Source organism: Erithacus rubecula (assembly GCF_903797595.1).
Source record: "Erithacus rubecula genome assembly, chromosome: 23".
NCBI lineage: Eukaryota > Metazoa > Chordata > Aves > Passeriformes > Muscicapidae > Erithacus > Erithacus rubecula.
In genome coordinates this window covers 2,767,504-2,907,917 of record NC_136675.1, presented here as the reverse complement: position 1 = coordinate 2,907,917, position 140,414 = coordinate 2,767,504, and the positions used below count along the sequence as shown (strand labels likewise).

General features: G+C 56.8%; 1 protein-coding gene and 1 long non-coding RNA gene across 3 annotated transcripts in view; both read left to right on the top strand.

The window, feature by feature from the left end:
* Positions 1–3,140, top strand: part of LOC306811821 — a 6,487-nt gene extending 3,347 nt beyond the window's left edge. For both annotated transcript variants that reach the window (XR_013776746.1, XR_013776747.1), the window contains exons 3-4: positions 814–888; positions 2,411–3,140. This is a non-coding gene — a long non-coding RNA (uncharacterized lncRNA). The remainder of the gene's footprint in view (positions 1–813; positions 889–2,410) is intronic.
* A 40,395-nt stretch (positions 3,141–43,535) lies between these two features.
* On the top strand, positions 43,536–75,769 carry FOXO6 (forkhead box O6). The gene is made up of 3 exons (XM_079325793.1): positions 43,536–43,867; positions 43,992–44,979; positions 72,689–75,769. Exons 2-3 carry the CDS (start codon positions 44,104–44,106, stop codon positions 74,102–74,104), a joined length of 2,292 nt encoding a protein of 763 aa, XP_079181919.1. The 5' UTR covers positions 43,536–43,867; positions 43,992–44,103; the 3' UTR covers positions 74,105–75,769.
* The last annotated feature ends 64,645 nt before the right edge of the window (positions 75,770–140,414 follow it).

Sequence of the window (140,414 nt, the reverse complement as noted above, 5' to 3'; positions counted from 1 at the left end):
ACAGCAGGGCATGGGGTGAGATGAGATCCAGGGCATGGGGTGGGATGAGATCCAGGGCATGGGGTGGGATGAGATCCAGGGCATGGGGTGCAGAAGGCTCCTGTGGGTGGGGTTGGGGTTTTACTGGCATCTGGCACTTTCCTTCTGTCCCACTGGATGGTTCATCAGCTGTGTGTGAGCTCAAGCTGATACTCCAGGAAGGAATTATTGAGCTGAGCCACCAAAATCATGGATCTGCTGTCCTCAGCACCTCTAGAAACCCAGTGAGGAAACTCCAAGAGAGAATTGCATTTCTGCTCCATGTGCCAGTTACAACCATTCCATGGAATCTGTCACATTCCTCTAACAAGAACCAACTTTTATTTGTGAAGTCCAGCTTGGATGCTCTGAGAGTTTTTGGGTTGCCCTGGGGTTTCTGTGCTCTGTCCCTGGCTGTGAGTGCAGAGGTGCCACGTGCAGGGGTGTCCCTGTGCTGTCTGGCCAGGTGGGACAGCAGAGCTGACCTCAGGTATGCACACACCTCTGGTCACCACCAAAACGTGTTTTGAAGAGAGTTTTGAATTCCTTTCACTTGGTGCATTTGCATGATCTTCTGTGCTTGGTCCTTGCTGACCTTGGGAGATGTTTTGCAGAGAGAATTTTTTTAAAAAAATGATGACATTTTCTTTTGGTGTGTTGTCATGACATGTACCCCAAACATCTCTGTCTGCTGTTCCACTTTTTCAGCCTCTTCAGGAACTCTTGAAAGCCAGTGATGGAGCAGCCCTCCAACAGCCACTATTCACATTCATCCAGTGTTTTTTATCTTATCAGAACTGTTGGATGCTGCCTCTCAAGTGCTCTGGACCTGTTGGTAAGGGGGAATGCAAATTTGCCTTGCCCAGAATTGTAAGTCAAGATCAAAAATCAGATTTCAACACAATTGATGGAGTACATCCTGCCTTCTTGGGCTGATTCTATCCATTGTGGCTACACAGAGCAGCTGTGGCTGTCCCTGGATCCCTGGCAGTGTCCAAAGCCAGGGTGGAGGGGGCTTGGAGCTGCCTGGGACAGTGGGAGGTGTCTCTGCTCATGGCTGGGGTGGAACTGGACTCACTGATGTGAGTCTATGATTCCTTGATGTCTTGGTTTGAAGGACAGGTGCTTCCCAACAAAGGGAGAAGCTTTCCTTTGCAATGGAGAATGTAAACCCCCTCCCTCCAAATTACTATAATTTTGAAATTAAAGTGCTCTCAGGCAAAGATATGGGAATTAGAAATAACAGTTCTTTACTAGGAAAATTAAAATAGAAATACAGTATTACAAAGAACAATCCCAAACCCTGCCAGAGTCAGAATCCAAGCTGACACCCGTCAGTCAGTCAGGGTGGCGGCACAGTCCCATTCAATGGTGGCTGCATCCTCCTGCAGTGGCAGATGTGGTTCAGCTGGAGCAGTGCTCCTGGAGAAGGTGCAGTTTCCTCTGAAGCTCCAGGGATGATGTGGAAAGGTCTGGCTTTCCTCTGGAATCCAGTGGAAAGAAGGTCCCTTGGTGTCCAAAATCTCAGTTTTTCTCTGGGTAAGAAAGGCTTGGCTCCTGCCCTGGCTGGAGCATCTCCCAGTGGGATGATGCAATTTTATCAGTCATGCCCTGGGACTCAGTGGCCATGAACAGGAGATATCTCCTGGAGGGAGGATGGGCTGTGGGAAGATAAAGATGATTGCCCAGCTGGTTTAAAGATGGCCCATTAGCAGATAATGTGTGCCAGGAGATAAAAATCACTGCCACACCCAGTTTTTAACAATGGCCCATTAACAGGAGATAATTCCCACAGAGGTAAGAATCACTGCCACACCCAGTTTTAAACAATGACCCATTAACAGGAGATCTTCTGGAGGGAGGATGGGCTGGGGAAGATAAAGATGATTGCCCAGCTGGTTTAAAGATGGCCCATTAGCAGATAATGTGTGCCAGGAGATCAGGGGCACTGCCCCACCCTGCTGCAGCAGATGGGGACAGAATTCACATTGCTGCCCACATCCTGTACTGCAACCCAAGACACACCATCATCCCATTCCCAATCAGTCCCCAAACCCCGTGCCTTGGACACTGGCACAGCTGGAGGAGCACGAGGGCTCACGGGCTCTGGACCAGGGGCTGTGTGAGTAAAAAACATCACAGGATGCACACTGAGATCATGAGATCTGGTCACTCTGCAGGGACTCAGGCTTGTCTCTGTCCTGCCCAGCCTCCAGCAGGGCACCCCCAGGGGCTGGGCTCTGTGCCCACCAGCCTGGGGCTCCATCTCTGCTGGAGCAGCAGGCAGGGGTGGCAGTGGCAGGACCCTGCTGGCTGCAGCCACCAGGGACGGGTGATCCTTTCCTCATCATCCAGGCACGAGGTGACACAAGTTTCATTTCACACTTGTCAGGTGCTGACCCTTCTCCTGGGGCTGGAGTGGCTCCTGTCCTGGCAGGGAGGCAGAGCTAACCAGGCTCAGGGGAGCTGGCCTGGAGGAGCGAGGGACCGTGACCGAGGGCCTGCCAGAATATTTCCCTGGTGGCTTTCTAACTGTGACAAGTTAAAAAACAAAACAAAAAGAAGGCAAGCAGTCAGCCAACCCACTTAACTGCAGTTTTCCTCCATCAGGATCTATTTAGTTTTATTCAACCTGACATCTCTCAGAGAGAAGAAGAAATTCTGGGAGCCTAAAGCCAGAGGGAGACCACACAGTGTGTGCTGGCCGTGCTGGGGGAGCTCATCTCCCTTATTGCATCTGACACCAGGCAGAACGAGCCAGGGTCTGCAGCTGTGGGTGTGAGGAGGCTTTCCAGGGCTGCAGGCAGCCTCCCCCACACTGAACCACAGCAGCATCCTGATTTCCCTGGCCTGCAGCTGCAGCTCCCCAGAGCCTGCTGGACCCTGCACTGCCCTAGACCTGAGTGCCTGGGTCTCCAGCATGCAAGAAGAGGTGGCTTTGAGCACAGCCCTGCTCCAAGATGCTCCAGCTGTCAGCTGGCAAGGATGAGGTTAAGCTGATGGCACTGGAATCCACAGCTGGATGTTGTGAGCATCTCTGTATTGCTGCTTTCCAGGAAACCCCTTTTGCAGCCCAAATGGAGAGGATTTGGCAGTCTGGAGCACAGGGAAGGGGAAGGAGCAGAGCCCTGGGACCCACTGCTCCCCACAGCACTGCCCTTGACTGTGGGATGTGTCACCCAGCAGAGCATGGGGGATGTGGTGCACAGGCAGGGGGAAGCACTGGAGGCTGCCAGGCTGTGGGAAAAAACAGTCCCCAGCCTGTGGGCAGCCTGCACAAGCTGCAGTGCTCCCATCAGACTCCAGAATTTTGGGTGCAGCTCCTGCCAAGGCTGTGACCCCAAGGACACAGTGCTGATCCAGGAGAAGGTGCCCAAAATTGGGGGAGAAATGATGGCACTGCCAAAGTGACATTGTGGAGGGTACGTGTGTTTGGCACCCCATAATAATGCCATGGCATCAGCCCAGCCTGCCCCACTTCCAGCCAGGTCTGCTCACCCTCCAGGGCTGGAGCAGCCCTGTGAAGGGTCACTCATCACCCAGGGGCCTCCCTCTCTCTCTGCCTTGGAAGGAAGCTCAGGCTGTGCTTGTCAGCACGACTGCAGGACGAGCAGCTGGCTGGAGAGACATCTGCACTGTTGATGCCAAATTGTCCCAGACAGGACAGTCCTGGGGGAGCTCATCACTCCTCTGGCAGCAGCACAGACCCACAATACAAGATATTTCCCAGCTCAGCTTCTCCAGGTGTTCCCATCCTCATTCAGGTGAAGTCTCCACCGTTTCCCAGGCTGCACCTTCTGGGAGGGGCACAGAAGACCCTGAACCTGAGCTGACCCTCTCTGAGAGCTGCCAGAGCCCCCAGACCTGTCCATATGGGTCATTCTGAGCTCCCTCCCTGCTGCCTGCACAGATGCACTTGCCCAGCTCTCCTTGCTGAGCTGTTTGGTGCAGCAGCATCACCCCCAGCTGACCTTGCACTGTGATGCTGCAGGTCCTGCCCCCCAAACTCTGCTGCACTCACTCCTGCCCAGTTGATGTTCTCTCTGCATCATGCCTCTCATCTCCTGGTTTCCCTCTTACCAGCACATTCATCCTCAGATTCTGAGGTCAGTTTTGTGCTCCCCAGGATAAGATAGACATTGAAATGCTGGAGCATGTCCAGAGAAGGGAATGGAGCTGGGAAGGGACTGGAATGGCTGAGGGAGTTGGGAAGGGGCTCAGCCTGGAGAAAAGGAGGCTCAGGGGCCCCTTGTGGCTCTGCACAACTCCCTGACAGGAGGGGACAGCTGTGGGGTCAGAATCTGCTCCAGGGAACAAGTGGGCAAGAGGAAACAGCCTCAAGTGGCACCTCAGGAGAGTCAGTCTGGATATCATTAACAGTTTATTTACTGAGAGGGTGGTCAAGCATTGGGAGGGGCTGCTCAGGGCATTGGTGGAGTCACCACCCCTGGAAGTGCTCAAAATCCCAGCAGCTGTGGCACTTCATGATGGTTCAGTGGGCACGGTGGGATTCAGTTGGACTCAATGTTCCTGGAGGTCTTTTCCAACCCCAATGATTCCATAATTCCTAATTGCTTATCTCCATTCCTATTCCCCTCTGTATTCCCTGAGTGATCTCCTCTGTGCTGGCACCACCCCAAGCTCAGAGTGCATCCTCCCCACACCAACCCTTTGTGCAGCAGCACCTCCCTGGTCCTCTGCCACATGCCACAGCCCAGGACACCCTCACCTGCCCTGCTCCAGGATTTTGGCCCAGGAAGGGCTCAGGGAAGAGCAGGAAAGGTGGAGGAGTGCCCTGACTGGGAGAGATGGAGTGGCTCAGCCTATTTGTCAAGGGGAGGTAAAGAGGCAACTTGATCATAGTCTATAAATACTTATGGAGGGAGGAGATTTCTGATAATGGAGGGGTTTTTAATCTAGCAGATAAAAAATGTAATGAGATTCATTGGCTGGAAGCTGAAGCTAGAAAAACCTAAATTGGAAATAAGATGCATCTTTTAAGCAGGGAGTATAATTAACTATTGGAGCAATTTGCTAAGAGATGTGGCGGATTCTCCATCATTTGTGGTCTTTAAATCAAAACTATCTGAAAGAGATGCTCTCCCTCAGCCAGGTGCCACTGGTGGGGGACAGCAGTGTCCTGCCCTGCAGAGGTCACAGAGGGTGCCCTCAGTGCCCTGTGGTGACACCCAAAATCCCTGCTGCCCTCCCATCCCTCACATCCCACGTGCAAAGGGCAGCAAATTCCTGTCTGGGAGTGAGAGTGGGTCCCCTCTGGGAACTGGGGCACAGACAGAGTGGGGAGCCAGACCTTGTGCATCCCTGCACATCTCCTGCCTGCCCAGCCCACGGATCCAGGGCGTGGGTGAGACCAGGGGAGCTCAAGGCACACTGGAGAAGATCCAGAGCAGTGGATCACCTTCAGCATCCATCCTGAGGAAGAGGGTAGATCCCTGCTCAGTGCCATGCATCCCCCACCCACCTTGTCCCCAGCCTCACTCCTGACCCACAAACACCCCCTGAGCTCCCCAGCCACAGCACCCAGTCCTGCCCTTGATCCTGGTGCTCAGGGTGGCTTTCCCAGGAGCCTGGCAGCCTCACACACTCCCTCAATGCTGCTGTTACTTCTCTGCCTCTTTTTTTCCCCTTGGTTTCTTTCTTGATATTTTTTCCTCGCTGCCCTAATTTTTTTTTTTTTCCCCTATAATTTTCTCCATTGACTTTAATTAAGCTCTCCCCAGGCTCGCTCTGTAGGCAGGCTTCCCCGGGTCTAATTAGACTCTCATCATAAGTAATCTACATGGAAAGCAAACATGTGTGTGTGTGAGAGAGCCAGTGAGATTTATAGAGAGCATGCAGGGAGCAGATGGGTGCATAAAACACTACAAATAATTCTGGTACAGATGCAGAAAAGGCAGGCACTATGGTGAGGACTGGAGCCTTCCCCACACGCTCACATAAGTCAAATCTCTGTCTCACTCTCTCTCTAGGTATCACCACATTTCCCACCATAAAATCAATAGTGCAGATCAGAGTAAATCATCTTTGACTGGGGAAGCAGGGCTCAGTGATAGCAGCGATTCCCAGATGAGACTTAAGGAGATGTCTCACACTGATCTGTTTCTAACCATGTACTTAAGACCCAAGGTGTGTGCTGAGGTAATTACCAAGGGTAGGCTGCCCGTGGTGGGAGCTCTGAGCTGTTTGCTCAGGGATGGAGGATGGTTTGTGGTGTGGGGCCAGGAGCTGCTGCCCTCACACCTGCCTGACACGGCACTGCCAGGAGAGGAAAGTGCCCTGAGGGCAAAGAGCAGGCAAACAGGCAGGTTGGAGAAAGATAAAAATACCCAACCCTGCTCCCTGCCCTGATCCTGCCCTGGGCTGCTTGCTGCCCTGAGCCAGCTCTGCCCTGGAATGGGGCTGTGCTCAGGGGCAGGAGGGGTTTTGGGATCCCCTGGGCACTTTGTGGGAGTGAGAAGCCAAGGTCCAGCTCCATCTCTGACCCTTCAGCTCTCCCTGCACTGCTGAGGGCCCTGAGCCAGGTGGGGAGGGGACCCAGCACCCACCAGGGCACTCTGAGCCCCCACTGAGCTCCTGGTGCCTCTCTGGCCACAGAAGGGCTCAGTGCTCTGCCATTCCACAGCCTCAGGGGTTTGTGCCCCATCCCCTCATGGATCAGCAGGGCAGCCCTGGGCTGCAGAGAGGAAGCCACAGAGCCTGAGATGCTCCTCTGCCAGCTGAGTTAGCCAGGCACTGTCCTAGGATGTGCTCTGTGCCCCATGGGCTGGACTCTTTCCCCCTCTCACTGTGACCCTCACTTCTTTGCTGGCAGCTCAGGAGCTCATCACTCCTGCAGCTCACAAACCTCATCTGGGCTCTCGTGATGCTGAGCTCTAGACCTGCCCAATATGATGCACCTCATTTCTCTGGTCATAAAATCATTTGGCACTAACTGTGCAGGGCTGCACAAGCCCTCAGCCAGCTCTTCTCAGGCTCAACATGTGAAATTAGACTGATTACTGAGATTACTATTATTTTTAGGGTGATTTGAAAATGTTTGTCCCACATAGATGTTGTTTGACATTCTCCTTAGGTACCAAGAGCCTGAAGAGCACTTCATTGTGTTGGAAGTGCTTCCACCCAAACACACAGAGCAGAACAGAAATGCTCCCTGCTCACGTCTGCCTCTCCTGCCTCGTTATGAGCAATTTTACCCTCTCTGTGTAGCAGCACCCTTTGCCATTGCTGGGCTTTCTGTTATTCCTAATAGACTTCTAAAACCTCTTCACTTTGCCAGCTCAGGGACTTGTCCCAGTCCTTTTGCCACTTGTGATTTGAGGACTGTCAGTCTGGGCAGAGGAGAAGGCATGGAGAGGTGTGAGAGGATGGGGAGAGGGATGGGAGGATGGGATGAATGCCAGGAGGGTCTGGGAAGGATCAGAGTTGTGACCACAGGTCTGAGCTCCTCCTGGAGGGCTGGAGCCTGCAGGGGTGAGGCTGTCACAAACCCCACAGCTGATGGCATTGACTGAAAACAGAGAAGGATGAGGCTGGGGAGTGACAATCTGGGGGAATGGAGCTGTGCTGGGGTGGTCACACCCCACTTTGTGCTGAGGATGTCTCAGAACAGCAGAGTGCAGCAGGGCAGGGCACAGCTGGAGCATCCCCACATCACAGCCCAGTCACCCTTCTCTCAACCTGCAGGCTGGAGATTCACAACTGACTGCCAGGGTGGAGGGCAGGGAGACATCACCCCTCTCCAGCACACACTTTGCCCCCTCTTTGGGGTAAATACAATCTCCTTTACAAACAGCCTCCAGTCTGGGGAACAGAGAGAGCTGGGGTTAAGAGAATTGGGATTGTTCTCAATTGTTCTCCAGCCTGGAGAAGGTTCTAGGCTGAGCTTATTGTGACCTTGCAGTAGATCCATAGAACCATAGAATCACTGGAAGGTCTGGGCTAGAAATGAACTTTAGATGTCATCTCATCCTTGCTGCCATGGCAGGGACACCTTCCACCATCCCAGGCTGCTCCAAACCCCATCCAGCCTGGCCTGGGACATTTTCAGGGACCCAAGGGCAGCCACAGCTTCTCTGGGCACCACAGGCCCTGATAAAAAGTAAAGAAGTTGCTCATTCGATTTAGGATTAATAATTTACCTTCAGTTTTACCTTTCATCCCCAAATGAAAAGTCACAGGCGCTCTGCCTGACCCTATGATGACTTTCTTCAGGAGCTTGAGAATTCCCACATTTCTGGCATTGCCCAGAGACACCCGTGAGAGGAGGAACACTCCCATTTGCAGCCTCTCTTGGCTCTCAGCCTGGTGTGGAACAGCCCCTGCCTGGACACAGAGATGTGGAAGGGCACAGAGGGGAGGGCACAGTCCCCAGGCAGGGTGCTGCTGGTCCCCTCATCCTGCTGTAGGTTCCCTCCATCCCATCCAGCCCCCACTGCCTTGCTCTGACAAACCACTCGCTGAGTATTTGTTTCAGATATTTAAATACATCTCAGGGTTCAGATCGCAGATTCTCAACAGCAGTTAAATAAGTAACACATTCATATTTTGTAAACTGTTTCTCACAGCTTGTTTATTTAGGGTTATAACTTGATTTGGGCTCCTTATGGAAGTGTGACTCATTGTTTAATGTGTCAGCTCATTAGCAATACTTGTTTTTGCCTTATATTTCTGTGCTACCACTAATTGCTGAGCCCACTGTGAGCTTCAGCTTCCAATGACACTGTGGAAAATGCAAGAAAATAGATCAGTTACTAGATAAAAGGCAGCAGAAATAAACAAACTCATGAACCTGCAGAGGAAGCTTTTTAGCTGCTGTGATTTTACTTCACAAGGAGATCTCCCTCATTTGGGAAATTGATACCACCAGCTCCTGGGATCTTGTGTCAGGAGGATTTGAGCAAGACCAAGCTAAGGAAAACCACAGGCAAGGCAAATATGTCAGGGTCACTCCTTCACATCAGCACAGGTGGGTGGAACACCTGCAGCTCAAAAGCCACCAGCCTGCCCTCTCTGAAGAGCTGGTGCCCTGGCAGAGGAGGAATTGGCTGGACTTGAGATTCTTTGTAGTGCAACCTATTTCTCTGATGCAGAGTCCCTGAGGGGACTGTGAGGTGAGAAGGCACATCCCAAGCAATGTCTGTCAAGGACTTGCAAATGAGCAAACCTGACCAAAGCAATCTCACTAGAGAAAGGCAGGTTAGACAAATCCCTGGGCAACAGGGCCACCAATGACTGCCACAGGACCTGCTGGATGACCCAAATGCTCTGTGCAGCTCCTGCATCATTCCTGAAGCCAGGGAAAATATTGTGGGAAAGGATGCAGGTGAGGCTGGGAGCAGCTTCAGCCTTCTGCCACCCAGCTGCTGCAAAAGGCACCGTGGCAGGAGGGTGGCTGCAGGTCTGGGGTCAGCACCTCCTCCTCCATCCTGACCCCTCAGCCTGAAGCAGTTGGCAGAAGTGTCCTGGCCACAGCAGAAGTGGTTTCCACCTTGCATTTTTCTGCTCAGAGCATTTGACATCTCTAGGAATTGACAGCTGGAGATGGAAGAGCCCCTTTTTGTCATTTGGATTTCATGGGCTCTCTGGAACAAACCTTGAAAATGATGATGTTCATGGTCACAGTCTTTGGCAAAGCAATTGTTCTGGACATGTGAAAATCAAACTTCCTTGCTTGTGTCCCTGCTTGCTTCCTGGCTTCCTTTATTCCTTCCTTTTCTCTGCATCACTCAAGCACGGTTTTTTTTTTTTTCTGCTCTGCTGGCATAAGCTTCTTTCTAAGAAGCAAACGGCTGCTTGTTTCCACATAGTTTTATGAGTTTTCATAAGTATTTAAAGGAACAACAGCCACCTTCAAATTAAAAAGCATTTTAAAAGGGAGAGAGAATGAACAAAAAACCCACAGAACTGGAGGGGCTGGTGATGATGATGAAGAAAGGGGAAAAGAGCCAGACTGCCTGATTAATGCGTTTAACTTTTTCCTCCTTGCAGAGCCCCCAGGGAGCACTACTGGGAAGGGGTTGCTGGAAGAGGCTGCCAGGGTCTGTGAAGGAGCAAGGCTTTCTGTTCCATCCTCCCACTCCATCCTCTGGCCCCAGCACCTCTGCTCCCTGGCAGGAGGATGGAGCTGCAGGCAGCTCCTTCCCCCTGCCCACAGCACAGCACCAGTGCCAGCCCTGCTGGTCCCTTCCCTGGCTGTGACACTGGGATGTGTCACTGCCCTGGATCTCTGAAATGTGGGAGCAGCAGAGGAGGCTCAGTGTGACTGGCCTCAAGAGCAGCATTTCAATTAGGAACAGGAAGGCCAGGGAAGGCTAAGCAAACTCAGGCTGTCCAAAGGAGGCTGCAGGAGCCAAAACTCCAGAGTTGCATTTCTGGCCAGAAGTGCTACAGATTTGGAAAACATCTCCACTGGAGCAGGGGAACATCCAGCCTGGATATGAAACTATTTACAGTGTCCAAAGGAAGGACAAGGGGATGCTGAGGGTCAGGAGGAGCAGCTGAGGGCACTCCATGTGTGCAGCTGGAGCAGAGCACACTGAGGGCAGAGCTCAGGGGTCTGCAGCTCCGATCTCTGCTCCCTGGGACAGGGACAGACCCAGGGAAGGGCTGGAGCTGGGCCAGGGCAGCTCAGGCTGAGCTCAGGGAAAGGTTCTTCCCTGTATTGGTTTTGAAAGCAAAACCAGTGAGCCACTCTAAGTCAGAAATACAGTTTCATAGGTAAAAAGAGAAAAACAAACTACATGCGATAGTACAAAAGAAAAAACCCTGCCAGAGTCAGAATCCAAGCTGACACAGTCAGTCAGTCAGGGTGGTGGCACAGTCCCATTCCATGGTGGCTGCATCCTCCTGCAGTGGCAGATGTGGTTCAGCTGGAGCAGTGCTCCTGGAGAAGGTGCAGTTTCCTCTGAAGCTCCAGGGATGATGTGGAAAGGTCTGGCTTTCCTCTGGAATCCAGTGGAAAGAAGGTCCCTTGGTGTCCAAAATCTCAGTTTTTCTCTGGGTAGGAAAGGCTTGGCTCCTGCCCTGGCTGGAGCATCTCCCAGTGGGATGATGGAATTTTATCAGTCATGCACTGGGACTCAGTGGCCATGAACAGGAGATATCTCCTGGAGGGAGGATGGGCTGTGGGAAGATAAAGATGATTGCCCAGCTGGTTTAAAGATGGCCCATTAGCAGAGAATGTGTGCCAGGAGATCAGGGGCACTGCCACACCCAGTTTTAAACAATGGTCCATTAACAGGAGATATCTCCTGGAGGGAGGATGGGCTGTGGGAAGATAAAGATGATTTCCCCAGGTGGTTTAAAGATGCCCCATTAGCAGAGGATATCTCCCACAGAGACAAGGATCACTGCCTCACCTGGTTTAACAGATGGTGACAGAATACAGACTTTTGGGCACATCTTTACATTGTAACCTGGGACATTCCCTCCCCCAGAGGTGCTGGCACTGCCCAGGCTCCCCAGGGAATGGGCACAGCCTTGAGGCTGCCAGAGCTCCAGGGATGGGCAGGGGGATTGCTGGGGGTGCACTGGATGATCCTAGGGGTCCTTCCAGCCCTGGGTGTTCTGTGATTCCATGACTGATAAGAGGTGCTCTGGTGGGATCAGATAAAACAGATCCTCTCCTCCCCAAGAGCTGTGGGGATCACTCCCCAGCATTCCTCACCTGCTCAGTTGTCCAAGGCAGCCTTTGGGATCTGCCAGAGGTGCATGGGGCTTCTCAACACTGCTGAAAAAATGGACTTTAAAATACAACATTAAAGCTCTCTGTTACCCTTCCACAGTAAGATCCATCACACTGGATGCCTGTCCTATAATCTGGCTGTCCCTCTGTGGGGAGCCACTGCAGCAGGTCCAGTGTCCTCTGCAGGAGGGACACTCACCCCACCTACCCCAGCCCAAGACACTCTAGCTCCATCCCTGCTCAACATTGCAGAGAGAAAGCAAAATTCCTTCTCTGGGAGATGTAGCAGGGCAGAATTGCATTTTCCAGCACTGAGGAGGGCTCTGCAAACAATGGAGATTAAAAAATAAATAAAAGCTATAAAAACTGCTCAGCAATGTCCTTTTAAATTATATTTTTTTTCTGAAAATATGCAATAAATCCCATGCAAGAGCCATAAAAGTACCTGAAATGCTCCTAGAAAGATTTATGGGCACCTTACCACTATTCTCAATAAAGTGAATATGCTGGTTCCAAAATAATTTCTCATCACCCATACTTCAAATTCCTGAACTCCTTTCAGTGAGCCTATCCCAAGAATTACTGTAACGTCAGGATGGCTGTATTACATCCCCTCAGAAATAACCCTCCTGTGTGATTTATACACACTGGGATCTTTCTCCTTTGTCCACATTGCTGAATCCAGAGATTCTCAGCTTTGACCCTGTGCCAGAGAACTGTCCCTGTAACTTTTCCAGGGAGCCTTGTCATCCCGAAATAATCTCATCATTGCCTCGAAGTAGTTTGGAAACTTGGCTTGTGAGATGAACATTCCTGACAGGAAGAAGGAGGGGAGTCCTGACACCTGCAAATGAGATGATGTTGGTTCAGGGAGGTGCCCTGGAGAAGGGGGGGAACCTCCTAGAGGGGATGGAAATTGAGACAAAGCCATGGATTTGTACTGGATGGGTACAAAGAGGTACAAAAAGGGATCTTGTTCTCACCTTGTCAGATCCCCTGGAGCTGTGCAGCCTCTGTGGAGGACAGGGAAGGGCCTGCATGGCTGGATTTTGTGTTTGCCACAGCCACCACTCCTGCATGTGAGTGGTGCCTGGCTTTGCCAGACCTGGACTCCACCTGATGCTTGGAGTGGCTGCCTGGAACAGAGGCTAGACCAGAATAAGAGAATAAAGGTGTGTATTAATTAAAGCATATCAGTTAGGAACAGAATTAGAATTAGAATTAGAATTGGAATTAGAATTAGAATTAGAATTAGAATTCAATTACTACTGAATTGTATCTATTCAATAGATGCACCTTGGGCAGCCAAAGCCTCCCAGAGGCTACACCCAAGATGGAAGATGATCATGAGTTTTTCAGACAATTATAAGTTTGGTCCATTTATATATCAGGGGTTAATCCTCCAATTACAGCTTCAGGTAATGAAGTAATTTACCTCCAGTTTGCTCCCCCCAAAATAATTTTTGTTTATACTTTTTGGGGTCTGAGGCAGTAATATGTCCTTGAGTTTCAGGCCCAGAGTGGAATTGTGTTGTCTGAATAAAATGGGAAAACAGTAGATGACAGGAGAGAGTTTTAGAGTAATACCCTAAAGCAGTGCAGAATTTGAAAAATATAAATCTACAATCCTAAGGCATGGCACCAGCCAAGGTTTTGCTGGCTTTGCATCTCAGGATTATTCCTAGCTGGTGCTGTGGGGCTGTGGCTTTGCCCCAAAACCCTTCCCCACTCCTCTCAGCACAGGGACAGGCTGTGGGATGGGTCTGTGCCCTCCTGACCCCTCTGTGCCTTAGAGAACCACAGACCAGCTTGGGCTGGAAGGGTCTGTAAAGGTCACCTGTTCCAGCCCTCGTTCTTGTCCATGACTTGCAGCTTTCCTCCCCAAATCACCACCCTGGGCAGGGCAATGCAGCCTCTGGGAGGTTCAGAGACAGCTGCCAGGACCTGGCAGCACTGAGCTCACTCAGGGGTGAAATTTATTGAGGAGAAAGCAATAGCATTGGGGAAGAAATGCCCCAAATGTCTGTGGTTTATGTTCTTTCCCCAGCAGGAAGAATGTCTTTTAATTATTTGATTAAACCAGCCATGACATGGAAGAGATTTGGGTTGCTCATCCTCCTTCCCACCTTCCCACCTTCCCAATTTCTTTCCTTTCACCACTGGTAACCCCAAAAGTGTGATGCCCAGATTTACCAAGGACTCTGGGTTTATTTTAGCTTTTCATCTTCATTCTTTGCAGTTCTCTTTACCACTTCTAATGTGGAGAAGTTTGCAAAATTGAACATTAGCAAAGGGAAAATTACAAAAAAACCCCCAAGGACCAAGGCTGATGCCCTTCATCCTGTGGTAACCAGGGTCTGACAAAAGGATGTGGAAAATAGCAATCTGCTAAAACACCCTGAAAATGGGGAAAGAAAAAAGGAAAATTATCATTTCAACAACAACAGCAAATGGAAAATTAAAGAAAATCACATCCATGGGGGTTTTGGTGAAATGATGGATTTTTGATAAGGGGGAATTGTTGGAAATTTCTTGGGATAAAAGTGTTGTTCTCAGAGGCACCTGGGGAAAGTGGCACCACAGTCTCCTGGGTGGACTGTGCTGGGAAAGCAGCAAAGCCTTTTTGGGAAGCTCCTCCCTTGGAGTCTCCATCCCCAGCAGGACTGTGAGAATGTCACTGCTGCCTTTGTTGTGTGTTTGCTGGTGACAGGCAGTGGTGACACAACTCCAGGGTGGCAACACAGAGCAGGGAGGGAACCTCAGCAGGGCAGCAAATGCAGCACTCACCATTCAACAGGTTATTCACTGGATGCTGATTCCTGCTTTGTAAAGTGCTACTCTCTTACCTCAGGGCAGTTCTGGGTGCCACAATATGAGTTTAGAGCTATTAAAGTGTCTAAAAGTGAAACACAGAGCTGCTGCATGGAAATCAGCACCCACCAAGAGGATGGATTTCTGTAAAATGAAATAAAAACTCTACCAAACAACAAAACAGAACAACACTAAAAACCCCATTGCACTTTCAGATGTACCAGTGCTATTCTCTTATTTTTAAATGGTAACTGCAAACTTTGATCTAGAGCCAGGGAAGGTTCTGAGGCCTGGGGAAGGGAGAAGGTCCCAGCTGGGACAGAATCTGAATTGTGTTACAGCAGGGGTGAGGGACACTTGTGACACAGGGCTGAGTGCCACAAGATCCATCACCCAGCTGCCAAAGGCACAAAGATCCTCCTTGCCCCAAAAAGCTGCTGACAACCTCAGAAATCAGGCCTGGCCAAACATCTCTGTGTTGTGAGCACTGAGAGCTGCAGCATTCAATCTGGGGCCATTCTCAGATGCCCAGCCATGCATTTCAGTGGTCACATTTTGGCAAATTAATCCTTCCCTGCAAACACATTTATCCATCCCCACTCTGGTGCCTCTGTGAGAGCCCAGCTCTGTCTCTGGGTGCTGCAGGAGTGTCCTGGGCTGTGCAGCCCTGCCCAGGGCACTCTGCTCTGCTCCAGAATTTGAACCAGCCCATGCTGTGCTGACCAGATGTGTCCTGGGGAATGCAGCCACCCCAGAGCCCAGCCTGGTGTGGACAGGGCTGCCTTGACCTTGAAGCAGTGGTGCCTGGCCCAGGGAGTGATTTTCCAGCTGGTTGCCCTTGGCTGCTCCAGTCAGAGCTGGAGTTGACTGCCCTGCTGCAGGAGGTGCCAGGATCATGCCTGGCTGCTGCTGGGAGAGCATAAACACAGAAATAATCAGGGAGGGGAAATCCAGCGTGGAGATGAGAGGAAGGGCAGCAGCACACGGCCTCTGTTCTGGAGAGATGGAGAGAAAACCCAGCATTCAAATACTTCAGCAATTAATTGGGAGTGTGACAGGAAACATGCACTGACTGTAAAGTGTTCCTGTACTGGATGGTGTCTGGAAGCACAGATATGAGAGGGAGGGCACAGCACTGGGGATGTGATGTTTCCTGGGATTCCTTTACACTTTTTTTCCTTTTTTTTTTTTTTTTTTTTTTTTTTTCCTGCAGCACTGGCCTGCCTGAAGGGAGCTCAGCTGCCCCTCCTTGAACTCCCTGCCTGCCCTCCCAGACCCAGGAGCATCCTGTGGGCTCTGCCCAGCCCTCAGGACTGGCACCTTCTGGCCTCACTCCCCACCCTCCAATGCCTTTTTGGGACTACCCAAAAACAGAGGCCAGGCAAAATTAAAGGAATAAAAAAGGGATATATTTACTGAAGGGCCTTCAGGGACATTTTGGTCACACAAAGCCCCCCAGGGGCTGCACCCAAAATGGACAATGGGTCACAGGTTTTCACACTTTTATAAATTTGGTCCATTTGCATATTGGGGGTTAATCTTCCAATTCCAGCTTCATGTAATGAAGTCATTCACCCCAAGTTTGCTCTCCCAACTCACTTTTTTTTCCATCTCTCAGGGCCTGAGGCAGTGAGGTGTCCTTGATTCCCAGCCTGGAGAGGAATTGTTGTGTCTGCCCAAAATGGGAGAGCAGCAGCTCACACTGGATATGGAGTTTGGAGTTATACACTAAAGAATCGCAGGATTACAAATAGATGGAAAATATAAAAGCTAAAATCCTCAGGCATCACCTCCCAAGGGCAAGTTCTGTCCTCCAAGGTGGAGGCACAAAGAGCAAATAAAGGTTATTGGGGGTGTTTGAGGCTGAACAAAGCGGGGGTGAGGGTGAGGTGCCCCCTCTCCCTGCATCCCTGCCTGGCTCCTGCAGTGAGGGGGCTGCCAGCACAGGGAGGATGTGAGTGCTGAGAGAGGCTCCTGTGTCTGCCCAGCTCCCTGTGGGACCATGTCTCTAAGAATAAGTGTCTGTGTCTCCATGGCCTCCGGAAAGCCAATCAACAGCACTCGTTAGCTGCCATTTGGGCTCCCAGTGTCTCCAGCCTATAATTCAGTGGCTTGCACGCATTAATTGTCAAGCTTGGAGTGCTACAAAGAAGCCCAGCCTGGCTTTCTTGTGGTTTGCACTGGCGCCTTGCAGCACAGCTCTCCATGCTTGCAGGGACTTGGCACAGCAGCCTGGGCCCAGGGCTCTGCTCTGCGGCTGCATCCCGACAGCTGGGCTGCCCCTGGGCTGCCTGGGGGCTCCCCTCGCCCTCCTCACCCCTTCCTCACCCTTCCCAGCAGATCTGCAGGGGTTCATCCATGAGCAGCTCCCCGCCCAGACCCCTTGGAGAGCCCCCAGAGCTCTGCCCGTGCAGTGTCCCCAGGGCTGGGCACTCCCAGGTGCTGCTCTGCCCTGGGGACCACGGGCTGTGCTCAGCCAGGTGTCATCTCTGGGGCTTGTACTGCAAGTTGCACCATTTTCCTATAGAAACATGGAATTGTGGAATTGTTTAGGTTGGAAGACACATCTAAGATCATCAAATCCAAAGATTTCCCTAACCTGACAACTGCACCACTAACCCATGTCTCCATCTCCACATCTCTCAGAATCCCTCCAGGGATGGGCACTTCACCACTGTCTTGGGCAGCTGTGCCAGGGACTGACAGTTCCTTCAGTGAAGAAATTTCTTCCTCATGTCTAACCTAGACCTCCACTGGCACAGCTTGAGGCTGTTGCCTCTTGTCCTGTCCCTGTTCCCTGGGAGCAGAGCCCCACATGCCCCATCTAGACCCTCCTTTTATTGCAGAGAACAAGAAGTTCCCTCTGAGACTCTTCTTCTCTGAGATTCCTCTTCTCATGGCCAGAGCTAGGGAGGTCAGGACTGTGAGGAGGGCAGGGGTTGCAGGGCTGAGCACAAGCAGAGCCCCGTGCTGGCTCCAAACCCAGCAGAGTTTCCAGAGCACAGCCCATGCCTGAGGAACTCCCACCAAGGAACTGTGTGGCTGCTGTTGGGACAGCACAGATGGGTCACAAACCCACCCCCAGCACTCCCAGAGCTCTGAGCTCTGCTCAGGCTGCACCCAAGCTCTTGGGGCAGGGATTCAGTGTCTCAGTGCCCTTTGAGAAGGCTAAAGAACAAAGAACTCAAGTGGTTTGTTAATTCTGTCATTAGTCTCTGTGCCTGGCCAAGGTGGCAGGAGATTCTGGACATCCCCCTCAGCTGCACCTTGCATTGTCCATCAGCACAGCCCTGCTCTGCCTGCCTGGGTCACCCCCCTGGCCATTCCCAGGAGGTGCCACCTCTGCCCTCCCCTCTCCTGTGCACTACAGGCAGTCACAGCTCATAGTTCAGTGCTTTCACCACTGGGTTCCTCAGACCTCCAGAGATAAATCCACCTGGTTCTGGTGACTCTCTCCTGCTCCTGATGGATGTTTCAGTTTGAAATGCTTCCCAGATCCCCATCCCCAAAGAACTGCTCTGGCACTGGGGCCTCCTGCAGCTCTCCCTGTGAACGATGATGGAGATAATTCATCTGTGTGACCTTTTCCTCACCGAATGTTTCTCTTACATCTTCACCATCTCTTGGCCCTGCAGACTTTTTGGCAGGCTCTTTGCCTCTGATGTATTTGAAAAAGCTTTTATTACCAGCTTTTACACCATTAGCAAGCTGCTCCTCCAAGTCGTTCCTGGCAGGATCTGCCAGGCTTTAATTTTTAGCTCACTTGCCTTTGTGCCATCCCATTATGTGCACATGGAGGGGGGGGCTGATCCCAGCTAAGCTGCCTCCTAGGCCTGCTCTCTCCCCACATCCCTGAGCCACTGGTGCTCCTGGAGTAAAAAAATATGGATGAAACCTTTTTATTCTGTTGCAACATTTGGTGCTTTTCTCAAAGATTCCATTTTGGGAATCAGGTAACTCCCTGAAAAATTCAGCTTTTGTTGTCACTTTTTCCCAGTCCAGAAGCAAGGGAACAGGGAGAGCTGAAAGGTGAGTGTAACAAGAGCTGCCTGGAAGCTGGTGTGGGGATAGGGATGCTCATGGGTCCTGGGCATCAGAGATCAGCAGGATTCAGCAGTGGAGGTCCCTGACAGGGGAGCTGGGATGTGGGATGGGGTCACAGGTGTTGTCATGGGTAAAATCCAATCCCTCTTCTCTCCAGCAGGTGATCCCTGCTCTGTGTGTGGCTGAGCGATTTTCCATGATAAATCCCCTATTTTGTGCAGCTTTCCTTGATGCAGACCTGTTCAGAGGCCCAGGGTGGAGTCCTGGTAGGTTTGGCCCTGGCAAAGGGTGACAATCATGGGGTGCTCATGTCCCATGCTCCCACCCTGCCTGCAGCACATCACAGCACATCACCCTGCAATATTTCTACCCTGAGGGCTGAGCCAGTGGCCATGGCTCCACAACCAGCAAGGAGGGACTGTTGTAGGGTGCTGCTGGAAACCAGGGAAAAGCAGCCTTGAAGCCTTGCCTTTCTCAGCCTGCACAAGGATAAGAAATTATAACAATGATTGTGCACCTGCAGGGTGTGTGAGAGCCTGTGAGTGTCTGGTGATATTTTGCAGAGAGTATGTTTTCAAAGAGGTGTTGCCTTCTTGGACCAATGAGTCTTTTCTATTTTGTTTTTCACAAACTACCCTATATAAGAGTAGTGCTTCTTTAAATAAAGCTCCATCTCTCTTTTGCTTCTCCATTGCATGAGGAACTGTGTTACATTATCATTTTCACCACTCACCTATAGCCTAAAATGCAACAAGGGACCACTTTGTGTCCCCTACAGAGCTGGGACTCACTCCTGGTTTAGTGCCAGTGGCATCCTCAGTGCTCTGCATCCCCACCACAATCCCTGTGGAGGGAGGAGGAAGGCTGGGGAGCGAAGGGTGCAGGGTTTTGTCTGGAAGGCAGTGGGATACAGATGGCTGATGACAAGATGCTGGAGGCAGGTGCTGGCAGGAGCTGCCACTGGCATTTGGCAGCACCTGTGTGACACTGCACGGGGCCACTGATTACCTGAGTCCAAGGGGTCACCTGGCAGTCAATGAGCAGCTCTGGATATTATTTAAGAAGTCAGCAGCAGCAGTTTTGGGAGTTCAGGACCCTGTGATCAGATAGCTGGGTGGCTGGGAGAAGTGCAGATAACAGCAGGGGGACAAGCAGGTGACAAGGCTGCCAGCAGCACAGCCCTGTGTTATCTGCTGAGCTGCTACCAGGTATCACTGTCAGTGCTTGGAGTTTTTAATGACACTGCCCATGAATTAAAATAACCTCTCCAACCCCAAAATTTGCTGCCCTTTCCAGTCTTAGAATTGAACTTTCTGGTATTGGCGAGGCACCAATCAATTTTTCACACAAATGTAAAAATCTGGGCTGGCTTGTGCTGGGCTGTGGCTGAATGCTCAGGCCTGCAGGGTTTTTATGTAACATCCAGCCTTGGGCTGGCAGCAGAAGAGATATCTTGGAGACAGCTGGCATTGGAGCCACTGGACATGGGGGGAGCTTCTGCCAGGATCCTGCTCTCCCATGGAACACACAAACCCTGTGGAGCAGGGGAGAGCATGGCTGAGCTGGTGGCATGGCATGGTGCTGTGGGATTGTTTCCTCTGAACCTGTTCAGAGCTGGGGTGCTGGAACCCAGAAATCTGGGAGTTTTGGGAGTTTTAGGAGTTTTGGGAGTTTTGGGAGTTTTGAGCTTTCTGTGCTTTCTGTGCTTTCACTGAAGCAGTGAGGTTGATTCCCAGCCTGGAGAGGAATTGTTGTGTCTGCCCAAAATGGGAGAGCAGCAGCTCACACTGGATATGGAGTTTGGAGTTATACACTAAAGAATTGCAGGGTTACAGATAGATGGAAAATATAAAAGCCAAAATCCTGAGGCATCAGTTTTGGGATGGAAACCCAAGCTCAGAGCCACCTGCTCCTGACCAGCTGTGCCATCTCCAATGACAACCCTGCTGGTGCTTGGGGCTCCCTGGGATTGGAAACACAGCACTGCTGGCAGCTTCTCCTGCTGTTTGTGGTTAATTCAGTGCTCATAAATCCCTGGGGCTGTGGTTAAACCTCCATGGTGTTATTTAGATGCATGTCAGGGGTTCACAGGGACATATCCAGGAAGATGAAGATTTCATCTCAGTGCTCTCCAAAGGGAGCTGCTTGATTTTGGGCAGTGCTGTGAGCATTCTTCATCTGGACTATTGAAATAAGGAGTGTTAAATTCCTGAGCTCCCGATCCATGTGAGGTTAAGTGATCAATGACACACACATGTAATTTTTTCCTTCTTGGGCCATTTTAGACCAATTTCCTCCAGAAAACACCAAATTTTATCCCCTAACTGATGCAGACTCTGTAGCCACCTGCTTTGTAATCTCAGGTGAACTTTAAAGTGTGTCCCTGTTCCTGAAGAAGGTGGTGAATCCTCACACACCCACTTTGTCCATCCCAATCACCCTTCCAGCCTGTTTCCTCCTTCGTACCCTCCTCTGCTCTGCAGCTCTCTGAGTTTCCAGGGTTGAGGTGACCACACCTGGAGCTGCTCTCTGGTCTGGCTTTCCTCTGGATTTCCTCTGGAAAACTTGCTGACCAAAATCTCAGTTTTTTATCTAATTAGGAATGATGGGATCCCAATGGGATTTGTTAGTCATGCACTGGGACTCACTGGCCATGAACAGGAGATATCTCCTGGAGGGAGGATGGGCTGTGGGAAGATAAAGATGATTGCCCAGCTGGTTTAAAGATGGCCCATTAGCAGATAATGTGTGCCAGGAGATCAGGGGCACTGCCACACCCAGCTGCAGATGGGCACAGAATTCACATTGCTGGGCACATCAACCCAACATACCCAGCTTGCTTCCCCACCTCCTGCTCCTCTGCAGCTTTGGGTGAGATCCCAGAGCCTGAATCCCTTCCCACCAGCTGTCCTGTCCCTGGCTCAGGGGAACCAAGACGTGTAGGACTGGGAGAGGAGGGGGAGGGATGGGGAGTTTTGAGACAGGACAGCACAGCAGGATCCCACCTTGGTTCCATCCAGGCTGAGCCTGTTTGGCCCATGATCTCTAGGGCTGGAGGTGCCCAGGGGAGGGTTTGGGATGGGGTTGGAAAATTGGGAATTGTGGTGGGAGATGGAAAATTGGGAATGGTCACCCCCATGAGTTCTCCAAGGAAGAACAAGGGGAGCTGTGCAGCCCCCAGTGCCCAGCAGCAGCAGGAAGGGTCAGGGTTCAGCCCCATCACTGAGAACAGCTCCAAGATCTGCAGTTCAGATCTCCCTGGGACAGAACACATGACTTTGAACATCTTGGTTTGATCTGGGGAAGGAGGAAGGTAAGAAACAGCATCTGAGCCAGCAGCAGGACGAGCCTCCCCTGGGAAGGCAGGTGTGGAATTAACTCTCACCTTGCTGCCATTCCTCTGCCAGGTGTTCCTGCCTGCTTGGGCTCTGGGGGGGGTGACAGAGTTCAGCAAGGAGAACAATTAACAAAAAATAAAATACCAGTGAGCCCTGAAAATCACCTGCAAGATAATAAAGAGAAAACAAATCTACCCCTTTTCATTGAGAGCTCTTCTTCGCTCAGCAGATTTATTGTTGCCTTTTTAAATTTTAACATCTTGCAAGGCCACTGCGCTGGCTTCCATTGCATTAAAACTTTTGCTTTTTATTCCCTAATTCAGAGCAGAAGGGAAGCTAAATCACCAGGCAGCGAAAGGTTTGCAGTTGACAGGTGCTGCTGTGAGAGGAAATAGGTTTCTCTTTCAAGGTGTCCCACTGGGCAGCAGGCAATGGGAGGGGGGCTGCTTTGCTCTGCTCCTTGTGGGGAGGGGGGGAGCAGGTTCCTGCAGTCCTTGGGGTCCCTGGAGTGAGACTGTGCTCTGAGGATCAGCTCCAGCGTTCCCATATCAGACAATGTGCATTTTCCAGGGCACACACTGCTCTTGGGGATGCAGCTGCTGAGTGCCTGTGGCTCAGTTTTTGGGCAGTGTTGGGTGCTGTCTGTGTGTGTGGTGAGACACGAACATTGCTCTGTGCTCCCGCAGCTGTGGGCTCTGATCCCTCTGATCCAGTGGTGATGAGGCCTTGCTCCAGCAAACACAAAATGATGGAAATTGTGCTTGGTGTGTTGTGTTGATGTGGCCAGCAATGTGCATTCTGTCCCCATCAGCTGAAACCAGGTGGGTCAGTGCCCCTGATCTCCTGGCACACATTATCTGCTAATGGGCCATCTTTAAACCAGCTGGGCAATCATCTTTATCTTCCCACAGCCCATCCTCCCTCCAGGAGATATCTCCTGTTCATGGCCACTGAGTCCCAGTGCATGACTGATAAAATTCCATCATCCCACTGGGAGATGCTCCAGCCAGGGGAGGAGCCAAGCCTTTCCTACCCAGAGAAAAACTGAGATTTTGGACACCAAGGTATCTTCTTTCCACTGGATTCCAGAGGAAAGCCAGACCTTTCCACATCATCCCTGGAGCTTCAGAGGAAACTGCACCTTCTCCAGGAGCACTGCTCCAGCTGAACCACATCTGCTACTGCAGGAGGATGCAGCCACCATGGAATGGGACTGTGCCACCACCCTGACTGACTGATGGGTGTCAGCTTGGATTCTGACTCTGGCAGGGTTTGGCATTGTTCTTTGTAATAATGTATTTCTATTTTAATTTTCCTAGTAAAGAACTGTTCTTCCTAATTCCCATATCTTTGCCTGAGAGCCCCTTAATTTCAAAATTATAATAATAATTTGGAGGAAGGGAGTTTACATTCTCCATTTCAAAGAGAAGCTTCTGCCTTTATTGGCAGACACCTGTCCTTCAGAACAGGACACAGTCTCACAAGCAGGAGGCATCAGCTCAGCAGCTTGGGGCTGGCAGATGTCCCTGCACACAGCCAGGGGCTGGCAGGGCTGTGCCCCCCAGCCTGTCCTTGGGGCTGCCTCTCCCCACTGCCCATCTGCCCAGGACACCTTGCTCCTGCCAGGTCTTTGCTTTGCAGGCCAGTTAGAGGTGTCCAAAACTCGCAGAGATGTTCTCACTCTGGAACCAATGAGGCCAATTCTTGTGAGATTATATTTGGCCAGGATTCAGGGGTAACTCCCAACAGGGCAGGTTCTCCATCCTCCTACACCCCCCACACTTTTTCCATGTGCCAGGCACCAATGTGCATCCTGACACTGCCTCGGCCTCCTCCAGGCTGTCCTGCCCTTCCCCATAACCAACCAAACAGCTCTAGGCTCAGCTGTGGGCTCTGCTGAAGAGTGCTCAGAAACAGAACCTCTTTCTGTATAAAGCAAGGATATTTCACCTGGGAAACAAGTTCTCCTGACCTGGCAAACCTAGTGGCCCCAGTCCTGCAGGTGTCTGGCATCACCCACACACCACGGGGACCAGCGAGGGTGATGCCCGGGCTGCGGGTTTTGTCAGGATGGAAAGGGAAGCGAGATGGCACAGGCAGGGGTTGTGCAACCACATGGAGTTACTCATGGTCAGATGCAGCATCAAGAACCTGCTTTTCACGAGGAACTTGACTTGCTAATGAGGCCTGAATCTGGGTCAGGCATTTCCCACACTGGGGGTGGGTGGACGCGGGCACTGGCAGACACGGCAGAGCACCGGGATCGTGCTGGTGCCACAGCCACGGGGGAATTGCTGCAAGGAGCCTCTTGGCTGCTGCCTCCTGCCAGTTTCAGCAGGCTGGGGTGTGTGTGCTGCTGCTGTGAATCTGGCCCTGAGATCATCACAGAAACTTGGCTTTCAGCTGGAGGTGTCTGATGGGGACAAGTCCCTTCAGGCCCTGGATCCTCCTGTTGCCTTTCTCCTGGGAGCAAAGCAAAGCTGCTTTGGAGATGGTGCACTATTTTCTGTAACACAGATCAGCCAGGCTGGGTGCTGCCCTTCCCGAGGTCATCCTGGGCTGGGGAAGAGGTTGACACCCACCAGACCATGGTCCACACCCAGAGGTCCTGCCAAGAGCAGGTCCTGCCCCAGGAGAATGAGCTGACACCTCTGAGGTGGCTGCCTGGGTCAGCCAGCACCTGTCCAATGCTGCCAGGGTGAGGAATGTTTCCCTCACACCTACACATGCTCCAGAGGATCCTGCCATCCTGGGGAGATGCTCAGCAGATTTGCTGAGTCCCCAGTGCTGCACCATGGGACAAACACCCTTATGGAGGCTTCTCTGTAGGATATGGTTTGGGTGTTTTATTCCAGTGTCACTCTGCTCTTTGACCAAAATTTCCAAGATTGGGCCCAGCAGCCTGTTTCATTTGTATGCATGCCTGGGCTCTGGATGTAAATATGAAAATGGTGCAGCAAACAGAGGTTAAAGCCCAGGCAAGTGGTAATCAGATCTTACATCCCATGTGCCGACTGGGATGCCCTCGCCTGATTTGCAGGTTACCCTCGCCTTGTAGTCCTTTAATTCCTTGATCCTAGCAGCACATTCCATGAAAATCAATGTAAATAAGACTCCTGTGGTTCTGCCTCTCACCATCAGAGCCCGACACTTGAGTCAGATGGCCCAAAAACTGCTCTCAGCCACTTATTTATTTTTTAAAACGAATCCAGCCTAGAGCAGGATTACATGGATTAGCAGCTGAGCATTCCCCTGCCTGCAGAACATGCCCAGCCAGACGGAGACACACTGATGGGAATCCTGTCCTGCAAATATGACATGGATTTCCATGGCCTCTTGGCTGCTGGCATCTGAGCCCATCTGCCTGGCTGATCCAGGCTCTGCCTGCTTGGCTCCTGGCCCTGGGCAGGGGTGCCAGGCTGGGGCAGGGGCTGCTCCAAGCCTCTGCCTGCAGGGGATTGTCCTTGCTGATGGTGTGGATGCTCATGGGGGCCATGGAGCAGAGAGGGAAACCTCCTTGGAGCAGGGGGTGCAGGGAGGTGAGGGCTCTGGCAAGCAGCCCGTGCATTTACTGGTCAAGCAGGAGACATTTTTAGCATTTACATTTTCCCTGCTGAAAGCTCTGCAGGTTTGGGGTGGGGGATGAAGCAGGAAGCTCTCAGAGCAGGAGTCATGGACTGGGCTACAAAATCTGGGTACAAAATAGGACTATAAAATTGGGCTACAAAATTGGGCTACCAAAACTACGCTGGTGTTTTCCTAGGCCTGAGAAGACACCTGAGCACCTTGTGTGGGAGCATCCCCAGCACATGGTGTCCAGCATGAGGGACTGTGGAAATAGGGAGAAGACCCCCCTACCCCACAGAAAAACCCCAGTGGGTCCTGCAGGGAGGGACACACCTCAGCTGCTGTCCCAGTGACAATCAAGAGAAGATTCTCAGTCCTGAGCAGCCTGAAGGGCTGGGCTGGCAGTGAGCCCCATAGAACAGAACAGAACAAAAAGGAGCTGGAGCCCTCCTCATGCTGAGCCCATGCTGGGTGATCCCCAGGTTCAGAGCCTTGTCCACTGGAAAGGAGCTGGCATCCAACCAGGTTTTGGGGGTCCAGCAGAGTGTTCTGGTTCCTGGTGGTGCTGGGAGCCCCTCTCTGAGCTGGGCAGGTGGGCAGGGTGTGCTGGGCACACAGGGCACTGCAGGGAGGACAGGCAGCACAGAGGGAGAAGCTTTAGGGAAGGACCTTCCCCTTCCTCTCCCTTTGCTGCCAGGGTGATGCTGAGCACTGGGAAAAAACCCTTAAAAATAAGATAAATACAGTAATATTATATTTATACTAATATATATTAATAACACTATATTATATTTATACTAATATAACAATATATAATCTATAATCTATAATATATATATAGTTTATAATATATAATAGTATTATATTGTATTTGTAATAATCTATATATAATAATATTATATGCCCTTAAAAATAAATAAAAATCAGTGAGTGACAGAGCAGGCTGTCCTGTGTTCCTCCATCCCTGTCCTTGCTGTAGCAAGCCTGGCCTGGAGTTTGGATCCCACAGCTCTACCAGGTCCAGCTCCCTCTGCTCCCTCCTGTGCCTGCCTGGCATGGGCTGAGAACCACAGCAAAGTGGGGATGTGCCCAGCCCCAGCCTCATGCCAGGGAAGCCCATTTAGCTAAACAAGTTTTCACTGACACCTTTTTTTTTTTTTTTCCTCTTCATGGGAAGCCTTCCAGTGATTTTTGAATTGCTCTGTGCTGAGTGGAGCCCAGCCAGCTGGCTGCTGCCCTGAGCTGGCCTGCCAGGCACAGTGCCAGCGGGCAGGACGTGTCCCAGGCTGCCACGGATGGCCAGCGGGTGCCAGGCAGCTGCAGAGCCCTGGCACTGCTGCCAGCTCAGCCCGGACAGGGGCTGGCACACACCCTGTGCTGCAGCTGCCCTGGGTGCCCCCTGTGATCCCTGTGCCAGGCTCTGATAGCTCCCTGCTGTGCAGCACTGACCCAGCACACCCTCTGCCACACCCAGCACTGCCCCACAGCCCTGTCCCTCTCTCAGGAGATTCCCAGGGCCCATCCCTGGGGTTAAAGACTCCTTTTCTAGAGGAAGATGGGTGGGTGCAGCAGAGGTGCTGCAGGGGAGGAAGGCAGAAACAACTCTGACACCTCTGATGGTTTTCCTTGTCAGCACAGGGCTGGGGGTTCCTGTCTGGCTCAGGCCAAGAGTGGCACAGGATCCTTCTGGCTCAGCACATGGATGGAATAGAATTGGACAGCAGGAATGGAACACCCTGAGTGGAAGGGACCCCAAGGATGATCCATCCCAGCCCCTGTCCCTGCCCCCAGCAATCCCCCTGCCCATCCCTGGAGCTCTGGCAGTGCCCATTCCCTGGGGAGCCTGGGCAGTGCCAGCACCTCTGGGGGAGGGAAGAACCTTTCCCTGAGCTCAGCCTGAGCTGCCCTGGCCCAGCTCCAGCTCGGGTCCTATCAAGGTTTGGACGTGCAGGATCCTGTGATTCACTGAAGGAGCACCAAGGAAAAGAAAGTGTTGAGCAGCTTTGTCATTCCAGACACATCATCCCTCCCCCACCAAACCAGGCAGGAGTGCGTGCTGATAATCTGGGATCTCGTAATTAAATACCCTGCAGCCTGAATATGGATAAGAAGGCACAGTTATGGTTTTGTGGGTTGTGTCACTTGTGGCATTTCTGTGGGTTGGAGTTGCTTTGCTTTGCAACTTAAGTGCTCGTGTAGCTGCTGCGTGTGGCACACTATCAATCATGGGTGTGAAAAATCCCCCAAGCCACCAGAAAATGGAAACAATCTTGAATGTTCCTGAAGTGAAAGCGCAAAGCCATTCCCAAGACATTCCTTCAACAGTGAAATGGCTTTTTAAGGAATTCAGACAGAAGATATAATAAGAGAAAAACTATACAGAGAGAGAAAACCACCCCACCTGCAGCAGCAGAGCACGACAGGAAAATTGAGGGTGAAAGGACTCTGAAAGTCTCTTGTTCAACCTTGTGCTCCAAGCAGGATCAGACCAGGCTGCTCAGGGATTTGTTTCCATGATGAGTCAGGTCCTGAAGGGCTCCAAGGACAGGGGCTGCACAGCCTCTCTGGGCAACTTGCTGCCAGGTTTGACCTTCCCCTTGGTGGAATATCCCCCCATATCCAGTCCAAAGTTGCTCTGGTTCATGTCTGCTGCCTTCATTCTCCTACTGTGGACAGTTGTGGAGATCTTAGGCTTCCCTTCTTGAGATTCCCCCTTGATGTTTTCCCATCCCCTCACTGCCTCAGCCTCTGCACACAGTGGGACACACTCCAGCCCATGGACCACCTCAGTGGCCTCCTCTGGATTCCCTCTGCTCTGCTGAATGACCAGCCCCAGATGAGCAATCCAGCTGTGGTCAATGAGTGAGAGTGGAGGGAGGTTTGAACTCTCCTGTTGTCTGTCTCTCCAGGAATGCTCTCTCACCGTGTGCAGGTGGCCACAGAGAGCCAAATGGGAGATCCTGAGGACAACTGATGAAAATCCTAGCAGGAGAGAGCTAAAAGCACCATCCCAGAGCAGCAAACAAAGGTATCAATGTCACTTCCAGAGGAGGTGACAGCTTGCTTAGAGCTCCAGAGGGGCAGTGGAGGCACAGCTCTGATCTCTGCTCCCTGGGACAGGGACAGACCCAGGGCAGGGCTGGAGCTGGGCCAGGGCAGTCAGGCTGAGCTCAGGGAAAGGTTCTTCCCTCCCCCAGAGGTGCTGGCACTGCCCAGGCTCCCCAGGGAATGGGCACTGCCAGAGCTCCAGGGATGGGCAGGGGGGTGTCCTGGAATCCATGATCCTGTGGGTATCTGTGATCCTCTGACAATCCAAGGAGATACTTGTCCTCTCTGGGACAGCACCAAAACCCCAGCATCTGCCACCCCCCTGAAAAAACGCCCTGGGGAAGTGGGAGGAGGCAGCACCATGCTGGAGATGCTCAGCGTGGGGAAATCAGCTTGGCTGAGTGTGGCAGAGACAGTGCAGCACCACCCTCCCATCCCCAGCACGGGGCCAGCACATCCCAGCACCCACAGGAGCTCCAGCACAGCGCTGGGGACACTGCTGAATGCACCTGGAGAGATCCACAGCCCTCTCACACATCCCAGCACCCACAGGAGCTCCAGCACAGGGCTGGGGACGCTGCTGAATGCACCTGGAGAGATCCACAGCCCTCTCACACATCCCAGCACCCACAGGCAGCTCCAGCACAGGGCTGGGGACACTGCTGAATGCACCTGGAGAGATCCACAGCCCTTTCACACATCCCAGCACCCACAGGCAGCTCCAGCACAGGGCTGGGGACGCTGCTGAATGCACCTGGAGAGCTCCCCAGCCCTTTCACACCTCCTCAGAGGTGTCTGCCCCCACTTGCAACTGCCAAGGGCCCCCGAGGCAGGTCAGCTTCTCATTAGCCAGGAATGAGATCTTGGGAGCTGCTGTAGAAGTTCTTGGTAGCATTATTTCTTCAAAGGGTTCTACCAGCAAAATCCAGATACGCAGCACAGCAAGGGGTTTTATAGGGTTTAGGGTGATTGAAATTCTAACTAGTAAAATTATAAGTTGAAAACTATTCAATTAATTTAAGATTCTAGGTGAGAAAAGACCAATCATCTAGTAAAGTTAAAGACCAATAGAAATCCTAAATGATAACAGGGGTTTCGGTAGGGGGGTGAACATTTCTCGTGAAAAGTTTCATTGTCTCAGGGGATGAGATCCCAGGGGCCCTTTTCAGGGACATCACACACCCACTGACATTGCACCAAGGGACAGTGCCCACTGTGGTGTCTGGGGACTCAAACTCCAGTTAAGGAGCTTTGGGCAGTGTCTGCTCCATGGTCCCACAGGAGCTGCCACGACTACCCCTGCAGCAGCTGCAAGGGAGGGTCCAATGGACAGCCTTTGCCATCCATCTAGAGCCAATTTAGAGCTGCTGCTGAGGTTTCAGCAGTGGCTGTAGGGGGTGAAGTGCTTGTCCCCCTCCTCACTGTGCCATCCCCATCACTGTTAGAGCCCCAGTGACAGTGTCCCCCTGAACCAGCACAAACTGGGCTCCTGTAGCTCTGCTGAGGCTGTGAGCAAAGCCCTGGGAGTCTGAGGGCAGCTGTGCTGCAGACAGGGGCTATGTGCAGAGCTCTGCAGGCTGGAACAAGGTACAGCACTGTTCCTATCCCTGTCTGGGGTTTGGATGCCACCTGCAGCAGCTACAACCCCTTGGTGTCTTCCTCTGGTCCTCTACACCTGCAGACACTTGCAGAGATTCCCACTGTTCCTTCAGAGCCCTCTGTGCCTCTGCTCCCTGTAACCCTGACATGATGTAGATGATTTGCAGAGTCTCTTGTTCCCAGTGCTCACCATTCATACCCATCAATTGGTTCTGGCCACGTGCTGGGATCTCCTGGGAGTGGGGCAGGTCCTGCTGTGCAGGATGTTCACATATGGGTGTGAAACAGATTGCAAGGGAAGAGGACAGTACCTGTGGTGTGGGTTCCTCCTCAGCTGTGCCAGGAACCCTAAACAAGGCTGCACTGGCTCTGTCAGATCCATCCCATAGTGAGAAACAGGGAAATGGGTGGGTTTTGATTTGCCTTTTGTGAGAGAAGGGTGGCAGTTCTCAGATTGTGCCAGAGGATGTTCAGGTTAGATACTAGGAGAAGTTTCTCCACTGAAGGAATGGCCAGGAACTGGCACAGGATGATCAGGGTAGAGTCACCATCCCTGGAAGAATTCAAAAAACTCTTCAAAAAACCAGCAGATGTGGCACTTTGTTACATGGTTCAGTGGGCATGGTGGGATTTGTTGAAGGATGGACCTGATGGTCTTGGAAGTCTTTTCTAATTTCAATGATTCTGTGGTTCTCCCCTGGCAGGATGGGTGAGCTCTTGGCATGTGCCACCAGCATGGAGCTGCCCATGCCTGAGCCCTGCTTCCCAAGAGAGGACACAGCTCACAGCAGCCCTGGTCACAGAGAGGGATTTTCCTTCCTGAAGCTGACACAAATGAGGGAGCATGTGGGTGTTGGGGTGGAGGCACAGGAGGTGCAGGAGTGCTTCAGCCTGTTTGCTGTAGAGAGTGGGAGTGGGGATGTTGGACCTGCTTGGTGCAGGGCAAGCTCACCTGCAGAGCAGGGGCTCAGTGCAGCTGGCCCATGTTCTGGAGAGGGCAGGGAGGGCTCAGGGGGTGCTGGGGTCCTGTGCCCTCCCTGCCAGCTTCCCATCTCTACTGCTGAACCAGTTTGTCCACAGCAGTCCAGTTCCTCCCTCTTTATACTGGGGCAGTGGTGCTGCAGTGTTTAAATCCAAATTTAGCTGGCATGGAAACAGTTCATCCCACACTGGCTGGTGCTTAAAGTTTATAGAATCACAGAATCTCAGACTGGTTTGGGTTGGAAGGGACCTCCAACCCCTTGCCATGGGCAGGGACACCTTCCACTATCCCAGGTTGCTCCAAGCCCTGTCCAGCCTGGCTTTGGGCACTTCCAGGGATCCAGGGCCAGCTCTGGGTAACCTGTGCCAGGGCCTTACCACCCCTATAATAAGGAATTTCTTCCCAATATCCCATTGAAGTTGGAAGCCATTCCCCTCTGTCCTGTTGTGGTGATCATGAGCAGCTCATCAGGGCAGTGCCTCCATCACCTTCCAAACCAGGAAGGGTTTCCCCAGGGCTACACCCCTGGAAAGAGCCCCAGGCAGGGCAGGAAATGGTGACCATGGCACCCACATTTCCTGGCCCTTGGCTGGAGCCCATAACCCCAGAAATACCTGGCCACCAGCCCTCTGTGTGGGAGAAGGGCGTGGAGAGAGGAACACGGGCTCACGTCCAAACAGAAGGATTCCACCGGAGCCTGGCTGGAGGCCAGAAGTTGGGTCAGGAGTCCTGGGTCCTTCTGACCCTTCCCTGGGCTGTGACATGCTCAGGGCACATCTGCATGTGCCTTGCTGCTGGGGACACCAGGGGATTGCACGGGGCTGGGGCAGGGGTGAGGTAAGGAGGGGATCTGCACCAGGGGCTCTCCTGTCACCCCTCTGTGCTCCAGCAGAGCCCACCCCACCTCACCACGGCCCCCTGCACTCTCAAACTACAGCAGGCTATGGGGAAACTGAGGCAAGCAGGAAAGGGGGGCAGGGGATGGCAGAATGGCTATGGAGAAACTGAGGCAGGCAGGAAAGGGGGGCTGGGAATAGCAAAATGGCTATGGGGAAACTGAGGCAGGCAGGAAAGAAGGGGCCAGGGATGGCAGAATGGCTTAGGGGAAACTGAGGCAGGCAGGAAAGGAGGGGTCAGTGATGGCAGAATGGCTTAGGGGAAACTGAGGCAGGAAAGGAGGGGCTGGGGATGGCAGAAGGTCTTAGGGGAAACTGAGGCAGGCAGGAAAGGAGGGGCTGGGGATGGCAGAATGGCTATGGGGAAACTGAGGCAGGCAGGAAAGAAGGGGCAGGGGGTGGCAGAATGGCTATGGGGAAACTGAGGCAGGCAGGAAAGAAGGGGCAGGGGGTGGCAGAATGGCTGAACTGCCGCAGGCTGGAAGCAAACAGCGAGCAGCAGGAGCTGCCCCGGCCGTCCCCTCCCCACGGGCTGCCAGGGGGCAGGTGACACATCCCCCGTGTCCCCGCCGGGGCCGGGCTGTTGGCAGAGCAGTGGCGAGCAGGGTCCGGCTGGGATTGCGGGATGCTTTGGGAGGGGTGAGCAGGCGGGGCGGAGGATGCTGCTGGGAGCCGAGCTGCGCTCCGCTCCGGCCCTCTTGGCCAGCGCAGCTCCCTCCTCCCGTGGGCAGGGGCCGGGAACGGCACGTCCCGGGTCACAGCCCGAGCCGCAGGAATGCTGCGAAACACCCGACAAAAACCTGCGCAAACGGGAGAAAAACAAACCCACCCCGCTCCTGGCATGACTGACAAATGGTTCCTGCTAATCATAGAAGTTTTGGAGTTTGTATAAGCCAGAATACTTAAAATAAGAAAATAGCGTGGACCTATATAAAGGGAAATAGGTAATTAAACCCACTCTGTTTAAACCCCCCTGTTATGAATATTGTGTATACCTGTTTGTAAAAGAAAAAGTCTGAAAGTTGTTGGTTTTTTTGCAGAATCACATTTCCTGCCTTTGTGTAATCAATCTCAAACTATCTGCTAAAGATCAGGCTTCCCACTTCTGCTTTTTACCTACCAAGACCAGATGGTTACATGGCCAATTGTCCCCAGAGCTGTCCCACGAAGTTTGGAAGTCGCTTTGACCACCACTGCTTACCTTGCAGAATTACCACAACAAAACAATTACAATTATTGATTACTACAAGGAAAACGAGACTATAAAAAGGGAGCTGCAAACCAAATTCGGTGGAAGTGTGGAGTGGGTGGTGACCCCTCAAGTTTCCACAGCGCTGCTTGCTCTGTCTATATAAAATAAACCAATCTAAATTTTGCTGAATATCGAGACTTTGTTTCTCATTCATAAAAAGAAAAAAATATAAATCTGTAATTTTCCCCAGCACCGAGGCGCAGCCGTTGCCGACCCGCGGGGGTCGCAGCCCCGTGCGGTGCCGGGGCCGGAGCGGGGCGAGGCTCGGGGGTGGGAGCGCAGCCCGAGGATTCCGGCAGCGCTGAGCTCAGCCTCAGCCCTCCCTCCCACCCCGACCCCTGGGAAGGGTGGGCTCCCTGCAGGAGGGGCGGCTTGAGCCCAGGATGGGGAGTCCAGTTCCTCCCTTTTATCCTGGGGCGGTGCTGCTGCAGTGTTTGAATCCAGATTTAGCTGGCATGGAAACAGTTCATCCCACACTGGCTGGTGCTCAAAGAGTTCATGGGATCACAGAATCTCAGACTGGTTTGGGTTGGAAGGGACCTCCAACACCCTGCCATGGTAGGGACACCTTCCACTGTCCCAGGTTGCTCCAAGCCCTGTCCAGTCTGGCCTTGGACACTTCCAGGGATCCAGGGGCAGCCACAGCTTCTCTGGGCACCCTGTGCCAGGGCCTCACAATGAAGAGTTTTTTCCCAATTTCTTCTCCTCGCTTGGGGCTACTCGGCAGGACCGGCCCTGGGACCCCCTCCCTCCCACTCGGGGCAGAAACCACCTGGGAAAGGTGGGTGGGCTCCCTGCAGGAGGGGCAGCCCTGAGCCCAGGCTGGAGCTCTGGCAGGTGAGGGAGGCTCCCAGCTGCAGCCTGGAGCCCAGGTGTGTGGTGTGGAAACAAGAAATGCCTCCCAGCACTGCTGCTGCCTGCTGAAGCTCTAGCAGATACAGAGGAGAAACTCCCAAAGCATCCAACAGGTGAAAGGAGGAGAAGGAGTGACTCAGCAGAGGGGAGAGTGCAGCCCAGGTGGGGATCAGGCACAGGGCTGGGGTGCCCTTGCTCTGGGCATGGGACTCAGCTCTGTTGGCTGAGCTGGAGGCAGCCCCAGTGGGGAGAGTCCCCTCTCTGAACATGCAGCAAGCAGGCCTGGGATGCACACACCAGCTCCTTGGGGGGGACCCAGGGCTGTCCCTGCCATGGAGAGTGTCCCTGCCATGGTGTCCCTGTAATGGAACCTGTCCTTGTCATGGAGAGTGTCCCTGCCATGGAGAGTGTCCCTGCCATGGAGAGTGTCCCTGCCATGGAGTGTCCCTGCCATGGACAGTGTCCCTGCCATGGAACCTCTCCCTGCTATGGTGTCCCTGTAATGGAGTGTCCCTGCCATGGTGTCTCTGCCATGGAGCGTCCCTGCCATGGAACCTGTCCCTGCCATGGTGTCCCTGCCATGGAACCTCTCCCTGCCATGGTGTCCCTGTAATGGAGTGTCCCTGCCATGGTGAGTGTCCCTGCCATGGAGCGTCCCTGCCATGGAACCTGTCCCTGCTATGGTGTCCCTGCCATGGAGTGTCCCTGCCATGGAACCTGTCTCCGCCATGGAGTGTCCCTGCCATGGAACCTGTCCCTGTCATGGAACCTGTCCCTGCCATAGAACTCCTCTCAGAGGGGTCCAGAGGCACTGGGAAGCCCCCAGCCCTCTGTGCCCCCAGCTCAGCCCATCCCTGCTGCAGGCTTTTCTGGGGCTGTGGCCTCACTGGCTGCACCTTTGCCTCTGGAAGGGCTCCCTCATCCACGCCCTGTCCTGCCAGGAGCTCCTGCTGTCCCAGCAGGGCTGCCCAGGGGATGCTCAGCCCCTGCTGGGGGTGGGCATGGGCACAAACCCACTGCAGGATGCCAGGAGTGCACAGACCCTGGCCAGCCTCCCCTCTGGTGTCCTGGGATCTGTGCAGTGCTGGTGCAGGGATGCTCTCAGCTGTTACCTGGGGGGTGTCAGACCCACCTGGGTCTGCTGCTGTGGTTGGGTCACTGCCTTGGTCACTGCAGGAGCCAGGTTTGAGCCTTTGGTGGCAGTGACCTGCCCCTTGCAGCAAAGTGTCACCTAGTCACACCAGAAAATGCCCCAAAATGGCCAGACTGACCATGCTCATGTTGTTCCTACATCCTCCCCTACCCCTCACCCCACACACTGAGGGACACCACGTTCCCCCACCACAGAAAGTGTCAGTGCTGCCTTCTACAGATGCTTCACTTCTGTCCAGAGCCTTTCTCCCCAAGGGGAACAGGGACATGGCTGAGCTGTGGCTGGCACCATGTGGCACTTGGCCAGTGCTGAGCAGCAGCGACAGCCCAATGCACTCCTCCAGGGAGGCAACAGGGAGCCTTGGCCCTGTCTGAGTGGCCACAGGGCTGGCTGTCCCCATGGCTGGGAGAAGGTGCTGAGCACTGCAGTTGGGTGCTGGATCCCAGCTTGTGCAGAGCTGGACAAGGCTGGATGGCTGTGGAAAGGCATGGCAAGACCTGAAGTGAGGGTTCTTTAGGGGTCTTGCAGGATTTGGGACATTCCTGTCCTGCTGTGGGGCACAAGGTGCTCTCTTGGAGCCCATGGACAGGAGGGCTGTGCTTCCAGAGGGGGCCTGACTCTGCTTCCAGAGGGAGTTCAGCTCTGTTTTCAGAGCAGGGGTGCCTGGGGTGGGCAAGAAGGACATCCTGGCAGGGGAGAGGAGCCTGTCCCTGCTGGGAGAGCTCTGTCCTTGGTCCAGGTGTGTGTGAGGAGCATGGTGTGCATGGGCAGGTACATGTGGGCACACCTGAATCCATGGATGGGAGTGTCAGCAAGTGTAACACTGGTGCCTGTGCCTCTGCCTGTGCTCCTGTGTCCTGCTCTGCTCCCTTCTGGGCAGGGAGGGAGAGATTAACCTCCAGATCCTTCCTACCAGCACGTGCTGCTGCTCTCTCCCTTGGAAATGTGGTTATTTATATGAGAAAATATGGAAGCGCCTTCAGTCCCTGCTCAGTGACCTTCAAAACCATCCAGCAAATTGGGCTTGGACGCCAGGCCTGGCCAGATGGCCCCTCTCAAACACGGGGCTCCTCTCCTGACTGCTGCTCTGCTCCAAGGCTCCTGGCTCAGCCTGGGCTCTGGGAAAGCAGCCACCACACCCCATGTGAGCAGGAGGCTGGGGCAGGGCCAGGCTGGGCTGGGCTGGGAGGGACAGTGCTGGCAGCCCAGAGCTTGGGGTGGGAATTGATTTGTGAGGAGTTAAAAGTGAAGGGATGAGGGTCCCAAAGTGGAGGGGAGAGATATCAGGATGTTTCACCCTTCACTGGAACCTGCTCTGCTACTCTGGCATTCACCCTAAAACTACCAACTTACTCTCACTTAAATGTCTATTTTATGTCTGAGTGGCTTAATATTCTTCAATTCACTTTAATTCAATCCCTGCACTCTGATTTCTCTCTGAATTCTTCAGAGAGACCCCTGACTCACTGACTCCAACATTGTGGATGTGGGCACTGCCAGAGCTGTGTCCCACTGGGATGGCTGTGGAGCTGGAGGGTGCTGGGGGAGTGATGGGATGGCAGGGAATGGGGCCAGGCCAGCAGGGACTCCTGGAGGCCAGGAGAGGAAAAAAAAATCCAAAACACACAGGGAAGGGAAGGGAAGGGAAGGGAAGGGAAGGGAAGGGAAGGGAAGGGAAGGGAAGGGAAGGGAAGGGAAGGGAAGGGAAGGGAAGGGAAGGGAAGGGAAGGGAAGGGAAGGGAAGGGAAGGGAAGGGAAGGGAAGGGAAGGGAAGGGAAGGGAAGGGAAGGGAAGGGAAGGGAAGGGAAGGGAAGGGAAGGGAAGGGAAGGGAAGGGAAGGGTTAAAAGTCCTGTCAGAGCTGAGCTTCTCTGGAAACAAGAGAGACAGCTGGAAAAGATTTAAATATCTCTTTGCTGTGTGTCTGGGAGCTGTGGGTGCCAGAGAAAGGTAGTCTTATTTCTGATAATATCTGGTCTGACACACTCAATGTGTTTAACAGTTTTCAGTTCACTCAGGCAGATGAGCCTAACTAGGAAGCAACCACGCAGGGACTCCAGGAGGCTTCATTAGCATGCAATGTGAGGAGGAGTGCTCTGCCTCTACATGCAAAGGGAGGTGAAGCTGTGACTGAGGGATCCATCTCCCAAATTCAGGGCTGACCAAGCCTCTGGCACGGATGCCATCCTGCAGGGATGTTTGGGGACCCTGGTGCAGTGCCTGGAGGGGGGCTGGGGGCTCTTTGTGACACCCCCACACTGGTGACCAACAGCCTCCCCAATGTCACCAACAGCACCAACCTCCCCCAGCCACTCCTGACAATAAATGCTTCCCAGTGGGATTGGCATGGCCCTGCTGCTGGCCTGAGCCTTGCAAGGGTTTCATGCCCTCACATGGGGTCACCAGTGTGAGGAAACAACATCCCCTAAGGTCACTTGCCCAGCAGGTCCTCCCTTGGAGGCTGGGGACTGTGACAAGTGCTGTGTGCTGCCAGGGTGATGCTGAGCCCAGAGGAGCTGCTGCAGCCTGTTGGTTTGGAGCAGGGAATGGTGTGCTGGGCTGCAATTTCCCTCCCCTCATGCTTGGCCATGGTGGCTGTGCCAGAAGGGGAGATTAGAGGGTGAATGAACTTGTTGCACGACATGCACCATTTTCTGGGCAGCAAAGGTGTGTTTAATCACATGGAATTGCTGCCAAGAATTAGCATTGAAAACTATTATTAGGCATTGCTATTATTAAAAAAACAGATTTTCCCCTAAATGCTGTTCTGGAGCAAAATCCAATAGCTGGAGTGTGCACCAAAGGTTGATCAGAAATTTTCTGCCAAAGGTTGGTCAACAATTTCCCACCCAACTGGTATCACATGAAAAATGAAGCCATCAGCTACATGAGACTATTCCTAGAGTTATCTGACTGTTTTTCAGTAAAACTCCAGCTCTTCGAAATGCAACAATTTGGGTTTTCAACTTAAAAAAAAAAAACAAAACACCAAAAAAACAACTCTTGAAATGTTTCCAAATGAAAGTATGAAAATTTAATCCCACTGTCATGTCCTTGGTTTGACACCATGTGACCTTGAGCATGTCCATGAAGAGGGGACAAACCCAGCTGGTGTTGGACACCTGTGCCTCATGCATGGACTGAGGGTTCAGCATCAGAATCCAGGTGCAGAATCCAGCCTGAGTTGCATCCACCCCATTATCACATCCCATTATCACATCCCATCCATCCCCCTTTCCCCACAGGATAAAGGCAGACTCCCTTCCCTGTTACTTTTCTGGGGATCCAGCCAGGTGCTGGTCTCACCTGGAAACCTGTTCTCTGCACAGGGCTGAAGGACTCCCTGGAATGGTTTTCCATCAGAAAACAGGGATTTATTGGCATCAAATCTTTCTCAGGGAACTTGTCGATCTCGCTGCCATTTTCCTGGGAAGAAGCCTCGCAGAATCACTTTGACTTTCTTGTTTCAGCAGTGTCAAAATGTTTATTCCAATAATGTCAAAACATGAAGTTCATTTCAGGAAAGTAAAAATATTTCATTTTGACTTTATCATTTCCTTCACTGAGCTTCCACTTTATGCTCTGTGAAAATACTTTTTTAATAGGGGCTGCTTGAGATCTTCTCACGCCACGACATCCCAGGGAGGAAACGACGTGGGAACGTCACACGTGGCCTGAATTAGCATTTGGGGGAATTTTCATTTCAGATGACATGCTGCACATGTGGCTCTGCTGCTGGCTCCTTCTCATTGAACAAACCTCTCCCTTTAAGTAGGGGGTCAGGTCCCCCAGCTCTGCCCAAATCCTGCTCTTCCAGCTCCTTCTGTCCTGGTTTGAAGGACAGGTGTCTGCCAATAAATGCAGGAGCTTCTCTTTAAAATGGAGAATGTAAACCCCCTCCCTCCAAATTATTATTATAATCTTGAAATTAAGGGGCTCTCAGGCAAAGATATGGGAATTAGGAATAACAGTTCTTTACTAGGAAAATTAAAATAGAAATGCAGTATTACAAAGAACAATCCCAACCCTGCCATAGTCAGAATCCAAGCTGACACCCGTCAGTCAGTCAGGGTGGTGGCACAGACCCATTCCATGGTGGCTGCATCCTCCTGCAGTGGCAGATGTGGTTCAGCTGGAGCAGTGCTCCTGGAGAAGGTGCAGTTTCCTCTGAAGCTCCAGGGATGATGTGGAAAGGTCTGGCTTTCCTCTGGAATCCAGTGGAAAGAAGGTCCCTTGGTGTCCCAAATCTCAGTTTTTCTCTGGGTAGGAAAGGCTTGGCTCCTGCCCTGGCTGGAGCATCTCCCAGTGGGATGATGGAATTTTATCAGTCATGCACTGGGACTCAGTGGCCATGAACAGGAGATATCTCCTGGAGGGAGGATGGGCTGTGGGAAGATAAAGATGATTGCCCAGCTGGTTTAAAGATGGCCCATTAGCAGATAATGTGTGCCAGGAGATAAAAATCAGGGGCACTGCCACACCCAGTTTTAAACAATGGCCCATTAACAGGAGATAATTCACACAGAGATAAAAATTACTGCCACACCCAGTTTTAAACAATGGTCCATTAACAGGAGATATGTCCTGGAGGGAGGATGGACTGTGGGAAGATAAAGATGATTGCCCAACTGGTTTAAAGATGGCCCATTAGCAGATAATATATGTCAGGAGATCAGGGTCACTGCCCCACCCATCTGCAACAGATGGTGATAAATAAACATTTCTGGCCACATCAATACAACACACCTCCTGACCCTAACCCTGACCCTGACCCTAAGGCTAACACTGGGTGGCAGATGCTGAGGAGCTGCAAGTCCTCCTGTTCACACCATTCTGATTATATTCAGATCAGTTTTGCAGCAGCCAAGATACTAAAGCATCCACCAGCCCACAGCGTTGGAGCATTGGAGCATCCACCAGTCCATGCATCTCCAGTGGGTGGACACAGCTCCAGTGCTGTCTAGGGTGGAGACAGGGCAGGTCTGTCCCCCCCTCGCTGCCACACCCACTGGCAAGGAGCAGTTCACAAGAGTGTGGCACCCCCTCCTGAGCTCCTCTTTTCCCTTTCAGCCTCATTCTCCCCACCATGGAGGTGCTGGGCACCTTACCAAGGCTCGGCACATCCATGTAACCCCTTCCCTCCCTCTCCTGAATTGTGAACTTCACACAGTCACCCAAAGTGATGAATGGTTCATCATCATCAGGAGCAAACTGGTTTGTGCCCCAGAGCTGGGGGACAGAGTAGCCCCATTTCTTGGCCAGATGGGCAGAGAGGGGGAAGCACAGCATCCCAGTGGACCTTTGTCCAGGTCCTGCTGGAAACCACCAGGGAAAGGACAGAGCAGGGAGTTTCATCTGGCAAGGGCTGCGCTGGCATGGATCATAGAATCCCAGAATATCCTGAGTTATGGACAGGCATCCTACAAGGATCATCGAGTCCAACTCCTGGCCCTGCACAGGACACTCAACAATCCTGCCCTTTGCCTGAGAGCATTGTTTAAATAATATTTGAACTCTGTCAGGCCTGGACTGTGACCATTCCCAGGGATGTAGGGGATTTGTGTACCCAGACCTGCAGCATCAACTGCCCACCACCTCCTCCACTGCTGCTGCTGCTGCCCAGCCAGCTCTGCTCTGCCCTTTCCCCCTCACCCTCTGTGCCCATGCTTATGGAAAAGCAGGGCTGGAGCAGCAGGTGAGAGGTGTAGGAGGTATTGACTCAGAAGGATCCCTGAAATTCCAAATCTTACCCCACAGGGCCCCAACTTCCCCAGGGATCAGGCAGCTGGCACCAGGGGGACCCTGGGCTCTGGGGACAGAGGTGGCAGCTTGGTGCCCCCAGCCCTGCCCCTGGGCTGTCTGTCCCCATGGGTGGCTGAGCAGCAGGGCTGCAGCTCCAGCTACTCCATGGCTGATGGAGATGTTCCTACCTGGTGCCAGCAGGTTCAGTGATAATTAATTATTCAGGTGCTTGGGAAGGGGTGGCTGAGCCAGCCCCGTGTTTCTGCTGGGGGCAGAGGATTCAACTTCCCCCTCTGGGCATCCCAGACCTGTGTGTGCCTTGCATGCAGGAATGGAGCCACCTGCACCAGGAATGTGCTGCTCCACATCCTTGGGGATGGGTGAGGAGGTCAGGGATGAGCCATGGGGATCCTGGGATGGGAGCTCCATGGGATGGGAGCAGCTTTGGTTGTGAGAAGCCACAAAGCTGCCCAACCTGCCACTTTCCCCACCTGCAGCCATGCTTGCCTTGGAGGGGCTGGCCCTGCTGTACAGGTGGGGAAACTGAGGCAGCAGGAGAGCGAGACCTGCATGTTTCTGAAGCGTTGGGAGCTGCTAAAGCTCCAGGGTGATGTGGCAGTGTGGGCAGGGAGGTCTGAGTGCCATCCCCGAGGGGTGAGGTGGCTGAGGGTGAGGGCAGGGAGAGGCACCTGCTGAAGCACAGGAGGAAAAGTGCAGCAGGGAGGAAGGGAGCAGCACCAGGAGGGAGCAGGACGGGAAGGGCTGTGCGGGCTGGGACCCTCTGTTTGGCTCAGCTGGGCTGGGAAAACAAGGCTGGGAGAGAGGGTGAGAAATGTGGGAGGGTTTTGACTAAGAAAGGCAAGACTGAGGGAAAAAACATCGCTGGGCTCCAAGTGGGCAAAAGGCTGCGAGAGAGGAGGGAACAGCGGGCAGAGGAAATAGGTCATGGGTGTAAACCACAGTGAGGAAAATTTGGGATAGATCCCTGGAGAAATGCTCTGGGGAGGAGGGAGGCACAGGGATATGGGGGTGTCACCACTCAGGGTCAGGGGATTTTGGGGTCAGGTCTGGCCTGAAGGTTGCTCTGGTGCCAGCCTGGCTGAGCCTCCCCGGGGCAGTGACACCAGGAGATGTGGGGCTTGGCCAGCAGGTCCCCAGCTGCCTGGCAGGGGGACAGGGAACACAGCCCCCGCTGCTGGGATGTGCCTCCAGGGACAGCTGGAGCCTCTGCAGCCATCACTGTCACTGTGGGTTGTGAAACAGAGCACTTGTCAAGTCCCGCCTGTATATTGTATTATATTTATTATATTATATTGTATCTATTAGATTATATTATACTTTATTATATTATTAGAGCTGTCAGGCCGAGCACTTCCAGGCTGGAACCATCAGCTCCTCAGTTGCTTGGGTAACCTCAGGCCGTCCCTTTGGGCTAGGAATGGAGCTGCAGGAACCGGATTGCACGTGACTGTGGCATGAAAGACGCTGTTACAGGAACAACCGGTGGCACCAAGGGTGACAAAGAGCAGAAGGATGCAGGGAACTCATCCTGGGTGGCAGCATTGGGGGGTGGGCAGGGACAGGTGTGCAGTGGGGACGGGCAGGGGGGGCAGCGTGAGGCAGGACGGACCCTGGGGTGGTGGGGAAGGGACACTGCTGCTGCAGACACTCTGTCCCAGTGCGTGCAGTGCCAGGGGCGGGTCCCAGGGGATGCACGAGGAGGAGGATGCAGGGGCAGGGATCAGGCGAGTGGCCCCGTGCAGCTGCGAGAACGATGAGGGGTTTGCATCCTGCGGGTGCCGGCTGTGCGTGGCTGGGGAGCCGGAGGAAACAGCGCTGTCCTGCCGGGGCAGCCGGGCCGCGTGTGTCCCACCCCGGCGGGGACATCACCGGTGGGGCCGGCGGGCAGGACAGGGCCGAGGGGACTGGGATCGGGATTGGGGCCGGGGTGGGGATCGGGACCGGGATCGGGGTGGGGATCGGGACCGGGATCGGGGTGGGGATCAGGACCGGGACCAGGACCGGGACCGGGATCGGGGTGGGGATCAGGATCAGGACCGGGACCGGGACCGTGACCGGGATCGGGACCGGGACCGGGATCGGGATCGCCCCCAACGTGGGCGGGGGGCGTGTCCTCTTGGGGGCGGGGCTCGCTCGGGGTCTCCCCGGCCGCGCTGCGGGGGCGGGGCCGAGGCGGGGGCGTGGCCCGTAGTAAAGGGGCGTGTCCCGGCGCGCGGCCGCGTTGCCCCGGGTGACGCGCGGATGCAGCCGGCCGGCCGGCACCCGTGACGTCACCCGCGGGGCCGCTCCCCCATTCATCCCCCCCGCGAGCGGAGCGTCCCGCCGGCGCCCGTCCAATCAGCGCGCAGGGGGGGCGTGGCCGCCGGGCCCCTCCAGCCAATGAGGCGGCGCCGGCGGCCCGGGGCAACAATGGGGGGCGCCCGGGGCGCACGTGGGGCTCGGCGGGGCCGGGCGGGGGTCGCGGCCCGGGCCGGGCGGGGGCAGCGCGGTGCCGGAGCGCGGGGCAGGAGCTTTCCGCTCCGCTCCGTCCCGCCCCGCCGCTGCCCGCCAGGAGCGGGGGCACTCCCCTCCCCCGCCCTCCCCCCGCCCCTCCGGGCCCTCCCCCTGTGTCACGGCGGCGCCCGCATTCGGGAACGGGCACGGCGGAGGGAGGGAAGGAGGGAGCGAACGAACGAGCGGCAGAGCGAGCGAGCCGCGGCCGCCCCAGCATGTGGCCCGCCCGCGCCGTGGCGGCAGCGCGGCGGCGGCGGCGGCGGCGGGCAGGTGCGCGGCCGCTGAAGCGGAGCGGGGGGGCGTAGGGGCGGGAGCCGCCCGCCGCCGCCCTCGCCGGCGCTGTCAGGTGCGTGCCGCCCGCCAGCATGGCTCCGCCGCGCCGCCGGACCTAGCGCCGGTTCACCCGCGGGAGGCTGCGCCCGCCGCGCCGAGGGCTCCCCGCTATCTCCGTCCCGCTTCTCCCCGCTTAGGTGCCCCGCCGCCCGGCCCCGGAGCCCGCCGCTCTCCCCGGCCGAGGATGCCGCCCGCCGCCGCTCGCTCCGGTTCATCTGTTGCTGCGTGACCGCGCCGCCAGCCCGATGGATGCGGCCGCCCCCGCGCCCTGCCCGCCCGCAGCCGCCCCGCTGGCTACCGAGCCGGGAACCGCTCCGGAGCTCCGCGGCTGGTAAAAACCAAACCAAAACCAAATCCGAACCAAAAAACACCCCCCCCGCTTCGGGCCGGACTGGAGAGGCGGCCGAGGACCATGCAGCGTGTCCCCCGGCTCGGCGCTCCCGGCGCGGCGCCGGGCACAGCCGCCTCCTAGAGCCGCCGGACCCGGGGCTCCCCGGACTCGGGGCTCCCCCTGCCAGGACCGCGCACCGAGCGCCTCCTCCTTCTCTTCTCTCCAGCCGGGCAGGGAGCCCGCCTTCGCACTCCTCTCCCTCTCGAGATTTTGGGTTTTTTGTTGTGTGTTTGGGGTTTTTTTTTTGGGCGGAAACCGCCCGTAACTCCGTGGGGGGGCTGTGGGGTGGCAGCGGGGAGGCGACCATGGAAGAAAAGCTCCAGGCGCATCAGGTGGAGATCGACCCGGATTTCGAGCCGCAGAGCCGTCCCCGCTCCTGCACTTGGCCTCTCCCCCATCCCGACTTGGCGGCGGAGGAGGAAGATGGGGGCGCGGGGGGAACCCCGGCGCTGGCGGCCGGCGGGGACGGGGCGGAGAACGCGGTGGCCCCGGTGGAGCGCAGAGTCGCCGCCGCTCCCCCGCCGCCGCCCGGCGCGGATGTGGGGCAGCTCCGCAAGGCCAAGACCTCCCGGCGCAACGCCTGGGGCAACCTCTCCTACGCCGACCTCATCACCAAAGCCATCGAGAGCTCGCCGGAGAAGCGCCTCACCCTCTCCCAGATCTACGACTGGATGGTGCGATACGTCCCCTACTTTAAGGATAAAGGAGACAGCAACAGCTCCGCCGGCTGGAAGGTACCTGACCCCCCGACCCCAACCCCAGCGCAACTTTGCCCTCTGTCCCGAAGCTGTGCCGGGACATGGAGGTTTCTCCCGGCGCAGCCGGAGCTTGGTGCTGGCGGGGAGGTTTGGAGGATCGCCGCCGTCCTCACAGCTGGGGAGATAAGGGCTCGGTCAAGTTTTGGGTAGAGCACCTCGTGGTGCTGTGTTTTGGAGCCGGGGTGAGCTTGTCCCTGTGTCACCCGCCGGCTGCGGGTCGGAGCGGTGCCGCCGTCCCCCCGGGAGGTCGGGGCGAGGGATGGCGACAAGCGGGTCGCGGGCGGCTCTCCCCGGCGAGCCAGCGAGTGCCAACCCCGAGTACCGGGTACGGTGAATGATAACCCCGCCGCCACAGCTCTCCCGGCTCTACCGTGCGGACCCCGGCCGTGGCAGGTGCCGGTGTGGCCGGCAGGACAGCCGGAGGGAGGGCTGTCCCCACACAGCTGGCTCCAGACTGGCTTTTACCCGGCGCGTCCCCGCCGGCTCAGCCCCCGCCTTCCCGGGGCCGCGTCCCCCTCCCGGGGGGCCGGCCAGGCAGCGCACGGTCCCTGCGGCTCCGAGCTGGCATTCCCCGGCTCTGGGCTTGGCTGGCACTGTGGGCTCGTTAGGATTCCCTGGCGCAGGCAGTATTCCCCTCTCTGCCGCCGCGAGCTGGATCCGTGGCACCGGCCATCCCGGCACCGGCCATCCCGGCACCCGCGAGGCACAGGGGGTGCCGGGTCTGGGGTCACCGCAGCCCCCTGCCCCTCTGGCTGGGCTTTGCACTGAAAAGGGGGAAGAGATCGGCTGTGTCCAGATGGTGTCAGTAAAAAGGAGCCGGTTTCTCTTAAGTCCTCCCCTAAGCCCTGTCACCTCCAGTGTGATTAGTGTGTCACCAGGCTCTGGGGGCTCCCACACCAGCCAGTGGCCCTGGCACACCTGTCCTGGCTCCGTTGGTGGCAACCAGATCCAGCCCACCCGGGGAGTCCTTTTTTGGGTGCAAATGGGGCTCTTTTGGGGCAGGAAGGCTGGACTGTATGGCACCTGTAGCGGGGCTGTGGGAGCTGCTGTTGTGTGGAGGCTGGGCACCCGCTCCTGATGGGCTCAGTGGGCTGGGGGCAGCTGGTGACCCCCCGGTGTGGGAAGGGTGTCAGGGCTGTGGAGGTGGCAGGAGGTGATGCCTGTGTGGGGCCTCTCAAACCTCCACCTGGGCTGAGACCTGCACAGCCCAGGCATGTGCTGGGGAAAAAGGGTCTCTCAATGATTGCACTAATGGGGACAGCAGGGGACATACACTGATGGATATAGAGATGTCTCAGGGCTCTGGACCCGGGGCTGGGAGGGCTGGGATGAGGAGTGAAGGGATTCCCAGGCAGCCACACGTGTCACTGGTGGCTTCACATTGCGTGCTGTGCAAGGGGGGAGGACAGGCTCAGAGTCCAGCAGGGTCATTTTCAGGGGCTGCTTGCTCGGGGGGCTCTCCTGTGTGCACTCTGTCATGGGATGCTCTCCCCTTTCCTGGCCCATCTCTAGCTTGGAGCGCCTCTGCCTGGGCTGTGGGCAGGTGGCTCTGCTGCCTGGGGCTGCTTCCCTCCTGACAGCCTCCCTTGCCTCCTGGTTTGCACTGGGATTTGAGCCCCCCAGCTGGGGTGAGCACTGCCCCGTGCAGTGCCCTGCCTGCACTCTGGGCTGGGCAGAGCAGGGTGCCCTGGAGCCTCTCCTGGTGCTGTAAATTCCCAGTGCCCCGCTGGTGCTGGTGCAGTGAGGAGCAGAGCCCTCCTCTGCGTGGTGGTTTCATCAGACACCAGCATGTCAAGGGTTAAACAGCCCGTGGTCCCTCCTGACTGTCCCCTGCCCGAGGCCCTGGTGTCCCCCCAGGGCACTGGGCAGTGTTTTTCCCTCTGGCCCCAGGCCTGGCAGAAGCATGGCAGGGCTGCAGCTTTTCATTGCCCAGCACTGCAAAGTCAGAGTGAGGACTCGCTGCGGCTTTGATTGGTTCTTTCACAGGCTCTTGGTGCTGGACAGAGCAGGATGGGGGGGCTGGGGGGGCTGAGGGCCCAGTGTCCCCACGGGCATTGGCTGTGCTGCTGCTCTTTGTGGGATCATGGAATGCTTTGGGTTGGAAGGGACTTTAAAGACAACCCCATCCCACCCCCTGCCTTGGGGAGGGACACCTTCCACTAGACCAGGCTGCCCAGAGCTATGTTCAGCCTGGTGTTGAACTCTTCAAATCCCACTCTTGACTTCTCCAAACCCTTTCTGCCTTGCTCTGGCACTGGAGGGACCTTCACAGCCAGACCCCTTCCTGCATCCAGCTGGCAGTGGGGATGCTGAATGTGCACCTGGCTGTGGTGTCTGATGTGTCTGTCAGGAATGTGTGCCCTAGGCTGGTGGTTGTCTCTTGAAAGGGAAGGCTGTTGGCAAGGGTTGCATTTTTGGGGTCAGGCCTCTCCTTCTCCAGCAGGCTGTGCATTACATTACCTGGTTTCATCAAATCATAGACTCTTGGAATGGTTTGGGTTAGAAAGGACCCTAAAGCTCATCTCATTCCACCCCCTGCCACGGCCAGGGACACCTTCCACTATCCCAAGCCCTGTCCAACTTGCCCTTGGTCCCTTCCAGGGTCGGGGCAGCCACATCACTGATGGTGAGGTAAACTGAGGGACAGAACCCAAACACCTCAGCCATGCTTGGGACCAGGACTGGGACTTGTGTGGGTCAGATGGAGAGCAGGGGGGATGCTGTGGCTGCTGATCGTCGGGAAGTGCATCCCCCACAGGCTGAGCTGGCTTGTTGGGCTTGTGCACCAGGAGCTGCTGCTGCTGCTTCCCAATGCAGGGCAGCGGGTGCCTGCTGACTGACAGTTCTGCTTAATTAGGGAGTTGTTATTTTATCAATTCCAAAGCGCTTGAAGTTTTCTGCTCCAGCTCACGCTTTCCTCTTGTTAATGGGAAACCAACACCCTCCGTCAGAAAGGCAGCGGCACTGATGCATTTTAAAGGGTTGTGCTTGCTCCGGTTTGACATCCAAAATATAACAATCAAGCCATCAGCTGGTGGATGCCTGTTTGATGCAGCTCTGACAGAGCTGAAAACCTTAATTTCCCAGCCCTCCCTCCTCCTCCTCCTCCTCCTTTACAGTGCTGGGTGGGCAGCGTGGTGGCCGTGCCTGGCGTGGGGGCCGGGGCTGCCCTGCAGAGACACCCCCTGCCCAGTGCCAGCACCCTCCTGCAGGGCAGAACAGAAAGGAATTAGGGGGAAAAGGTGTGGAAGTGGTGTGTGAGTGGGAGCATGGTCAGGGTTCTCACTGCTGCTTGAGGATTTGGGGTACCAGGGGGGAAAAGGTGTGGAAATGGTGTGTGAGTGGGAGTGTGGTCAGGGTTCTCATTGCTCCTTAGGGGTTTGGGGTACCAAGGGTGAAAAGGTGTGGAAATGGTGTGTGATTGGGAGCATGGTCAGGGTTCTCATTGCTGCTTGAGGATTTGGGGTACCAAGGGTGAAAAGGTGTGGAAATGGTGTGTGAGTGGGAGCGTGGTCAGGGTTCTCATTGCTCCTTTGGGGTTTGGGGTACCAGGCTGCTTCCCCTCCCTGCTGCTCTGTGGATCCCTGAGCTGTGGCCAAGAGGGAGGGTCCCACTGGGCACCCCAGAGGATCCTTCCAGGGAGCAGCTCCTGCCTCTTTGACTGCTGCCACCCCCTGCCCTTCCCCTCTGGGATGGGGTCAGTGCCACTGGAGCCTTGCCCAGGGTGGCTGGAGAGGCTCCAACCCAGCCCCTGGGAGCGATGGGGGTGACTGTCCCCTCTGGGAAGGGAGTACCACGGGGGTGTGGGTGCTGCCATGGGGTGGCACAGCAGTGAAGGGTGCAGTCACAGGGAGGATGGGGTGGCCTGGCTCGCTCCTGTTTGTGCTGGGATCAGCAGTGTGGCCAGCAGCTGGCTCAGGGGGCTTGGCAGGGCATGGCCCAGGACCCAGCTGAGTGCAGTCTGGCCGCTCAGGGCTCCCCTTGGGCCAGCTCCACTCGGTCACAGATCCCATCCTCTCCATATATGGAGATTTTTCCAGCAGCAGGGAGAGCCTGGTGCTCCCCAGAGTGCTGCCCTGGGCTGGGACAGAGGGGCTGTGAGAGCCTGGGGAGCTCGTGCACCTTGGGGAACCCTCTGCTTCAGCTCCTGCCTCTCCTGTTCCCACAGGTGCAACACCCCGGCATCCCCTGGTGTGAGGGGGTACCCTCAGCCTTTCCCACAGCACAGGCAGGGTCCCTCTGGGTGCTGGGATGGGGTCACTGTCCCCACCTGTCCCCAGCTTTACCCAGGGATGGAAGACCCCACTCACATCCCCCTGATGTGCTGCAGTGCTGCCACTGCTGTGGCTGGGAGGAATCCCCTTTCCTCCTCCCCACCTCATTTTGCTCTCTCCTTTTGGTCGTTTTCATCTTCTGATTTTTTTTTTCCCCCTCTCTCCCTTCTTCTGGAATCGCTTCTCATGCAGTGCTAACTGCTGAAGTAACACAAACCTGCTAAATGGTCCAGCTTTATGATAGCATAAAAATGATACTACAGAAGCGAGTGGGGCTTTATTAAACCCCAGGGAAAGGCTCCAAATGAACAGCTTGCTCTGCTCTTAGCTTCCTCCCCCCACTTCCCCCTTTATTTTTAATAACCACTGGAATATAAACTACAGTTAAGATCCTGTGGACTAGAAGAGCACTTGCAGCCTGCCATTCTCACCATCCTTCCCCCCGTGGATCCCTGTGTGCATCCCTCCCTCTGTTTCCTGGTGCTGAGATGGGAGGAGGACCACCATCCTGGGCTAGGAAATGGATCTGGTAATTAAAAAGCCTTGTAATTATATTTTAGGGAGGCTGTGGATCGGGCCAGGTGTGTTTTGGGAGTGAGCTGGGGCTCCTTGGCCAGGCTTCTCATCCCAGTGGTGCCCTCACTGGGGTGCTGCTGGCAGTGGGAGGCCCTTGGGGCTTAAGGAGTGAGGTTGGACTCCTGTCACCTCTGGGTCCTTGCAGGAATTTGCAGGAAGAGGATACAATTCCCCTTCCTATGCATCAACAGGGTCTGGGTATGGTTGGACCCCCATCCCCAGGCTGTCCCCTCCATCCCTGGAGTTCATCCCAGGCTTCACAGCCACTGTGAGGGTCAGCCCTGGGGCTGCTCTGGAGCTGGATCTGGGTGTCCCCTTGCACCCCGACCCTGCTGTGGGGAGGCAGCTGCACCCACCACGATGCTCTCCCTGCTCCAGCTCACATTCCTGTTAATTATGCTGACCCTTCCCCCCGGCCCCAGCCTAGGTGCCTGATGAGTGCCGGGGTGAAAGGCACTTTGGGTTACGGAAGGACACGCGGAGGCTCGCCTGTCTGCTGCTGAGGCTCGTTTTGGACAGCATCTGTTCATTATTATGTGGTGCCTTGGCCGGGTGCCAGCCAGGGGAACTGAAAGCCCCGGCACAAAGCTCGCTTTCACCCGCGGGGAGGAGGAGGAGGAGGAGGCGGCACCCCGCGCTGGGCGGGGAGTCCGGGGACCCCCAAGGGAGGCTGGTGCCTTCCCTCCCAGCAGGGATGCTCCAGCATCCCAGGGCATCCCGAGCTGCTGCCTGCTGGGCTTTGGGCTTGAAGATCATCTTGTTCCAACCCCCTGCCATGCGCAGGGACAAATCCCACTAGGAGATGTTCACCCCTGGGACTGCTGGTGTCCTGTGGGGTGGGGGTCAGCAGCAGAATGGGATGATACTGGGGTCTGGGTGGGTGGTGTGCACTTTGTCAGCAAGGGGCTCATTCTTCCCCTCCCCTGCATCCCTCCATGCCCAGCAGGCCTTGGAGCAGGGTGGCTCTTGGGCTTTTCCAGTGGGTTGGTGGCACTTTGTGCCCACTGAGCCGGGGATGCATCAGTGATGCAGCTCCTGCTCCCTGGGGCCTGTAGGGCTGAGGAGCTTTCCCAGACAGCCCAGAATGCTGGCAGGGGGCTGGCTCCATCCAGATCCCCTGGTGCTGACAGACCCTGCCTGTGGGGCTGGGCAGCTCCCAGGGGGTGCAGGCAGGGATGCTGCCAGGCACCTGCAGTCTCCATGGGCACGTTTTCCCTCACACATTCCCCTGTGTGTTCCCCCGTGTGTTCCCAGGGTGTGCCGGGCTCCCCACGTATCTCAACCCACACCTTGCAGGAGGATGCACGTTGGGTGTGCTAGAGCAGCATGGGGAGGACCCTCAAACACTTCAGGCTGGCTGCTACTGGCTGCTGCACCTGCCTCCTGAGAGCATGGGCTGGTGACAGTATATCCTTGGGGACACAGCATGACTGTGCTTGGGCTGCAGGCACTGGTGGCTTTTGAAGGCTGTGCTGTGTGGGTAGGGATAACCCACACTGGGGCACTGAGTACCTTTGATTTACTTGGGATGGGGCAGAAAAACAGCCCCAGCAATTGAGAGCAGCCCAGCAAAGTGCAGGAGGCAGAGGCACGGGGGAGCAAGGGGTGCTGCGGCGCCTGGCGCGGCGCCAGCGCGGGGACGCTGCGGAGCAGACATGCCAGCCTGTAATTGCAGACAGCTCATTTCCAGAGACCAGACGGTTATTTTTAACTCACGTTAAGGTAATGCACTGATCTCCTGCCTCTGGGTTCAAAAGTTCACCCCCCTCCCTTCCCTAAAATCCCCTTTGCTCGCCCACCCCCTGGGGTTCCTCTGCTCGGGCTGTGAGTGGCAGCACATCCTGGCCCTGCACCCCTGGCACTGCCCACTCCTTCTCCCTCCTCCACAGCGTCTCTGGGGAGTCCAGCACGTCTCCTGCAGCCAGGCTGGCCCTGGGCTGTGGAGGAGATGGGCATTCGTGGTGCTGTGCCAGCTCCATGCCCAGCCCTGGCGCTGCTGTGATCCCCAAGGAATGTGCAGGGGATGGGTGCTGCGTGCCAGGTCCTGCTGGGAGCCTGATGGGAAAGCCCTGCTCTGCTCTCAGTGGTGGCACTGTCCACTTTCCAGGTCCCCAAACAATTTGCAGGAGTGCCAGGGCAATGTGGGGATGGCAGGACATGGGTTCCCCCCTCCTAAGTCTCACTGAGTGCCCCACAGGAGCCCTGAGCCTGCAGCCACCCCATGAACTCAGTGCTCTCAGGGCCATTCATTGGGCTAGGCTGAGGGTATGCGCCCACCTCACCCCTTTTTTTTTTCCTTAAAATACATTTCACAGTGCCACGAGGGCATTAGGGGCAGCTTTCCTACCCTGGCACAGGGTGTCACTGGCACCCATGCAGTGCCAGGCTGGGGAGCCTGGAGACGAGCCTGGCACCTGCTCCCAACCCTCTGCCCAAACAGAATGAAGGGAAAGCAGAGCAGAAACGCCCTAAAACATGTCAGGTTTGAAGCTGTGATGGATCCTTTCCCCCTGCCCAGCCTCTGGCAGGAGCCCAGCAGAGGCAATGCCGCCCTTGGTGCTCCGAGCAGCGGCAGCGTGTCCAGCCCTGTCCCCAAACGCCCTCTCGCCCTGCAGTGGCGTCAGCAGTTTGCCAGACGGCCGGGAACTCCCTGCACGCCTGAGATGCCTTTTGTCCCCGCCTGTCGCATGGCCGGGGCCGCCAGCTGCAGGTGCCGCAGCAGCGCCGGGCTCGGGGGCTCCGGGGGGCTCCGGGGGGATCCGGGGGGAGCCGGGGCTGCCGAGCGCTTCCCGCGGCGTTCCCCGCTCGAACCGGCTCGAGCCCCGCCGGAGCCCTCAGTGGGAGCGGAGCTCGGAGGAATGGCCGTGCCATTGTCCGTGATGGGTTCAGCGGGGAGGGCATGGCAGGAGCCGGGCACAGCCCGAGCCCCGGGCAGCCTGACCAGGTCATTCCCGGACTGTAGCCCTGGCAGAGCCGGGGGCATCTCCCGAGCACGGAGCCAGGCGCTTTTTGTGCAGCGCCAGGAGATGGGAAGGGCTGCCTGGTGTCCCTGCACAGGGACAGGAATGGGGACAGCATGAGCTGCATGCTGGGTCTGTGAACGCTGGGACAGTGGGCACCACACCATGGCATGGTGAGGTTTGGAGCATCCCAAAGCCTGCCCGGGCTGCTGGATGTGTTTGATAGTGCAGGGTTGGAAACATCCAATGAGGATGGGAGAGCCTGACTGGCACTGCCACTGTGCTTGGGACCATATTGTGACCTCCTTTAGCAGTGGCTGCTTCCTGCCGTGCTTGCAGGGCACCAGGAGCCATCCCATCCCATCCCATCCCATCCCATCCCATCCCATCCCATCCCATCCCATCCCATCCCATCCCATCCCAGGCTGCTGGAGTGGGTTCCAGCAGGATGAAGATGGCCAAGTGCCCGTCTCTGCCCAGCCACACCACCAGGTTTGGGCAGCCAGGGCACCAGCCATCATCTCCTCCCTGCCTCATCTCCTCCTCCTCCTGGCCCTGCAATGTGTGTGCAGGATGTAGGGAGGGATTCACAACCTTGTGCAGCGACAGACTTATAAATTTTGGCTTTTGTTTCGAGGCTGTCAAACCTATGCCTGTCCCAGGGATGTAAGACAGCATTTTATTGCTGCCTGCTTGATGGTTGTTCCCTTCTCCTCCGTGGCTGTGATTTATCTCTGCACTTTGTGCTGATTGGATTAGAAGTTTAAATGCTAAGGGTGCATAACAATATATTTTTCTTATTAATATTAAAAAATCATTATTGGATTTTTTATAGTTCTGTTTTGAATTGAATCCCCTTGCTTGATTTATTCTCTCTCCCAGAGTAGAATTTAATGCTAATAGGAACAATCATTGCTTTGTTTTGAATCTTTGACTGTTTGGAAAACTTTCCGTGCAAAGGGAAATTACAGCATTATTAAGAGTCCATTAAAAGAGGGTTTGCCCATTCCTGGCTATTACCTGTAAGCTGGAGGGAAAACAAAAAAGCCAAGACAAGGAGTCTCTTTTTCAGGGTTTCTGCTCACACCCTTGCTGTGATGTAACACAATGATGGTGCCGGTTGTTAAAATCAGCTCTGTTCTGTCACAGGGGTTAATTTGGGGTCCTGTTGTGCTGGTGCTGGTTGGTGAAGGTGTGTGTGGCAGAGGAGTTCACAGGTGAAAGGCAGGAGCTGACTGTGGGACTGGGGGGTAGCTCCACTTCCCACCAGATTTCAGGTTTTTAAGGAAAATTAGAGGAACAGGAACAGCTCCCGCTGCCGCAGCGTGTCCCCAGCACTGCAGGGGAGGATGCTGAGTTCCTCCCTGTGCTGCCCTTTGCTTAGGGATGCTGAACCCTCTGCCCATGCATGGGGACCACCCAGTGCCCACCCAAGCTCTGGGACCCACCACATCCTTGTGGTTGTGCCCATTGTGCCTCACGTTCAGGCAGCAGCGCTGGGCGGGTGGGATGGGGCAGGTGGGATGGGGCAGGTGGGATGGGGCAGGGGCTGGGCACACGGTGCCAGGCAGGTGGATGGGGCAGGGGCTGGGCACACGGTGCCAGGCAGGTGGGATGGGGCAGGTGGGATGGGGCAGGTGGGATGGGGCAGGGACTGGGCAGGTGGGATGGGGCAGGTGGGATGGGGCAGGGGCTGGGCACACGGTGCCAGGCAGGTGGATGGGGCAGGGGCTGGGCAGGTGGGATGGGGCAGGGGCTGGGCACACGGTGCCAGGCAGCTGGAGACATGCCTGGGGCAGGCTCAGTAGCAGCAGGGAGCTGTGCCAGGCTTGGCAGGCAGCAGCAGGGCTGGCAGGGCAGCACAGCCTGCCTGGGCATGGCAGGGCAGGCCTGGGCACCCACGGCCCTGCAGCAGGAGGGTGGGGTGTGGGGTGTGGGGTGTGGGGGGCACAGCTGGGAGCGGCAGGAATGTCAGCCCCAGGCATGCAGGGGCTGTGTTGTTGGCATGAACTTCCCTGCAGGGCTGTGCTGTGCCAGGCCACCACCCTGCACCCCAAAAACTGCACCTGGCGCCCCTCACTCTGCTCCTCAAAATCTGCACCCACTATCCTGCAGCTGCTCCCCATGCTGTGCACCCCTGACTCTGCTCCCCAAACCTGCACCCTGCACTGTCTGCACCCCAGAATGTGCATCCTGCACCCCTCATTGTGCTCCCCAAAGCCTGCACCCACTGTTCTGCACCTGCTTCCCGTGCCTCTGCACCCACACTCTGCTCCCCAAGGCCTGCCCTTGTGCACCCCAGATCTGCACTGTGCTCCCTGCTCCCCAAAACCTGCCCCCCAAACCCTGCAGCCTGTGCCCCACCTGCCTGGACTCCCTCCCACATGCACTTCCTGCCATCCTGCACCTGCTCCCCCTGTGCACCCCATTCCCAGCAAACATATTCTCAGGTGTCCTCCCACCTGCCAGGACTTCCTGGCTGAGATTTCCCACTGCCCATTCCAGGCCAGGCAGTTCTGGGATCCCAGCAGGAGCCACTCACCCCCTGAGCAGATTTTTTGGCTGACCCTCTTTAGTTTTGCCTCTGTCCTGGAGTGTGAGTGTACCAGCCAAGGAACAGGAGGCTCCTGCCAGGCCCCTGTGCCAGTGGTGAGACTGTCACTGGCTGGGGGGCTTTGAGGTGGGGACCCAATGTGGGGGGACATGGGGTTACCATAGGTACCTGTGTGCCTGCCCCCGAGGTCAGGGACACCTCTCTGCCCATGTGGGTCTCAGGGGATGACCCCACAGCTGGGGATGGGGCAGTGAGGTGGGGAGATGTGGGGTGCAGGGCTGGGAGATTTGGGGTATGGACAGTGCAGGGTGAGGTGCAGGGATGGGAAGTGGCTGCTTGCAGGGAGGCCAGTCTGGCTCCCAGTTTCACCAACAAGGTACCCAGCTGCCAAGATGCTGAGGTGGCTCCTCAGCAGGGGACAGATGCCTGGAGTCCTGTCCTGCCCCACTGGGGCACCCCCATGGTGACACAGCTCTAGGGAAACCAGGCCAGCAGTGGTCCCTGGGACCCCCCTCCCTGTCTCCAGCCCTCCCCACAGCCCAAATCCTGCTCCTGCATGTGGAGAGTGAGTAGAACCTGGGGCTCCAACAATTATCCTTGTGTCCTGAATAATTAATGGCAGCAGAATCCAGCAGAGCGTCTCCCTGCCCTGCTGCCCCCAGCTGCCCCCAGCATTGCCTGGCTCTGAGGGGGCTTTGTCACCTGCAATCTGCTGCCAGGGGTTGGGGATGGAGGGGCAGGTACCCCCAGGACCATTGCCCTGCTGCTCCCACCCCTGTGCCTCAGTGTCCCCCTTGTCACTGTGCCAGGGATGGGGGACTGAGCTGGTTTTGCTGCCTGGCTCAGGACACCCCACCTTTTAGGGGTTCTCTGCACAAATGCAGCTCTTCCTGCCGGGCTGGATTTGCTCCAGGGCGGGTCAAGCCCCTCCATCCAGCCGGGATTTGCCTGCGGGGTCGGGAGCAGTGAGGGGTTAAACGCACTAAAGCCGGTGTGAAACTTTTGGCTGGGGAGCTGCAGGCAGAAAGTGCATTTGTAGCCGCAAGTGGCTGCCTTGAAGACGATCCAGATTTGTCTGGGAGCCGTCTGCTGCTAAAACCCTTTGATCCACTTACTTCTCCCCGGGGAGCTCCCTGCAGCTCTGGTGCTAATGCCCCCGTGGCGACAGGGGCTGAGCTGCCAGACGGATGCAGGGGAGACCCCCGCCCACTGCCGGGGAAGAGAGCAGCTGCACTGTAATGAGGGGAGGGGCAAAGGCTTGGGGATACAGGAGTGATGCCACCAGGCTTAATTAATGGGGTGCAGGGACTGGGAGAGGATTCAGGGATGGAGGGATGGAGGAGGTTTGCTGTTCTCAAGCTGTGGGCAGGGATGGAGGGAGCATTGCCAGGGGATTCCCAAGATGCCAGGGTTTGGGGGGATGGTGGTGGTGTTGTGGGGAGGGTTTGCATGGTTGGTGTAGCCCCAGGACTGCTGATCTGAGGGGTCCCAGCCCCAGGGCTGACTGTGGGCAGATCCTGCTTGGCAGCCAGACCTGCTGGGACAGGGGACTCAGGTGAAGTGGCTGAAAGGGGAAGGAAGGCAGGAGAAGGGCAGGCAGGAGGCAAATCCAGTGGGTTAAATGGGATACTGGCAGCTTGGGATCATAGGAACTCTTTTGCTTTTACCATAGGAAATGTTTAGAGATTGGGAAGCTGAAATCAGCTTCTGTACTGAACCTCCAGTCACAGAATCCCAGATGGGTTTGGGTTGGAAGGAACCTTAAAGCTCATCCAGCGCCACCCCCCTGCCATGGGCAAGGACACCTTCCACTGTCCCAGGTGCTCCAAGCCCCGTCCAACCTGGCCTTGGACACTTCCAGGGATCCAGAGGCAGTGACAGCTGCTCTGGGCACCCTGTGCCAGGGCCTCCCCACCCTCCTAGGGAGGAATCTCTTCCCAATATCCCATCTGTTCCTGCCCTCATGCAGTTAAGTGGAAAATTTCCATTTTCCAGTGGGTGTCAGACTTGAAGGTTGTGCTCAGCTCTCCCGTATGAGCAGCTCCATCTCCCGCCCTCCCCAGATCCCCAGTGTGGATGGGTGTCACCCTATGGGTCTCTGTGGGTCCTGGCAGGGCAGCAGTGGGGGGGGCCCCATAACACCCAGAGGGGAGTCATGGACAGAGCATCAGCACAGGCTGCCAGTCTGTGCCCAGAGCAGGAGGGGGCTGTGGGCAGGGTGAGGGGGAGGCACTATGACCTCCTCCCTGCTGGGGCTTGGCATCTGGGAGCTGCTCAGGAGGGGTTGGGAAGGTGCTGCCAGCACCCTGCCCACGCTCGTGGGAAGGGGAAAATCCCATCAAGGTGCTGGGGACAGTGAGGCTGGGGACAGCCAGGAATGGATTCACCAGGGCTGGGGGCATCAGGGCTTGGGCACAGCGGGGCTGGGGACACCAAGAATGGGGACAGCTGGGGATGGGGACAGCCAGGAATGGATTCACCACGGCTGGGAGCATCAGGGCTTGGGGACAGCGGGGCTGGGGACACCAGGAATGGGGACAGCTAGGGATAGGGACAGTCACAGCTGGGGACAATCACAGCTGGGGACAGCAGGGCCGGGGACGGTCACAGCGGGGTCCCGAGGGCTCTGCGAGGCCGGCAGGGTGGGATGGAGGTGTGAAGGGAGGCGAGCGAGGAGCGAACAAAAGCTGCATTGAGTGACAGAGCGCGGCCGCCAGCGGAGCAGGAGCCCCGCCAGGAAAAACAGGGCCCGGAGCGGGGAGCAGCGAGCACATCGTGTCCCTGGCCCGGCCCCGAGAGCTCGGGACATTCTGTAGCGGGGGAAGCTGGCGCAGGGCGGGCTGGCTCGGGCTGCAGCTGACCCGGGCACGGGGGGCTCGCTGCACCCCGGGCACAGACACGGGGGGCTCTCAGCACCCCCGGGCACAGGGCACAGACACGGGGGGCTCCCTGCACCCCCGGGCACAGACACGGGGGCTCGCTGCACCCCCTGGGCACAGGGCAGAGACACGGGGTCTCTCTGTACCCCCTGGGCACAGGGCACAGACATGGGGTCTCTCTGTACCCCCTGGGCACAGGGCAGAGACACGGGGGGCTCCCTTGCACCCCCAGACACAGACATGGGGGGCTCCCTGCCCCCCCCAGACATAGGGCAGAGACACGGGGGGCTCCCCTGGATACAGGGCACAGACACGGGGGGCTCCCCTGCACCCCTGGGCACAGACACGGAGGGGCTGCCCTGGGCACAGACATGGGGGTCTACCCTGCACCCCTGGGCACAGACACGGGGGGCTCCCCCGGGCACAGGGCACAGTCACGGGGGGCTCCCCTGCACCCCCAAACACAGGGCACAGACACGGGGGGCTCCCCTGCACCCCCGGGCACATACACGGGGGGCTCCCCCGGGCACAGGGCACAGTCACGGGGGGCTCCCCTGCACCCCCAGCGGGTCCGGCCAGAGCCCTGGGGCTGGGTCAGCGCTGGGAGGGCGCTGGGGGCCGGGTCGCAGACACGGAGCGGGCGTCATGCCCAGGAATTCGAGGATGGTTTGCAGGCGGCGCTGCCCGGGCAGCAGCGGCTAATTCAGGCTAATTCAATTACAGCGCCGGTCACGAAGCCGGCGGTGCGTGGGGGCGGCTGGGGGCCCCCGGGCAGGGGTGGGATGGGGGGTCCTGTCGCCCCCAGCTCTGCGGGGAGACCCTCTGGCAGGGTGTTGTTACCAGCTGGGGGTGCTGAGGTGTGACCCCGAGTGCTCAGACCCTCAGGAGGGGCTTCCAGAGGGAAAGAATGGTGAGAAGCTGCTTTCCTGCAGGAATGTGTGACTTCCCATGGTTTCCACACCTCCTCCCTGTGCCTTGCCATCCTCCATCCCCTGTCCTTGCATCTGCTCCAGCCCTGCTGCAACCCTCACCTCCCAGGAACACCCTAAAATTAACATCCAGCGGGGCTGAGGATGGGTCCAGGTCCAGGGCACTGTCACTGCAGTCCAGACCTGCTCTGAGCACTGGTTCCTAGCACAATTTTGGGCATTTTGTGACACCCTCCTACCCAGCCACCTTTTTTTGATAGTTTTATTTCCACGTGTCTGATTCACTGGCAGTGTGGACCTGGGCAAGCTCCTGGGGCCATCATCTCCTGCCACGGTGAGGCTGATCCCACAGCCCAAGGCATTGCTGCCAGCTTGCAGGGGACAGGGGGCTCCTGCTCCAGAGAAACCCATCAGCAATAAAAGCCAGTCCTGGGGGTGCTGCAGGGCCTGGCCCAGAGCATCTCCCCTCCCTGCTTGCTGCAGGAGGCAGCTGGTCCCGTTGCTGGGGGCTGAGTGGGGCTGTGGCAGTGCAGGGTGGGTCCAGACCCTCCCTTGAGTGGGATCAGGACCGGCTGCCTCGGCAGCTCTGGCTGATGTAATTTTTGCCATTACAGATAAAACTGCTCTGCCTCGGGTGGCAAACTCCCCCAAGGCAGGCAGGAGGGGGTTGTTGTGTTCCTGTTGCTTTGCAGCAGCCTACAGGGATCCCGCTGCCTCCCCAGGGTGGCCCCAGCCTGCTTCCTCTCCTCCTCCTCCTCCTCCTCCTCCTCCTCCTCCTCCTCCTGGGGCTGCCTGTGCTGGCTGAGTCCTTCCCAGAGCCGTGCTTGGGGGGCACAGGCTGCGCCACGAATTGCCCCTGGGCTGTTTTTCCCCCTGCTCCTGCTGGGTTTGTGCCTGTTCTGGCAGCATCCCTGCACCCTGCTGCCTCAGCCCGTGCAGGTGCAGCTCAGGGGCCACTGCAGAGGCTGTGCCTTTCCTGTCACCCTGTGTGATCACACGGGGCTCAGAGATGGGGCACACCCTGCCCAGGGTGATGGTGGTGGAGTTTGGGACACTGGGAAAGAGCTTGAGGCGTTCCTGGTGCTTATGAGCCCCTGGAGGGAAAAGCAGAGGCTGTGATAGAGCTGGAGGTGGCACGGGGATGCACAGCTCCCTCCATGGGGTGGGCTTGCTGTCCACATTATTTTGTGGAGATCCAGGATGGGGAGAGTGCTCAGCCAGAGCTGGGGCTCAGTGGCTTCTCTGTCCCTGCTCCAGCAGCCCCAGGTGGGATGGCAGTGTCCCCAAGATGACAGTCCCCTCCCCATCACCTCAGCAGTGCCCCCGGGGATGGCAGTGGGAGAGCCAGCCTCAGTGCCCCCAGGGCATCTGCCACAGGGGGCAAACCCCACAGGCCCCAGCCCGGGGGGCTGCAGGCAGGTGAGGCTGGGCTGCACTGCCAGACCCCGCCCCAGCACCCACCTCACCTGCAGGATGTCGCCTGCTGTTTCCCTGGCAACGGCAGCGGCATCCCGCACACCTCAGGCAGAGTTTCCCTGCATCCCCTGCGATGTCAGCACTGTTTCCCGGGTAACCCAGCATCCAGGAGCTCTGGCAGGCAGGTGCTGGGGGTCCCCAGCTGCCTCTGCTGTGCCCAGCCACTTGCCACCTGCCAGCACCGGGGCAGGGCCGTGCTGGGCTGGGGCCCAGGGTGGCCTTGGGTGGTTGGGGACAAGCTGACAAGTCCCAGAGCTGCTCTTTCTAAGAATGAATGAGGCATGAGCTGGGCAGATTTGGGGGAGCAGGCAGCCCTGCCTGTCATGACAGAGCTCAGCCCACACTCTGCTCACTGCAGGTGCCTCGTGGCTCTGCTGAGTGTGGGGAGCCATGGGCAGCTCGGGGCTGAGAGGAAATGCAAGGCCTGGGGACTCTGTGCCTGTGCACAGGGCTGGGGACTGGGCTGGGCTCGTGGGCAGTCAGAGTTCCCAAGGGAAGAGTAGCCGAGGGGTGCTGGTCATTCCTGGGCTTCCCAGGATAACTGGGAGGGCACTGGTGAGGTGGGGGAAGCATCCCAGTACAGGCTGGAGTTGGGGTGTTTGCCTGCTGCAGCTGATGCTCTTCATGCCATGAGCCCGTCCAGGGGGGAGTGCCGAGTGTCCCCCAAGCTCTGGGAACAGTTTTGCCCCCTCCCAGTCGCAGTGGCAAGTCCCCTGCTCCCAGTGCATGTCTTGGGGGGACAGCCACCCCCTAAGCCCCACGGATCAGGGCTCAGATCCCAGGGCAGGGGAGGCTGGGAGCCTCCCAGGATGGGCAGTTCCAAGTGCTCTCTCCAGCAGTGGATGCAGAGCCAGGAAATTCCCCTGCTGAGGCTGCAGAGCTCAGCCCTGCCCAGGGAATGTGTTTGGATGAAATTGGAGCCTGCAGTGAAGCACTGGCCAGGATTTCCCCGTGGATCCTGTGCTGTGCCCCGTGTGCTGGGCTGGGAGCTCCTCTGGGGTGTTTTGGGGAGGCACAGCCCTGCTGGCAGCCAGCCCCTGTGCCAGCACTGAGGGGATCCAGCCAGCCCATCCTGCCAAACCCCCCTTTTCCCACCCATCAGTGGGGCTGTGCTCACCCCATGAGCACAAATGAGTTTGTGGGTGATACCAGGGGTCTGTGGGGCAGTACCATGAACCCAAGTGACACCAGGGGTCTGTGGGTTCAGCCACAGGAGTCAAGGGCAAAGCCTGGAGACTGCTGGGTGCTGGCAGTGCCTGGGGGCACTGGGGTGTGTGAATCTGCCTGGGGGGCTTTAACCCTGGCACCAGGACATCCCTGGCACAAGGCCCTGCACATTCTGGGGCACAGGAGGGGGGCTTCAAGCCCACCCTTGGGCAGCTGCTGAGCACGGGGGAAGGCTCCCCTGCTCCCCCTCCCCTCCTGCTGCTCCTGGCTGGCTGTGCTGTGAGTAAGCTCAGGCTGTGGGACAGCAGCCCAGAGCTGCGGGGGCGGCAGGGGGGGGTCTGTCAGGAGCAGGTGCAGAGCAAATGGAACAAAAAGGGGTCAGCTGAGTCAGCAGGGCTGGCAGGGACACGGGAGGGGGCACAGCGGGGCTGTTAGGGCTTGTTTTGTTAGTTTTGGTGCAGGTTGTGCCATGAGGGTGTGACTGTTGCAGTGTGTGACACCCCACTGCAGGCTGGGGACATCCTGGGCAGGGCTGTGACCCACCCGGGCTGGGGCAGGGCAGGGGGCTGTTCTTCCAGCCCCAGGGATGGTTTTTATATGTCTCCTACCACATCTTTGCCTTTGGCTCCTGCCCAGCACCCAGAGCCCTCCCGAGCTGTGGGTGTCACCCCAGGGCACTGCAGTGCTCCTCATCATGGATGGACTCCCCATCCCTCTTCACCCCCTTCACCCCCACACACCAGCCATCCCAGCTGTGAGCCCCTCACTCCACATGCTGTGCCAGTGACCCCTAAGAGCATCCCCACGGGGATCACCCCCTCTGTGGGTGGGAGGGAGGTGTCTGCAGTGCTGGTCTGGGGGAACAGCAGGTGGTCACTCCTCAGCACTGTCCCTCTCTGCCACCACCCCCTCCCTGTCTCAGTTTCCCTGGGCTGGCTGGTAGGACTCTGTTCCTCCTTGCCTGGGGGCTGGAGTTTCACAAACACCCCTGGGGCCTCGTGGTGACCTTGCCCCACTCGTGTGCCTTTGGCTGGTCTGTGCTGGGGGGCTCTGGGATGTGACTGGGCTGGTGGCATGAGGGGTCTCTGTCACCCCCCTGTGTGCCACTGCCTCTCCCAGCAGGGGCTGGGCAGGCACAGATCAGCACAGACTGAGACAGAAATGCCAGCCCAGGGTGTGTGTGGGTGTGAGCTGAGTCCCTCTGAGGCAGGGCAGGGGGCTGCTCTGCTGGGGCTGCTCTGGGGCTGTGCTGGCCTCAGGTGCTGGGGCAGAGGAGCTGCTCTTGGGGACATCTCAGTGTGACAGCACCTCTAGGAGAGTGTACCATGGGATGGTGTCAGGACAGAGAGATCTCTGTGAGCCAGGTCTGGAAACTTGTGGTTTATTGCACAGGGCTGGGTAAAAAGCGCTGAGCTGGGAGCTGCCAGCCACAGCTGGAGCAGGGTACAAAGAGGGGGGGAGTGAGAGTTCTAAGAGGTAAGAGAGTGGGAAGAGAGGGAAGTAAGAGAGTGATTTTCCCATTTACAATACAATCAATCTTCTTCTATGTTGAATATTCTGATTTCCACTAACCAATCTAACACAAGATACAAATCCTACAGCATTTACATACAGCCTATAAGAATCATTACATTACCATCATGTGTTGTACTTTAAACCCTAAAAATGACTCTTTGAACCCCTCTGCCAAGCCAGCAGGGTCTTCTCTGACCTTTAGGACCATTGTTCTAGCAAGAGGGGATTACTTTTGGCCATCCTATTGTCTTCTAGTTATTTAGTAACTGAGGTTTGGTATCTCAGAGATGGCTTTCATTGCAATCTCACTTATGGTTCCTATATTCTCAAAATCTTTTGCCGGGCAATCACATTTATAAGGTTTTCCTGATTCATCCTTCCCAACAGGCACCTCCTGCTGGCATCTCCTTGTGGCACAGGGGTCAGGAGCTTTGGGCCAGCAGGGGCAGCAGCAGGAGCCACTGCCCACTGTGTTTCTGGCCCTGCAGGGACATGGTGACAGCTCCTTGTCACCATCCCTGCCAGCTGCAGGTTTGTACCTCTGCCAGGGTGGTCCTGGGGGGTCTCCATTCCCTGCAGCAGCCAGATCCTGCCTGTCCCAGATGGGCTGTGCTGGGGACAGGGGGCTCCTGCCCTCCTCTTCCTGTGCACAAGTGCAAACAGTTAATGTGAAAGTGGAAAAAAAGGAGTTTTGTGGGATTTTCACAGCATCATGGTTTGGGTTTGAAGGGACCTCAAAGTCCATCCAGTCCCACCCCTGCCATGGCAGGGACACCTTCCACTAAACTGTTCCAAGCCCTGGGACACTTCCAGGGATGATTGGAAGGGTTTTGGGGGTTTCAGTGTGTGCTGGCATGGGGGGCTCTGGCTCGAGGGCTGGGGGATGTGCAGCCCCACGAGGCTGAGTGAGGAGGGGGCTGGCCCAGCCCATGGTGTTTGTGGCACTGGACAGCAGCTTGGGGACAGCAGGGACAGCCCAGAGCCTGCTGGTGCCATGGGCTTGACCAGATGGACTCGACCCCACCATTGGCTGGAAACTGCTCCTTATTTTCAGAGATGTTTTTTAAATAATGCTTCTTGGCACATTTCTGCACAGCAGGTCCCTGTGGTGAGGATTTTCTCCCTTAGAGGCATCACTGAACCCTCCCCTGCTCCACCCTCTGGGCCTGAAACCTGCAAACTGCTACAAACATTTGTTTGCTTGAGCAATTGGGATTTAAAAAAAAAAATTTAATTTAAATAAAGCTGTTCCATGAAGAATCTCTCAGCCAAGGGCATTTGGTGGCAGGGATGTCCCTGCTGTCCTGGCCACCCCTCTTGTCCCCATCCCCCCTCAGGACTGAGAGCCCTGAGTTCTCCCAAGCTTTTGCCATCTGTGCTGGCTGGTGGTGGGATGAAATCTCTTGCAGGAAGAAATTCCTCCCTGTGAGGTTGGGCAGGCCCTGGCACAGGTGCCCAGAGAAGCTGTGGCTGCCCCTGGATCCCTGGAATTGTCCAAGATCAGGCTGGACAGGAGTTGGAGCAGCCTGGGACAGTGGGAGGTGTCCCTGCCCATGGCAGGGGATGGAAAGGGATGTGCTTCAAGGTCTCTTCCAACCCCAAACCATTCTGGGATTCTCTGTTTGAGAAGCAAAAGCTTTTCCAAGCACAGCCAAAGCAGCTCCTCATCTCCAGAGCTGCTGAGGGCACGGGCAGCCTGTCCCTGCTCCAGCAGCCTGCACAGTCCTGCTGGTGCTGCAGAGGGCCTGGCTTTGCTCCATGGCCCCTGGAAAGCTCTGTGGCTGCAGCCACAGCACACAGGGACCCAGGGCACCCCTGTGGGGCTGCTCCCAGGGGTGAGGTGAGGATGTGGGGCAGGTGGGACCCCCTGGAGCAGAGTGAGCCCTCATGGTTCCCTGTCCAGCCCTGCCTACTGTGCTGGGAACAGCCCAGCTGTGGGGCAGCTGCAGGCTGGGAACCAGGACACCCCCATGGAACAGGCAGGGAGGGGGCTGGGAACCAGCACAGCCCCATGGAACAGGCAGGGAGAGGGGCTGGGAACCAGGACACCCCCATGGAACAGGCAGGGAGGGGGGGCTGGACTCAGCCCCCAGCTCTGGGGTTCCTGCTGGGCTGTGTCCTCAGTGTCCTCAGGACAGGACAGTGACAGGAGGGTGACATGGCTGTGACAGGTGACCCAGAGAGGTGTTGGCACCGCACAGAGTGTGGCTGTGATGGCCTCCCGTGGGTGTCTGAGCATCACTGTGGGTCAGGGGTGATGCAGGCTGAGTCCTGCTGCCTCCCCCTTCCTCCCTCAGGAGGAGCTGGGTAGTTTCCCTTATGGGAACCCTGCTGGGGTTGAAACCCCCCTCGGGGGCTCAGCATCCTGCTTGGGGCACCTCCTGCATCCCTGGTGAGTGCTGGGGATTCTCTCAGCTGGATTTGCTGTGCCTTGCCAGGGAATGGGAGCAGCTCTGTGTTGTCTCAGTGCCTGGGAGCTCTGGGGCACCCACTGTCCCCAGGCAGCCCCAGTGCCAGCAGGGAGATAAAGTGGTACCCGAGGAGAAGGGAGTGCAGCTGCTTTAATGATTCAGCTGTGGTGAGAACTTGGTGTGGAGGAAATTGAACTCAGGGGAAAAAATCCTGTAATTTCATGCAAAAATTACATGGCAGCTCTGGGTGATTTAGTGCAGCTATTTTGGTGGCCAACCCTGGAGTGTCATTAGAGCATTATGGGGTAAGTGGCTGCTGCTGGAGAGGGTGTTCCCAAGGCATCTCACCTGGCCTCACCTGCTGGAGGGGGTCTGGGTGGGCAGGGGGTGCTGAGGGTGGGTTTTGTTCCCAAAGATGGGGGCTGATGTGCCTTAGTTGGATGTGGGCACCTTGTGAGCAGCCCTGGCTGTGGTGGCACCTCAGGAGAGCTGGGGCTGGAGCTCCTGCTGTGAAGGGAGGGGCAGAGTCTGACCCTTGCAGGTCTGATCCTGGGTGCCCACAGCTCTGTGGGGCTGCTGCCCCTTGCAGGCAGTGGGGAGAGGCTGGGCTCTCCTGAACATCCCCCAGTCCCACAGGGAGGTCCCCAGCTCCCCTGCCCTGCCCCTGTCCCCAGAGGGAAGCTGTGCCTGCTTGTTATGCACAGCCCTGCTGTGGTCTAATGAGCCCTGTGGGGAGTGCCTGGGGCAGGAGGGGTGCTGGGGGAGCTGTGGTTCTGCAGGCAGGGTGCACAGGGATTCCTGCCTTCCTCATCACCCCCAGGCTCCTCTTCTGCCCATTCAGGTCACTGATTGAAGGGTGGGCAGCACAGACCCTCGGGGTGGTGGGGCAGGACCCTGTGGGGTGATAGGACCAGCTCTTCTGGACCCTCCTGTCCTGAACCAGCCTGGGAACTGCTGTGGCTCGAGGAGAGGGTGTCACACAGAGCCCCAGCACAGCCAGGGCAGGTTTGGGGCTGTTCTGGCCCCATCAGGAGAATCCCAAGGCGAGGGGTATCTTTGTGCAGGCTGTGGTAGCTGAGTTGACAGAGCAGGTGTTCCCCCAGCACTGAAATCACTCAATACCAGTCCTAATTCTGTCTCCATCCATCCATCCATCCATCCATCCATCCATCCATCCATCCATCCATCCATCCATCCATCCATCCATCCATCCATCCATCCATCCATCCATCCTCCATCCATCCCTCCTCTCCCCCTGGGCTGCATTTGGACAACTCTCTTGGGCAGAGGTTGGGATTGTTGGGGTGTCTGTGCAGGGCCAGGAGCTGGAATTGATGATTTTAGTGGCTCCCTCCCAGCTTGGGAGATTCTGTGGTTGGCTGACCCATCCTCTGGGCCACCTCACTGGGACCTGGTGGCCAAAGTGGTGTGAGCCCCGCTGACCACAGAGAAGATGCTGGCGCTGTGTCTGTCCCCTCTGGGCAAAGCCATTCCACAGGGATGGGCTCTGCAGGTGTCCCTGGGCTGTCCCCAGGGCAGGGAGGATGCTCCTGCTTTTGAAGAAGACATGAAGTGATGGCAGCTGGCTAAAACAAAGCAGCTGCCATGGCAACAGCAACAGTCCCAGGGCTGGGAGAGGGGTCTGTGCCCCCTCTGCACCACACACACACCAGCACTCTGTGCCAGCCTGGGCATGAGGAGTGTCCCATGTGGCCAGTGTGCCTCTGCCAGCCTGGGGGGAGCAGGGGGTCTCACCCTTGGTCCATGGGGCAGCCTGGGGGCAGGGAGGCTGCAGTCTGGGGTGCCCTGGTGTCCCTGGGCAAGGGCTGTGAGTGCTGGGCATGGGGGGCTGCTGGGGGCACGGGGAGCCGTGGGTGTTTGATGGTGTCAGTCGTGTCTCTGGAGAATTTGGGAACTGCTTGTGCTCAGCAGGGAAGGGAGGCACTGGGGCAACCGTGAACAGCCTCAGCTGCCAAGTGCACAGAGGGGGTGAGGGGCAGCTCCGTGCCAGGGGGTGCAGGGGGGGCTGCACTGGGGCTGCATTGGGGTCAGGCCCACTGAGAACCTCCAAAATGTGCGGTGGAGATGGGCCAGGACCAGCATGGGGGCAGGCAGGGAATGGGCATCACCCCAGGGACCCTTCCAGTTGTGAAGCCAGCCTGGAGCCCGGGCAGCCACATCTGTCTGGATTTGGGGTGGGGATGCGGCTGGCAGAGGGTCAGGGTGGTGCTTTGCCACCGGCACCTTCTCTTCCAGGAGAGGCCGGTGTGGGACACATCCCCCAGCCCGGGGATGGCAGAAGGACACGGGCAGGGGGTGGCACAGCCTGGCCCCACGGTGTGGGACCCCAGCCCCATTCCCGCATCCCAGATACGAGCTCGTCTGGCATCGTGGGTCCGTGTGCCCCACCGAGGCACGGCTGGACCCCGAGGGGCTCAGACAGGGGCCGGGGGATGCTCGGGGGGGTTCCAGGCTGAGCAGGGACCCCGGCAGCCCCAGCCCCAGCTGTCGCTCGGCTCTGGCACACCCCGGGGGTGATTAGCGCTCCCTAATGAGCTGCCGGCGGCGCTGGGAGCGCGGGGGGAGGCGGGGATGCTCCGGCCGTGCCGCCCCGGGCTCCTCGCGTGTCAGACACCTGCGGCCGCGGCCCCTCGCGCCTCTAATGGGCATTTGGTTCAATTAGCAGCACGTCAGCCCCGCTCTGCTCAGCCGAAGCGCTGACCCGAATGCGCTGCCTGCGCTCGCTGCCGCCGGCGAGACCCCCGCGGCGGGGGGCGGCTGCGTCCCCCTGCCCCTGACTGTGCCTCCCCCTGCCCCTGCCTCCCCCTACCCCTGCCTCCCCCTGCCCCTGACTGTGCCTCCCCCTGCCCCTGCCTCCCCCTGCCCCTGACTGTGCCTCCCCCTACCCCTGCCTCCCCCTGCCCCTGACTGTGCCTCCCCCTACCCCTGCCTCCCCCTGCCCCTGCTTCTATCCCTGCCCCTGCTCCTGCCTCCCCTTTCCCCCGCCCGTGTCCCTGCCTCCCCCTGCCTCTGCTTCTGCCCCTGCCTATGCCTCCCCCTTCCCCTGCTGGGCTTACCCATTGTGCAGGGAGAGCTGGTGTGGGTCAGGGTGGTGTGGGGCTGGTGTGGGTCAGGATGTGTGGGTTGGGCTGCTGTGGGGTGGGCTGATGTCTCTGCAGGCACAGTGGGGTCTCATGCTGCTGCCTGTGGCACAGCACTGTCCCCACTGCTGTCACCACGGGCCATCCGTCCCTGTCACGAGCAGGCTGCCATCCCCAGCCTGTGAGCAGCACTGTCACACGTGCCAGCTGCCACCTGCTCACCACACAGGCCAGGCCCCACTCGGGGTGGCTTTGCCAGGGCTGCTGGGCTGTGCTCAGCCACCAGCTGCTCTGGGCAGGATGGGGACACCAGTGCAGGGAGCAGGGCTGCCCATGCCCAGGGAATGGTGCCAGCAGGTGTCTGGTGCCCGCAGGTAGAGCCATTTTTTGGGTGAATATGATGTTTTTGGTGGTGTCACCATTGACTGTCCCTGTACATCATCCCCAGGGATGAAGCCCCATTGAGGCATTGTTGGCAGCCTCTGCTCTCTGGAATATTTCCTCCAGGAGTGGCAGTTTTTATGTGCAAGAAATGAATAAGCATCAGTTAACCCCTGGAGCCGTCCTTGTGCTGCCGGCAGAGCTCTTGTTGCCTTGTCCCTGTCCCTGCTTCCTCCTGTCAACGGAGTGAGAATCCCCACCAGGTAACAACCCACGGGAGCCTTTGCTGGATGGCCCAGCAGCCTGGACAGACAGACAGACAGACAGACAGCCCCTGACACACCCTGACCACGGGGATCTCTGAGAGCAGGGCTGTCAGGTGTGGGATGTGCAGGGAGTTTGTTTCGAAAGCCCTTGGTGCTGGACAGAGAGCATGGAGGGGTGGCAGTGCTGGGGACAGCAGAGGATGTGACAGGCATGGGGAGGCTCACGAGCCTTGTTTCTCTCCCCAACTCTGGCTAGAGCTGCTCTCGCTCGAATTCAACCCTTTCCCTGCACCCTGCTCTCCTCAGGGCATGCAGAGGGGAGTTCAGCCCCACTCCCTGCACTCCGACCCCCGTGGGCACCCCAGGGCTGGGTGCGACCCCGGGAGCTGCTGCTGGGGTGGGATGGGCAGCACTGCCTGTTTTGGGGTCTGTCACCTGTCCGGGTGGCTCATTCGGGGTCCGAGGTTCATCTCGGGGGTCGATGCTCATTTCGGGAGTCCGGCCTCGGGGAAGGCTTCCGGCTCCCACCGCATCATCAGCATCATCATTATCATCATCATCATCACTGCCAGATGCCCATTGACAGTCGAGTCACTCTCCCCAACAATGGGTCCGGCTAATCCTTTTACAATGGGACTAATTGCTAATCAGACCGATTTCACACTGCCTGTTCCCCTGACAATGAGGCTCGCCGGAGGAGGGCTCCGGGGGGGTGAGGGGCTCCGTGGGTGCCCGCAGCCCCCCCGCAGCAGGAGCAGCCCCCGGCAGACGGGCACCGGCACCGCACTGGGCTCTTCCAGATTGGTAAAGGCTCCGGCAGCTGCTGGCTGGGGACTGGCACGGGCTCAGCCTCGCCCTGCCCTGCTGCCAGCCAGGGCTGAACAGGGGCTCCAGTGCACCTGCAGCCACTCCTGCTCCCCAGAGCATCCCCGTTCCCTCGGCAGAGCTGCGGGGAATGCCGGGGTCACTCTGGCACGGGCTGGGGTCAGCCTGGCACGGGATGGGGTCACCTTGGCACGGGCAGCCCTGCAGCCGTGCAGGTCGCTGTAATAAGTGCTGCAGGGCAGGGACTGGCACTGGGACTGGCACTATCCTTTCCTGACCCCAGGGCACCCCTGCCACTGCTGTCAGCCCTACTGTCTCGCGTGTGTCCCCACCTGTGCGTCCCTGCCAGCGGGGCTGGGGGTCACTGGGTGCCCGGGGGTGCCGGGGTGCCCGGGGTGAGGCAGGTCCGTGCCCAGGTGCCCCTGGTGAGGCAGGTCCGTGCCCAGGTGCCCGGGGGTGAGGCAGGTCCGTGCCCAGGTGCCCGGGGGTGAGGCAGGTCCCTGCCTGGCTGCTGTTAATCAGCTCCTGCCCGCCCGGCGCAGCCCCCGCCCCGCTCCGTGTGCCCCAGCCGCGGCCAGCCGAGCGTGTCGGGGTGCTAATGAGGAGAGAGCCGGGTGCGCTGCACCTTGCACTTAATTGCTGCTGTCTTCTGGCTCTTAATGAAGCTGGGCTGAAGGAGAAGTAGCAGCCTCTCCTCTCCCTCGGGCAGCCTGACCCTGCCAGCGGGGGTGCAGGGTGCCCTCTGCTCCCTCTGGGGTGGGAGGGGGCTGCAGCAGAGGATGCTGAATGTCACCCCCATCCAGCTGTGACATCCCCGTGCTCTGCATGGCAGCTCCATCCCTGCTGCACGGGCAGCATCTCCTGCCTCCTGAGCTGAGCAGACCTGGAGGGACTGTGGCCATGGGGGTCCCCACTCCTGCCAGGGGCCCAGCAGAGCCCAGCTGTGGCATCCCCAGCTCCCTACTCCTGTGGGTGCAGGGCAGCGCCGTGGGGCTGTGCTGGCTGGTGACAACCACGTGCTGTGCTTCTGTCCCTGCTGCTTAAATGGTGGCTGGGTCGTGGATGGGAGTTTGGATCACCCTGTGTCTTAAGGAGAGGTGCTGGAAGGGTCAGGGGACTCTCCCTGCCAGGAAGGCTGGCCAGGGCTTCAGTTACTCTGCTTGAAGGTGGTGAGCACTGGTTGGGCAGCTGTGCCCCAACCACCCCCTGGGCCCCCTCCCCAGCCGTGCAGGAAGGGGTTAATGGCTGGCCCATACCTGCAGTTGCATTTTAAAGATGTGAAATTAAAGCCCGTAATTTATTCTCCCCACACACGAAGGAGCAATTAGTTCTAAACACGGCTTAATCAGTCAGTGCGAGATTGATTTCTGTAGACTTGGATTTGGTGGCTGCTGGCGAGGAGCCAGCCTGGGAGCAATCTCCAAATAAATGAAGTGCAGAGAAGTAAGCCATTACATAATATGATAGATGAGGCTGGAGCTCACTTGCCTCTTCATTAGTATTCCACTGTACACCACAACAGCACCAAACTTTCTCCCCTCTACCGTGGGTTCCTCCCCCTCCTCGTCCTTCTGCCCCTCCTGCAGGAAGGGCTGGGGAGGTGCCTCCCCTCTCCAGCAGCCCCCAGGCAGCTGAGGGAAGATCTTAGGGTACCTGAGCCTCCTGTGCAGGGAATGTGTCCCTGTCACCAGAGCCAGACGTGCAGAGAGCCACTCTCCCTGTGGGCCCCCAGTCCTTCTCACAGGGGGTGACAAACCTTTGGGGACAGGGTCACATGTGGTGCCATCAGGTTGTTTTGGGCTGTGGTGGTGCTGCACAGAGTGGAGGGCAGCACATCCTGAATGATGCCAGGCAGGGAAAGGGGGCTTGGAGTCCACTCCAAAGGGTTGGTGCCCAAAGGGATTCCCTCTGCCTGTGGAGCTGCTGGGCTGGGATCTCCACAGGGGTTCTGGCTGTGCTAGCAGCATCCTGTGGGATGTGCTGGGTGTGTGGTGGAGTAGGGCTGGGAGGGATGGAGAAACCCTAGACCCGTGCGTGGTCCTTGTCACTGCACTTGTTGCCTCTTCACCTTGTCCCTCTGCAGACTCCTGCTGGGGAAGGAAGGTCCCCTGGCTGCTGCAGGTCCCTGGGACATGTGCTAAAGAGACTCCCTGTCCCTGCCGTGGCAGGAGTTGTGCCAAAGACAGAGCTGGGAGGTGCAGCAAAGGGCTGTGACCCACGGGATGTGGGAGTGACCTGCCCCAAACTCTCCAGGGGACGGAGCCCAGGTGTCCCACGGCGCCCCATGACCCCCCAGCCCCGTGGGCATCCCTTTCCTCGGGGGGTGCAGTCCCTGCTGCTGACCCTCCCCCTGTGCTTGCTGTCCCCGCAGAACTCCATCCGGCACAACCTGTCGCTGCACACCCGCTTCATCCGCGTGCAGAACGAGGGCACCGGCAAGAGCTCCTGGTGGATGCTGAACCCCGAGGGCGGCAAGACGGGCAAGACGCCGCGGCGCCGGGCGGTGTCCATGGACAACAACAGCAAGTTCCTGCGCATCAAGGGCAAGGCCAGCAAGAAGAAGCAGCTGCAGGTGACGCAGGAGCGAGGGGAGGACAGCCCGTCCTCGCAGCAGGCCAAGTGGTCGGAGAGCCCCGTGTCCCACGCCGGCGACGAGTACGACGCCTGGGCCGACTTCCGGACGCGGGCCAACTCCACGGCCAGCACGCTGAGCGGGCGCCTCTCGCCCATCATGGCCAGCCACGAGCCCGACGAGCTGGAGGAGGATGATGGCACCCCCTCCTCCCCGCTGATGTACCCCAGCCCCTCCAGCACCATGTCTCCTTCCCTCAGCACCCGCTGCTCCGTGGAGCTGCCCCGGCTGACCGACCTGACCGGCACCATCAGCCTGAACGAGAGCCTGGGGGAGAGCATGCTGGAGGACCTGCAGGACGGCTACAGCATGAGCCCCTCGCAGCAGCTGCCCCCGGCCGCCCTGCGGCAGCGCAGCTCCAGCTTCACCTTCAACTCCAAGTGCTCCAGCATGGGGGCCGCCTCCAACACCTACTGCGGGACCATCTACAGCCAGCCAGCCATGAGCCTCATGCGCCGCCTGCCCATGCAGACCATCCAGGAGAACAAGCAGGCCACCTTCTCGCCCGTCAGCTCCTACAGGAGCGCCTCGCTGCAGGAGCTGCTCTCCTCCATCTCCTACGCGCACAAGGAGAGCATGGTCCCGGGGGGGGAGCTGCCCCTGCCGCAGGCCAGCCCCATGGTGCCGGCCCGTGGCCACAGACACAACCCGCTGCTGTGCGGGGCCGGGGAGCAGGGCCTGTCCTCCTACCCGCCCCACCCGGGCTCTCTGATGAAGAGCAACGCGTTGTACCACCCGTCACCAGCCGGTCACCACCCTGCGGTCAACACCAGTGCCTTAGCCAACCCCGTCAGCCTTATGAGCCTGCCCAGTGACTCGTGCGGCGTGACGGCCGTGCCGCACCACGGGCACCTGCATTCCTACGCCAATAACCAAGGGGCGCACATGAGCTTGCTGGATTCGCTGCAGGGCCCCTACCCGGGGGCCGCCCACCCCCCGGTGCTGGGCCAAGACAGGTTCCCAGCAGACCTGGACCTGGACATGTTCAACGGGAGCCTGGAGTGCGACGTGGAGTCCATCATCCTGAATGACTTTATGGACAGCGACGAGATGGATTTCAACTTCGACTCAGCGCTGCCGCCGCAGAACGGGCTGAACGTGCCCGCGCTGCCCGGGGCGCCGCAGCCCACGAACCAGAGCTGGGTGCCCGGGTGAGCCTGCCCCGGCACGGGCTGGCCGCTGGGAAGCCACGAGGGGAACATTGAGACTAACTTTTTTTTTTCCTTTCTCTTCTGCCTTTGTTTGTTAAGATGGGCGAGAGCCGTCGGTCTGAGCTTGAGGTCGAACGCGGAACACAAACCGGAGGGTCAAATATTGAGATGGGGGAGGAGCCCCAGCCCCACGTGTGCCCGGTCTGCAGGTCCTGCCAGCATCCTCTGGAGGATACAGGGCAGGTGGGTGGGAGAGGCAGCCAGAGCCAGGCAGATCCAGGGTGGGGAGCAGGCAGGGAGAGCCTTTTCAGACAGTCCCGGTGCCCCATGGCAGTGGTGCCAGTTTGATTTGCCCTTGGGCTGGGTGACAGAGTGGTGACGGCTGGTGTGGTGGTGTGGGACCCTCCCTGCACGGGCATCCCCCCTGGGAAGGGGCTCTTCTCTGAGCCACCTTGAGAAATGAGTCCTGGGTAGAAGTGTCAGGAGTGGGGACCCTGCCCCAGGGCAAGGGGGGCTCATGGCCCCTCAGTCCAGTGGAGAGCAGAGCTCTCTCCCCTGCGGGTGTCCTCGTGTGGCTCCAGGCAAGTGTTCTTACCGAGCAGTGACAAGGGGGTGGTGGTGATGTGCAGCCAGCAGTCCTGGGAGCAGCATCTCAGCAGCCTCCAGGGCCTGAGGGTGCCAGGGGAAGGCTGCAGCCCCTGCCTGGGACAGGGTGTCCTGCTGGGAACGAGGGTCCCCTGAGCTGGAGGCTCAGGGGCAGCTTGCAGGGCCGGGGAGGGGGGCATATTTATTTGATTTCATGCACTCTTTTGCCATTGAGTTTTTGCATTGGAAGGAAGAAAGGGTCGAGCTTGGGGGGAGGAGAGAGAGGCCATGGGCAGTGCTGATGGCTGTGTCCCATCACATGGCTCATCGTGGCTTGGCCATGGGAGGGTGTTGGGTGATGGGGTGAAAGCTGGGGGACTGTGATCCTCGAGGAGGGGCTGTGTGTGTGTGTGAGGAGGGGAGCGATGTGGCAGCCAGGCCTCTGGATGCAGTGTGGGGTCTCTCCTGCTCTAAGCCTGGGTGACCCACATTGCTAAGTGAGGTGCCATAGGGCCCCCAGTCAGGGCTGTGGGGCTCATGGGGGGTCAGTGTCTGTCCCAGTGTCTCACTGCCCACCCCTGGCATGGCAGGAGAGCTGAGCAAGGGGGGTGCACCCACCTGCCAGAGCTGGAGCTCTGTGGGGATGGGGACCACGATTCACAAATGGTCCTGCTGTGTGTCAGGAGCTCAAAGTGACCCTTCAGCTCCCTGGGGCAGGAGTGGTCCTGGCCATCCTGCACTGCTGCCAGGAGCAGCAGGGTTTTGGGGGGTTCAGGCAGGGCCCAGCAGGAGCAGCTGGTCTGGAGATGATGGAGGGGCTGGGAGGAGGTGCTGGGAGCTGCTGCTCTGTCCTGTGGGCTCTCTGCCCAGCCCTTCTTCCTCCTGGGCACCACAGGCTCTCTCTGACCCCCAGCCCCTGGCTTGCAGCAGGCTCAGTGCACTGAACCAGCACATCTTCCCAGCCCAGCTCTTCCCTCTTGCCCCAGCACCAGCTCCTCTGCCACGGAGCAGGTGCTGGGTCCCAGCCAGCCACAGGGACAGTGTGGGACCCAGGGTGGCACCTCCTGCTCCTCTCCTGCCCCACAGGGCTGTGACAGAGGAGCCCCACGTGCCACGCTCACCTTCACCCAGGGCACGCAGCAGGCACGGTCTCTAAAGACATTCTTACAAGTTAATTAATTATGTTTACATTATTTGATCATGTACAGAATTTAATATATTCTATTATATATAATCTTTCTTGAATGCTTTTTTAAAAAAGGATTATTCTTTGGTCAGGATCATTACCGCATTCCTTTTATACACCACCTCTCGTTTCAGGCATCTTTCAAATCCTTGGAAACTGATTGCAAATGGCTATTTAATCCCCGACCCCCCAGTTGGGACCCAGAGGCAGGAGGGCAGCTGTGGCTGCCCTGGAGGAAACAGGGGCCTCTGCCCCCCAGGAAAGGGAGAAAGGGAAGGGGGTCCTGGCTCTTCCAGGCACAGATCCAGCAGCACACCAGCGTGCCGGGCAGCAGTTTGGGGGTGGGACAGTCCCCGCAGGGGTCCCTGAGCCCCGGGAGCCGCCCCAGCAGCAGGAGGGACGTGTCCCCGTCCCGTGGCCGCCCCGTGCCCCCGCCCCGCCCCGCTGCGTGGGCACGGCCCCTCGCCAAGCTGTCGTCGTGGTTCGTGACCGTGGGCTTGTCGTGTGTGCGGTGCAGTCGTGTTGGTGGCGTCGTGTGTTCTGTCGTCGTGCGGGGCGAGGGCTGGCGGGGCAGGCACGGGCACCCCCAGAGCCCCCGGCCGGGGCACCCCCGAGCGCTGGGACCCGGGGATGGGGCTGCGGGGGCAGGGGGCACCGCTGGCACCAAAGGATGTGGGGCTGTGTGTCCAGCGGGGAGGTGGGGATGGAATGGGGGAGTTGGGGCTGTGCTGTGGGGTCCTGCAGCTGTGAGTGTGGGGAAGGGGACAGCAGGGCTTTATGTCACTGCCCAGGCTGGCTGAGCCTCCAGCTTTCCTCTCTGGAATCAACGAGGTCACCTCGTGTCCCACCTCACTCGGCTCCATCCTCCCCTCTCCATCACCCCCTCCCTCCATTCCCCACCCCACAGTCTCCCCCTGCTCCCACCCTGCCCTGCCCTGCCTGGAGCCGGTGTGGGGGGACACCGAGGGCCCCCCAACTTTGCTTGCCCCGAGGTTTTGGGTCTGTCCTTTCCCTCTATTTATAACTGTACAGCCTGGGGGGGAGGGTCTCGGAGGCGTCATCTCTCACACGCATCTATCGTAGGCAATGGTAACTTTCTTGGTTGTGCTATTAGAGTTTGTGTATGTGGCAATGTAAAGAACTGTGTATAGTGCATTGTACAGCATATTTTCATGAATAAAATTGTTTTAAATATTACAAGGTGTGGCTGCTGATGTCAGTGTTTGTGTGTCTGGGGGGATGGTGCCCCCAGGGATCCTGGGGAGAGTTACCAAGGGGAAATGTGATGTTTGGTGAAACTGAGCTTGCACTCAGAGCATGGGGGTGGTTGGGCTGTGGAGGCCATAGAACCATAGAATCATTAAAAAAAGTCCTCTGAGACCAGTGAGCCCAACCATTCCCACGGCACTTCCAAACTCAATGTGAACCCCTGTCCCCAAGTGCTACATCCACACATCTTTTAAACCTCTTCAGTGACAGTCTGTGACTTACAATCCTTTCCATGAAGAAATTTCCCCTAAAATCCACCCTGAGCCTCCCCTGAGGCTGTTCCCTCTCCTCCTGTCCCTGTTCCTGGAGCAGACCCCAATCCCCCAGCTGTCCCCTCCTGTCAGGGAGTTGTGCAGAGTGAGCAGTCCTGGTCTCACCTGGACACAGACCTCTGGACATCGTCCTGGGAAATCTGTAAATGAATAAATGTATTTACTGACTTCTGCCAATATTTTGTGGCACATGTCCTACCTCAGGATCACTGCTGCCTGGTGCCCAGCACCCAGTGCTCCAAGCCTCCTCACTTTCTGCAAGAATCCCTGGACATGGCCCCTGAGCACTGGCCTGGAAATAATCTGGAAATCCCCTTTTCCATCTGCTGTTGGAGCTGTTTGAATTGAAACTTCCCCTTCATCTGGTTAAATTTATTTCCTGCTCAACCTCATTCCACCCATCCCTGCTATGGCAGGGACACTTGCCACTATCTCAGATTGCTCCAAGCCCTGCCCAGCCTGGCCTTGGGCACTGCCAGGGATCCAGGGGCAGCCACAGCTCCTCTGGCAATTCCATTCACCCTCATCTTCCCACCATTCCATCTAAATCCATTCTCCATCAACTTAAAGATCATTCCCTGTGTCCTGTCCCTGCATGCCTTGTCCCCAGTCCCTCTGCAGCTCTGGTGGGACTGGCCAGGGCAGAATCCCCTGCAGGGTCAGTCTGTGCCCATCCATGAGCTCCTAAATGTGCTCCTAAACCACCCACACCACATGGCTGGTTGGGTTTTCCTCTATTGTTTTATAAGAAAACACACAGCATTGAGGTGATCTGCTGCTCTTCCCATGTCCTCAGCAAACCTCATCTTGCTGAAGAAACTTGTAATCCTGTTTTTAAACAGAAAAAAAAAGAGAAAAAAGAAAAAAAAAAAAGGAAGGAAGCTGTCAAGTTGGTTTAACAGGATCTATTTTCCATAAATCCCTGTTGATTGGCATTAATTATATCACCCTTTTGGATTCTTTATCCCTTGTGTTCAGGATCAGCCATTCCACTATTTTCTCCAGGATCAATGTCAGCCTGACAGATGTGAAATTACCCACGTCGCCCTGTTTCCCCTTTTGAAATATTAGGCCAAGCTCCACTTTTCTCCCAGGGCCCCGGAAATTCCCGTGCACCCTGCACCAGAGCTGAACTCCAGGGCAGCACTGCAGGATGATCTGGTTCTGCTCCTGCACTGCAGCATCTGCAGACAGCTCCTGAGCAGAGCTGGTCCTGCATCCCCTGGCTGTCCTCCCTGCAGAGGCTCAGCAGAGCTGAGTGCTGACAGCCTGTGCCTGCTCTGCACGCTCTGACCTTCTCCCAGAGCCATCTCTGAATGCCACCATGTCCCCAGGAGCCCGCCAGCCTCTGCACCCACAGCCCTCATGTGAGCCTGGCTGGCAGCTCTGAGGGTGGGATTTGATTTGTGCCAGGATTGGGCAGGAGAGGTCAGAGTTCTGCTCTGTTCTGCTCTGAACTGTGGTGGGGATACAGCCTGGCTCAGGGACACCGTTCAAAGCGGGGCTTGGAGCTGTCTGGGTTAGTGGAAGGTGTCCCTGCCCATGGCAGGGTAACTGGGTTGTTTTTAGGGTCCTTCCAACCCAAACCATTCTGTGATTGGCATCCCAGCCGTGGATGCCCAGGTTACAACCAGCCTGTGATGCAAATGCAGGAGTCATGGCTGCTGGTGGAGCCCTGGTGTTCTGCCCTTTGGAAATCCCTTCCCAGGCATGAGCCCAAAGCCACCCTACAAATGGCCAAGCCAGCAGGCACACACAATCCCCAGTGGAACTCCCAGGCCAGGGCTGATCTCCACGTGGCTGCTGGATGTCCTGCTCTGCACATGTCCCACCCTGAGTCCTGCTCTGGGCTTTGGCAGGAAAAGGGGGAGCAGCTGCCAGGTCCTGAGCCAGGAACAGCAGCACACTCGGTGCTGGCAGTGCCCCATGGCCACAGAGGTGCTGGGAGCTGCCACTCTGCCAGCTCTGCTCTGTCCCACTCTGCCTGGATGAGCTGGGGAGGTGCTCAGGGGATGGACACCAGCTGGGGGGGACAGAGCTGGGCAGAGATCTGGGCTCCAGGTTAGCTCAGGTCCTCAAGAGGAACAATCTGGAGGTGCAGAAAGAGGCTGAGACACCAGGAGCTGATCCAGCTGTTCTGTCCAGGTTACTTACTGCTCAGTGAACCCTTCAAGAGATTGCACAAAGCCCCTGAGGGACTCCCCTCTCCATCCCAGCTGCCCAAGGTAGCTGGATGAAGCTAGCAGGGCTGAGCAGGGCAGCTCAACCCACACCTGGGAGTCTCCAGTTAATGGCACTGGAAGGGGGTGCCCAGGACCTGTGCTCCAAAGGATGTCCCAAACAACCCATGAAAGCCTCCCCAAAGACAGGAGGTACATCAGAGCATCCACACAGAGCTGAGGGATGTGGGGAGGTGCTGTGAGGCAGCAGGAGAGGGACTGGAGACGGTAGGGGCAGGAGGAGTTTGGGGAGTTCCTGGTGACATCCTCAGAAGAGAAATTCCCTGACACTGGGAGCTCTGGGGTGTGAGGAGCTGGGGATGGGGCAGCCTGGAAGGAGTCCCTGGTTGCCACTGACCCTGGAGCCTTGACCCTGATCATAACCAGCCTTCACTGGGCTGCATTGGGTGCTGCAGGGGAAGGGAGGGGATCCAAACACCCACCATGTTCCCAGCCCACTGCAAGGCACCATTAGCACATCCCATCCCTACAGACAGAGCTGGCCCAGTGCAGCAGCACAGGGAAGGAGGGTCTGGGGGCTGAGGGAGGCTGAAGACACTCAAGCAGAGCCCCAGGAGGGTTCTGCCTGTTGGTGGCAGTGGGCAGTGCCTCAGGGAGCGGTGCCTGGTGGACAGGGGAGGGACAGTCGTGCCCCACAGCAAGGCTGAGCCCCCAGGCACTGCCTGTGTCTGTCCCACCCCAGCAGGAGGACAGGGAGCTCGGCATCTCCAGCAGGAGCCAGGGAAAGGGGAGAGGCAGAGATCCAGCATCTCCTCTGCTGTGTCTGCTCTCCTGCCCCGTGCCAGCCCCACTCTGCCTGCACAGTGGGAACACCCCTGAGGGACCAGGGACACATCTGGAGCTGCAGAGATTTGTCTTCAGTGAGCAGGAGGGTCTCTGGCAGCGGGGGCTGTGCCACTGACCCTTCACACCCCATCCCAGGGGGACACAGCTGGCTCAGCTCTGAGCACTGCCTGTGCACTCATCCCAGGAGCATCCTCTGACACATTTCCCTGCTGTGTCAGGTAACTCCTGAGAGGCTGAGCTGGAGAGCTGCATGTGCAGCTTTCTGCCCCTCTGAAGGCAGCATGGCGTGGCCACCCATGCCCTCTCCATCTCCCCTTTGTTCCATTAACTCAGCTCTGGGATGAGCTGGAGGGATGCAGCCCACAGGCACTGTGGTACCCACAGCTCCTGAGTGGGACAGGGTGCACATCCCCCCCCAACAATCCCACGGGCTGATGTCCCCACAGCTGCCCCTGGAGCATGTGGAGAGGACAGGGACAGAAGGGTGCAGACAAAAAAGGAGGAAAGCCTTCAGGAGCATGTGTCTGTCATAAGATACTCCCTTGCAGAAATCTTGGAAACCTTAGAAAGAGTTTTTGCTCAATGTTATTAATTAAGGCAAAAGAATCCCCATATGGAAAGAGAAACAGTCAAGTTATATTTTTGCTAAATACGCGGCACCATATGGTAACATACAGAAAATTGGCCACATAGGCAGCCTAGAATATATGTTACCATATGTTCGTATGTACTTTGTAATTTCTTTGTTTTTGAAAAAGGGCATTGTCTTATGGGGCAAAAATGAGCAGCCCACCCCAGGGAGGAGAAGAAACAGCACAAGCTGCTTGTGCTGAATGGAGCCCAAGGAAGCAAGACAAACACCTGGGCTGGGGGTGCAGGGAACACGGGGGCAGGCAGAGCCCCACTGCTCCTCATCCTCCATGGCACCCCCAAAATGGGAGAGAGGGACACGCCTGAGCAGGGTGAGGACACCCCAGGGGAGGAGGAGGAAGAGATGTCCCCAGGAAACCTTCATAGTCCTGCAGCAAAAAGAGAGAGAGAAGGGTCTGATGGGGAGGTGAAAATGTCCTGCACACCCAGATTGTGAGAGCAGCAAAAAACCTGTGGGTGTTTGGGGTGTTTGGGGTGTGAGGGTGTGTGGGGGTGTGGGAGTGTTTGGGGTGTGAGGGGTGTTTGGGGTATGAGGGGTGTGTGAGGGGTGTTTTTGGGTTGTGAGGGTGTGAGGGGTGTGTGAGGGGTGTGAGGGTGTGTGAGGGGTGTGTGAGGGGTGTGTGAGGGGTGTGTGGGGTGTTTGGGGTTTGTGAGGGTGTGTGAGGGGTGTGAGGGTGTGTGAGGGGTGTGAGGGGTGTGAGGGGTGTGTGAGGGGTGTGAGGGGTGTGTGAGGGGTGTGTGAGGGGTGTGTGGGGTGTGTGAGGGGTGTGAGGGGTGTGTGAGGGGTGTGTGAGGGGTGTTGGGGTGATTTGGGGGTGAGGGGTGTGTGAGGGGTGTGTGAGGGGTGTGAGGGGTGTGTGAGGGGTGTGAGGGGTGTGTGAGGGGTGTGAGGGGTGTGTGAGGTGTGTTTGGGGTGTGAGGGGTGTGAGGGGTGTGTGAGGGGTGTGAGGGGGGTGTGAGGGGTGTGTGAGGGGTGTGAGGGGTGGGGGGGGTGTGAGGGGGTGTGAGGGGTGTGTGAGGGGTGTGAGGGTTTGGGGTGTGTGAGGGTTTGGGGTGTGTGAGGGGGTTGAGGGGTGTGAGGGTGTGAGGGGTGTGAGGGGTGTGTGAGGGTGTGTGAGGGGTGTGTGAGGGGTGTGAGGGGGGTGAGGGGTGTGAGGGGTGTGTGGGGTGTGAGGGGTGTGTGGGGGGTGTGAGGGGTGTGTGGGGGGTGAGGGGTGTGGGGGTGTGGGGGGTGTGAGGGGTGTGTGAGGGGTGTGAGGGGTGTGAGGGGTGTGAGGGGTGTGTGAGGGGTGTGTGGGGTGTGAGGGGTGTGTGAGGGGTGTGTGAGGGGTGTGAGGGGTGTGAGGGGTGTGTGGGGGTGTGGGGGTGTGAGGGGTGTGAGGGGTGTGTGGGGTGTTTGGGGTGTGTTGGGGTGTGAGGGGTGTGTGAGGTGGGTGTGTTTGGGGGTTTGTGAGGGGTGTGAGGGGTGTGTTTGGGGTGTTTGGGGTGTTTTGGGATCCTGACCCTGAGCAAAGCAGCTCCTCCCTGCAGCGCTGCTTTGTTGTGGGTCCCTCTGGGTGGTCCCACAGCTCCAGGGGGGTGGGAGGGACCCTCGCAAGAGCAATGGGTGAGCGCCCCCCTGTCCCCATAGCAGAGACCCTTTGGAGGGGGGAAAAGCTGGGTGGAGACACAGTCAGACCATCCCAGTCCCTGCCAGAATATTCCAGTGCCCAGCCAGCCCATCCCAGTGCCCAGCCAGCCCATCCCAATGATCATCCAGCCCATCCCAGTGCCCAGCCAGCCCATCCCAGTGCCCTGCCAGCCCATCCCAGTGCCCTGCCAGAATATTCCAGTGCCCAGCCTGCCCATCCCAATGATCATCCAGCCCATCCCAGTGCCCAGCCAGCCCATCCCAGTGCCCTGCCAGCCCATCCCAGTGCTCAGCCAGCCCATCCCAGTGCCCTGCCAGCCCATCCCAGTTCCCAGCCGTCCCTCCCAGCCCTCCCCCACTCCCTCCCAGCCCACCCAGCCCTCCCAGTGCCCGCAGGCAGCCGGACTGCACACGCAGCCAGGCAGGCTTTGCTTCCAGCCCCACTTCTGAGCTCCCCCTCGGCTTTGGAGCAGCTTCATTAAAAGGAAACACAAACCAGAAGCAGAAGGAAGCACTTTTAAGTTGCTGGCAGCTTTGCCTGTCTGTGAGTTATGAGGTCTGCTTTATTCATGGGCAGGAAAAAAAATGCTTATCTCCTTGGAGTCCATTATGTTTCATTTGGAGCCCGGGTGCAGTCGGTGCTTTGGCAGAAATATCCCAGTGCCCCGCTCACCCTCCCGAAACTTTATCTCCCTATTTCATTACTGAGAGTTGCACTCACCCTGGTTTATCAATGGTGATGGAGTGGATTGCTGACTTCTCTGCTGTCCTAGCAAAAATGAGGATGGAGACATTCTGCTCCAGGTTCCTGCTATTTTCAGAGACCTTGGCTGCATGATTTATTCATAAAAAAGCCATTATTTATGCCAAAGAAAGAAGACAGAATGGGTTAGCTTTTTAAGTGCTTATAATGCATTATATGGTACCTTAGCCTGCCAGACATCATTTATAATTGTAGAATCCCTTAACCTCCTTTTTCTGTTTTCCCTACCCTTCACATCAGTGCAGAGGGTGATAGCAAACTCGGTAATTAGCAGAAGTTGACAGATGTGGCAAGGAGAGGTAAGGTGAAATATCATCGAAGGAGACATTTCTCCAGCACCTAAAGTGAAGAAAGACCCTCCCTCCTCCCAGCCTTGATCTCCCAGCACAGGCACAGCCAGGAGTGGAGCCCCAGCAGAGAGAGCTGGGGCCTGACTCTGGGGTCCATCCAGGGCTCTGCAGATCTCCCAGCTGGCTCCTGTCCTGAGGAGCAGATCCCAGACAGAGCCTTGGGATGCTCCAGGTCCCTGCTGATGTGGCCCCTGTCAGGGCAGGGACTTGCTGTGTCACAGGCATTGTGACAGGGACATCACAACCCCCCTGTTCCCCTCTGTTCTCTTGAACAATGAGAACAACTCTCAGGACAGCATCACTCAAAGAAAAAATAAAATAAAAAGACCCACACATGGAAAATGTGAGGAAGAGCAGTGAGGATGGGTTGAGGATGGCAGAGCTGAGGGCTGGAGCTCTGCTGCCACCATCCCAGTGCCAAGGCCACACCTTTTGTCACCAAGAAAGGCTGTGTTTGTCACTCTCTGGGCTGTGCTGTGCTTCTCCAGGTGAGAGCAGGCCACAGCTGAGCTCAGCTGGGCAGGCCCATGGCAGCCAAAGTGCTCCTTGTTCCCACCCTCGAGGTGGGAAATGCCTGCACCTGCCTCCAGGGATCTGCCACCCATCCTGAAACAGGGCCCTGAGGGGACTTCAGACATCTCACACAATCATTAAGGCTGGGAAAGCCCTCCAAGATCATCGAGTCCAACCATTACCCTCTTTCCTTCTGGGCCTGCTGCTGTCACATCCCTGTCCCCTCATCATGGCTGGGGTCTCATCAAGGCTGAAAGCAATGGGAAAGGGATTTATAATCCCACAGGGAACAGAGAATCCCCAGTATAACCCATTCTGGAGTGGGTGCAGATATGATTTTAGAAGCAAATTTAAATCCCAGCTGGCAAATCTGAGTGTCTGGAACACCTGCCTGTGCCTGTGTCCAGCTTTGAACTGGATGGGGAGGAGGGAAGGGGCTGATTTTCCATGTGTGCACGGGGTGCATGTGATGGTCACAGATCCAGAGCCCCCCTCCAGGTCACCCCAATTCTGTGTTTGTTCCCCACCTGGAACGAGACAGCCACACTCTGCCTGTGAGACAAACCACAAGAAAAACAATTAGTGATTGGAGGTGAGAGGCAAGCTTCCCCTCCAGGCTTGCTTGCCTGGGCTGGATTCAAGGAGGAGAAAAATCCCCATTAAAAAGGCAGTGCCATTTCCAAGCTTCTCGAGTTCAAAAGCACAGACAGAAATCTCAGCTCTGATTTTGCTTTTTAAAGCCTAAGATAAATAAAAATGTAAGAGACGGGAAATAATGTAATGTATCATACAAGGAGAAGAGAAACCAAAGGCTCAGCTCTCACACACACAGGCAAATATAAACACACGAGCAGAACACATTTTAAAACCAATTAAAATCCCTTTGCAGAGAAAGCTCTTTCACCCACTCTCCAGGATACAGGCTATCTGCTTCCTTGGCGTGCTGGATATGAATAATTAAAAGCTAAACATATGTTAAAAAATGCAAACAGTACATGATCCTGGAAACTTCCTCTCCTTATTATTATTTCCACAAGAAAGCTGTTAAATGGTTTATAAAACTCGTGAAATTTGCCAACCTTGGCATCTCATGTGATTCTTGCTCTGTCTAGGAAGGAGTTAAAAACCATTTGGCAGAGACTAACCCATTAGGCCTAATAATTATGAAATTATAGAGGTACTCAGGTGACTGTTAATTTCACACATACTGTTCAGCTCGGTGGCTAATGAAGCCTGAAGAACTCAAGTGCCTCATCTTTCTTGTTGAATGGTGACCTGCAATTAATGAGCTTCTGCAAGAAAAGGCAGCATTTTGCACTTGGGGCTAATAAGATGGCTTTTGTGCCAGCAGGCATTGTGATACCAGGAGCTTTCCAATGAAGATTAAGAACTTTTTCTCCTTATTTATTTATGAGCTCTATGCAGTCCAAGAGACCACACATGCAGAGAAGCAGCCCTGGTGTGAGTCTTGGAAGAAACTTAAGAGCACAGTTGCTCCAAGGCAATGGCAAAAAAAAAAAATCTTCCTTCTCCTGCACTGGGTAATAATGAGAGGAAATTGCAGAGCCCCATCCCTGGGAGTGTTCAAGGCCAGGCTGGATGAAAGCAGCCTGGGATGGTGGAAGGTGTCCTCACCTGTGGAAGGGGGGTGGAATGAGATGAGCTTTAAGATCCCTTCCCATCCAAACCAGTTTGGGATTCCAGGATTCTCTGAGCTAACAGGGAAACAACTGCAGAGTGGGGGAGCATGGGGCAGAGTGGGCCTAGGAAAAGGCCAAGACCCCCTTTTCCATCATGGGTTCCCACACACTCACCCATCCCTGCCACAAACACTCAGAATAATTCCCTTATGTGACTGAGCACAGCTCCTGCCTTCGTGACAATTTCCTCTTCAGAGCCTGAAATCAATCCCAGAGGTTTCCAGAGGCACCAGTGCATTTTCTGGCTGTTTCCAGAGTTGCTTAAGTGCTGTGAAAAGTGCCTGGCTGGGATGTGTGAGCAGGAGCCAGGGCTGCAGAGCCCAGGCCCCAAACAGAGTCACAGAATCCCTGAGGCTGGAAAAACCCTCCAGACCATGGAGTCCACCCTGTGACCAGCTCCCACCCTGGCACCAGCCCAGAGCACTGAGTGCCACCTCCATCATTTCCCTCCAGGGATGGTGATTCACCCTTGCCCTGGGCAGTCCCTTGGCTGAGCACTCTTTCCATGCAGAAATTCTGCCCAATATCCAACCCTGGCCCAGCCTGAGCTGTTCCCTCTGCTCCTGTCCCTGTTCCGGCTGTCCCCTCCTGTCAGGGAGTTGTGCAGAGCCACAAGAGCCCCTGAGCTCCTTTGCTCCAGGCTGAGCCCTTCCCAGCTCCCAAACTCAAACTGGCTGCACACACATTTGTCAGAACCCAGGACATCCCTGCCCTCACTCTGCCAGTGTTTGCACAGTTATTCTTGGTGACAGAATTATCATCATCATTATTATTATTACCAGTTTTATCTTTAAATGCCTGCTTGCACTGACATTTGCTTTATGCTCACACATGGAGCACTAAACCCCTCCAGGTGAAGCCAACCAGCCCCTCAGGGTGTTCCCACCATCCCCTGTGCTAGAGCAGCTCACAAATACTCCTCCCACAGTCCTGGCCATTCCTCCTCCTTGAGCTGACCCTCTGGCTCATCCCTCACCCCAAGCTCAGGCATTCCCAGAGAGGAGAAGCTGGAGCAGGACACAGAGCCCTCAGGCAGGGGTGGGTCCATGGTGCTTTTCCATGGGTTGGGAGCCCATCCTGAGGAGCTCTGGTGCTGCCTGCCTCTGTTTCTGCTCCTGTCACTAAAACCTGCAGCCTCTCCAACCTCCTGGAGGCTCCAGCTGATCTGCCCAGAGCTCCCCAGACAAAAGTTTAATGGAGGAGATTTCTGGACACCTCAGCAAGGTCTGTCCCCTCTTGCCAGGTGGGTCCTGGTCCCTGTGCTGCTTTTCCAGAGTGAGCTAAAAATGGTGGGTCCCAAGTGTCTCCTATTGTCAATGCACAAAACAAGTTTGAGTTTGAAGAGACTTTAAAGATCACTGACAGAAGCTGCTGACCCTGCTCCAGCACATCCAGGCTTCTCTGAAACCACTGAATGCAGCTGTGCTTTCCTTGGCCCCAGTTTTCCTTTGAGGCTGCAGAGCACTCAGGTCCTGGCAGGTGCATCCTTACAGTAATTCTCTGCCCTTATTTCCAGTTTATTCTGCAAGGGCTTGAGACAAGAACAAACCTCTGTCCATGGCACAGAGGAGCCCATGGAGCCCCACACTGGCCAAGGATGATCATCCAAAGAATTTGCAGCCAAAGCAAACTCTCTGCAGAAAGCAGTGCAGGTCGTGGAATCATAGAGCAGTTGGAGGTGTCAGTGTCACACCAAGAGGGACACATGAGGGCTCCTAAGGGCTCCTGGGGACCTCTCCTGCCACTGTGAGTGTGACCTCAGCCTGCAGACACCCAGCCACACAACCACATAACCCAGGGGCAGGGCTGAGGTCACCCACGAGTTTGAAGGAAATGATTTCCCTTTCCAGGAGCAGCAGATTCCACTGTCTGTACATCCTGACCTCTCACTGCTTCCCTGCTGCCCCTGTGCCTCCACCTCCAGCTTCCCTCAACCAGAGAATCACCACTGGGTTGGGTGGGACACTAAGGATGGTCCAACCCCTGCCCTGGCAGGGACACCTCCCACTGTCCCAGCTGCTCCCAGTGTCCAGCCTGGCCTTGGGCACTGCCAGGGATCCAGGGGCAGCCACAGCTGCTCTGGGCACCTGTGCCAGGGCCCCACCACCCTCACAGGGAACAATTTCTTCCTGCTGCTTAATCTAAATCTACTCTCTTTCATCTTGAAGCCACTCTCCCTTGCCCTGTCACTGCTTTGCCTCGCAAAACCCCCAAAATTCCTCTAAGGTCCCCTCCCACCTTGTGTTTCTTCCTGGCAGTGTCTGGGATGCTCATTCATGAGATAACCCCAGTCCCTCCCTGTGTGGCAGCAGCACCCACCCTCACGTGCCTGTCAGAGGAGGCTCATCCTCATCCAGGTGTGCTGGGACACACCTGAGGCAGCTGCTCCTCACTGGGTTTGGGGTGGCTGGGATGGGAAAGGTTGGGATGTAGAAGTTTGGGAATGGTTGGGATGTGGAAAATCGGAAATGGTGGGAAATTGGGAATGGTTGGGATGTGGGAGGGGCTTGGGATGGGGTTGGAAAATTGGGAATTGTGAGGGAGAAGAGGAAGCTCAGCCTGAGCCAGCGAGATGCTCATGCTGAGGTGGCACAGCCTGGCTGCAGCCTGTCCCCTCCCGTAGGGAGGTGGCTCCTGCCAGAGACAGAGACAGAGAAGTGTCACATCAGGGGCAGCTGTGCCGTGCTGACAGGCTGGGGGGAGGGTGGGAGCTGTCAAGAGCTGGCACTCAGCTTTCCATGGTGGCCTTTGGTTGTTCCTTCCTCTATTGAGAGTCACTCATGCAGCCAGGAGCAGGAGAGGCACTGGGATGGATCTGACAGGGGAGATGGCTGCCACCTCTCTGAGCTCAGGGCAGCCAGGGAGGGGAGGAGCAGCTGGGAGAGGGTCTGAGCCCCCAGCCCTGCTGGCATGTGGCCACTGCCCAGCCCTGCCCTGCATTTGCTGCTCTGCTCCAGGCCTGGCCAGCATCCCCTCCCTCAGCCCCTGTCTGTCCCCTCTCCTCAGCTCACCTGTCTCTTCTCCCTGGCTGCTGAGTCTCTCCCTCCTCCAAAAAACCCATATTCAGACATTTTAATTATGTGTGCAGCACAAATGAGCACATGCACCCAAGTCCCTAAAAACATCTTGTGTTGGGAGCCCAACATTCTCAACGCTTTGGTGGGGTAGGGACAGGCTCCTTTCCACTTAATGCACCCCCTGCCTAAAAATGAAGGTGCTCTGGTGGAAAATATGTTATTTTAGGAGTATGTGGAGGACCATGGGAGCCCTGTGTAAGTACCTGCTCTCCTGCTGACGTGCAGGGTGACTCTGGGCTCTCCTTGGTGTGAAAAGAAAGAGCTGCCAGTGTCCAGCAGGACTGGGGCAGGTCTGGAGGGTGATCCTGGGTGCAGAGTGACCAGAGATGGTCCTTGAAGTGCTGCTTGAGCATCTCAGGAGGGATAATGAGGCTGGGGTGAGCTCCCCTCGTCCTTGGGGCCTGCTGCCCACAACATCCCCATCTTCCCTTCTTTGGGCTCAGCCTGTTTTGGACAGGGGTGTTTTTAACCTGTGGTACCCAAAGCCCACAGCTCCCTCAGCAGAGTTTGGGCTGGGCTGGTGCATCCCACAGACACATCCCAGGAGATGCTGGGCCATGCTGTCCTGTAGGATTGCTTCAGCTCACCATGGGGTTTGTCTCTGTGTGCCCCCTTCCCTCTCACATTCCCAGACTGCTGATGGAGAAAAAGGGACACTGCAGGTAAAGAGCCAGTGCTGAGCTTCCCAAAACCCTCACACTGCCCTCACCTGACTTCTCTCCCATCCTTTTTTAACATGACTTGCCTGGGAGAATATCTGGAATGACCCTGTCAAGATCCTTGTGCATATCTGGGTGTGAGACTCAGCCTCTGCCAGGCTGCTGTTCCTGGTGGGGAAATTGGGTTGTGTGACACACTCTGCTCCTGACAAACCCAGGCTGGATGTTGCTCATTTCCTCATTATCTGCTACAGACATGCAAGAGCTTGTTTGATTGACTGTTCCAGAGCTTTTTGGGCAACCAGAGTTGAGCTGACACGTAAGTCCTGGCTGTCTTTTGTTGAATCTATCATTTCCCAACCCAAGAACTCTGGATCACCTCCTGCTGCAGCCCCAGGATGGCCCTGTCCCAGCTCTGACCCCCTGACCCACTGGCTGCTGCTCCTGTGTCAGCCTGAGAGCTTTCCCACTGCCACCCATCCTGTGGGGATGGAGACACTGCAAACACCTCCTGCACCAGCCCTGCCTCACAGAGGGATCCTCAGACATCTCAGGATGCAGGATCTCTGAATGACTCCTGTCCTGCCGTGTCTTCTCCCATTTTCTGGAACCCTCAGCACATCCATTCTGCTTTTCCATCATCATGGGAGCTCCATGCTCCCCTTGGAATTCCCAAAGGCCCTGGGCCATGTGTGGTACCACTGAAGCCACGTGTCCTGAGCATTTCTGCCAGGGCAAGAGAGATGAAGCTGGACTGTCTTGTGTCCACCAGCAAACCTGTCCCTTCTCAGCAATGGTGGGACATCTGTGCAGAGCAGAGAGTGTGTGCAGCCCTGGGGCTGAGCTGGCAGGTGGGGCCATGGCCCTCATCATCCTCAGCCAGGAGCAGAGGCCAGGGAGGGTGCAGGGGGCTGGAGGTGGGTGAGGGGGTGATGCCTTAGGATTTCAGCTTTTATATTGTCCATCTATTTGTATCTCTGCAATTCTTTAGTGTATAACTCTAAACTCCATATCCAGTGTGAGCTGCTGCTCTCCCATTTTGGGCAGACACAACAATTCCTCTCCAGGCTGGGAATCAAGGACACCTCACTGCCTCAGACCCCAGGAAATGGGGAAAAAAGTGAGTTGGGTAGGGGAACAAACTTGGGGTGAATGACTTCATTACCTGAAGCTGGAATTGGAAGATTAACCCCCAGTATGCAAATGGACCAAACTTATAAAAGTGTGAAAACCCATCATCCATTTTTGGGTGTAGCCCCTGGAGGAATTTGTCTGCCCTAAATGTACCTGAAGGCCCTTCAGTAAATATAACCTCATTTTATTCCCTTAATTTTGTCTGGCCTCTATTTTTAGGTAACCCAAAAAGGGATTATTGTCCCCCAGCAGGGGTGGGGATGGCTCTGGGGGCTCAGCAGAGCACTCAGTGGGGCTGGGCCCACCTGGGGCTCAGCTCTCTGTGCTCCTGTCCCCATGCGGGCAGGCAGACAGGGGGTGGCCGTGTCTGGGCTGTCCCCTGCACCCCCAGAGCAGGAGGGGCAGCTGGGGCATCCTGCAACGTGCTCTGATGTCCTTCCCTGAGAAGGCCACCCCTGGGGCCAGAACACAAACCCCGTGTGTGTGAGTGCTGTGGCTTCTGCCTCCTCGTTTCCTGTCCCTGATGGATCCTTGTCCTGTGTCACTGCCAGGAGCAGCAGGGCCACTGTGCTCAGAGCTCCCTGCCAGCATATCCTGGGGGCTTTACTGAGTGGGTGACCCCCCTTCCATCCCTGACCAGGCTCTGAAGGTGTGGGGAGCAGCTTGTCTGGCTCTGTGATGGAGCTGGGGCACTGGGGCTCTTCTAGAAAAACTTCCTGGCTGCCCCTTTGCCCTCAGCTTCCCCATCCACACAATGTGGGCAATGAGCTGTCTCAAGGGAATGGAGAGAGGAGATTGCACCAGGCACAGCTGAAAGATACATTTTTGTATGGCCAAGGAATGCTGAAAAAACCAGGGATGAGCCAGAGAGGCCCCTGAGCTGCACAGAGCTGTGCAGGGCAGCACAGGGCAAGGGCAAAGCCCTGCAGAGAGCTGCAGTGCCTGGGCTGCTCAGCTGCTCACAGGGAAGGCTGAGAAGTGTTTTGATTGCAGCTTGTAAGTGCCTGCATGGGGATAAAATCCCAGGTACTAAAGGGCCCTTTAATCTGGCTGTGAAAGACAGAGCAAGGAGCAGCAGCTGGAGGCAGATCCACGGGAGATGGAGTGAGAAATGAGGCAGAGAGAGGGGAGGATGCCCAGGGATGACTCAGAGCCCTTGGACACCCCTGGCCCGAGGCAGGGGTGCAGCTGGGCTGCCCGAGGGCACACCCAGCACAGGTGCACACCCAGCACAGGTGTGCAGGTGACAAGGCCGTGTGTTCCCAGGACACAGATGGGGCACTGAGGAAACTGAGGCACAGAGGGGCAGATGGTGACAAGGCACCCCCATGGGGTGTTTGCACACACAGATCAGGTGTCTGTGTTCAGGTGTGTCCCCTGCTGACACCCAGTGCCACCTGAGGCACCCCAGGTAGCCCACCTGGTCACCATCTGTCACGGCAGAAGGGCACAGGTGTTCCATAGATCCTGTGTCACATCTGCCAGCCCTGTGGAGGTGTCTCAGGTCCCCCAGGGCTTCTTGAATTGCACCAGGCACCTCTGCCAAGGGCCTGGGCTGCATCCCTCCCCTGCAAGCCCCACTTTGGGCAAAGTAATTAATGTGCACACACTCTGATGAGAGAGGCCCTGTTTCATGTACCTCTCCCCAGGCACTTCATTACAACAGCCTGACACGAGCACTGCTCTGATCCCAAGCCCCTGGCAGGCTCCCTCCTGCCTCTGGAGAGCTGCTGCTGCACCTGTGGCCACTTCCCATCATGGCACAGATGTTCAGGCAGGACACCTGATACAGGATTAGCTCAGTTGTGTAATGAGGTGCTTAAGGACTCAGGTAGCCCTGGCTCCTGTCAGATGCTTGGGGCTCTGAGTCCTGCAGGGTCCCTGTGGGTCAGACACTGCTGTGAAATGGGGTTGGTGGGCAGAAAGTCAACATAAAATCATCACAGAGATGTGGAATGGTTTGGATGGGCAGGAATCTTACAGATCAACTCATTCCATCCCTGCCATGGGCAGGGACACCTCCCATTAGACCAGGTCACCAAACCAGCCTGGCCCTGGACACTTCCAGGCTGGGGCATCCATGGGGCCTGGCTGCTCCTGTGCTCTCTGTGCTGGAGCAGTGCTGGGAGGTGAAGGCAGAGCTGTGGTGCTGCTCAGGCAGCTGTGCTGTGAGGCTCTGTGAGCTTCAGGAGACAGAGCAAGGAGCCAGTCCCACTGCCCAGGCCATGGGCACGGCCCCGAGGCTGCCACAGCTCCATAAGTGTTTGGACAACAGTCTGAGGCTTAGGGAGGGATTGTTGGGGTGTTCTGTGCAGGGCCAGGAGTTGGAATGGATGATCCTTGTGGATCCAGCAAGGACAATCTGTGATTCTCGCTGCACAGCCTGGAGATCCCAGCTGGCAGAGGGCTGCTGAGGATGGTGGGGCTGTGTTCTCCGTGTGCTTTGAGTTTCTCCTACAGGAAGATCTGTGGGCATAGAGCCAGAGCAGAGCTGGGCAAGCAGCAGGAGCTGCACAAAGGGCTGTGCAGTGGGAAATGTGGGCTCCCAGCCACCCGAGTCACACCTGTGAACTGCTGAGAGAGGCTGAGGCAGCAGCAGCCGTGCTCTTTGAACGAGCTCTGCAGGGCAGGGCTGTCATTTACCCCCTGTCTGGAGGCACCAGAACACATGCCCGTGGCTGTTGCCCTGACAGGCTTCCCAGGCTGTGCCATCTTCAGCTGGGTGTGGAGGGCAGCTGGAGATGCCCCAGCCCTGGCATACCAGCCTGGGGAAGGGCTGCCGTGCCCAGCACTGGGAGCTGCTGAGCTCTGCTGCCTGCCCAGAGGAGCAAATTCAGTGCCAAGTGTGATGGAGAGGAAGGTCCTGCTCCCTTGCTATTTTTGCAGCAGCAAATTGTGGATGAAGCTGTAAAACCTCAGGTAATCCTTTCCATCTGCCCAGCTCTCCGTGGTGGGAGGAGTGGCAGGGTCACAGCAAGCAGGAGGCTTTCCAAAAGCGTCTCAGGGCTCTGTGTGTCCCCCTGGCTCTGTCCCTGGCTGCAGAGCTGGGAAAGCACCTTGCCAGCCTGCCGGGAGACCTGGGGATTGCCGTTTGCTGGCAGCTCTCCATCTGCACAACCCATGGTGCTGACAAGCCCCACCGAGGACTGGGAGGGAGCCAGCATCTGGCTGCCGACCATCCCTCCCCTCCTGGGCTCCAGCAGCACAAAGGGCTGCAACTCACCACTAAAAAAGTAGCTGGAGTGTGTGTGTGTGCCCTGGGGACACCCCACCACCTTGTCACTGTGCTGTGTCACAGGTGGCTGCCCCGTGCAGCACCTGGTGCCAAAGAGGTGCCTGGCTTTGGCTGCTTCTCTCCTCAGCCTCCTCGGGGAATCCTTGGCTCCCTCCCCAGAAAAACAGCCCCTGTGCCCAGGCCAAAAGACACCTCCAGGATTACCAGCCCCACTGGAGGCCTCTAAACCTGCAGGTGATGAACTTTACCCTGGGGGAAGGTGTGGCAGCCAGGCCTGAGTTACAGTGGGAAAGGTAACTGTTCTTTGAAGAACCCCAGCGTTTATTAGCTGTGGGGGCTGGGGGCAGAGAGATGTTTGGAACAGCATCACAGCAAATTCTGCTGGGATCCTGCATGCCCAGCCCACTCAGGCTGCTCTGCCCCCACTCTGTTTTCTCTCAGGTGGTTGTTTTGGTTCTCTGGCTCGGGAGAGGTGCCTGAGTCAGGTAAGGAAGGACTTTTTCCAGTCCATGAGCTGCCATTTCCTCCAAAACCATGCTGTGTTTCCATTCCAGACAAACCCTAGTGTGTCCCCAAGCTCAGGAGTCCTGCTGGGTGACTCCTGCAGCCACAGTTAAGCTGCTCAGAGCAGCCCAGAACGGGAGATTTGCTCTGCTCCGAGTCGGGAGTGTGGCACGGAGCTGGTGTGGTGGACAGCCACGGCGGGGGCTGCGACATCCAGAGCATCGTCCTTGGGATGGAGGAGGGGAGCAGGGCTGGGGGACTGGCCTGGGTGACATTTCAGGGTCCCTTTCAACCCAAACCCCGTGTGATCTCCGCGGCCTGGGGGCAGCAGGGCCATGGGAGGTCTGGCTCGCAGCGCTCTCCTAACAACAACCACATCTCGTGGCTTCTCCCCGGGGCCCCGCGGCGAGCAGGACCTGCTGGGGAAGGGCTGATGAGCTGCAGATGGGGCAGCCTGTGCCCATCATCATCATCATCATCATCCACGGCCGGGAAAAGGCATCAGCAGAATCCCCGCTCGCTGCCATCCTCGGGGGGCGGAGGGCATCGCTGCCCCTCGCCCCGGCAGCATCCCCACCCAGCCCGCTCCCCAGGAACACCCCGAGCACCGGGGGAGGCTGGAATTCACAGGAAAGCTCCCTGGCCCTCCTCCAGTCTCATAAGCATGACAATTGCTCTCTCGCCTGCTCTGTTTCAGATCCTACCCTTAACATTTAACCACTCCCCATTAATTTTCCAATTGCCACACACATCGCGGAGTCATTCCTTCTCAATGCCGGGGCCGGGCTATTCCCAGGGAGGCCGGGGCCGGGGGGCAGAGCTGGCTGCGGACCCTCGGTCCCGGGAGGGAGTATGGGAACAGGAGGAGCAGGGAGCTGGGGAGCCGCCACTTGGCTTTGTCTGGTGGCAGACACATGGAGCACATTAGCAGCCTTTCAGTGGAAGTTTGATCGATGGGGAAGGCTTTCTAACTGACTATCAAAGCACGCATGGTATGTGAGAAGCAGACACCAATTAGTGATGTCTTTTTAAAGGCTGCCTTGTTAAGAGGGGAATAAGGGGAAAGAATGAAATTGGCCAGAAAACATGGAGCTATTTAACCTTAATTAGAAGAAAGGTGTGGGCTTTGTGAAAGGCCATTTCTGAAAGGGTTTTTCTCCCTGGGTATAAAGGAGATCCTGCCTACTTGTTAGAGACTTGTTAGAGTTTATAAGGCTGGGCAGGAGGCTAACTTGTAGAAATGCCTTTTATGCCACTTGAATGTGTGGCTTGCTTGTTATAGTCTGCCATCCTGCCAGGGTGGCTGGTGGAGAGGAGAGGAGGAGAGCAGCACTGCCAACTGGCTATAAATTTCATGAACATCATAAATGTAAGTGCTTTCTGGAGAGCTGTACAGATTGCACATAAAAGTCCCCCTTCTGTCCCTGTAAACTAAAAAGAGGGCTTTTTTGGCAAATTAAAAATTGCAGAGTGTCTTCCATGCTGAGCTAGGAAGCAGCCAGGCTGCAAATCCACAGCTCCAAAGCCACGGCCGCGCAGGGAGGTCTCCCACACACGCTGTGTCCCCGGGGGGAGCGGGGCGCGAATCGGGGGGCTGCGGGGTGGGGTGCGGGTGTCCTGCGGGGCACCCCGGGCAGCACCCGGGGGGATGCTGTGCTGCAGGGGCTCCTCGGGGCTTGCGGGCGGTGCCACCTGCGTGCCCGCACTGCTGCCAGCGGCGGGGACGGAGCGCAGCGCGCTGCTGCCTTCAGGCTGCGGAGACAAGAGAGGGGATTTTCTGGGAGCTCCTGCGTTCGCCCAGCCCTCCCCGCGAGCCTGGGGGCTCGGGGCACCCCTGGACCCGCTGCGCTGGCTGCTGGCCGGGCAGTGCCCGCACACGAGGCGCGGTTGCACGCAGCATCCCCGGGGCACAGGGAGACGCGCGCTGTCCCCCGCGGCGGAGCCTGACACCGGACGCGGTAAATAAGCACAGAAAGAGGCATTTTCTCCGTCAGCTGAACAAGCCAGTGCTTTATCCGCTCCGCTGTGCCGCTGCTGGGCTGCGCAGCCCTGCCAGGAACATTCTCAGCCCGCTGCTGTTAAAGACACAGCGCTCGTCCCTGCAGGCTCCGGGTTGGGATGGCACCTGCTGTCTGCGAGATCAGGTCCTCACTGCTCGTTTTCTCCCCTTGCTGTTTAATAAGGACCGTAAATATCTTCTAATGACTGCGTGGAGCTGGCGTTTACAGCAGTCACACACACACAGGAGCTGCTCCCACCAAGCACCTGAAGCCTGGGGCAAGGTGAGGCACAGGAAGGCGACAGCCCAGGTGACGGCCAGGGAGGGCAGGTGGAGGGCACAGCAGCTCTTTGCTCTGGCTCGCTGCTGCCTCAGCATCCCTGCCACCCGTGAGGGCTGCACTGCTTGCTCAGGGTCAAAAGTGATTTTGGGGGTATGGTCATGTGGGACTGGCCAGGAGTGCCCCAAAACCACACACACAAAGTGGTGGGGCCCTGCCACCTCCCTGTGCCATGAGGGATGTTTTAGTCCCTTGGGGCAGCTTCAGCCTTTACCTCCCGTGGGCTGTTCCTGCCCAGCATTAGCTCCTGCCTGGAGCCTTGTGGAGGTGGGTGACATTTTATTTGGAGGAGACCACAGCATCCAGGGTCCTGGATATTTTGGAGTTTCAGTCCCAGGACATTCTGAGCTGAAGGGACCCACAAAGATCATCCAGGCCCTGCCCAGACCCCCAGCAATCCCCCTGCCCATCCCTGGGGCTGTGCCCATTCCCTGGGGAGCCTGGGCAGTGCCAGCACCTCTGGGGGAGGGAAGAACCTTTCCCTGAGCTCAGCCTGAGCTGCCCTGGCCCAGCTCCAGCCCTGCCCTGGGTCTGTCCCTGTCCCAGGGAGCAGAGATCGGAGCTGCAGCCCCTGCTGAGCTCTGCCCTCAGTGTGCTCTGCTCCAGCTGCACACACCGACTGCCCAAAGCTGCTCCTCCTGACCCCTCACCATCCTCGTGTCCCTCCTTTGAATGTTCTGTAATATCTTTGGATCCTCTTTTGTTGTGGTGTCCAAAACTGCCCCCAGCCCTCGAGGTGAGGCTGCAGCAGCACAGAGCAGAGTGGGGCAGAGGGGGACAGTCCCCTCCTGTGGCTGTGCCATGCTGGGTCAGTGATGGCATTGCTGTGGCTCCTTCCTCAGCCATGGGGATTGTCCTGCCATCCCACCTCCTCGAGGGTGCCAAGCCCTCGGGGCTCCTTTCCCTTTCTGCAGAGCACACGTGCCTGAGCTCCCAGCAGCTCAGGGGGTTGTGGCTGCAGCTAAATGAGAAGCAGGGCTCAGCAGGGCTGCTCTCCAACGTGACAGAGTGTCAGTGTGTGCAGGAAGCACCCTCACTCTCAAATCCGAGGAAAAGCACGTTCCTCGGGCTGAGAGTTGATTCCTGCGCAGCCACCCAGTGTCCCAGCTGGGACACATCACACAGCATCTCTCAGCCACCGTGCTGGGATGTGGGCAGCCCTGCTCTGTGCCTCCCAGTGCTTCCCCAGCAGGAGACTGGGACTCCCAGTGCGTGCTGGGGTCCAGGATGAGCTGGGGAGTCGTGGAGAGATGGTTTGTGCTGGGAGAGCAGCCTGTGGTGCTGTGGTGCCATGCCCAGAGATCAGCATTGGCACAGTCCCAGCTCTGGGACAGCGTGGGCACTGAGCCACAGCACTCAGCACTGTGCCCAGGTGGCACCTTGGACTCAGCACTTCCCTCTGAGCTCAGGGAATTCCCTGGACATCAGGGGGACTCGTGTTTGGCCTCAGTTTGCAGCAGCTCTGCCGGGCACATCAAATTCACTGCACAGAGAGTGTGACCCTGGGGCTGGGCTGGTCACCCTGGGGCTGTGCCAGGATGTGCCAGAGGTGAGCTGGGCACCCAGAACACACCTGCACGCCCTGCACCAGCCCCCAGCCCCATTTTTGGGCAGCTGAGTGCTGCAGGGGACCATTTCCACCTCTCTGCTGCTGTTCCTGGATGCCACAGCCCCTCTCTGCCTGCTGCTGCCCCGTTCCACTGTGTCCCACGGGTGGGTGGTGGCAGCAGCAGAGGAAGGCAGACAGTGCCAGCCTCTCCCAGCAGCAGGGATGGCAGAGGGTGAGCTCCAGGCTGCCCTGGAGCAGGCAATCCTCCCCCAGTGAGGCAGCAGGGACCTGCCAGGGGGAGGGACATCAAAGCAGAGCAAAGCCTGGTGTTCTGGGTAAGCAGCTGCCCGTGCTGGTGGCTCAGGGTGGGGATGTCACCAGCAGGGCTTGTGTCAGGGAGCATCCCCAGGGGAGCAGGGTTGGTGTACCAGGGTGAGGATGTTCCCAAACTGCATCTGGAGCTCTGGGCAGTTTTCCTGGGGGTTCTGTGCACCCCCAAAGCTCTTCTTGACCCTCCCCATGGACCCCTCACATGGCCCTGCCCTGCAGAGACAGGCTGGGCTGGAGCATGACCTGTCCTCAGATGACTGAAACTAAACCAAAATAACCCAACCCAAGCCAAGCTGGACTGCCAGGACAGCTTTTGCATCAGTTCCCTAAATGAGAATAATGCTGAAGTGAAGCTGGGATGGGGACTAGGCTGGCTCTGGGAGGGAGGCAGGAAGGACACCAGCACATTCCCAGGCCCCCCTGGCAGGCTGGGCTGAGGGTTTTCTGTGGGGAAGGGGCTCTGAAGGGCAGGGCAGGGCTGGCAGGGCTGGCAGGGCAGGGCTGGTACACCCAGGTGTGCAGCCCCAGGGCAGCTGCAGGAGTGCCTCTTGCCCAGGGGCCCTACACAGCTCCCTTGTCCTGCAGGGACTCCTGCTCCCCAGCTGCAGTGAGCTGAGGGCTGATGAGCCTGGCTGCTGACAGGGGAGGGATCCTGCCCTGAGCCTCACACAGCCTGGGACACTGCAGGGACACTGTGGGGACAGGCTAGTAGCACTGTGACACTGTGGGGACACTGCAGGGACAGACTGGTCCCACTGTGACACTGTGGGGACACTGCAGGGATGGGCTGATGCCACTGTGACACTGTGGGGACACTGCAGGGGCAGGCTGGTGCCACTGCCTGGGGTCAGGGGCTGGAGCAGGAGCCAAGGCTCCCATCCCAGCTGCTGCTGTGACATCCCATGGGGGGGCCTGGCCTTGTCCCCAGCCCTGCTTTGAGCCAGCAAAGGGCACGTGGGGACAGTCCCTAACATGGCTGCAGGGCTGGGGGGGGCCTTGGGATCTGTGGGATTTGGTGTCTGTCACACTGTCCCTGTCCCTGTACATGGCACCAGGCTCTGGGGGTGCCCTGAGCCCCATGAGCTGTGCCCAGAGGGGCTGGGTGGTGTCTGTCACACTGTCCCTGTACATGGCACCAGGCTCTGGGGGTGCCCTGAGCCCCAAGAGCTGTGCCCAGGCCTGAGCCCAGCAGCAGAGCCTGGCACTGGGAGTGCCCCTTGGCACAAAGCAGATGTGCAGTGAGCTGTGCCAGGGCTGTGCAGCTTGGCACAGGGGCTGGCAGAGGTGTGGGGGTGAGCCCCTGCCATGGCCACAGAACCACAGAATGTCTGGGTTGGAAGGGACTCACAGGGATCACAGAAATCCAGCTCCTGGCTCTGCTCTGTCAGAGTCAGACCCTCCCACGGGTTTTGGGTGCCTGTGGCTCCCCTCAGGTGCCCCCTGCACACCTGGGGTGTGCCATGATGGTGCTGCCACCCTGTTTTGAAAGGCTGGATCTGGGCAGTGCCCAGCAAAGGGGGGCTGGGTTTGGGCTCCATCAGGAGCAGGGGGGGCAAGGCTGACTCCACACAGGGTCCTGCCACCCTCTGTCACAGGTCTCACAGTGACAGAGCCAGCTGCAGGCCACCAACTCCTCCCTGGAGCATTCCCTGGCTCTGGGCACAGCTCAGCTCAAACAGCAGAGCTGTGGCAGGAGCAGATTCCTGGGGAAGTTTCAGCCTGGCAGAATGGAGAGCTCAGCATGCACAGGAAGGTCCCTGGGGGCAGGGACAGGGCAGTGCCACCATGAGCTGTGCCCTGCTCTGAAGCAGGCAGCAGCAGGGGATTTGCCCCACAGAAGTGTCCAGCCAAAGAGCCATTGTCACCCCTCGATGGCTCAGGGGAACCTGCCACTCAGCCTGCAGTGACACCAGCCCCTGTCACCAGGGCACTGCCAGCTGCTGACAGGCACAGCACTGGTGGCTTTAGGGATGAAGTTTTGCTGTAGGTGCAATAAGAAAATTGGGTGTCTGGTGTGTCAGGACAGAGGATTTCCAGTGATCCTCATGGAAATCAGAGTTGAGGGGCTGTCCTGGGGGGCTCAGAGGATGTGCAGGACTGGGCAGAAATCGGGGGTCACAGATGCCAGAATGGTTTGGGTTGGAAGGGACCTGAAATCTCCTCCAGTGCCACCCCTGTCCTGGGCAGAGGACACCTCCCTCTGTCCCAGGCTGCTCCCAGCCCCATCCAGCTGGGACTGGCAGCCACAGCTCTGCTCTGCCAGGGCCACACCACCCTCACAGGGAAGAACTGCTCCCTGATATTTCATCTAAAGCTCCTCTCCTTCAGCTTGAAGCTTTTGTCCTTCAAAGCTGTTATAAAAGCACTTTACTGTGTATGTGCAGCCTGAAAAAAGCAGAGCAAGCCTGAGCTGATTCTGCCCTCCCTCCAGTGGCATCTGGAGTCACTTCAGGCTGTGCTGTGCTCTGGAGAACTTGTCGGAGCCTTTCCACAGCACTGGGGGAAACTGCAGAGGGCAGGGTTTGGATGGGGTGTTGGGAAGGAATTGTTCCCTGTGAGGGTGGGGAGGTCCTGGCACAGGGTGCACCAGAGCAGCTGTGGCTGGCCCTGGATCCCTGGAAGGCTGGACGGGGCTTGGGAGCAGCCTGGACAGTGAAAGTGTGTCCCCCTGCCCATGGCAGGGGTTGGAATGAGATGGTCTGTAAAGTCACTTCCTTTTCAACCCAACCCATTCCATGATTCTCTGATTCTGTGATTCTCTGATTTTCTGTTTCTCTGATTCCATAATTATCTGATTCCATAATTCTCTGATTCCATAGTTCTCTGACTCTCTGATTGTCTGATTCTCTGATTCCATGATTCCATGATTCTCTGACTCTCTAATTCTCTGATTCCATAATTCTCTGATTCCATGATTCTCCAATTCTCTGATTCCATGATTCTCTGATTCCATAATTCTCTGATTCCATGATTCTCCAATTCTCTGATTCCATGATTCTCTGATTCCATAATTCTCTGATTCCATGATTCTCTAATTCTCTGATTCTCTGATTCCATGATTCTCTGAGTCTCTGATTCTCTGATTCCATGATTCTCTGATTCTTTGGTTCTCTGGTCCCACCATGCTCACGAGAGCCTTGTCCCAGCCCTCCTTGCCCTGTGGCAGGGTTGGTGCTGTGTCCTTTCCCTGGGCTGGCAGAAGGGGTTTGTGTCATCCCCCTGGCCTTGGGACAGGTGGGAGCAGTGGCTGTTGGCTCCCCACGTGGACCTGTGAGCTCAGAGGATCAGGTGGTCTGCACTGCAGAGCTCTCTCCAACTTGGCCATTTATTTGTGCCTTAAACAGCAATTAAGAAAAAAAAAAGTGGAGCTGCTTATCCAGCGAGGGGCTCTGCCTGACTCCTGTCTCCTCACTGCGGTGCTGCTCTGATTTCCATCTCATGCATATCTTATTTAACATTCTGGATACTGTTTTGAGTGCCCCAATTTTTTAAAATAAATTGCTGCATGTAAAAGACTTAATGTCACATTCTGTTATTCTGACTGTTGAAAGAAAAGTGAAATCTTCAATGGGGCCAGTGGAGCAGAAGCAATCACGCAGAGGGAGGTCCTATTAATGTGTATTACGTTTCATTATTGCAGCTCTGCATGTCAGGCAGCTTCTCATCAGAGCTCACGCAACACATCACAGACTTAACTCCTTGCAAGCAAACGGGGGGGCAGCTTTGAAACTCCTGCTCTGCTCCTCTCCCTCCCCTGCCGATCCCGCCGCTCCCCGTTCCCGTTCCCGGCCCCTCCCAGCCGGGAGCAGCTGGGCTGGCACCCGGGGAGATGGGAGGGAGGAAGGAATGATGGAGTGGGAATGGGCTGATGGATAGGGAAAGTGGTGATGGAGGTGGAAATGGATGGTGGAAAAGGAAGGAGATGATGGAGAGGGGAGAGGGTGATGAATAGAAAAAGAGAGGATGGAGAGAATAAGGGATGATGGAGAGGGAAGGGGATGATGGAGAGGAAATTGGATGATGGAAAGGGAAAGGGAGAATGAGGAGGGAATAGGATGATAAAGAATGAGATGATGGAGGGGAAATTGGATGATGGAGAGAGAGTGGGATGATGAAGAGGGAAGGGGATGATGGAGAGGAGATTGGATGATGGAAAGGGAAGATGAAGAGGCAAAGGGATGATAAAGAAAGAATGGGATGATGAAGAGGGAATGGGATGGTGGAGAGGGAATGGGATGATGAAAAGGGAATGGGATGATGAAGAGGGAAGGGAATGATGGAGAGGAAAGGGGATGATGAAGAGGGAAGGGGATGATGGAGAGGGAAGGGGATGATGGAGAGGGACATGAGGGAGAAGCAGCAGGGAGAGGGGATGGGAGATGGTGAGGAGAGGATCCACACAGGAGTAGAGGGGACACAGGGACCTGTGCTGGCAGCCCGTGTCACCTTCCCCCAGCTCCATGGGATATCCCATCAGGGGCTGCACCCCAGTGACTCCTCCCTGAAGGTCTCTCAACCCTCAGACAGTTCAGGCTGTCCCAGCCCTTGGCTGGGCTCATTCCCATCCTCCTGCCCAAAAACTCTCTCTGGACAGACCCACAAAAAGCCCCCCTGGGCTGCAGGGATGGGATTTGTGTTTACAGGGGAAAGCACCCTCATGGTGGGGAGGGAACATGGGGAGAGGAGGGAGATGCAGACACAGGCCTGGGTGAGGGGGAGGAGGAGGGAGCCAGCCAGAAGGAGGGGAGGGGATGGAAGAGCAGGGAAGTGGGAATTGCCTGATCTAAGTTCCAGGTAGTCCTGGAGGCTGTTAAACTTCATGTTTCCCCATCAAGTCCAACCTTTGGCTGAATCCCACTGTGTTCAGGGTGGGTTGATGATGGCAAAAGAAAAGTTGGGTGGTTTTGATTTCCGTTTTCTGTATGTTTGGTTTGTTTTCTGCCCCAGCTTTTCCCAGCCTTTCTTCTTGTATTTGCTCTTTTTTTCCCCTTCTCTTGTGGTTTTGAGGGATTGAGGCTTTTCTACTGCAGCAGTTAAAGTTGGGTAATGAATTCCATGGGAAAATAGCTTATTTTCCACTTCAGTCCATTTCAAGTTAACACCTGGTGCTCCCAGACCTCCAACCCCAGCTCAGAGCAGGCACTTCCCCAGGGCTGCAGCTGGAGGATGATGCACTCCTGCTGTGTTGGACTGGGGGTACCAAACCTTGGGATGGCTCCCTGCACCCCAGGAGTGCCCCAAACCCTCCTGGTGCCCATTCCCTGGGGAGCCTGGGCAGTGCCAGCACCTCTGGGGAGGGAAGAACCTTTCCCTGAGCTCCAGCCTGAGCTGCCTGGCCCAGCTCCAGCCCTGCCCTGGGTCTGTCCCTGTCCTAGCTGCCCCTCTGGAGGAGCTGCAGTCACCTCCTCTTTCAGTCTTTCAAATAAGATGTTAAGCCCAGGGCTTGTCCCCTTTCTGTCCCTCTCCAAGTGCTGCAGCTGCTGGTCCTGCTTTCCTCTGTCCCCTCATGTCCCACCCTGTCCAGTTCCCTGCAGCAAGTTCAGGGTTTGGGGATGGGGGAGCTGAAGCCAAGCCCAGCAAACACCCACAGGGGAGATCTGCATGGGGCAGGGCAGGGCTGAGGCTCCAGGAGCAAGGCAAGGCACAGTGTGTGCTCAGGGCAGCGCTCTGCTGCTGTTGGGGCTACAAAATATGACACCAAAGACACTTTCTCTTCATTGTCTCCTTCATTTCCTGATGTGAGTCAGGAACATGACATGACGGACATGAGGGGCACAGACTGAATGTGAGATCAGGCACATCCTGGTTCCTCCACCTCCCAGGGAAGGTGTCCCTGCCCGTGGCAGTGGAGTTGGAAATGATCTTCAAGGTCCCTTCCAACCCAAACCACTCTGGGATTCTGTCATTTTATTGTGTAGAAGTTCTGTTTTCAGAGCCATAACTCCCAGTGAGGCAGGAGAAAGGTCCCCAGCCCATGGGCTCCTTGCCCTGCCCTGGTGTCCTGGCACCCCCTGATCCCCATCCCTGAGATCAGGAGTGATCTTGGCCCTCAGTCACCCAGACCCTGCCAGCTCCTTCTCACCCAGCCTGGTTTGTTCACTACAGCCACTAAACCATATCAGCAGTCTGTCCACAGACACCAGTCTGAGCCAGAGGGGCTCACCCAGGCATGATGTGCAGCTTTGCTTAGGGCAGGAAAGTGTTTGGCTGAGTTTTTGCTCTCTGTGAGCCTCTCCCAGCCCCATCCAGAGTCCTCATGCAGATGTGGGAGAGGGTCAGAGCTCGGATTGTGCACTGAGCTGCAGCAGCAGCAGCAGCCCTTGGCCCAGCACATCAGGGGACAGCTTGGGGACACATGGATGAGCTGGCTGCACCCTCACACAAGCCTGGCCTGGGCTCCCCATGTCCTGCTGGCTCTGAGGTGCAGCACAGCTGCTGCCCAGGTCACACTGCAGAGCCAGGACACCTCCAGCCCTGCAGCCACCCCAGCCCAGGCTCCAGAGCCCCCCCACTCCCGCTTTTGTCCCCCAGGGCTGGCCTGGCTGTGACACCTCCTGTGGCTGAGCAGGAGCTGCCAGGTGACCCCTGACATTCACCTAATTGTTCCCTCTCTTTGATTAGATGCACCACAAAGTTGGTAAATGGATCAAATTAAATTTGAGTGGCGGCAGCACAGCTTTGGAACGCTGATTAGATTTGAAAATACCACATTTAAATATCTTAGCATTTGTGGGGATTAGGAGAAAGAGGGGGAGTGTGTGAGTGGGGGGGGGAGCAGAGGAGAGGGAGAGGCAGTTCCAGCCCCTCGTGCTGGGGTGCTCAGCCTGGGCCCCCCACCCATGCTGGGCATCAGCAGCAGCTCCTGGATGCTCAGTGGGAGCTCACCTCCTCTGCTCTGGGCTCCCTGAGGTTTGGTCCTGCTGTCAGGGCTGTGTTCCCCCACCCTGCTGCCCCGTCCCCAGTGCCTGCTGTCAAATGTCACTGCACACTGTGAGCAGCAGCACCAGTGCAGCCATGGGGAACAAAACTGGAGCTGGGTGTGGGTGCTGGGTGGGCACTGAGCCCCTCCTGACACTTGGGGCAGGCAGGGACAGCCCCTGGCTCCTGCCACTCACAGCCCCAGAGGGCTGGGACACAGAACCCTGTCCTTGCCCCCCCTGCACCTGGAGGGAGCCCAGGGCTGAGCAGCCATCCCAGTGAGTGCTGGCAGTGCTGGGATGGGCTGGGCTGTGATCCTGGGCAGGCTGCACTCCCCTGCACCCCCCTGCCAGGGCAGGAGAGCACCTGGGAGAAACACTGGGAAGATGCACACCTGGTGTGCAGGTGAGGGGGGAGGGAGGCTGGGCTGGCCCTGCTCAGGGGTGATGGAGCTCAGGGGGTGGCTGATTGCTCCATGGAATGGGCTGGACATTGCAGGGGGGTCACTGAAGGGGAGTTTGGGGTTGCTCAGGTTCTGAGGGATCACACTGATGGTGGAGTGTGTGCAGAAACACAGGTGGGCTCAGCTGCTCATCCCACAGGGGACAGGGACACACAGCTCCATCTGCAGGGGTGGCTCTGGACAGCCTTGCTGGGTGAAGGACTCTGCCAGGAGACACAGACCTGTGGGGATGTGTCCAGAGGAGGCCACTGAGTCAATCCCAGGGCTGAAGCCCCTCAGGAGCCAGGCTGGGAGAGCTGAGAGAAGGCTCCAGGCAGAGCTCAGAGCCCCTGGCAGGGCCTGGAGGGGCTCCAGGAGAGCTGCAGAGGGACTGGGGACAAGGCAGGGAGGGACAGGACAAGGGGAGATGGTCTTTAAAATGATGGAGAGTAGATTTAAATGGGATATTGGGGGGGAATTTCTCCCTGTGAGGGTGGAGAGGCCCTGGCACAGGATGCCCAGAGCAGCTGTGGCTGCCAATGGATCCCTGGCAGTGCCCAAGGCCAGGATGGACAGGGTCTGGGAACACTCAGGGTGAGGGAGGGGACAGTGACATCTCCATGACCAGGGGCTGTGGCTGTGTCACCAAAACACCCGTGTGTCCTTCGGGGTGTGCAGGAGGCAGAGCAGCGCTCTGTGAAGCACAAACATCTGCAGCACATCTGGCTCCCATCAGAGGGGCTCTGAAATATCTTTACCAGAGACAGGGAAGGAAAAGAGAGAGCAGAACTGCTGCTGGGGCATTCCTGAGCATCCCAGCACCTCCCAGCGAGCCCAGGCTCTGCCCTGCTCCGGCCAGGAGAGTCCCAGCAGAGGGAGAAGCAAGATTCCAGAGGAAAACAGGCCTGGTGGGGTAAGGGGGAGGGAGGAGGAGCAGGCAGGGCTGGAGGGAGGCTCTGTGCTTGCAGAATCCCCACAGCAGGCACAGCTGGAGCAGCTGGCAGTGCAGGTGGCAGGAGCCTGGGGGCTGGGGCTGGCTGGGCACCCTGTCCTGGGAGGAATGGCATCTGCCAGCTCAGCCTGCCCACTGAGGTGGCCAAAATGAGTGTGGGCTCCTGCTCTGTCCTGTCACTGCCCTGACCCTGTGTGCCCATCTGCCCCCAGATCTGCAGGTGGGCCTGGGCCCTCTCTGAGCATCCTCACCCAGCTGGGTGTCCAAGAAGAGCTTCCTGCTAATAGCAACAAGATGTGGGGGATTCAGTTGTCAGCAGTAAGTCCCAGCCCAGGGGGGACAGTTACATAGGGAATGTCCCACTGGAAATGTTGACATTTCAACACTGTTTCCACTCTGAGAAAATAAGAAGTGTTTTAAAAGTGCAGAGTCTCAACACCTCCAGGAGGTGTGAATGCCAGGGTGGGATTGAAGGACGTGAACTCATCTGAGCAAAATACTTTTGTCTTCCTGAGCAGGAACACTGACTTCAAAATGGGGTGGCTTGGTCCATCACAGTCTATGAGCCACGAGCTCTTGCTCCCATCCCTGCTCCATCCGTGCTCCATCCCTGCTCCATCCCTGCTCCATCCCTCCACCATCCCTGCTCTATCCCTGCTCCATCCCTGCTCCATCCCTGCTCCATCCCTGCTCCATCCCTGCCCCATCCCTGCTGCATCCCTGCTCCATCCCTGCTTCATCAATGCTCCATTCCTGCTCCATCAATGCTTCATCTCTGCTCCATCCCTGCTCCATCCCTGCTCCATCCCTGATCCATCCCTGCTCCATCCCTGCTCCATCCCTGCTCCATCCCTGCTTCATCAATGCTCCATCCCTGCTTCATCAATGCTATATTCCTGCTCCATCCCTGCTCCATCCCTGCCCCATCCCTGCTGCATCCCTGCTCCATCCCTGCTCCATCCCTGCTTCATCTCTGCTCCATTCCTGCTCCATCAATGCTTCATCTCTGCTCCATCCCTGCTCCATCCCTGATCCATCCCTGCCCCATCCCTGCTCCATCCCTGCTCCATCCCTGCTCCATCCCTGTTCCATCCCTGCCCCATCCCTGCTGCATCCCTGCTCCATCCCTGCTCCATCCCTGCTTCATCAATGCTCCATCCCTGCTTCATCAATGCTATATTCCTGCCCCATCCCTGCTCCATCCCTGCTGCATCCCTGCTCCATCCCTGCTTCATCTCTGCTCCATTCCTGCTCCATCAATGCTTCATCTCTGCTCCATCCCTGCTCCCTCCCTGATCCATCCCTGCCCCATCCCTGCTCCATCCCTGCTCCATCCCTGCTCCATCCCTGCTCCATCCCTGATCCATCCCTGCCCCATCCCTGCCCCATCCCTGCTCCATCCCTGCTCCATCCCTGCTCCATCCCTGCTCCATCCCTGCTCCATCCCTCCTCCATCCCTTCTCCATCCCTGCTCTATCCCTGCTCCATCCCTCCTCCATCCCTTCTCCATCCCTGCTGCATCCCTCCACCATCCCTACTCCATCCTTTCACCATCCCTGCTCCATTCCTGCTCTATCACTGCTCCATCCCTGCTCCATCCCTGCTCTATCACTGCTCCATCACTGCTCCATCAATGCTCCATCCCTGCTCCATCAATGCTCCATCCCCTGCTCCATCCCCTGCTCCATCCCCTGCTCCATCCCCTGCTCCATCCCTGCTCCATCCCTCCACAATCCCTGCTCCATCCCTGCTCCATCAATGCTCCATCCCCTGCTCCATCCCTGCTCCATCCCCTGCTCCATCCCTCCACAATCCCTGCTCCATCCCTGCTCCATCCCCTGCTCCATCCCTGTTCCATCCCTGCTCCATCCCCACCCTTCCCTGGACACCCAGGAGCTGTTGGACACCACGCTGGCCCTGAGGCTCTCTGGGGCTGGCAGTGCAGGGGAGGGGAGGGGAGGAATTTGGGAGGATGTGCTGGTGTTGAGCTCGGGGCTGTGCGGGGCTCGGGGTGGGTGGGTGCAGAGCACTGGGGTGTGGATGTGAGGGACACACGGTGCTGGCAGCCCTGATCTCCTGACCAAGAGCACGGGCCTGGGTGCTGTGGGAGGATGTGCTGTGGGTGGGGTGCATTTGGGGTTAGTCCCCTTAGGGTGAAGGGTGACTCAGTGCCTGAGGCTGGGCTGTCAGACCACCCTGTGCCCCAGGGCACGACCCCAAAGCAGCTGCAGCACTCCTCGGTGTAGGGGGGACAAGCCTGACCCCGATCAGGAGGGTCCTGCACGTCCCCGTGTCCCCCTGAGCGGTGTCCCCAGGCAGGGTAGGGGACACAGGCAGAGCTGAGCCAGGCTCAGAGGCAGAGCTGGGAGAGAGGGAGTGCGGAGGCTGGGAGGGGAGTGGCGGGCAGACAGCAGAGTGGATTTCTGCTTGAGTGGTTATTATACCGTCGATTTGAAGAGACAGATGACGGCAGTGGCAGAGGAGGCAATAATTGAAAGCGCCATGAAACATTAATGAATGCCCAGGGACTGGATCAGGAGTTGTTAACGCTCACTTCGCTCTCTCTGTCTCGCTCTCTTTTTAAAGTCAAAATTGTTCCACTGCCCTCTAGGCGAAGGATTTATTTTATTTTTTTTCTCTCTGATTTAAAGGTGTAGGCGCCCACCAAAGGAGCCCTGGCTCCGTGGCTGATCACATCTGCTCTCCAGTGCCTTTTCCATGGGGATGGCTGTGGAGAGCAAGCTGGAGCTGCATCCGTGTGGGATCAACAGGTCTGGCTGGCACAGAGCTGATGGGAGAGGTGAGAGGAGCTGAGGTCAGCCAGGGGTGACAGCACCGTCCCCTGTCCCCTCTGGATGTACATCCACGGAAATCATTGCCCCTCTGGATGTGCAAACCCACCCACCTCCCTCCAGGGCAGGCAGGGCGAGCCCAGGTGCTGCCCCTGGCTGCCCCCAGGAACGGGGAGAGCAGCCCCGAGAGCATCCCTGTGCCACCAGTCCCTGCTGGGGGCTCCGCAGATGCTGCTCGCCACTTAGCAGGGTCTCGGGGGCTGGGGAACAAAGAGCTTTTAGCAGAGCTGTCAGCAGCACCGGGGAGGTCTCTGACCTGCAGGTACCGGGCTGTCGCTCAAGCAGGGCTCAGCCAGAGGCTGGGGATCCTCCAGCTTCGCACGGAGAGATCTGACATCATTCAGTGCTTGCTGCTCTGGCCCTAAAAGGAAATTAAAAGCCCTTGCCTAAAGGAAGGGTAAAGCGGAGGTGAAGCAGTAAGTACCTCTTCCCTCCAGCTCTTCTCCCTGGAGACGAGCACAGGGATGGCAGAGGGTCCTCGTGTCCCCTGAGCAGGGGCTGAGGGAGGGAGGGGTGCAGGAGGGAACAGGATCTATTCAGGGCACAAGGACAAAGGGGACAGCAGCGCTTGGGGACTGGCTTCTGCTCCCTGGGGAGTGCCCTCCCCAGCCCCCGTGTGTCCATAGCCCCCGTGTGTCCATAGCCCCCAGCCCCTGGGAGATGGCAGCCCTGGGTGGAGCAGGCACAGGGATGGCATTCCAGCCGCAGGGCACCTGGAGGGACACGGCCAGCCCGGGCTGCTGGGGTGGCCTCAGCCCAGGGGGATGTGGAGGCAGTGCACACACCTGCAGAGACACACCCAGCCTGGAATGGGTGCAGGGTGCAGCACAGCAGGGCAGGCACAGGCCAGCATGGGCAGCTGGCAGCTGCTGGGGACAGTCCCTGCTCACCCCAGGACATCCTGTAGTGGCTCCAGACCCCAGAGCCTCACTCTGTCTCCTCCAGCAGCTCATCCCAGTAATGAGGGACCATCCCTAATGAGGCAGGAGCCCAGGTGCTGCCAGCCAGGTGAGGGCTGGCAGTGGTGGTGACAGGGATTGGCAGTGGCAGCGTTCAGGAGCTCTGTGCAAACGGGCACTGTCGTTCCTCCTCACTGCCACTGCCGAGTGTGCTGCTGCAGCCCCGGCTCAGAGAGGACACTGCTCACTCCCAGCTGTCCCCTGTGTCACACCAGGGTCCCACAGCCTTCCCACACTGTACATTCCCACACGCAGGGCTGGGAGAATGCTGCTTGGGAAGGAACAGTTCCCTGTCCCTCGGTCCCACCCAAAGCATCTCCAGCACAGGAGTTGCTGTGGAGGGGTGGCTGAAGCCTGGGGCTGGGCTCCTGTCACCACAGCCCCCAGGGAGAAGTGTCCAGCCCCCTGGCCTCAGCCCACACCTCCTCTCCTCAGCCCCTGCCAGCAGCCCTGGCAGGGTTTGGCTTCGATGGGATCTCACAGCTCATCTCCTTCCCCCTCCTGCCACGGGCAGGGACATCTCCCACCAGCCCAGGATGCCCTGAGCCCCAACCTGCCCTCATAAAACACCCCTTAAACATGACATTCCAGAGGCACAACTGCGTGTTGCCTGTGAGGCTGAGAGGTTGCACACCCTTGGCTGTTCCAGGGTCACAGAGGAGCCATTTGTTTCTGGAGCTCTTCCCAGCTGGGCTGAGGGAGGAGCTGAGCTGGAAGGAGCTGTGCTCAGAGGCACAAACACGGCCCCATCTCAAGCCAAAACACAGGAGCACTGCAGCATCGCTGAAATTCCTTTCCAGCAAGGCTTTGAGCACGGCAGAGGCAGGGCAGGTGTGAGCTGATGGATCTGGTGCACCATGGAAAGCACCAGGACACACATCCAGGGGTGGGGGCAGCTGCTGCCTGTGCCAAGGGAGGTGCAGAGGTCCCAGTGGTGAAAGTCACTTCTCCAGGAGCTTTGTCCCCAGGAGGTGGTGGGATACTCTGCAGTTCTGGAGGTGCTCAAAAAACAAGGAGATGTGCACTTTGTGATATGTTTAGTGGGCATTTGTTTGAAGGTTGGACTTGATGATCTTGGAGGTTTTTTCCAACCTTAATGATTCTGTGATCTCTTGGTGGCACTGCAGTGTCTGGGGAGTGTGTGCTGTGTGAGTCTGCCAGTCACAGTCAGGGTGGATCTGAGTGTGACCAGGAGAGCTGAGGGACACTGTCCCCTGCCTGCACACCCTGGACTGGCTGTGTGTGACCAGGAGAGATGAGGGACACTGTCCTCTGCCTGCACACCCTGGACTGGCTGTGTGTGACCAGGAGAGATGAGGGACAATGTCCTCTGCCTGCACACCCTGGTTGTTCTGAGGGTCCTGGAGCCAGAATAGTGGGGCCAGAGGGGCAATCACACTGGCTTTTTGCTAAATCTTGTGTCTCCAGCTCCCCACCTGAGTCATCCAGGGCATCCTGTTACCTCCTTGTCCTTTCCTCTCTCCTGCTGCTCCCTGATGTTTCAGCTCTGGGTAATTTTCCCCCTCACCTCCTGCACACTCTGACTTCCAGCCTGGCTTTGCAGGCTGCAGCATCAGCCCCCTCCTGCCCTATCCCACCCATGCCAGTCGCCCTCAGAGCATCTCTAACACCTCTGGTGGTGTCACAGGATGACAGAAAGGGGAAGATCCCCCTTTGCTGATCCAGGCTCCCATCCAGAGTGCAGCAGCCCTGCTCACATCCCACACCCTCTTTCCCACCAAGCCATGGCTGTCACTTCCCGGGAGAGAATTGCCAGGGAGGTGCCGAGTGTATTTTTAGCTTTGCCGTTCATGTCTGATAAGTGTTTTGACCTTTTTGAGCAGAGCTAATCATGCCGTCTGCTCCTCATTGCATCTCAGCTCGTGCTCTGCCTGTCAGGGAGCCGAGGGAGGAGCTGCTGGCTCCCCACAGAACCCCTGGCGTGTGGGAGGGGGTTCCTTACCTGGGACTCCTCGGTCTGCACCAGGTGTGTGCCCTCAGCAGCCCCAGAGCCCCGTGTGTGTGCTCGGGGCATCCCATGGCAATGGAATTCCCGACGGGATGGAGCAGAGCTCCCCCTCCCTGGGGCAGGGTGCTGGGTGGGGAATGGCAGGGGGTGGTCTGTGGGGTCAGTGGGGTCAGTGGGGTCAGTGGGGTTACTGGGGTTACTGGGGTCAGTGGGGTCAGTGGGGTCAGTGTGGCCAGTGGGGTCAGTGTGGTCAATGTGTCAGTGGGATCAGTGGGGTCAGTGTGTCAGTGGGTCAGTGTGTCAGTGTGGTCAGTGTGTCAGTGGGGTCAGTGTGTCAGTGGGGTCAGTGTGGTCAGTAGGGTCAGTGGGGTCAGTCAGTAGGGTCAGTGGGGTCATTGTGGTCAGTGTGTCAGTGTGGTCAGTGTGTCAGTGTGGTCAGTGTGTTAGTGGGGTCAGTGGGGTCCTTGTGGTCAGTGTGTCAGTGGGGTCAGTGGGGTCAGTGTGGTCAGTGTGTTAGTGGGGTCAGTGGGGTCAGTGTGTCAGTGGGGTCAGTGTGGTCAGTGGGGTCAGTGGGGTCAGTGTGTCAGTGGAGTCAGTGTGGTCAGTAGGGTCAGTGGGGTCAGTCAGTAGGGTCAGTGGGGTCATTGTGGTCAGTGTGTCAGTGTGGTCAGTGTGTTAGTGGGGTCAGTGGGGTCATTGTGGTCAGTGTGTCAGTGGGGTCAGTGTGTCAGTGTGGTCAGTGTGTTAGTGGGGTCAGTGGGGTCATTGTGGTCAGTGTGTCAGTGGGGTCAGTGTGTCAGTGGGGTCAGTGTGTTAGTGGGGTCAGTGGGGTCATTGTGGTCAGTGTGTCAGTGGGGTCAGTGTGGTCAGTGTGTCAGTGTGGTCAGTGTGTCAATGGGGTCAGTGGGGTCATTGTGGTCAGTGTGTCAGTGGGGTCAGTGTGTCAGTGTGGTCAGTGTGTTAGTGAGGTCAGTGGGGTCAGTGTGGTCAGTGTGTCAGTTTGGTCAGTGGGGTCAGTGTGTTAGTGGGATCAGTGTGTTAGTGGGGTCAGTGTGTTAGTAGGGTCAGAAGGGTCATTGTGGTCAGTGTGGTCAGTGTGTCAGTGTGGTCAGTCAGTGTGGTCAGTGTGTCAGTGTGTCAGTGTGGTCAGTGTGTCAGTGTGGTCAATGGGGTCAGTGTGGTCAGTCAGTGGGGTCAGTGTAGTCACTTAGTGGGGTCAGTGTGTCAGTGTGGTCAGTGTGTCAGTGTGGTCAATGGGGTCAGTGTGGTCAGTGTGGTCAGTCAGTGGGGTCAGTGTAGTCACTCAGTGGGGTCAGTGTGTCAGTGTGGTCAGTGTGGTCAGTGTGTCAGTGTGGTCAGTGTGGTCAGTGTGTCAGTGTGGTCAGTGTAGTCACTCAGTGGGGTCAGTGTGTCGGTGTGGTCAGTGTGTCAGTGTGGTCAGTGTGTCAGTGGGGTCAGGAGGCTGGGCTGTCCTTGGGGCTCGGCATCCCTGGCTGTGTCACCTGGTGTCACCCTGGGCTCAGTCCAGGCTGAGGATGAGCACCATCCCTTGGGTGAGATCTGGCCCTGCCCTGGCCGTGTGTGCTGGTCCCAGAGCCCCTGGGCTGGGCTGGGCTGGGCTGATCCCCAGCCTGGGCAACAGAGAAGGGAGGATTCTGCCCCTCTGCCCCTCTCAGCTGCCCCTTGCACTGGGCTCTGCACAGGAAGGAGCTGGAGCTGCTGGAGAGTCCAGAGGGGCTGATGGAGATGACTGAAGCAATGGAGCAGCTCTGCTGGCAGACAAGGCTGGGAGAGTTGGGATTGTTCAGCCTGGAGAAGAACAGACTTTGCCACAACCTAACTGTGGCCTTGCAGTGCCTGAAGGGGCTGACAAGAAAGATGGAGAGAGAATATTTACAGAGGCTTGGGGTGACAGGACAAGGGGGAATGGTGACAAACTGAGAGGCAGAAGGCTTATACTGGATGTTGGGAATAAACTCTCTACTCAGAGGATGGTGAGGCCCTGGCACAGGGTGCCCAGGGCAGCTGTGGCTGCCCCTGGATCCCTGGAAGAGCCCAAGGGCAGGTTGGACACTGGGGCTGGGAGCACCTGGGGCAGTGGGAGGTGTCTCTGCCATGGCAGGGGGTGGAACAAGATGATCTTTAAGGTCTCTTACAACCCAGGCCATTCTGGGTTTCTATTCCATGATCCCTGTGCTGTCTTTTTTGCCTTGTTTAAGCACAGCACTGTTTTCAAGGGACACATTTTGCCTCCCCTGTGGTGCTGAGGGGTACCCAGGGGCTGTGGGTGCCCACCTGGGCAGAGTGTGGTGGCTGTGCCTGGTGGGGACAGCACAGCTCTCACCCTGCCAGCAGCCAGATCTGAGATGTGGCAGCAAAGCACCCAGAGAGAACATCAGCAACCTGGGGACCACTGTGGAGACAGGAGCTGAACCCTCACCTGCTGCTGCAGCCACCTGGGCATCACTCAGACACGCTCTGGTTGCCTCCTGGGCTTGCACCAGCCCCTGCCACGGTGGATTTGGTCCCCTGAGCTGCTCTCACACCCTGGCTTGGCTGGGCACAGCTCTGTGCCACCTCCTCCATCCCACCCCTGGCTCGGGGCTGTGCAGGGCTGCAGGCAGGGAGACATCAGCTCCAGCTTCCCTGGGGCCAGCCCTGTGAGCCAGGGCCAGGGGGCTCTGCCAGGAAAGCCTCCAGCCCACACTTAATCCTGGTGCCTGGGAAATTAGGCAGAAAATGCTGTGATTGAGTGTGAAGGCCTCTGCTGTAATTTGGAGCAAGCAGATGACACGCACTCGTCGTCAGACAGAGATGAAAGCTTTTAGAGCTGGTGAGCACTAGCAAAATCTGTGAAAATCTCTTTTTTGTCAGGAGTGGTAGATACACAGGCAGATGAAAGACAGAAGATAAAATTAGCTGGAATGCTACAGAGAGAAAGAGAGAAGGAGAAACGGGGAGGGGGAGGAGGATATTTCTCAGAAGACTCTTGGCAGGGAGAGTTTCAACACTGGTGACTCAAAGGCAAAGGGGAGGTAGATAGATAGATATAGATAGATAGATATAGATATAGATATGGATATATGCATGTGTATATGTATGTGTGTGTGTGTGCATGAGAATAAACATGTGGGGCTGTATTTGGCTGTTCCCCCACAGCAGCAGCATCACCTGGGGCTGATCCTTTTGGGGCTATGAGCTTGTCCCCATCTCTGCTGTGACAGGCAGGGAGCCCTGGCCCTGCTGCCCATCTGTGGTGGGACTCCATGGGGCTCCTGGAGGACACAGGACCCCCCTGCCTCCAACAGCACAGTGCCCACTCCAGTGGATGGTGTGGATGTGCTGACCAGCACCACATGCTCTCTGAGGTGACTTTAATTCCATTTTTTCCCATGGTTTGGTGGGTCAGGTGCAGCAGCTCCAGGCTCAGAGGGGCTCAGCAGCAGGAGATGCCCTGAACACTAAACCTGAATACCCAGGATTTGCTGCAGGATCTTCACCTGGCACAGTGATGAGGCAGGAGGGGCTGGGATGGCCTCTGCAGGTGCCTGGTCTGATCAAAACCCCTGCATTGCTCCTGCCTCTGCTGCTGGGAGGGAAGGAATGCTGCTGGCTCTGCAGCCTGTGGATGCTGCATCCCAAAGCATCAGTGGGGTCAGCAGAGAAGGTCTCTGTGGGATGTCCCACTGAGGTCACAACCAGCACCCTCTCACAGCCTTGGGGACACAGGAAAGCAAAGAGGAAAACCCCTCACAAACCGCTTTGGCACTGCTCAGGTCTGTCCTCTCCGTGTTCAGCAGCTGTGAGGGGTGCATGCTGAGAGATGGGAGGAGGGGGAAGTGCTCTTTGACCTTTCTCTCTTCACTGGTGGCTTCCAAAACTCTTTTCCCCAGCTCAAGGACAGGCTGCTGCCATCAGCAGTGATGCAGGTGTGACACCCCGTGAGGGTTCTGCCCCTCTGGGACACTGCAGCCACACTGTCCCACTCCCCAGGGAGATGCTGAAGGGCAGCCCCACAGTGGGTTTCAGGATGCCTGAGGTCCAATCCCACCCCTGCACCCCAGCCAGGTGCAGAGACACTGTGGGTGCCCCCATCAGCCCAGGGAGCAGAGGCAGGAGGGCTCCCCATTGTCCTGAGCGTGCAGCCCCGGGAGCTGCAGCACAGGAGACTCCCCGAGCCTCAGACACCCCCAGCATGAGTCAACAGCAGCTTTAACAACAACCAGAGGAGCCCAGCGCTGCCTCCCCGCCCTCCTGAGCCTGGCAGCCCCACGGGAGGCTCGGGAGCTGGGGACAGCAGCCTGGCTCTGTGACACTGCCTGGGGCACGGCGGGGATGCAGCGGGTCCCTCATGGGGGGGAGATGTCCTGAGCCCAGGGATGCCCGGGGCTGTGCAGGGGAGCACACAGAGCACAGGGAAGGAATAAATAACCCCAGAGAAAGGGAAGCCTTGGCCAAAGCCTCCCAAGAAGCTGCCTGTGCTTCCCAGCTGCAGGGATGGCAGCTCCTGCAGCCCAACACACACAAACCTCTCCCTCCTGCAGCCTCCCAGTGCTCCCAAATGCCTTCCACCAGCACAACAATTAGAAATCTAATTCCTATTTCTCCTGCTCAGCTAATTGTCTGTGGACAATTTGATTGTAAGAGTGCCCAGTGATGCAGAATAACCATCTTATTTCTGCTAGACATTGCCTTTGCAATTAGCACTATTGATTGCATGGCTCTGCTCTCTCACCTGCAGGGCCCAGGAGAGTCACTCACCTGGCTCTTCCCTCCCAGGGTGATGTGTCCTCCCTGTGGCACTGCTGTCCCTTGGCCATCAGGTGCCCCTGTGGGCTGGGCAGGAGGGTGAGGGCTGTGCTGATGCTGCTCTCTGCTCCACAGCAGGAATTTCTCCCCTCAGGACTCACAGCCACCCAGGAGGGTCCCTCCAAAGCCACCAAGGAGCTCTCAGTGAGGACACTGCCTGCAAGGAACCAGCCAGCCTGGCTAGAGCTGGGAGGTCTTGATTTTTTTTTTTTTTTTTTTAGTATATATAAAACAAAAATTCAGATTTGACAACACCAAACGGTTCTGGATGAATATGTCGATTCTGCTGAATGGTTTGTTTGGAGGAAAAAAAAAACCCCAAAGATCAAAACATTTTATTTCAGCCTATTCAGATTGAAATGTTTTGATTTTTTTTTTTTCCTCTTCCAAATGACTTTGTTTCAAAGTTTCCCTTAATTTTATTTTGCTAAACATCAAAAAAGATTTCTGTGAAATGGCTGTGGTTGGAAGGAAATTCATTGGCTTGGGCACAGCCAAACCTTCGGCATAACTACCACTCAAAAATTCCACCCCCCTCTTTTTTTTATTTATTAGAATTTCCAGGGATTTTTGTTTTCAGGCCAGCTCTAAAAGACACATGGTTGTGCTTTCCCTATCACAAAGCAGTCACAGATCTCCTGCTGTGGACTGGGGCTGTGTTGTCCTGGGGGGCTGCAGACCTGCTCTGCCCCCCAATTTCATCTCCCTTGCCAGGGCTCTGTCTGGGACCCCCTTTGTCCCCAGCACGTGGCTCAAAGGGCTGTGGCAGACACTGTTTTTGGAGCCAGCCTGGCTCTGCCTGCTCTGGGCATCCCCTGGAGAGAGCCAGGGCTTGCTGGTGCTCAGGGAGGGCAGGGCAGGTGAGGAGGGGGGGTCCCAGCAGCTCCCAGCTCTGCTCCAGGGGCTGCAGGAGATGCTCCTCTCATTCAAGGCACTGAGTCACCCCCAAACAGCCACCAGCTCCAGGCTGAGGCAGCTCTGGGCTCCAAGGCCCAGATGGCTGCAGCAGGAAGAGCTTTCCAGAGCAAGAGGAGCTGGGTGTAAACAGCAGACTGTGCAATAACTCCCCCCACACCAGATTTCTGTCCCAGCAGAAGGAACAGCCCGAGTGCTCCGTCCATCCTGCTGCCTCCAGGTGCCTGGGAGGTGCTGCAGGGCCACAGGTGCAGGGCAGGGACACAGCTCCTCTCCTGAAAGCCCTGCTGGGAGTGCCACCTCCACAGCCTGGCCACCCTGAGCAGCAGCACCTGGACACCTGAAATCCTTGCAGTGGTGATTTCCCACTGGATGGAGCATCCCAAAGCTTGGGTCATCCTGGGCTGGACACCCAAAATTCCTGCAGTGGTCATTTCCCACTGGATGGAGCATCCCAAGGCATGGGTCATCCTGGACTGGATACCCAAAATTCCTACAGGGATGATTTCCAACTGGATGGAGCCTGGAGCATCCCAAGGCATGGGTCACCTACAGGGTGTGTCACGATTGTGACACAGGGTCACCCACAGGGTGTCCCAGCAGCTGGACACACAGGAGGCAGCTCTGGAGCTGAGCAGGGAGGAGCAGCTCCAGGGGAGGGAGAGGTGCTAGGAAGGAATTAACGTCTGGATCTATAAAACACTTGGTCCCAATTATTATAATGCACTGATTAGGGGAACTCAATAGTTCTGCTGGTGGTTAATGGCAGTAATTACCCAGATATGACTACAGTGGCAATATTAATAACTCTGGGCCATTAGTATTTGTGAGCAATGAGCAGAATACACATCCCTGAGCCTTGGGCTGGGCCTCTCTCTCCTCCAGCTGCAGTCTGGAGCAGGGCTGATTTCAGATCAGAGGGTGCAGATCCAGATCCAGGACCTGGCTGAAGTTTGCCAGGCCCAGGAGAATCACAGTTATCAGGGCTGGGAAAGATCTCCAAGGTCACCAAGTCCAACCTTCAACTGAATCCCACTACAGCCACTAAACCATATCACCAGTGCCTTGTCTACTCATTTTTTTATTTCACCAGGGCTTGATCACCCTTTCAGTGACGAAACTTCCATGATATCCAACCTGACAGCAGGGTTTGGGATGGGGACAGCAGGGTTTGGGGACAGGGACAGCAGGGCTTGGGATGGGGACAGCAGGGTTTGGGATGGGGACAGCAGGGTTTGGGGACAGGGACAGCAGGGCTTGGGATGGGGACAGCAGGGTTTGGGATGGGGACAGCAGGGTACAGGGACAGGGACAGCAGGGTTTGGGGACAGGGACAGCAGGGTTTGGGGATGGGGCAGCAGGGTTTGGGGATGGGGCAGCAGGGTTTGGGGACGGGGACAGCAGGGTTTGGGGATGGGGCAGCAGGGTTTGGGGAGAGGGACAGCAGGGTTTGGGGTTGGGGACAGCAGGGTTTGGGGTTGGGGACAGCAGGGTTTGGGATGGGGACAGCAGGGTTTGGGGGTGGGGACAGCAGGGTACAGGGACAGCAGGGTTTGGGGACAGGGACAGCAGGGTTTGGGGATGGGGACAACAGAGTTTGGGATGGGGACAGCAGGGTTTGGGCACAGGGACAGCAGGGTTTGGGGATGGGGACAACAGAGTTTGGGATGGGGACAGCAGGGTTTGGGCACAGGGACAGCAGGGTTTGGGGATGGGGGCAGCAGGGTTTGGGGATGGGGCAGCAGGGTTTGGGGATGGGGACAGCAGGGTTTGGGGATGGGGACAGCAGGGTTTGGGGATGGGGCAGCAGGGTTTGGGGAGAGGGACAGCAGGGTTTGGGGTTGGGGACAGCAGGGTTTGGGGTTGGGGACAGCAGGGTACAGGGACAGCAGGGTTTGGGGTTGGGGACAGCAGGGTTTGGGGTTGGGGACAGCAGGGTTTGGGATGGGGACAGCAGGGTACAGGGACAGCAGGGTTTGGGCACGGGGACAGCAGGGTTTGGGGAGAGGGACAGCAGGGCTTTGGGGACGGGGACAGCAGGGTTTGGGGTTGGGGACAGCAGGGTTTGGGATGGGGACAGCAGGGTTTGGGATGGGGACAGCAGGGTTTGGGGGTGGGGACAGCAGGGTTTGGGGATGGGGACAGCAGGGTTTGGGATGGGGACAGCAGGGTACAGGGACAGCAGGCTTTGGGGACGGGAACAGCAGGGTTTGGGATGGGGACAGCAGGGTTTGGGATGGGGACAGCAGGGTTTGGGTACAGGGACAGCAGGGTTTGGGGACGGGGCAGCAGGATTTGGGATGGGTACAGCAGGGTTTGGGATGGGGACAGCAGGGTTTGGGTACAGGGACAGCAGGGTTTGGGGAGAGGGACAGCAGGGTTTGGGCACAGGGACAGCAGGGTTTGTGGTCGGGGACAGCAGGGCTTTGGGATGGGGACAGCAGGGTTTGGGGACAGGGACAGCAGGGTTTGGGGTCGGGGACAGCAGGGCTTTGGTCGCTGTGACAGGGCAGGGATGTGCACTCCAGTTCCAGCCTCCATCCTCCTCCCAACTCCTCCATCCTCCCAACTCCCAACTCCCGGGCGCTCGGTGTCTCCAGCTCAGCCGTAATGATGGGAGTATTTAGCACACAGCGCCGCGTATTCAAACACTCGGGCAGGCACAGACACCCTGTCACCCAGGTGACACGTCTCGTACTTGCTGCCAATTTAGCAGCAAGGCGCCCCTGGAATCTGGGTTAGCGCTGGCAGCCGCTGCCGGTGGCCCCGGCTCGGAGGGGAGGGAGCGATGCGAGCACACGGCATCGCCACGGACAGACCCCAGCACTGCCCGGGCTGGGTGGGAGACCTCGGCAGCCCCTCCACCAGGGAGGCTCAACGCAGAAATAAAAAAAAAACAACAAACAAACCAAAAAAACCAACACCCCCCCCCCCCCAAAAAAAAAAAAAAAAAAAACAAAACAAAAAAAACCCCAAAAATAAAAAAAACCACCCCAAAACAAAACAAAACCCCCAACAAAAATAAAAAACCTCTCTGGTTATTTTCCACTGTAATTTTGTGAAGAAATCTTCTTTTTCTCCTTTTCCCTGCATTGCCATCAGATTCTCCCCTCCCTGCCAAACCCTTTCCTTTCACAAACGAAAAACCCCAAACAAAAGCTGTCAGGACAGAAGATGGTGAACATGCCTGGCTTCCCAGCAGCCAAAACCCGATTTTTCTAACCAAGCCCAGAAATATTTTTTACTCTGAGAATTTCCAGACTCTTGCTTCCCATTACAAAAAAAAAAAGAGAAAGCTTTTCCACAGATCCTGCACAAGTCCCTCAGTGAGCGACCAGTGCTCTGGCATAATTACACAGTGATTAAGCTGTTTGCAGCCGTTCCACTCTGGATGCCAAAGGACAACACCCTGCCCCTGTCACATCCCTCTGGATCTTGTCTCCTGCCCTGGGCAGGGGCCAGACCCGGCTCTGGGGTTCCCCATTTGCAGGCAGAGCACGGAGGGTGCAGGCACCCCACGGTCTGTGTGGCCAAAGTGATTTATCCCAAAGTGACCCGTCCCTGCTTCACATCCATGTGTGATGAGGTGCAGGGTGGAATTAGGAAATGTCACTGCCTGATGCACAACCCACAATTACACAACACCTGCAAAGCAAAGCCTCACCTTTCCTTGCTGAGCTGCATTAGACCAGGGATTTTTTTCATGTCTTTACCTTATCTTATTCAATTTTTAAGCTTTGTCAAGGCTCCTTTTGTCCCTTCCCTAATTCCTGCTGCCTTTTGATGTGTCTCAGCTCACACATCCTCCTGACCCAGCCTATCCCCAGGTCTGGGGACTCTCAGCCCACTCTGGAGCCGTTCAGGCAGGGGCTGCTGTGGGAGTGGGAGTGGGAGGCTGTGGAGGGCTCCACGTGCACCAGGAACACACTGGGATGCTGCAAATCCTTCCCTTTGCACGCTCTGCTCCCACTCCACACCACCTCCCCTGCCCATCCTGTGGGCTTGCAGAGGGCTGGGTAACTTTATGATGGATAATAACGCTGGTAGTTATTCTTGTGGAGAGAAGGTTAATTGCACCTCCTGCCTGGGGGCACCAGCTGATCACCGCGGGGGCTGGGAAGGCATTTTCTGCCTGTGCTCAGCGTTTCCCAACCCCACAGGCTGCAGGATGCAGGGATGGACCATGTGCTGGAGCATCAGGTGCTGCAGGGGAGGGGGAGGCACGGGACCTCTGCTGTGACCCTGTTCCTGGGGGTCTTTGGGGGCACTGCTGTGACCCTGCTGTATGGGAGAATTGGGGGAGCCCTGCTGTGACCCTGCTGTATGGGGGAATTAGGGGAGCCCTGCTGTGACCCTGCTGTATGGGGGAATTAGGGGAGCCCTGCTGTGACCCTGCTGTATGGGGGAATTAGGGGAGCCCTGCTGTGACCCTGCTGTATGGGAGAATTAGGGGAGAACTGCTCTGACTCTGCTGTATGGGAGATTTAGGAGACAACTGCTGTAACTCTTCTGTCAATGGGGTGTTAGGGGTCCACTGCTCTAATGACTCCACTCCTGGGGGATTTAGGGAGCACTGCTTTGACCCTACTGTTGGGGGGCTTTGAGGGGCACCACTGTGACTCTGCTGTCAGGAGGCTTGGGGAGCCCCTGTTGCATGGGGGAATTAGGGGAGCACTGCTGTGACCCTGCTGTATGGGAGAATTAGGGGAGCACTGCTGTGACCCTGCTGTATGGGAGAATTAGGGGAGCTCTGCTGTGACCCTGCTTTTGCTGATCTTTAGGGGAGCTCTGCTGTGACCCTGCTGTATGGGAGAATTAGGGGAGCCCTGCTGTGACCCTGCTGTATGGGGGAATTAGGGGAGCTCTGCTGTGACCCTGCTGTATGGGAGAATTAGGGGAGCCCTGCTGTGACCCTGCTGTATGGGGGAATTAGGGGAGCTCTGCTGTGACCCTGCTGTATGGGGGAATTAGGGGAGCACTGTTGTCCATGGGGTTTGCAGATGTCATGTCCCACACAGTGACAGTGCCCCAGGCTGGATCATTCCCCATGGGCACCCAGCACTCTGGGATAGGGTTGGGAAGGAAGCCCCAACACGCACTACCAGCACAATGGGGGTCCCCCAGGCTGGCTGGGGACAAAGCTGGGGGCAGAGTGCCCTGTGTCCCTGCTGTGCTCTGCCCCAGCCCTGCTGTGACTCTGCAGTGTGACTTTCTGGCTTTGAGGATGGAGCCTGCTGTGCTCCCAGCACTGAGAGCAGCCAGAGGCTGTGGCCAGGTCCCTGCACGGATCCCAGCAGGCAGCAGCTCCACACTGGGCTGTGCTGGGCAGAGGGCTCAGCACAGCATTGCTGCAGGCAATCAGCACAAGTGTGGGTGCTGCAGCTTGCAGGGACAGCGTCCTGCAGGTCTGTCTGTCTGTCTGTCAGTGTCCAGCTTCCCTGCTCCTCTTCCTGCCCATTCCCAGCCATCCCAACCCCCCTTTTCCCTCTTTCTCCCTCCTGCATTTGCAGTCTGTGCCCGTGGCCTCGTCTCCAGCCTCGCGTGTGACCTACTTACACACAGAGCCCCAGTTCTGCCTTTTCTCTCTGGAACAATGCGGGGCCCTGCTGCTCCCTGCACAATGCCAGCAGCTCTGGGGAGCCTGTCCCTGAGCCCCCCACTGCCCCATCCCTGCCTGGGGGCTGCAGAGCCTCCTCCCAGCCCAGGCATGGTCCCATCTCTGTTAACACCTTGCACGGAGCCTCCTTGATGCCTTTCCACAGGATTTTTGCCTTTTTATTTTTCACATCCTGTCCTGCACTAGTGCATAGCTCTGATCTCCACTTAGAGTGTCAGCTGCTGTCTTCATGTGCTGGTCAGATGAAGCAATTCCTCTCTAGGCCTGAGATTCAAGGACACACTGCAGCCTCAGGCTTCAAAAGTATAAACAAAAGTGAGTTGGGGGAGCAAACTGGGGGTAAATTACTTCATTACCTGAAGCTGTAATTGGAGGATTAACCCCTGATATGTAAATGGACCAAACTTATAATTGTCTGAAAAACTTCTGACCACTGTCCACCTTGGGTGTAGCTTCTGAGAGGCTCTGGCTGCCCGAGGTGCATCTATTGAAAGCCTTTAATAAATCCCCACTTTATTCTCTTAACTTTGTCTGGCCTCTGTTCCAGGCAGCCTCTCCAGGGCATCACAGTGCTCTGGTGCTGGCAGGGGGAGCAGGGGGTGCCCAGCTCCTGCCTCAGGCTGCCTGCAGACAGCAAGGGCAGCAGAGCTCGGGGTGCTCAGGCTTGTCCCAGCTGTGCCTGGGGCCAGCCTGCAGCACTGCCAGCTGTGTCACCCTGTGCCATGCACAGGGACACTCTGAGCATCAGGATGAGGTTGTCACCCTTCAGGGCTGCCTGCTGCAGGTCTGAGCACTGGGGCCTGCCACACTGAATTTGGGTTCAGGAGAGGCAGGTGGGGTGTGTGCAGGGAGGTGGGGCTGTTCAGACCCAGGTTTGGGCCAGGGGGATGGTGGTGTGGCAGCAGGTAGGCTGAGTGCCACCAGGGCTGTATCTCTGCCCTGGATCGGGGTGGCTGCTGCTTACTCTGCTCTGTGCTGAGGGGATCCTGAGGGAAAAACCCACTCCACATTTCAGCACTGCTTCTCTAGGCTAATCCATCCCCCAGAAAATCCCAGGGGAAATGGGCAGAGCTCCATGCAGAGGCACACAGGGGGTTGAACACAGGTGTGCACACACTGGGCACTGTGATACCCACGTGTGTCCCTGCTGCTGTGGAGGGCAGGAGGCTGTGGCAGCTCAGCTGCTGCTCCAGGGCTCTGTGACACGCTGGTGACATGCTGGTGACACTGCCCAGAGCGTGGGGATGCTCCCACTCAGTCCCAGCCCATGGTGCCCGTGGGTGTGTTAAGAGGAGGGGGCTCCCTGCCTCCACTAATGGGGATATTAAGGTAATTAGGGGCAGTATAATCAGAGCCTTGTTGCTATGCAAACACTGAGTCAAGAGATGCCCCCAGCTCCCCCTGCACACCTGATAAGCCTCGAGAGACAGAGATGCTCTCTGGAGATTTGTGGCTTCTCTGAGCTGCCCTGCTGCTTGTCACAGAACAGGAAAAAATGTTCATCCTTCTTTCCTCACCACTGTCCTCATCAGCTCTGTGATGGAGAGGCATAGGAGGGATTCCCACCCCGAGGAAGGAGGCAGAGGCTGAGTTCCCCTCTGCTGGGGACCTGCTGGCTCACATTTGGCTGTGAGCAGTGCCAGCAGCTCCTGTCTGCTGGCCTGGAGTTCTCCACCTGCACAAGGAGATGACAAATTATTCCAGCCCCGTGGTGTCCCCAAGGCAACTCCAGTCCCATCTGCCTGGGGCTGTCAGGAATGCTGGGGGCTGTGGGAGCTGAGCATTCAGCCTCAGTCACCCCCTGTGCAGCACCAGAGGTGCCCATCACACCTGTGGCTGCCAGCACACATCCCTGAGGAGCAGAGCCATAGCACAGCATCACCTCAGCACCTTTTTGATGCACCACCCTCAGTCACAGCCTGCTGGGCTGCTGCTTCCAAGTGCCCCAGACTGTGTGTGTGCCCGTGGCTGAGCTGCTCCACTGCTGCAGAGGCAGGGCACTGACAGGGGCTGTAAATTGTCAGGCCCTGTAAAGCATTTAATGATTTTGAATTTATCTGCATCGATAAATACATGACAAGGTAACAGTCAAATAAATACCCATTAGTGCACTTGCTCTCTTTTTTTTTAATTACGAGCTCGGGTGTAACCAATCATTTTCTGCTAAGCAAGCGCTGCAGGAAATCTTCATTAGCAGCTCTGCAGCCTGGGGAGGAGGGAGAGAGCCAGGAGGGAGCTTTGGCCCCCTGCATGCTGCTCACCCAGCTCAGGGGATGCTGATACCCACTCCTGTCCAGGCTAGGGGCCATGGCAGGGGAGGGAGGTTTGGGCAGGGATTTTCCAGGGGGATTTTTCACTCTCTGCAGCTCCCTGGTAGGAGGAGCCAAGTGGGAGCTGGGTTCTGCTCCCAGGTTAGAATGACAGATCAAGAGGACATGGTCTCGAGCTGCCCCAGGGAAGATTGGGTATTGGGGCAATTTCTTCACTGAGACAGTGGTCAAGCACTGGCACTGCCCAGTCACCCCCCTGAAGTGTTCAAAGATTGAGTGGATGTGGCACTTCATGGAATGGTTCAGTGGGCACAGGGGTGTTGGAGGACTTTACCAGCCTTAACAATTCCCTGACCCTGGCTGGGGGCTCTGCACACCCCAAAAGCAGCGTTTTCTGGAGGCAGGTGCCAGGTTATCAAGGCATGTGCAGAGGGGAGATTTTTTTGGGCACCCCCCTCCCCACCCCTGCACATGGGGGAACCCAGAAAGTGCCAGAAGGGTGCAAACCACCCTGGCTGGCACCTCAGAGCAAGCCCCAGGAGGAGGGATGGAAAAATACAAAAATGGTGTGAAGGGGAAGTGCTGAGAAATCCTGGAGTGAAATCGTGGAGCTCCATCTCTGGTGCTGCTGGGCTCCTCTGGCACAAACCATGGCACTGCTATGACAGCACTGGGGGCAGGAGAGGAGGAGCAGGCACAGGAGGGTGAAGGACAAGTCCCAGGGATGGGACACAGGCCACCAGCAGGGCACTGTGCTGGGGACAGAGCTGGCACCAGGTGTGTGAGGAGTGGGGCCAAGGGCAGGATCTGCCTCTCCCCTCCATCCCTCTGTGCCAAGCCTCTGGCTCAGAGAGGGGCACAGGGAGAACACGGCTGCTTTGCTCTGTCTTATTTCTGTCTGGCAACATTTTTCCAGAAGAGCAGCTTCTAAACTCTGAGCATCTCCTGGGAACATGTCAATCCTGATGATATTTTTCTATGGAGAAGTGTCAAATCAAATGATTTCAACTTTCACATTTTGTTTCAATAACGTCGAAAGGATTTTTTCCAATGAGAGGCGAACATTTCAATTTGACATGATCATTTGGTTTCATTCCATTTGGGCTTTTATATTATCATATTACTCTAAATCTACATTTCTAGCCTAGTGTTTTACTGTTTAATGATTTAGCAGCATCCAAACCCAGTGAAACATTTTGATATTTCTGGGTGGATTTCCCCCCTCGAAATCTGTAAATTTTGGGAAAGTCTGTGTTGGGAATCCCCCAGATTCCAAGGGGCTGGAGCTGCCATCTTGCAGCTGGCTGTGGCACAGAGCTTTGTGTGGAGGCAGCAGCAATCAGGGGCACTTTGTGCCGTGCAGGAGGCAGAGGAAGGACACAGATGTGACCTGCTCTGTGCTGTACAGCCATAAATAGTGAGTGGCAGTGCTGGGAGGGAGGAAGGTGAAGACGTTGTACACAAAGTGGAGAGAAACTCGTCAACAGGAGTCAGGAAAGAGGGTGCCCTTGCTACCCAGAGCCTGCTGTCCCTGGAGAGCAAGAAAGGATGGATGCAAGAGCCACATCACAGAGCAGGGCATGAGCAGCAATGCACAGACAGGGTGTTCTTGAGGGGCTTTTTTTGGAGTGTGATGGAGAACTGCCAGGATTTTCTCTTCATGAACCAGGGGCTGGGACACATCTCTGCTTCCCAGCAGCAAATGAAACCAGGATCCTGCTTTCCCTTTGCCAGGGCAGCACTGGGGGTTCAGGGGCTGCGGCTTCACCTCCTTGTCTGGGCTCTGAGTGCATTTGCTGATGGGTCAGAGTGACAGCAGCTCTGTGCCAGGGCTGTGCTGGAGGAGGCAGGGTGGCAGCCCCTGGACCCACGCCCTGCAGAGGAGGCTCATCCCTGCTCGGGGAGCCCTCAGGGGGTGCTGGGTGGTGCCCTGGGTGCCACCTGTCCCCACACAGCCCGCCAGGCTCCTGCCTTCCACTCTCCCACAGCCCTGCTGCTCACAGGAGGATTAAAAGCTGCTTTAATGGATATTTATGATCCCCATCACAGCCTTTTACTGCCTGTCCTTTCCCATTATGGCAGCGTGTGCCCAGCCTGTGGGTGGGGAGGGCTTTGGGGCTGCCTGGAGCCATCAGCAAACCCCTGACACCCCAGCAAGGCTTTGGAGAGGCACCCCTGTGCCAGGGGGCTCTGTCCCCAGAGATCTCACAGCAGAACCAGCCATAGGGGCCTCCCTATATCCCCTATATGCCCCATTTGCCCTATATGCCCTATATCCCCTATATGCCCTATATCCCCTATATCCCCTATATGCCCTATATCCCCTATATGCCCTATATCCCCTATATGCCCTATATCCCCTATATCTTCTATATCCTCCCTCTCCAGCTGGGGAAACTGAGGCAGAGGGAGGAGTCGATGCCTGTGCCATGTCCCCTGGGGCAGCTGGGTGAGTCAGGGGTGACACCCGAGGGTGGCCCTGGGCAGTGGCACAGTGTCCATGGGGGGACGTGCTGGAGGAGAGGCTGTGGGCAGGGCCAGGTGTGCGGGGATTTGCGTGCCCTGGCATCTGGCGGGCACGGGCAGGAGGCTGGCGATGCTCTCGGAGTGCACGGGCAGCCCTCGCCGAAGCGCCGGGCTCCCGCTCGCCAGCGCTGAATGAAACTCACTCAGGATGGCATATTAAACTTGACCTGAGCACCACCTCCAAGATTAACATCAGAGGAGGAAGAAGGAAAGGTCTGCGGAGGGCAGAGAGGGTGGGAGGCGGGCAGGGCTCTCGGCTCCGCTCCGGGAAGGGGTGGCAGGAAGGGCGGCTCTCCGGGGATCCGCGCTCCAGCCTCGGCGAGCGCCGCTTCTGCCGAGGAAAGCTCGTGTTCTGCTTCCCCAGATCAGGGGACAGCAGGATGGACACAGGGATGGGGCTGGTGGCCCGTGGGGTGTGACAGCAGGGACAGGCTGGGGCAGGGCTGGCAGGGCTCAGCCAGCTCCACATCCCCTGTGCACCCCGAGCAGGGCTGGGCTGGGCTGGGGTGTCCTGCACAGCCTGTCCCCCACAAGGGCCACCTCTAGGTCACATCCACCTGAGACCCAGCTCTGCCCAGACACACTGAGCTGGGTCAGAGATGCACCCAGACCTTCCTGGGGTGGGAACAGGGACAGCACCCAGAGCAGGGCTGGAGCTGGGCCAGGACAGCTCAGGCTGATCTCAGGGAAAGGTTCTTCCCTCCCCCAGAGGGTACTGGCATTGCCCAGGCTCCCCAGGGAATGGGCACGGCCCCGAGGCTGCCAGAGCTCCAGGGATGGACAGGGGGATTGCTGGGGGGCAGGGCAGGTTTGGAGTTGAACTGGATGATCCTGATGGGTCCCTTGAGCTCAGGATATTATGTGATCCCTCCAGAGAGGACGCAGTGCTTTTGCAGCAGCGTCATGCTCACCCCATCAGCGAGCAGCAGACCCGCAGGCACTTAGAGCCTTCAAGAGCTGACAAGCTGGTGAGAATGAAAAGTTCAAAAGCAGAGCTCGGGACGTGTAAGTGTCTGTGGAGCTAAGCTGCCATTTGGGTGGGAGCAGGGTGCCAGGCCCCGTCTCTGTGTGCTGCCAGAAAAGGTCACCCTTCACAGGCTGGAGTCACCCAGCTCCCCAGGGGGGGACGTGGCTCTCTCTCCTCTTAATGAGGTGACCTTCGCTGCCGTGGACGCCAGCGCTGCTCCCTGAAGAGTCGACAGGTCACATTTAGCAGGTGTTTAATTCTGCCCCGTCTGCAGCTGTCGGGGAGTGCAGCGCACGGCGCGGAAATGAAATGAAGTCAAGTGAAGGTGTGTGTCTCTGGATTTGCTACCTCTCGTAGTGTTTTACAGCCTGGACATGACTGACAAGGTTCTGGGATGTTTTGTCTGAGGACAGAGTCCATCCAGCTCCAGCCCAGGGGTGGGCAGGGGGTGTGGGGGCTGTGTGGGTCAGGGGAGATGCACAAACAGAACCAGAAGCTCCTCTGCAGCATCCCAGGGTAAGTGCAGGTGTTGAGGGCTGGAGGCCCTCTGGAGCCAGGCTGGGAGAGCTGGAGGGGACACCTGGAGAGGAGAAGCTCCAGGAGAGCTCAGAGCCCCTGGCAGGGCCTGGAGGGGCTCCAGGAGAGCTGCAGAGGGACTGGGGACAAGGCAGGGAGGGACAGGACACAGGGAATGGCTCCCAGTGCCAGAGGGCAGGGCTGGCTGGGATCTTGGGCAGGAATTGTTCCCTGGCAGGGTGGGCAGGGCTGGGATGGAATTGCCAGAGCAGCTGTGGCTGCCCCTGGATCCCTGGCAGTGCCCAAGGGCAGGCTGGACACTGGGAGCACCTGGGACAGTGGGAGTGTTCATGCCATGGCAGGGGTGGGATGGGAACTTTAAGGTCCCTTCCAACCCAGACCTTTCTGGTTTGATTTCTGAATTGATTTCTGTATGATTTTTGAATTGCTGCCACATTCCTTGCACGGAGACCTGAATCTGAGAGAGCCCATTCCCATCCAGGGGCTCCCCACACAGTCAGGATTTGCAGGCACACTCTGTGTGGGAAATATCCTGGAAAATTCCCTGAGAAGGGGATATGGACCCTTGTCCAAAAATCTTATTTGCACAGGGTTGGTCATGCCAAGTCACAGAAGTCACCAGGGGCCTGTCTGGCATTTGCACTGGCACAGCCTCCCTGCATCCTGCAGGGAACAGCCCTGGTGCCTGACAGACTGCAGTGCCCAACTGTGTCCAGCTGTGCCCAGCTGTGCTGCACAGAGCACACAGAACCCATCCCTGGCCAATGGAATTCCCATAAAGAGATCACCAGCTCCTGACCATTTCTTCCACCACAAATGAGCTGCCTAAACTCAGGCACTTGTCTACAAGCCAGGAGGAAATTCTGCCTGCTGAGCTGTCCTTAAATTTTCACCTTCTTCAAAGGCCAGGCTGCAGGGCAGAGATGACCTCCCTGAAGGGGATTCTTGTGAGGCCACTTCTGGAGGGAAAAAAAACCATTGAACCCACGGCACAGAGACACCAGAGTGCCCTGGGCTGCTGTTGAGGCTGTGATGAGCTGGGCCAGCTCCAGCACCAGTGAACCTCACCCCTCCCACACTGAAATGTGTCTCTTTCCATGGGCTGTGGTGTTCTCTGGAAGGACAAGCCACTCTTCCTGCCTGTGCTTTGTCATCCTGCCCATTTAGCACCTGTTTTCCATGTGTGCTTCACCTCCAAGTGCCAGAGCACCTGCCCTGACCTCGGTACCATCTCCCAAAAACCCCACCTTCCTCACCCCAGGCTGGTTTTGTCCCTCACCCCAGGTTGGTTTTGTCCCTCACTCCAGCACCCAATGCACTGCTGAGCAATTGTGGCCTGGGGGTGCAATGTTGTCATTACAAGGCAGGATGTGTGTGGTGGCTGCTTTGGCTTGGGAAAAAGCCATGGGCACCTACACAATAATGTCATCTTGTCACAGGGGAGACAGCTGATGCCTTCTCTGGATCACCAAAAAACAGAGGCCAGACAAAATTAAGGGCATAAAATGAGGTTATATTTATTGAAGGAATTTCAGGTACATTTAGGGCAGACAAAACCCTTCAAGGGTGGCACCCAAAAAATGGATGATAGGTCATGGGTTTTTGCACTTTTATAAGTTTGGTCCATTTGCATATTGGGGTTAATCTTCCAATTCCAGCTTCAGGTAATGGAGTCATTCACCCCAGATTTGCTCCCACAACTCACTTTTGTTTCCATCTCCAGGCCTGAGGCAGTGAGGTGTCCTTGATTGCCAGGAGAAAAATTGTTGTGTCTGCCCAAAATGGGGAAAGCAGCAGCTTACACTGGATATGGAGTTTGGAGTTATACACTAAAGAATTGCAGGGTTAAAAATATATGGGAAATATAAAGGCTAAAATCCTAAGGCATCACAGGGCCATCCCTGAAGCTATGTTGGGGAGATTTAGTCTGGAGCTCAGGGAAAGCACCCAGAGGATGCTGACACTGCCCAGGCTCCCCAGGGAATGGGCACGGCCCCGAGGCTGCCAGAGCTCCAGGGATGGGCAGGGGGATTGCTGGGGGGGCAGGGCAGGGACAGGGGCTGGGCTGGGTGATCCTTGGGGGGCCCTTCCAGCCCAGGAAATTCTGATTCTGTGCTCCTCCTGTGCCAGCATCAGGGGAGATGAAAAGTGCTGGGGGTGCAGCAGCAGCCAGGGCTCTGTGCTGCTCCCTCCCAGGGGTGAGGAGAGGCAGGAGACAGCAGCAGCAGCCAGAGCAAATGGTTCTTTATTTTATCTCCAGGATAAAAAGGAATACGGAAGCCGGGTTCCTAAGATGAGGTGCCTTCATCTCGCTGCATAGTGTTTGATCATCCCTGATGTTTTACAAGGAGGTGTATGGTTGAATTATCATTAGAGGAGGTGATGGAGTTGAAGAGTAACAGAAAACTTCCTCCATGGCGACCTGGACTCGTGTTCTGTGCCTGCAGGGAGCAGAGCACAGAGCCCAGGGGCAGGTACAGCTCAGCCTGGGGCCAGGGGGCAGGAGCATCAGGGTCTGTCCCGGAGCTCCCCTGTCCCCTCATGCTGGGAGGTGGCTCTGGCAGCTGGGGAGATATCCTGGTTTGGAGGACAGGTGTCTGCCAATAAAGGCAGGAGATTTTCTTTGAAATGGAGAATGTAAACCCCCTCTCTCCAAATTATTATTATAATTTTTAAATTAAGGGGCTCTCAGGCAAAGATATGGGAATTAGGAATAACAGTTCTTTACTAGGAAAATTAAAATAGAAATACAGTATTACAAAGAACAATCCCAAACCCTGCCAGAGTCAGAATCCAAGCTGATACCCGTCAGTCAGTCAGGGTGGTGGCACAGTCCCATTCAATGGTGGCTGCATCCTCCTACAGTGGCAGATGTGGTTCAGCTGGAGCAGTGCTCCTGGAGAAGGTGCAGTTTCCTCTGAAGCTCCAGGGATGATGTGGAAGGGTCTGGCTTTCCTCTGGAATCCAGTGGAAAGAAGGTACCTTGGTGTCCAAAATCTCATTTTTTTCTCTGGGTAGGAAAGGCTTGGCTCCTCCCCTGGCTGGAGCATCTCCCAGTGGGATGATGGAATTTTATCAGTCATGCACTGGGACTCAGTGGCCATGAACAGGAGATATCTCCTGGAGGGAGGATGGGCTGTGGGAAGATAAAGATGATTGCCCAGCTGGTTTAAAGATGGCCCATTAGCAGATAATGTGTGCCAGGAGATCAGGGGCACTGCCACACCCGGGTCAGCAGATGGGGACAGAATACACATTGCTGGTCACATCAACCCAACACAGAGAGCAGTCCTGTATGGGAGCACGGTCTGTGCCTGGTTACCTCAGAGCTGCAAGCCCAGGAGAGGCTGAAGGTGGATCCCAGCACGCTGGTGTGGGGAAACAGCCCAGGCCAGCGTGGATCCTGGTCAGCTGCCATGGTGGGGGCATCCCAGCAGTGGCTGGGCTCCAGAGCACTGACGTGTGGCAACGAGGACAAAGGGATCTTGGAGCCAAGGATGCTGAGGCTGGGAGTGCTGGCATCTCCGTCAGAGCGGGAATTCTTGCCCGTTTTTCCGCATCGGTGCCCCTAATCATCCATCCATCACCCGGCCCTTCTGTCCTGAGTCCTCCAGCAGGTGTGTGGATGGCTGGCATGCCTGCAACTGCCAGTGCCTGCTCCGAGTGCAGGCTTGCTTAGCTGTGGAGCAAGTGCCATTTCCAGAGCCTCATTAGTATTTGCATTGTTGCATGGCTGTCTAAGAGAAGCAGCAGCTAAGTGAGCCAGTCAGATCTCTCTAATTTGCATGTTAATGAAGCCCGCAGAACGCAGCTTAGAGAGAGTGACTCGCTAGACCTATACATGCAGGCTGTATATGCTTTGGAGACACAGCAAACACTGTAGGCAGACACCCAGATGGCTGCAGAGACAGACAAACAGATGGCTCCCCACAGCTGAACTGCGTGGGGGAGGCTCTGGGAGAGAGCTGGGGTGAGGCACTGGAGGGAGGGGGGAAGGATGGCAACATGGAGAGATAAAAAATATGAATGGAGAAACAGATTAGTCAAGGATTGTGAACATGCTTGGAAAGAATCTTACCACGTGGGTTTTTTTGGTGGTTTGTTTTGTTTTGTATTGTTTTTAATAGAAAGGTTGTGCATTATCTCTTGCAGAGCACAGGTCCCAGTGGGGCTGTATCGGTGTCACTGCACTGGGGGATGCTGCAGAGGTTGGGTGGCAGGACAAACTGCTGGATGGACGTCCATGGGGTCTGGCTGCACTGTAGGCAGCTGCCCAACCCCAGCTCTGCTGTCCAGGGTGCAAGGACTGCCTGGACTGCCCTCCTTAACCCTCCCTTGGAGGACTGGAACACTGACAAACAAGACTGTAACTGCACGAGAGAGATGGAGAGAAATATGTACATATTTACATAAATTTCTAGTGCAAGTGGATGGGGTTGTGTGTCAGCCATGAAAGGCAGCAGATGCAGCTCGTGGGAGAGCTGGAGAACACAGGCTCATCCTTCCCTGGGAGAGGGGCTCTGACCCTGGAGAGGCACCCTGCCAGCCTGGGGAGTGCAGAGCCATCCTGCACCTCTGTGGGGCCAGCATCACCAGCACTGTTCCCAAGCTGGGAGGGAAGAGTCTGGAGGGAGAGCACATCTCCCCAAATCCCATCTCCTGGGGGATTGGGGCTGGGGGCTGGGCGGAGAAGTCTCTGCTGTCCCTGAGGAATCACTGTTTCCAGCAGAGCTCCATTTGGTCCTGGATAGGCTTGGCTGCCCCAGTCAGCAGGATATGAGCTGGAGCCAGCAGCCAGCCCGCCACAAACACCTGTGGGACTGATTCTCACAGCCCTGTCCCTCTCCTGCCTTTATTTGCCCCTTCCTTCTGTGTCTGGGGGGTTTCTGCCATGAGGGTGAGAGACACGGGCAGGAGGGGCAGAGAAGGGACAGGGAGTGTGCAGGGACAGCCCTGCAACCATAGCAGACATGGATCTGCAGGGCTGCTGTTTGGTCATCCAGAAGTGTCTGAGGGGTGCAGGCGGCTCTGGACACTCAGGCTCACTGGGAGAGGAGTTTAGACCCCGAACTGCTGCCGTGGTGTGAATCAGGCTGCCCTGGGGTTTGCTCAGCCTGGGTGTTTGATGTCTCAGTCTCAGGCCTGGCCTCAGCTGGGCTCTGGAGCCCCCGAGCTGCTGTGGGGTGCAGCAGGAGCTCACACTGCGCTCAGCTCGCCTCGCTACCTCCACGCTGGCGTGGGGAGCAGCAGCAGCTCCTGCCCGGGCTGGGGCTGGCACACAGCTCAGTGCCAGCTCTCCCACAGCTCGCATGTCTGACACGTCAGTCAGCACAGCCGGGCCCCTGCCATGCCCATTAACCACGGCGCTGATGCATGGCAGCCCCGAGCCCTGGCACAGCCTGTGAGCAGCGAGACAGGGCTGGCACGGGCAGCAGGGCATGATCAGGGATACCCAGATACAGATACACATGTACAGAGCTACAGAGATACAGGTACAGATACACACATGTACAGAGCTACAGAGATACAGGTACAGATACACAAATGTACAGGGCTATAGAGATACACACAGATACAGATACAGATACACACATGTACAGAGCTATAGAGATACACCAGATACAGATACACATGTACAGACCTATAGAGATACACACAGATACTGATACACATATGTACAGAGCTATAGAGATACACACAGATACAGATACACACATGTACAGGACTATAGAGATACACCAGATACAGATACACATATGTACAGGGCTATAGAGATACACACAGGTACAGATACACACATGTACAGAGCTATAGAGATACACAGAGATACAGATACATGCGTATACAGACCTATAGAGATATCCATGGATACAGATTCACACATGTGCAGACCTATAGAGATACACACAGATACAGATACACACATGTACAGACACATACAGATACCCACAGGTACAGATATACAGATATACAGACCTATACAGATACACACAGATACAGATACACACCTATACAGACCTATATACACACAGATACAGATACACACATGTACAGACCTATAGAATTACACACAGATACACACATATAGAGACCTATACACACTTATACAGATACACACAGCCCCTCCAGACAGGGCTGGTGGTCACAGGATATGATCACAGGTACTCATGGATACAGATACACATATATACAGACCTATAGAGATACACAGAGCCCTTCCAGACAGGGCTGGTGGCAGCAGGGCATGATCACAGGTACTCATGGATACAGATACACATATATACAGACCTATAGAGATACACAGAGCCCTTCCAGACAGGGCTGGCATGGGCAGTGGGGCATGGATCACAGATTCCCATGGATACAGATACACACACACATATGCAGATACACACAGCCCCTCCAGAGAATCCCAGAACAGGGAGGCACCAGGCACAGACCCTGGCTCGGATCCGTGTCCATCCCGCTTTGAAAGCTCCAGCTGGGAGAGCCCACAGACACCAAGGCCATCATTAATTCACATCAGTGATTGCTGCAGCCCCCTCGCTGTTCTCACACTCTGCTCTGGGGGCTGGGGACCCTCAGACACAAAGTCCCCCGAGCTATCAGGGCCATGTCCCATAATCGAGGTGATGCCTTGACAATCCAGCCCTATTCTGGGAGGGATTTGTATGCAGCAGGGAGCTGCAGCCCGGTGCTCCTGTGGGAACCCGTGGCAGTGGATTAGAGGCCATTGAGGTCGGTAATCACCCCACAGCACAATGCAGGAATTTGGCTGCTGGGATTTCTCTGCTCAGGAGGGATCCACGTTTCACAGTGTCGCTGTGAGCACCATGAGACACGACCAGCACTGTCTGTGGGTTATGTCTGCAGCAAGATAAAAGCAGGGAAAATAAAGATGAAAGAGCCTGGCTTGATCCAGCCCTGGCTACAGACAGCCCCACACGTGTCCATGGGAGAGAGCGAGATGTGGCAGGACTTCCCGTGTGACCCTTGGCCATTAGGCTGGGCAGGGATGGTGACACGGGGTGGATGGGTGGCACAGAGATGGGGAGGTGTCCCAGGCCTTCATGACTTCTTGGAGCTCATCACATCTTTGCCTGGATTAACCAGGGCAGATCCAGGTTAGATAGACCCAGGTTAAGCAGACCCAGGTCAGGCAGACTCAGGTCAGACAGACCCAGATTAGGCTGACCCAGGCCAGCAGTGCCTTCATGGGAGAGAAGGTGACAGATCAGCCACTGCTTATGATGCTTTAGGATTTCAGCTTTTATATTTTTTGTGGCTTTGTAACCCTGTAATTCTTTCGTGCATAACTCATGTAAACTCCATATCCAGTGTGAGCTGCTGCTTTCCCATTTCCCAGACACAACAATTCTTCTCCAGGCCTGGCACCCCACTGTCTCAGGCCCCAAGAAATGGAAACAAAGGTGAGTTTGGGGGCAGGGAGAGAACTTGGGGTAAATTACTTCATTACCTGAAGCTGTAAATGGAAGTTTAACCCCTAAACTTATAAAAGTGTGAAAACCCATGACCCATTGTCCATTTTGGGTGCAGCCCCTGGGGGACTTCATCTGCCCTAAATGTACCTGAAGGCCCTTCAATAAATACAATCCCTTTTTATTCCCTTAATTTTGTCTGGCCTCTGTTTTAGATAGTCCAGAAAAGGCATCACTGGCATCTCCCTTAGTTATGCTGCAAGTTTGCTTTAGTTTCCACACACCCCTCAAGACTTTTATTAAGGAATTTTCAAGCTCATGACCCCAGGGAGTGAATGCAGGTGCCAAGAGCAGCTGCACCCCCAGGTCTCCTGTTTGCAGGCTGGGTCTCTGTCCATCACGTGGGGAATCTTCATTTCAACCCACTTTGGGATTTTGGAGCCTTGTTTCCATCCCATAGGAAGGAGGGAATAGGTAGAACTTGTGGCTGCTCCTTCCCCCCTGTCTGAGCAGTGCAGCCATGCCCTGATTCCCATGGGTGAAGGGAGACCCTGACTGTGGGCACCAGGGGGTTTGCTCCTAAACAGGGGCTGAGAGAAGCGAGATGTGGCCACTGTGGCTGAGATTGGGAAAGTGAGAGCTCTGTGTCCTGCAGACTGGGACCCTGCCAGCCCTGAGACCCTGCATGGTTTGGACATCTGATGCTTGTGCCTGGCAGGAGAGCTGAGGTGCATCATCCCACCACTGGAGCCAGGCTTTCAGGAACAAGTGTCTCTAATTATTAATTAGCTGATGAGGGTTTATTATGTCTTAGCACAGCTCTCCTGTTGCCTGTGGCACTTACTGGCACATGAGGAGAGGGCTGGATGCTGCTGTTGCTCACACGTGTGCAGGGACAGGCTGATCTCAGAGTGGCACAGGGGTCACAGCTGTGAAACCCATGCCAGCAGAAAAGCCCAGCTCTGTGCCCTGAGTCAGCCCAGCTCCATTGTCACCCACAGGTGATCTGTCTGTGGGATACCTCGGCCACTTCTGCAGGCAGGGGTGGGGGAATAAAGGAGCTGGCAGCCAGATATATCCCTGCCCCAGAGGAAACGTGCTCCCAGCTCCTCTGCCAGCCAGGAGGGTCTGCAGGAGCTGCAAACCAGCTGTGCTGTGTCCCACAGCTCCCACTGCCCTTCAGAGAGCCACAGAATCACAGAACCTGTCACAGAATCAGAGTCACAGAATCACAGAACCAGAGTCACAGAATCACAGAATCAGAATCACAGAATTACAGAATCACAGATTCAGAGTCACAGAATCAGAGAATCACAGAATCAGTCACAGAGTCACAGTCACAGAGTCACAGAATCAAAGTCACAGAGTCACAGAATCACACAATCACAATGTCACAGAATCACAGAATCACACAATCTCAGGATGAACTAGGCTGGAACATCAAGTCTATCATGGGATCATCAAATCTAACCTGTGACCTGACACCTCCTCATCAACTGAACCATTGCACTGAGTGTCATGCCCCTCTTTTTTAAAACACATCCTTTTTTAAATCCCATCCCCAGGGAGGGGTCCCTGCTGACCCCAGCCCCAGGCTCTGCTCCCTGGGCAGAGGGGGAGAGCCTGGATCAGGCTGGGGTGACCCTGCTGCAGCCTCAGCCCTGCTGAGGGATGGGTTAAGTGTGATGGGGAGGCTCTGACATTTTGCTAATGTGCTGTGTTAATTGATTCACTCATTTCCATTTGTTCCTGTTAAAGAGAGACAGATGAGAGTGGTCCTGCAGTGCAGGACTTGGCAGGGAGTGTCTCTGCTGCGTGCAGATGTGCTCCTCACTCATTTATTACCAAACCCAGCTCCCAGCCAGCCTGGCCAGCCCGAGCCCCACTGCTGCAGGAGCAGGGAACACAGGGCACAGTCCCACCAGGGCACCAGGGTCACATCTCAGTGGGTTGGGAAAGGGAGGAGCTGCCCTGGGATGGAGAGAACCAAGCCAAGGGGCAGCAGCCAGTCTGGAAAACTCATGGGCCAGGAAAGAGCTGGATGTTTTCAGTCAGCATAGCCCTAAGAGGAGCAGCAGCCATTCCCACACCAGCAGCTTCTCATGCAGAGCAGCACAGGCATCCAGCCTGTGGTCACTCATTGAATCATGGAATGGTTTGGGGTGGAAAAGGCCTCAAAGCTCATCCATTCACACCCCTGTGAATGAGGTGTCAGGGACACCTTCCACTCTGTCAGGTTGCTCCAAGCCCCATCCAGTCTGGACTTGGATATGCCAGGGCTGGGACAGCCACAGCTTCTCTGGGAATTCCATTCCAGGGCCTCACCACCCTCAATTCCTTCCCAACATCCCACCTAACCCTGCCCTCTGT

Coding starts and splice junctions, on each gene's coding strand:
- FOXO6 (XM_079325793.1), top strand. CDS start 44,104: ATGCGGCCGCCCCCGCGCCCTGCCCGCCCGCAGCCGCCCCGCTGGCTA. Junction 44,980..72,688: donor ACAGCTCCGCCGGCTGGAAG/GTACCTGACCCC, acceptor CTGTCCCCGCAG/AACTCCATCCGGCACAACCT.